The sequence below is a fragment of the Furipterus horrens genome, unplaced genomic scaffold (assembly GCF_987537825.1).
Source record: "Furipterus horrens unplaced genomic scaffold, mFurHor1.1.pri manual_scaffold_17, whole genome shotgun sequence".
Classification (NCBI taxonomy): domain Eukaryota; kingdom Metazoa; phylum Chordata; class Mammalia; order Chiroptera; family Furipteridae; genus Furipterus; species Furipterus horrens.
The window spans coordinates 105,330,199-105,474,377 of NW_028327187.1; the positions used below are offsets into that span (position 1 = coordinate 105,330,199).

At 40.8% G+C, this 144,179-nt stretch overlaps 3 protein-coding genes, 1 non-coding gene and 1 pseudogene across 6 annotated transcripts; 2 read left to right on the forward strand and 3 right to left on the reverse strand.

The window, feature by feature from the left end:
- Positions 1–11,373: 11,373 nt before the first annotated feature.
- On the reverse strand, positions 11,374–33,476 carry CUNHXorf58 (chromosome unknown CXorf58 homolog). Of its 2 annotated transcripts, XM_090264188.1 has the most exons (9): positions 30,618–30,667; positions 30,075–30,210; positions 28,607–28,706; positions 27,043–27,137; positions 26,506–26,617; positions 20,144–20,275; positions 15,270–15,499; positions 12,688–12,850; positions 11,374–11,954 (listed from the first exon to the last, which is right to left on the reverse strand). In XM_090264188.1, the coding sequence occupies exons 2-9, from the start codon at positions 30,188–30,190 to the stop codon at positions 11,778–11,780; spliced, it is 1,125 nt and encodes a 374-aa protein (XP_090120314.1). In that variant the 5' UTR covers positions 30,191–30,210; positions 30,618–30,667; the 3' UTR covers positions 11,374–11,777. The 2 variants fall into 2 exon arrangements, with proteins under 2 accessions (XP_090120314.1, XP_090120313.1); XM_090264187.1 differs by lacking the exons at positions 30,075–30,210; positions 30,618–30,667 and adding an exon at positions 33,054–33,476.
- An 11-nt stretch (positions 33,477–33,487) lies between these two features.
- Positions 33,488–89,915, forward strand: APOO (apolipoprotein O). 2 transcript variants are annotated; one of them, XM_090264190.1, is made up of 9 exons: positions 33,488–33,602; positions 57,614–57,721; positions 59,279–59,398; positions 61,661–61,715; positions 65,313–65,408; positions 69,404–69,495; positions 73,669–73,749; positions 85,779–85,844; positions 89,668–89,913. In XM_090264190.1, the coding sequence occupies exons 1-8, from the start codon at positions 33,594–33,596 to the stop codon at positions 85,812–85,814; spliced, it is 597 nt and encodes a 198-aa protein (XP_090120316.1). In that variant the 5' UTR covers positions 33,488–33,593; the 3' UTR covers positions 85,815–85,844; positions 89,668–89,913. The 2 variants fall into 2 exon arrangements, with proteins under 2 accessions (XP_090120316.1, XP_090120317.1); XM_090264191.1 differs by lacking the exon at positions 85,779–85,844 and having other exon boundaries at positions 89,668–89,915.
- Positions 49,629–50,080, reverse strand: LOC149991757 (large ribosomal subunit protein eL22 pseudogene; annotated as a pseudogene).
- Positions 70,477–70,615, forward strand: LOC149991758 (small Cajal body-specific RNA 3). The gene has a single exon (XR_016508815.1).
- Positions 89,916–129,532: 39,617 nt separating the features above from the next.
- Positions 129,533–132,419, reverse strand: SAT1 (spermidine/spermine N1-acetyltransferase 1). The gene is made up of 6 exons (XM_090265021.1): positions 132,161–132,419; positions 131,836–131,887; positions 131,658–131,741; positions 130,313–130,414; positions 130,178–130,218; positions 129,533–130,047 (listed from the first exon to the last, which is right to left on the reverse strand). Exons 1-6 carry the CDS (start codon positions 132,224–132,226, stop codon positions 129,877–129,879), a joined length of 516 nt encoding a protein of 171 aa, XP_090121147.1. The 5' UTR covers positions 132,227–132,419; the 3' UTR covers positions 129,533–129,876.
- Between the last annotated feature and the right edge of the window lie 11,760 nt (positions 132,420–144,179).

A 144,179-nucleotide genomic window follows, 5' to 3' on the forward strand; every position in this document is an offset into this window, starting at 1 on the left:
ACATCTGCATAGTAAAAACGCAAAGGGAAACACTTAAATGCCAAAAAAAAAGTTTTAATATGTTAATACATAGAGTAGTGGTGATAAAGTCAGTCAATTCCAAGGGTGGTGGTCAGGGTGCAGAAATCCACAAGAGCTAGAGATCATATTTACTCTGGAGGGAGCTGCTGATTCCTCATGGCCTAGAGCCAGGCTTTCATGAGCCATTGCTGTGGGGGAGGGCAGACGAAGCCTAGCACTCCAGGAGGGTGGAGACCCTTGCATTAAGGCAGGAGAGCCAAAGAGCGACAAAACAGCCTTAAGAAGTCCAGCTGGAAAAGTCCACCCTGCAGATGGTGCCAGGAGAAGTCAAGTCCATGGGAACAACCAGGCACAAGCAAGTTCACTGAACTGCACTTAACCATTAAGATGGCAAATTCATTTTATGTGTATTTTACCATAGTAAAAAATGGGGGGAAAGGAAAGAAGTACTGACACATGATACAACATGAACCTTGAAAACATTATGCTCAGTGAAAGAAGTCAGACACAAAATACCACATGCTGCATGACTCCGTTTATATGAAGTGCCCAGAACAGGCAAACCTACAGAGATATAAAATAGACTGATGGTTACCCAGAGGAGCAGTGGGCAGCGGCAGCTCGTCCTGGCCTTGCCCTTGATCCTGTCTCCAGGGGCCCTTCCTTTGCCTCACGATCCTAAGCTTTAATAAACTTAACTCTCCCTTTCACCTGCACTTGTGTCTTGAAATTTTGCCTGCACAAGTCAAGAACCCAGAGGTGGCCTGACCTGGAAATATCCTGCAAGGTGTCCAGTAATATTTTTGCATCTAAGATAACATACCTTTGCAATGTCAGAGTAATCTCCTTTTTTCAGACCCCTCAGGGAACACACACAGAAAGGCTGATCATAGCAGGTTGAGGAAGTTCCGCTATATTTCTAATTTGCTGAGAGTGTTTATTATGAATGGGTATTTAAGTTTTTTAAATGTTTTTCTGCATCAATTATATTATCATGTGATTATTCTACTTTAGCCTGTTGATATGACTGGTTACACTAATTGATTTTTGAATATTGAACCTTTACATCCTGGAATAAACCTGACTTGGTCATGGTATAAACTTCTTTTTATATATTGCTGAATTCCACTTGCTATTTTTTTTTTTTTGGATCATTTTGGTGTCTAAGTTCATTAGTGACATTGTTCTGTAGTTCTCTTCTTTTGTAGTGCTTTTGTCTGGTTTTGGTATTATATTGTCCTCAACATGAGTTGGAAAGTACTCCCTCCTATTCAGTTTTCTGGACTACTTTCCATAGAATTTTAAAGCTGGAAACACCCTGGAAATCACTAAGTACTGACCAGGAACTTGATTTGCCTTCAGAGACACCAGAGACGCCTCCCACCCCTTTTTTTCTCCAGGTAGCTAAATTCAATTGTACATTTCTATACCTTGGAGGATTAGCAAATAAATGAAATGATTTTTTTTGACATAGTGTAAAAAGATGATAGTATGTCCAGAAGGAGGTGAAAAATAATTTCCTAACAAAGTTCAAAGTTGCCCGCTTCATTGCATTATAAAACCAGGAAATAACAAATGAATTGAAATGTTGAGGAAAGAATAAACCAAAGCAGTAGAAAAGCTGGTGAATCTTGTGACTGGTTCTCCCTGGAAGTTGACTCGGAGGCAAAGGTTCCAGTGCAAGTAGTTAATTTAGAAAATACAAAAACTAACGAACACCTCAGTAGGAGAATGAGGACGTTACTGAGGAAGTAGGACAAGAAGGCAAGGCCGCCACTGGACCGCACCGAAGGTGTCAAGGCTTGGGAATATGGGCGGCTTCTCTATTGCATCTGTCCTAGCCTGGGAGGAGAATCGCATGTGATGCAGAGAGAGAAGTTTCCTCCCAGAGAAAGACGTGTATGATTTTGGAAGGGAAATATAAGTATCATGATTTAATTTATTCCAAGATTACTCAAACTATAGAAATATATTCCTGGGGGGGTGACACTGTAAAATTTTTGTCAAAAATAATATTCATTTGATGCTGTGCCTTCACAAATAATCTGTGAAGGCAAAAAGCAACTGGCAATGCATAGTCTTTGCATAGAGTATTTTGATTTACTTTAAATTAATGCAAACCTGGATATCATCATCTGGTCCTATTTTCTTTAGCATGTTAAAATAATCACATTAACTTATTTGTACTAAATGAGAAAGTACTCTGAATGAGAAAAAAAGTAATGGGTTGCATGCTAAGAATAACCTATGGATTAATATTTAAAGGTTCTCAAGAGATGATGTCATAACAAAGCTCCCTGGAACAGAGAGTATAATGATACTAGTCACAGATTTTTGGAAATGCTGATCCAACAACTTTTAACACTGGAGGTTTTTTATTTATAGAAACCTGTAATAATTATTGATCCCAAATAAGCTCAGGTTGTGTTTGATTCTTCCTTAATATTCTGTGACGGAATGGTATAATTTTTGGCATTTATTGTTTTAGTTTGGTTCATAACCATCATATCCTGATTATTTCACTTTTAGAAGTTCCTCATATCTCTGCAAATGTTGGAGAATATAATTTTCCAGGTTAATTTTAATGCCAAAGATTGCCATAATTTGCCAGTGAGAAATGAATATTCCATTTTTCAAAACTACAGAAGGAAATGACTTACTTTTGGAGAACTTACAAAATGACACACATGAATGTTTTAAACTTAATGTCATTTCTATGAATCATAGCTGAATATAATACTGTAAATATATAGAGTAGGGTTGAAAATTTTTGGTTTTGGGGTAGTCTTCATTCTCTCATATCTTCCTGGTCCACACACCTGAGCATTTCCCCTTACTTCCAAGCAAAGAAGTCACAGCAGAAGTGAAGTAAGTTCTTGTTACTGAAACTTCATTAATTTTATAAACATTATATATAACAGAGAAGGAAAACTCTGATTCCAAAAAACCTCCGCTGCCTTGCGGCATACCTCTTCAGGGGAAAGGCTAAGGGAGTAAACCCCGACAGAAAATCCGGAGCCGGAGTCCCTAAGGCGGTTTGACGTTGTAGTCAACACCGGCAACTCCTGCGGCGCACCTGAAGCCAAGCTGTATTGACTCCATCTTTCCCTTGGATCCTTCGGCTGCGAAGAGAGGAGGGGTCTGCTGCATGGGCAACAGCAGACCCTCCATATCACCCTGCCCAGGCTCTGTAGCTTCAGCTTCACTGGAGAGGACACTCCAGCGTCATCGCAAGATGTCGATTCAACACGGGAGGAGACAAATACCGTGTCACTCCCGAGTCGGACTGCACAGCCATTCTCGGAGGTGCAGATAGACTCTTAAGAAGCTACACCATCGTCTCTCGAGACAGACGGCTGCCGACGACGACGACGATATATAACAAAACATTCACTAGTACACTATGCGAATAAACCACAGAAGTATTTTAAATTAAAACCTCACTTTAAATAATTTAGCCTTGATCTTCCATTTTAAGCAAATCAACATGTCTTCAAGTTGCCAATATTATTCTAGTAATAATTAGCACTAGTTAGGGAGACTGTATTATCGGTTCGTCATAGGAAAAAGTTATAGAGAGCATTGAGCTATAGAATCTTATTATTCCGTGTCCTTTCTTAAAACTTAAGGTTCTGATTATTTATAAATATGTAATGAAATTTCCTCTTTTTCTTTTTAAAAATCCTTTATTGCTGAGTTCCTACCCAGTGTTTCTCTGAAATCTGCAATCATTGTCAGTAATCCTTTGTAAATGTACCATTATTAAAACCAGCCTTAAAAAAGAGACAGAGGTTTCTATACAAGTGGTTATGTAGTTAATAATTTCTTCAGGAAGGCATTCCTGTACTATGTCTATGTTATTATCAGGAGTCTCTTTGTCGGTTAATATATATTTCACATACAAGGCCTAACACTTTTGGAGATGCCTTCTGAACTGGTGACCAAGCTAATGCTATAGAGTGAACTATAAAAATCTGTCCCTCAGAAAGATTCTGTCAGCTGCCTGAAAAAATAAAAGTCCTTAAAAAATATTTTGTATTTTTATAGCATCCCATTCAGGCACGCAAGAAATGTTCAGTACATACTTGCTGAATTAGTGTTTTTGTTGTTGTCATTGTTGTTAAATAATAAAGATTGAGTCTCTAGATCCACCCACCAATTTACAGGAAATACAGCAGACAGAAGAACATGTTAAGCCACCCCAGAGGAATTCAGTCAGCAAAATCCATATCATGGGAGATGCCACAGATAAACAATCGAGTTTTGTCAGCAAATTGTAAAAGGAAAGAAAAGAGGCAGACAGGGAACCTACAGATTAGAAAGAGGTGAAAGCCATATAAAAATAATAGGTGAAATTAAACCAAAGTGTTTATGGATGCATGCTTAGGTTATGAAACTATAAAATGCTGAAGCGATGACCATAAAAGTAAGAAGTATGGTTACTCTTAGGGGAGGGGGAGCAGATGGAGAGCTTTTGGGGTGGTCAGCCATGGTTTTCTTTTCTGACAGGGATGGTAGTTACAAAGGCCTCTTGCCTTACAATAATACATGAGACAATATGTTTTATGAGGTTTTCTAGAACTGTGTCATACTTAACAATAAGAAGTTTAAGCAACAAAAAATACGTATATTTTCAAGCTATCACCATGACATCACAACAGACACAGCATCAAGATCAAAGATCACAGTAAAATGTAGTAAAATAATTAGGGAGTGGTGAGTTTTGAGTGAGTAACTGTGCTTTTAACATAATAGTCTACTTAACTGTAAGTTTATACAACTTGATTTTTTAAAGATTTTATTTATTTACTTTTAGAGAAGGGAAGGGAGGGAGAAAGAGGGAAAGAAACATCAGTCTGTGGTTCCCTCTTGCACGCCCCCAAGTGGGGACCTGGCCTGCAACCCAGGCATGTGCCCTGACTGGGAATCGAACCTGTGACCCTTTTGTTCACAAGCCAGTGGTCAATCCACTAAGTCACACCAGCCAGGGCTAATTTTCAATAATAGCTACATTTAACAACTAGCTCACAAAACTCCTAAAACTTTAACAACCAGCTTGAACGAGCTAAGGATCCTTGAGCTACTCCAGCACACTCCTACCTGCACCTCAACAATTCTGCTTTCTTGCATTAAAAAAAAGTTTAGGCCCTGGCTGCTGTGGCTCAGTGGATTGAGCATCGGCCTGCGAGCCAAGTGTCGCTGGTTCGATTCCCAGTCAGGGCACATGACTAGGTTGCATGTCGGGTCCCCAGTTGGGGGCGCGTGAGAGGCAACCACACAGTGATGTTTCTCTCCCTCTCTTTCTCCTTTCCCCTCTCTCTACAAACAAACAAACAAATAAATAATGAAATGTTTAAAAGCAGTTTGGTTTTTAAAATCAAATGCATACTTGCACAGTTTTAAAAGTCAAACAGTTCTACAATAATTGTTATAAAATCTACTAGACTCTGCTCCTCTTTCCCCCATGTTCTTATCTTTAGAGGTAACCATTTCAATTCTTTTAACTGATTCTGTCTTTACATGGCTATCTCCAAAGACACCAGTCCTACTGGATTAGGGCTTCACCCTACTCTAGGATGACCTCATTCTAACTGATTACATTTTCAACAACTCTATTTCCAAACAGAGCCCCATTCTGAGATACTGAGGGTTTAGGACTTCAAATGATGTTTTCTGGGGGAGAGAATGCAGCACAATTCAGCCCATAACAGTGGCGAAGGAATTCAGTGTTCTTATTGCTTCTTAAGCACTTTTTCAGCCAATTCTTACTCCTTTACCCCTTACTTCCAAAGGGAAGCAGGTTTGCTGTTGTCAATTCCTGAGTCTTCTGGAAGGCCCCACAGTGTAAACTGGTTGCTTCTTGGCTTACCTCAAGGCCAGTTTAAGATACAGTTTTCTCAGATCTGCTATGTCAGCTACCACTCATAAGTTTTCCAACTGACAAAATTTTGCTGCTGCTTTCTCTGGTCTCTACCATTGATAGCTGGCCGTAAAAAGTCTCTTTCCTATTTTTTTAGTAGCCTTTGAAGGGGAAGCATTTTTAGCCAGAAGTTCTTCCACATGTATCTTCATTGTGTCCTTCTCAACTGGTACCTTCTTAACTCTCTTGCATCTCAAACCACAACAAAACTATTAAGGGAAAGAATTCTTTAAATGCTGTCTGTGCGAATAGTGGAGGGATAGAGAGAGATGTGGTAGGGAGAGAGAATCAGATTTCACCGATTCAAAGCCCGTACTCTATAATCCCACTCTGCCTCTGGGAAGTGGGATAAACAAACATCAATATAGTAGTTGCCACTCAAAAAAGAGAATGGTGGGAAAGCAATCTGACAGTGCATATGAACAGCTCTAAACATAGTTAAAATCCCTGCTGCAGTGAAGTGGTCCCACTCTCAAGATTCTATCGTAAGGATGTAATTCAACAGGATGAAGTGACAGTGTAGACTTTCACTTATGAGAAGATGGTAGAGTAAATATTCTGAAAAGCCATCCCACTGCAAAAGCCACAGAAACCCTAGCTAAAATACAAAAAGAAGCCCCATCTTTTAAAAGGTACAGTTGAGCTTATAGGAAGGAAAATACTCAGGAATGAAAAATAAAGAGGAATGAATAGCATACAAACTAGCCTGATAAGTGACTGATAACCCTGAGCACATCCATCACTCCCAGAAACCTAAAATCTCAGGTTTTAATGACCTCATGTTTGTGGGAGACACGATCTTGGGCTCAAGGAAGGTAGGGAATTGGCACCCAGACCTCTGCACACAGCCAGACTCTCCAAGGACAGTGAGGTGAAACAAAATGGAGACAAAATGTGGGAGAGTCAATCTTCTTCACTATGACTGAACAGCACAAAATACAAAGAGAAAATTCTTAAAAGTTGACAGAGTGAAAAGAGAGATCAGCTAAAAGGAACAACTAGACTGGCAATCATAGTGGAACAATAATTTTAAAATGCTGAGAGAAAACCACTGTCAATGTAGAATTTGATATCTACTTAAATTATATACACTGTATTTAAAAATAAGGGTGAAATGAGGACATTTTCAGAAAACCCAAAACTGAAAGTTATCATCAAAGGATGCTCATTAAGGAGCTTCTAAGAGTATACATTAGGATAAAGAAAAAAAAAATGATCGCAGAAGGAAGCCTGAGATGTATAAGACAACAATAATGTCTAATTTGGAGGTTAAAAACAGATGGTGCTAAAATATTGGAAAACAGTACCTTTCAAGACAAAAGGAAATAAAGAAACAGAGAAAAGTATACAGGGAACCAATAATGAAGGGAAGGAACCTGGGATTCAGATCAACGATTTGGAAAAAAAGTAAGAATTAAACGTTTACCTGGAACAGAAAGAAGAAACAAGAATTGAAAAAAATGAAGAGACTTAGGAACTTCTGGGATAACTTTAAACATATCAACGTCTGAATCACAGGGTGCCAGAAAGAGAAGAGGAAGAGCAAGAAATTGAAAACTTATTTGAAACAATAATGAAGGAAAACTCCCCAGCTGAGTGAAGGAAATAGACATACAAGTCCAGGAAGCACAGAGAGTCCCAAACAAGTTGGACCCAAAGAGGACCACACCAAGACACATCATCATTAAATTGCCAAAGGTTCAAGATAAAGAGAGGATCTTAAAGGCAGCAAGAGAAAAGCAGAGTTACCTACAAAGGAGTTCCCATAGGACTGTCAGTTGATTTCTCAAAAGAAACCTTGCCGGCAATAAGGGGCTGGCAAGAAGTATTCAAAGTGATGAACAGCAAGGAACTACAATCAAGATTACTCTATCCAGCAAAGCTATCATTTGGAATGGAAGGGCAGATGAAGTGCTTCCTAGACAAAGTAAAGCTAAAGGAGTTCATTATCACCAAGCCATTATTATATGAAATGTTAAAGGGACCTATTTAAGAAAAAGAAGATCAAAACTATGAACATTAAAATAACAACAAACTCACAACTATCAACAACTGAATCTAAAAAATAAAAACAAAAACAAACTTTAAGCAAACAACCAGAACAGGAACAGAATCATAGGTACGGGGATCATTTGTAGGGTTATCAGCTGGGAGGGGGAAGGGGGAGCATGGGGGAAATGGTGCAGGAATCAAGAAGCATAATTGTTAGGAACAAAATAGACAGGGGGATGTTAAGAATAGTATAGGAAAGGGAGAAGCCAAGTAACTTACATACATCACCATGGACATGAACTAAGGGGGGACTGCTGGAGGGAGTGAGGGTACTGGGGGGAGGGGGGCAAAAGGGAAAACACTGGGACAACTGTAACAGCATAATCAATAAAATATACAGCAGTCCCTCTATATATTGCGGTTCACTTATCGCGGCCTCACTGTATTGCGGGATTTTAAAAAATATTATATCTTATTATTTATTGCAGAATTTTCGCTATATCGTGGGATTTTGTGGTACTGTATACGTATGTTGTTGAAGTTACATAGGTTTAAGAGTGTAGAATAAATGTAAGTTTCCTACTTCGCAGGGGTTCTAGAATGTAATACCTGCAATAAGTGAGGGAATACTGTACTTAAAAAATAGAGGGAAAAGTGCAGAATCAAAAGAACAATCTGAAAGATGACAGGAAATAGCAGGAGATACAGCACAAAATAAAATGCTAAAGATAATTCCATATATCAACGATTAAAATGATAATAAAGTATACATGATCTAAACTCACCAGTTATAACAAAGATATCCTCAAACTGGATCAAAACAATCCAGATATTTGCTGTATCCTAGAAAAAACCTAAAACACGAAGATATGGTGTTTCAGAATAATTGATGTTAGCTACTGTAATAAACATCTAAACTCGGGGGTTAACACAACAAAGTTTGCTTCTTGCGCACATAACAGTACCTCAGGTCAGGTCACTACTCTGGGTGTCAGTCTTTCAATCAGAGACATAGGAATCTAGGGTCCTTTAATCCGAGTCCTACCATTTTGGAGTTCCTTGCCTCCAGACATGTAAACAGGGGAGATAGCAATAGAAGATCACGCATGACACTTTTGCCAAGCCTAGAAGTGGCATATATCACTTCTGTCCATATTCCTCTGGTGGCTCCAACATAATTGTAAAAGGAGCTGGAAAATGCAGTCCTGTGTTCCCAGGAAGAGAAAATGGAATTAGTGAACACCCCGCCGGTCTCTGACACATAAAAAGGGAGAAAATAAGAGAAGATACAAAAGGACATGCCAGGCAGACGATAGCCAGAATTAATAGGACTAATGATAGTAACAACATAAAGATAACAGATCCAATTCACCAGGAAGAGATGTGCCTAATGATATCTTCAAATAACACACAGCAAAAATCGACAGAATTAGGAGAAACTGACAAACTCACCACCACAGTAGAATTTAATATATACCTTTCTCAGTCATTGGTGTCACACAGACCAAAAGTTAGTAGCATACAGAAAATATAAATAAGAAATTTAACAAGCTTGATCAAAAGGATGTGTATAGGGAGAAGTTTTCAATTAGTAGTAATTGTACCTGTATAAACCTCACTGGGCTGTGAGAATGCCACTGCATAGCGCTGAAAAAAGGGCATGTATCAAATCTTGTATCCGCTGACACAGAATGCACATTTTTCTTTCTCTGTACTGGATTCTTCTTTCTTTTCTTCCTTAAGAGTGCAAAACTCATTTATCCAAACTGAACATATACTTGCCTATAAAGCCAGTCTCAAAACATTTTCCAGAATCAGTATCATACAAATCATGTTCTGATTACAGTGCAATTAAGTTAAAAACAAATAACAGAAAGATAACCAAAAGAAAAGAAAAACTATGAAGATGTTTACTCTACTGTTAATTATTTACAATAGTGAAAAATGAGAATCACTGAAATATCCAATGATATGGGTATGGTTAAGTAAATTATGCATCATCAACCCAATGGGCTATCATGTGGCCATTAAAAATTGTTTTTTAAATGGACTATGTTTAATATACAATATTAAGTGGAAAATTTAAATCTACAGGGGTGGTATGCTCTGGTTTCTCTTCAGATCTTATAAATCTTTTCCCTTTTTAAATCTACAGGGGTGGGCAAAAGTAGGCTTACAGTTGTAATAGAGTAATTAATAACTAACAATATAAGAATAAACTGCTTCGTGTACTCACAACTGTAAGCCTACTTTGCCCACCGCTGTCCGTTATTTATGATTACAACCATGTGAAAATTTGTGCATATTTAGACAGATTAGAAAGATATAAGCAAATGAAAACATCTGTTATAGTGATGAGATTATGTGTAATTCTACTTTTAAAAGGATTTTCTATGATGTGGTTACATTGTTTAACATGAGTTTAAAAAACCAGTAGAAGACATAATGGCTGGAAACTGATGCTAATTATGTTTTTATATCAATTATCCCTTTCTTCTATAACCGAATTTTAGTTTGGTACATGGCTGCCCAAGACAAGAGTACATTTCCCAGCCTCCCTTGTAGCTAGGCATTATGATGGACAAAGTCATAGCTAATATGAGAAGTGGCAGCCCTCAAACAGACACTTTGTCTGTCCTCCTTTGTCAGTTTCCTTCATCTTACTACTGTAAATCTCCCTTAGCTTTGTTATTGCACATACTGTGGGTAGACTGAATCTGATATACATTTGATTGAAATAGGGACTGCTTCGTAATTGAACAAATGAGCATATATATGTATGACTCATGTGGTAAATACATTTTTTCCTATTCAACCACTGTCCAGTACAAGCTCTGAAAACAAGGGGATTATCCATCCCATTTTTGGAGATCAAATGAGGATATGTTAATATTGAAGAGTACATGTTTATGGTAAATATATTCTAGCAGGAATTATACACATTTACTACAATATTCTTTATGATTTAAGAGAGTGTTTTGGCAGGGAATGAGATCCATTTATAGGCTGCTTTGCCTGAGTTAAATCAGCAATCAACCTCTACATTTTAAATGTTAAGCAAAATGAAAAATTGTATTTTTTAAGTTCAATAAATAATGCACTTTGTTTAACTATCACAGCCTCTGGTAAGGTTTGATATAATCCAATAGCCTGAATCACAAAAATATCAATAATTTGTACTGTATCAGGAATGAGAATTTATCAATTCAAAAGGAAATTAATAAATATTACTCAAAACAGTCTTCATGCTTGGGAAATATCCAAAGTACCACATTAAAGCAGATGCAACATTCTGTCCCAAGAGCTTACACTGCTCAGTGATGATTAGGTATGCTATGTCACGCTGACTGTAGCAACAAATTCATTATTAATTTTATTATAATTGAGACTAGGTCAATCACAAATTGTTCTGTAAAAAAACAATATGCTTCTAAAAAAAAAAAAAAGACACAGCAGCCTGACTCCACAGCCGCCTTTTATTCTGCAAATCCTAATATTTATGCTAAGCATAGCCTGGCCTGATATTTTTTAAAATGAAGGAAAATCAAAATCTAGTGTAAATTCTAGGGATTAATTTACTCATCATTTCTCAGAAAAAAATTGTATCTGGTTAGTTCAAGGGCATCTCGTTGAAATGATTTATTCAGATTAAAATTCTGTCAGTAAAAAATATTTGTACCCATGGTAATACAAAAAGGGCTTAAAAATCTGTCATGCATTTGGTTAAGAGAGCATAGCGAGGCCTTGTTTATATTTCGCTTTTCTTTAGGACTCATATTCAATCATTTATAGACAGACAAGCAAATTATTTAAATAACTTGGTTTTCTGTTAATTAGCCGTGCATTAAAATGGTGGAAAACGATGAATATACAACTCTTGACACCAGGCAAATGGTCCCTTTTTGTTTTTTTCCAATTTGTCATCTGACTCGAGTTCCTTAATTTCCACAATGTCAAAAGATGATGATGAGGAGATAGTTGTCTCTTGTTGCTTTTTATCAGGTGTGTCTGCTTGAGGTTCCTAGGTAGAATTATAAACAAAAGTGGGAAGTGTTTTATATTTGGTTTTTGCTACTTTATATTTTTATATTTGACTTTTTTAGATATGTAGCCTCATCTAAAAAATTTGCAGCAAATTACGAAGTAATACATGACTATGTTCATTGTAAATATTCCTAGAATGTAGGAGTATACTGAGGCAGAATTTATAGTGTATAGACTTTAAGAAGTTCAGCTAGAAATGACTTCCACTTTGAGACAAGCACCAATAGAGATGTGCTGACTGATCAGTGTCAACATACAGAGGGCTCTTTTTTGTTTTTTTGCCAGCTCATGAAGAATTGATCAGGGTTAAGAATTTCAAGCCCTGGCTGGTGTGTCTCAGTGGATTGAGTGCGGGCCTGGGAACCGAAAGGTCGCCAGCTTGATTCCCAGTCAGGGCACATGCCTGGGTTGTGGGCCAGGTCCCTGGTTGGGGGGCATGTGAGAGGCAACTGATCAATGTATCTCTCATCCATGGATGTTTCTCTCCCTCTCTTTCTCCCTCCCCTCCCCTCTCTCTAAAATTAAATAAATAAAAGTCTTTAAAAAATATGTGTTACCAAGAGAAATGTAGCTTTATACTATCCTCCAAGGTATATAACAAAGGTTTTTCAGCTTTGAACTTGTAGATTAGAAAAATTCTACTTATGGAAGTAGAATGACTTGGTTTGCATATTGCCCAAAACAATGAATTCAGTACAAGTTAAACTTACAGTCTGCACAGAAGTGTTTGCTTCTTTTGCCGTCTCATAAGCTTTTTGCATTTTTTCAGCTTTCACTTGAGCTTGCTTGGATTGACGACCCAGATGTTTAACTTGACTTTGCTGTTGGTAGGGTCGATGGAAAGGCTGGCTACCTGAGAGAGATGAAGAGTACCTGGAAAAGATTGGCACAAAATACAATTTAAATGTACAGCAAGTTCCAAATTTTATTAAAGCATCCTCTAGCAAATATATCATAGACCTCAGTACTTGTAACAATGCTGCACATATACTTTTAGGCCGAAGGTATCATTTCTGTTTGAGTTACACAGCACAGTTCTTTATCTGCCGTGATGACACTGGGAATGATAATGATGAAAATTATGAAATGTGGTATCAATTTAAAATCAGTTTTCCTGGAAAATACCATGTAGTAGCCATCCGAATCTTTTTTTATTTTTATTTTTACCATAGACTAACACAAAAATGTATTAAATTTCATAATGGCTGAAAAAAAGCAAACTTTTTTAAAAAATCAGTGTCAGGCTCAGACATACTTGGTAGCATGTCCATAGTCCCCTTGGCCTTACCACCGCAGGGCACATACGCCCAACTTCCAACTGCTAGCATTGACCTCACTCAGCCTGATAACTTTCTTGTGAAAACAAAAACCCACATGCGGGGAAACTGCCCGAGACTTAATACCTTCTGGGCTAAGCAACCCTTCACCAACGACTAATGGGCGTTGGTGTATAGATATCCCAACTCCGGGATAACTGGAGTTGCGCGTTCTATACTGGTTCAGACATTCCCAGGAGAGATTAAGCTCTAGTAACTCACAGTGGTAACTGGCTCGCTAACACACAGTGTCGGCTGCCTGCCCTTTCCTGTTCCACTTCTCCACCCCCGTCTTAACAGTGGTTCCTGGGACCACCTCTCAAATAAGTTACTCATACTCAAATCCGTATCTCATGGTTTATTTGTGGAAGATCCCAAACTAAGACATTCAATGAAGCCTTTAAGAAAGTACTTTTCACTCTTCAATTGATTTAGAATTTGACTACTTATTTGGTTCTTTAAAGCGACTCATTCTTGAATAATCAGTAGCATGAGTCCAAACATCAACGAGTCTGGTGTTACATGTGTTGGCAGAGAAAATTCCATCATTTATTTGACCTTGGTGGTAATAGAGTTAAGTTCTATATTCAGGGCTTATCTGGATGAGCTAGTGAAAATCTATTTCATGAGAGACTGACTGCACCCTATACCAGGCCATCTGTCTGGCAAATGTATAGCCTTGATCATAAAAATAAGTGGGCTAAATTATGTTATTGAGTTAGCACCACTCATCTCTTCTCCTGGGGAAAAACAACAACCCCAAAACCCAGCATGTTTGTGTGACTATTGGTCACCAGTGTCTTCTTCAGGGACTAAAGGAGTGTTTTTCATTTCAAATACGACTGTGTGAAAATGGACTACCAATAGGTCCTCTTCAGTCTTATTCTCCCTTTTTCTCAAGAAGGAAAGCTTAATCTGTAAACAAGATGGGCTAGGTGAGACTTGGTAATGGAAAGAAAAAAGAAGTATAATTGGAGCAGTCATATTCTGTTCATGTTGCTTCAGATCATAATACAGTCTATTTTGCTACAACATGCATTTCTATAACATGAATTGGCTCACACACTACTGGTAAAGAAGGGAATAATGTCACTGTAATTTATATATAATTTATCCTCAGCATGGGGAGCCAGAATAGCAAGAGCAGAATTACAGCTTTCAGCAGAAAGGGAAAAAGTCCTTAGCTCTGTGCAGCATAGGCAATGGGAGCCCTTCTGGCTGTATTCATAAAAACAACAATTAGCATCTATACCTAGGGCTCTCTCCCCATAGAGGTGCCACCCCCCGCCACAATCCACCCTTACCGTCCTCCAACGTCCTCCCCAGCTTGGGTGGCTCTTGGTTTTTGGCAAGTCGAACTGACTCCACTTAAAGGACGACCACACCGGCCCAGGACTCCACTTCCATCTGCACTATCTTGGTGCCCACTACATGCTCTAATTAAAAGAGTTGCTAGCATTCCTACCCTACTGTACATTTTAAATATCTGCTGTGGTGGCCTCCAGCTATCCTGAACTGCCTGTCTGGTGATGGACGTTACCTCCCCAGGTACCAACTGTCCTTGGTGTTGGTGATCTGTTTACAAAGTTGTATAAGTTTTGAGCAATCTGCCCCAACCCTATTTTTCCCATATGCCCTATTTTCTTAAAGCCTCACCTGAGGACATGCACTTATTGATTTTAGAGAGGGGAAGGAAGGAGAACGAGAGGGAGAGAACATTAATGTAGTAGAGAAACATCGATCGGTTGCCTCTTGTACGCACCCTGACTGAGGACTAAACCCACAACCCAGGCATGTGTCCTGACTGGGAATTGAACCCGCTACCTTTCAGTTTGCAGAACGATGCCCAACCAACTAAGCCACACTGACCAGGGTCCCATATACCCTACTATTATCTTCTATGAGCTATTTGGCAGAATGTGAACATTTTTAGAAATGTCCCTAGTATTGTAAGACCAATGAGGGATCACTTTTACCTAACTTCAGAAACAATCCGTAGCTGGTCCTGACGCATCTCTTCTGTTTGTGGTCTCTGTAATAGATACTTCATTTCTTTCTGTAGACGTTCTAAGATTACTCCACATTCTATGTATTTAACTATGTCATACATTATCATTGTCCTGGGAATGTTTATGAGGGTTAATTTTCTCCAGCAGTTATTTCTTCCACCAAAAGATGCAGGGGTCTTATCCAGAAGACTAGAATACTACAGAGTGGGGCAAAAGGTTGACAGTTGTGAGTATGCAAAACACAGTTTATTCTTACATTATTATTATTTATTAATTATTGCATTATTTTCCACATGAACAACTGTAAACCTCCTTTTGCCCACCCTACATATGGAAAGAAAAAACAATTAAAAATGTTTGGTTGTGGGTGCTCTAGAATGTTTTTAGACACATTTCCCAAGGTTTCACTCAAATAGCACTCCTTGATCATCTCTCTGAATTTTATTGGCATCTCTCTTCTATGACTCTTATTACTGACTACCTGATGTTTTAGCTCTCTGTGTACATCTTAGCCCCTCTAATGAAAGGCAGAATCCTTGTCACTCAGTATCATGGATGCAGTACCACACTCACTAAATATTTCTTTAATGCATAAACATTTTAATGGCAAATATAACTCAGATAAATTAAACTGAAGATGAGCCTAAAAGCTGATAATAGCTATGAGACCTTCATTTCTGGTAGTGCTCCTTCATGACATGTGTGGGTTGCAATGACATTTGCATACACCTTTTTAGAAATAATGAGTTCACCTCTGGTGCTAAGTGGCAAATTTCATTATTTTCATCTGAAGTATTTATAGAAATCCCACTTTTCTTAATAAGAATTTTAAAATATAAAATTAGGAATTAAAAATGCAAATATGTCATCAATTCAACCTTGTAAATGTTCATTTCAGAGATAGGAATAGGGAAGGAGAGTCTATGATTCTAGGAAATGGAGTAACAGCTGGGCAGTCAGGGTATAACCCCCCCTCCATACACACACTCCCTCACACACACATCCAGGCAGTTCTCCCTTTGTATTCTTTAGGCATGCATGAATTTTAATTACCACCATTTAGTCAAATAAGCCCAGTCCTCCTACAATATGGTTCAAATTTCAGTTACCACAGTATAATTGAGTAATTGTATAAAGTACAAACTCTGCTGCTACCACTTTAATCCATAGATCACTACATAAATAACAGATGTGCATGGTGATTAGTGACAAATCAGGCCACTTCTTTCGAAGTGTGTCAACGATTTGTCACTGCATATCTGTTGAGTTCACAGAGACAGCAAATTATGTAGTTGTGCTGCCTCTTTGTCTCTCAGTGACAAAATAATAATAATAATCAAAAGAAGGAATAGTCAAAAAAGAAACAAAATGTAGTAATGCTGGAAGTAAAATTCAAATCGAATGTAAATGGAGTTTTAGAAGAAACAGGTGACTGTGGGGTGTTGACACTGCCATCATTCAAGAGGCTGCGGAGAGGCAGCTAGAGGAACTTGGTGAAGGTGAAGTTATCAACATAAGCGAGGAAAGGGACTGGAACAAAGAGGATTGAGCTGTCCCAGAGGAAGTGACACTGGCAAAAAAGATAATTCATAGTGAAGGAACTCTGAGATGCATCACAATGTTTAGAGTCCAAAGGATAAAATGTTGGCGGGTGATCCAGATTTAGAAAGAAGTATGACAATTTGCCAAGGTATAGAGAAGATGCTCATTCTGTATTGTAAGTTAGATAAGAACAAGAAGGGAAGCACTATGCAAATTACTCTAGATAAACTTTTTTAATAGTTTTATTGAGATTCACATCCCATACAATTCACCTATGTAGTGTCTAATCTTTAGTATGTTCACAGTTGATAAGTAAGTGTTTTACAAAGAAATAAAACACTTTACTTCCCATTGTTTTATAATATATTAAATAAATCTTTCATTTTAAAAATTTCCTATATATGTATAACAGACAGTAGGAGCATTTTAAATGTTTTGATGAGATTTTTTAAAGGCATGGAACAATCACAATTTTCCCCATTGAATGTAAAATTTGCTTCACATGGTTTCAGTTTGCATGGTACTTTTCATGGCCCTGTACTACTATGTAAAATGAGGACTGCCTGTATGTTTTATTTCCCGAGAGTGGAGTAGTAAACTGGGCAAAGATCGCAGAACTGTCAGACATCTGTTCTGCACTTATGAACTATATGACCTCGGGCAGGTTTTGAAAAAATCTCAATTTTTCCCATCTGTTAAAGGGTCACATAATTTATAAGCCTGGAGATTAAAGGAGATAATAATATGCCTATAAAGAGCTAAAAACTGCTATGTCCATAAAGGGCTCAATAAACATCAGCAATCATCATAACTCTCGCTACCAATATATCGATCTGGGGACTTTTTTCTATGGCACCAATCCTTGGCATAGTCATGGTCTGCAAGTATGAGAGCAATGTCCTTAGCAAAGATAGTTGGCACCCCCAAGCTCTACTTATTTCCTGGTCTGATGCCCTTAACCTAATCTTCTAGGTCAAGGTTTTAAAAGAAAGAAAACAGAATTGGGAGGCCCTAAGGCGCTGTATTAATTTCATGTTTCATATTGAAGCAACTGAGTGAACAGTTAAGGCCATATATTATTATGAGCTAGAACTTTGTTCTTCAGAATGTGTGAACTGGGGTAATAATAGTACCTACCCCTTAGGGTTGTTGTGAGACTAAAAGGAGTTGGTATTACAGTTATGTGCCACATAATGATGTTTTGGTCAACAACAGACCACCTATATGACAGTTGTCCCATAGATTATAATGGAGCCAAAATATTCCCATCACCTAATGTGCCATCGTAGCCATTATAATATCATAGCACAGTGCATTACTCATATGTTTGTGGTGATGCTGCTGCAAACAAACCTACCACACTGCCAGTTGTATAAAAGCACAGCACATACAATTATAGTAGCAAGCCATACCATCTAGGTTTGTGTTAAGGAGCCCTGTTGGACACCTTCCTTTAGTTTACCGACCTCTCACCAAGACCCATTGCTTTTTTAAAAAAGTTTTTACTTATTGATTTTTTTTTTTTTTTTTTTTTTAGAGAGAGAGAGAGAAGAAGGGGAAGGGGCAGGGGGAGAGGGAGGAAGATTTGTTATTCCACTTACTTATGCATTCACTGGTTGATTCTTGTATGTGCCCTGACTGGGAATTGAACACACAACCTTGGTGTAGCAGGACAATGCTCTAACCAACTGAGCTACCCAGCCAGGGCCAAGACAGACTGCTTTTATTTTCTAATTATCTCCTGCATCTCCAGCCTCACAGCCCTAAACCAAGATACCACCATCTCTCCTAAAATATTGCAGGGACCTCCAAAGTAGGAGAAAGCTGTCCCTGTCCTCTAATCCCTCCTCTATACTACAGCCACATGGATCTCCTCACTCATTAGATTCGATCACCTCATTTCCTGAAACACTGTACCAGCTTCTCGTTACCTTACTATGGTCGAAAGCCCTGCATGATTATCTTTTTCCAGCCTGCCAGCCTGCCTACACACCACACTCTGTGCCCTCTCTCCTCTAGTCCACAGACCTGCTTTCAGGCCCTGCCTCTCCTCCTGCCAGGGCCTTTGCCTTGGGTATGCCACCTGCTCATCCCCGGACAGAGGTTGTGGCACATTGTTGATTGCCTACCCATCAACCATTTCTCACTTCTCCGGAGGGCCCCAGCATATGGACCATGTGATCCAGTTCTGATCATTAGGACTTGAGGGGAAGTCTGTTGGGGTGTTCTGGGCAAGAGTTTTCTTCATGAGATAAAAAGACTCAAGGAGTCTCCTTCCTGCCTTTGAATGTAGTTGAGAATGTGATAGTCTTCTTGCTACCATGTGAAGGAAGCCAAGAGAACTGTAGAGAAGTTGACACAGGACCCTGATGTCCATGAGCAGCTTGCTGCATTAGCTCAGTCCAGGACCCTCCTATCCTGGGACTTGCTACATGGGACAATAAGTGTCCTTTGGTTAATCGTCTTATGGCTGAAAATATTCTGTCACTTGTAATAGAAAGCACCCAAACAATAACAGAATCCTTCATTACTAGGTCAAATCCCCGTGCACTCTCTTTGCACCATGTACTTATTTTTGATTTTTTTACTGAGATAAAATTTATATAATATAAAAGTTACCATTTTAACCATTTTTAAAGTGTACAATTCAGTGGTTTTTAGAAGTTCACATCACCTATCACCACTATCTGCTTTCAAAACATTTCCATCACACGGAAAAGAAACCCCGCATTCCTTAGCTATCACTCCCCAGACACAAAAAGCCACATATTATATGATTCCATTAGTATGAAATATCCAGAATAGGCAAATTCAGAGAGACAGAAAGCAGATTAGTGGTTGATAAGGGCTGTAGTGATGGAAGAACGAGGAGTGACTGCTTAATGGATGTGCGGTTTCCCTTTGGAATGACAAACAGGTTCTGAAACTAGATGGTGGTAATATTTGTACAACACTGTAAATGTACTTAATGCCACTGAATTTCACTTCAAATGTGTTTTTTTAGCCATGGCTGGGTAGCTTAGTTGGTTGGAGCATCGTCCTGATACGCCAAGGTTGTGTGTTTGATCCCTGGTCAGGGCTCATACAAGAATCAACCAATGAATGCATAAATAAGTGGAACAATAAATTGGTGTTTCTCTCAAAAAAAATCAATAAAGTAAAATTAAAAAAATAAAATGGTACATTTGATATTGTGTGTATTTTCTCACAATAAAAAATGTATGATTCTCGGAGAATAAGGTTAGAAGGCTTTTTGTTGTTGTTTGTACATTTTCAATATCCAAACCTAAATTCCTTACTTGCATGTAATCTTGCAGAGTGACAATGTCTATTTCATCAGTGATTTTGAAATTCTTGGAAAGGCATACATCTTCCATAATTTGTTCATGAAACTTCTTCCTCCCCATTATTTTACTAGCATCCATTGATGCCTATAAATAGAACAGAAAATAGACTTTTAAAATAGTAAAATAGCAATTATTAGCAGCACACACTTTACCTATTTTTCTGACAAATACATCAAATACTGTTCCTTTCTTCTAGCTGCTTGCTATTTAATAAATGAACTATATTTACAAAAATATTACAGAGATTTTAAAAACCACTTAAAATTTGTTTCCATAACCACATCTACAGTTTTAAAATGTAGCTAGAGGAGTAGCTGAGTCTATAATCTTCAGAGGACCAGTTTTTAAAAAAATATCTTTTTTAAAAAAGATGTTATTTATTTTTAGAGGGAGGGAGAAAGAGAGAGAGAAACATCGATGTGTGGTTGCCTCTCCCTTGCCCCCAACTGGGAACCCGGCCCGCAACCCAGGCATGTGCCCTGACCGGGAATTGAACCAGTGACCCTTGGTTCACAGACTGACATTCAATCCACTGAGCCACACCAGCGAGGACCAGAGGACCAGTTTTTTTGTTTTTTTTTTAAGATTTTATTTATTTATTTTTAGAGAGGGGGTGGGAGGGAGAAAGATAGGGAGAGAAAACATCGATGTGAGAGAGACATCAAGCAGTTGCCTCCTGCATGTCCCCATCTGGGACCTGGCCCACAACACAGGCATGTGTCCCAACCAGGAATCAAACCAGTGACCTTTTAGTTTGCAGGCCGGTGCTCAATCCACTGAGCCACATCAGCTGGGGCAGAGGACCAGTTTTTAAAAGATGTTCTTCACCCTTTAAAAAACGTTCCTTTCTCTTAAAACACAAAACAAACCTAGAATGCCATTCGTGGTGTCCATGTAGAGAAAACCTACCTGGTTATTGAATAGGTTAGCCTAGGATCTGCAATGAAAGGTGTTACTGGGCCAACTCTTTATGTGTTAGTTAATACATGGCCTCCAAGTGGAAACATGTATATGTCAGATTGCTCAGACTTCCCTCTCCTTCAGACTTCATTCTTAGTAGCCAAATATTGGCAGACAAAGGGTTTTTTTGCATTTGGTACTCAAGGAAAGCACCCAAAAGGGCAAAGATAGAAAAATCACAGAAGATACTGAGGCTCAAATCCCCTCTGGCCCTCTGTACCAAATCTTCCATGAACATCTCTCCTTGTGCTAACAGCTCTACATAGACTGTGAGTAGGGCTTTAAGTACTCCCTGCACTCCTTCCCAATCCCCGTAAGTATGTGCTGTGTCTCCCAACACGCGTTTGTATTACATATCTGTGCTTCTGGCCACAAAGGGTATGTTTATGTGAGGGGAAACTGGTGTAGCTGAAAATCCAATATCTTTTGATTCCAGGTCTCTCTTTTCCTTTGTATCTCCAAGTATGGGCACTCTGTGCTACACAATGCTGATATAAGGCCAGACAGGAATGATTCAGACAGGACTGGAACTCCGAATCTGTTCTGTTTACTTAACACACAGTACAACAGCAAATCTGTTGTATTTTCTATTCCAGTTCTCACTTTTGTTATCTACAATAGTCCTTCTCTATTTATTTTTTTAATTCCAAAGCTTAGGACACAGACATACATAAAAAATGAAAGAATATACAGGATGGGGTAAAAGTAGGTTTACAGTTGTGAGTATGCAAAACACAGTTTATTCTTGTATTCTTATTTATTAATTATTGTACGATTTTTCCGTACAGCTTTAAACTTACTTTTGCCCTGCCCTGTATTCAAATGGTTGTATGTAGTTTTATTCCTAATGTAATACATTAAAAAAACAGAAATTGTTTACTAAAAATATGATGGAACCTTTCTTTAGGCAGATTGTTTTGGTTTTCCATTTCATTACTTTCTTTGTACACTATGCATCTAACCGAAAGGCAGTATTGGCACGTATCTCCATTATGCTTTCTTGCAATTAATTGTCTGTGGGTTCTAATTAGCGATCCCCACAGGGACACTAAAGGTAAAAACAAATAGTTATACACAGAACAGGTCTGAAAAACCATTAAGTTTCTGTTTTGAGCATTTCTTTAGATATAATTATATTTTACTTTAGATCAAGGTACTTAAAAAACTATTTCTTGTTAGTTCCTCCATACTCTGCTCCACACAGCCACCACCAGCAATCACCCCAATCCCCAGTTTCTTTATTTGTACAGGGTGTCAGCTCTGTGAGGCCCATCCCAGTCTCTGAACCAAAAACCCCTATGCCTGGCAGCCCAGGGCAGGCTTGTTGCCCACTTGTGACAGGGGTTTGAAAAGTGTTTGCTCTCCAATGGCCAAGATGTGCTTTTTCATACATCTGCCATATGTGGCCACTCAGGAAAGTCCTGTTTGGTAAGGGATGGGAAAGAAGAATGCAGCCCCAAAAGAAAGGGACGGGCGAAAACTAGGCAAGGATTCCTGGATAGCAGCCAGTTGGACTAGGATTTGAGGCAGGTTCCATTCTTAGTGGGTGACTCAAAGTGTCGGAGGGGGCATCTCTAAATTTTACACCTCCCCTGATACTTGGCATCAATGTGGCCCAGAAGCCCCCATAGCCCTTGCTGGCCTAGATCCATACTTGGGCTTATCAGGTCACTCTAATATCTCAAGTCTCTTCCCTGCCTGGCTGGACGTTCTCAATGCCAAAGGTAGCAATAACTAGCATCTCTGCATGGGAACAGTTTATTGGTTTGAAACAGTTCAATTATATACAGGCTCAGAATGAATAAAACCTCCATAATTGTATCAGAATGTGCACAATACATAGAAAAGTGTTCAAATCTCAGTCCTGAGCCTGACAAGCCTCCCCAAGTTTCACCTTCTTCATAGGCAAAAGGGGAATAACATGTTATCAGGAGGCCATATAAGAGAACATATTTAGTGGGGTTCCTGGGGTTAAGAGCATGGGCTCTGGAGTCAGGCTCACTGAGTTTTGATGTCATTTCCTTCACTTCCTAGTTATGAGACCTTAGGTAAGTTACTTAGTCTCTTTAAAATGAAGATAATAACAGAATCTATACTCTAGAGTTTATGAAAAATAATAATGCACATAAAATGTTTAACATCACACTTGATAGTGTTCAATAAGGGAAGCTATTATTAATATTCATGTTTTCCTTTTTACATAAATACAAAATCCTCAAGAAGAACAGGATCTTCAATGTAAAATAATAGTCATTAAATGTTAATGTTTAAGAATTGTCAGTCACCCAGAGGTGCTCCAGGCCATGGTGGGGGGCACCTTTAGAACTGTGCTCATCCAATTATATTGTGCCTACAGTCACCTGGGCATCTTGTTTAATGGCAGATGCTGATTCAGTGGGTGTGGGGTGGGGCCCCAAGAGTCTGCATTTTTTAAGTATATTTTATTGATTATGTTGTTACAGTAGTCCCAATTTTTTTCCCTTTGCTCGCCTCCGCCCAGTAACCCCCTTCCCCCCAGCAATCCCACCCCCCTTAGTTCATGTCCATGGGTCGTGCATATAAGTTCTTTGGCTTCACCCTTTCCTATATTATTCTTTTTTTTAATTAATTAATTCAGAGTCTGCATTTTTAATAAGTTCCAGGGGGTGCCCATGTTGTGCGTCTGCAAGGCTTTAGAATATTCTAAATATAGTTGGTGGACTAACTACAATGATAATCCTCTGTAAGTAAGCCTTACTCTGAAAACAGATTATCGAAGTAGGTAACTGAAACAAGATCTCTTTTTTGTACACATGGCTATCCAATTGTTCCAGCACCATATGAACTGCCTTGGCACGTTTGATGAAAATCAATTGATCATCTTTCTGTAGGTCTATTTCTGAATTCTCTATTCTATTTCATTGATCTACTTGTCTAACTCTATTATCACTACACTTTGGGGATTACTGTGGCTTTTTCTGTCTTGAAATCAGGTAGTGTAAATTTTCTGACTTTGTTCTTCTTCTCCAAAGTTTGTTAGGCTATTCTGTATCCTTTCACTTGTTTTTGCCTTTTTGTGTGTGTGAATACATGAAAGGTGCCTTTGGAAAATGATAAGGAAATGAAACTAGAAATGGCAATAAAAACAAGAGAAAGGCTGAAATAACAAGAACAATCTGTGAAACACTCTCCTTCGTAAGTGAACTTAGATTAAACATCTGAACAGACTAAAATGGACTTATTTCTTCCATATTAAGAAATAAGTAAACTTAGGAAAGTTGGATCAGTTTGCTAAAGACACAATTTCTACATTCAAAGAGCAAATGAGCCCTGGCTGCTGTGGCTCAGTGGATTGAGCGTCAGCTTGCGAACTAAGTGTTGCTGGTTCAATTCCCAGTCAGGGCACACGCCTAGGTTGCACGTCAGGTCCCCAGTTGGGGGCGTGAGCGAGAGGCAACCACACAGTGATGTTTCTCTCCTCTCTTTCTCCTTTCCCCTCTCTCTAAAAATAAACAAACAACTTTTTTTTTTTTTTAAAGAGCAAAGGAGCTGAGGTAACTTATAGTGAGAAAAATTCCACTTCTATCAACCATTAATCCAAGGGTTAACAGAATCTGTTTTGAAGCTGAACTAAAGAGAAAAAGAAACCCCAAACTGTTTTCTCCAAATTGGGTAGTCCTAATCAATTAAAACCCTTGTAATGTTTAGTGAAAAACTCAAGCTGAATGGTATGATTGCATTTTAATAATAAAAACAAAAAATTAAAAAAATATATATTTGTGTGTGCTTTCATGGGAAAAAAATAAAGGATACATAGCAAACTATTAACAGTAATCACCCCAGGCGAGTGAAAATTGCAGCACAGAAAAGAAAGGCATGAAGGCATATTTTCCTTTTAAAATAATCTCTGTGCTATTTTCTTTTTTAAACAGTTACTTTGTAACTTAAATAAAAATTTAAGTTATTATACAGCATTTGTATGAGTTTTAATATTCACACAGTGCTTTCCAGTAACGGCGTCCAAGGTTCTCGTTTGCTCCAGCCTGGGGACAGTAGGGGCCTCCAGGAGCTGACCCAGGAGATTTTCAGTTCCTGGAAAGGCCCCATTATATAACCTCAGAAAAGCAGCAACTGATGATACTGTACAGGGCCAACTCTAAGCTTATTCTGTAGATAAATGTGGCATGAATGTAAAATAAACATCTACTTTTGCATTTGAAATCATCTTACACAAATGAACATATATTAATGTTCTGAAACAACATATTCCATATGAAAACACATAATCTGTTTGCTACATTTCTGAAACTGAGCTAAATTTTCTGACACTGCCTGAGAACAGAGAAAAGCAGTCTCTTTTCCTCTTCTAAGATTCTTCAGAGAATAAAAGCTACACATGCTGAATCTGATCAGACACTGCCAGGCTGTGTGGTCTTCTAGCCTCGATTCATGCCATTACTGATTATTTTAGATGGACAATACTTTTCATATAAAATACTTCCAGAAAGTTACAGGAAAATAACCTTTGGTTTATGGCTTATAAAAGGCTAAATATGAGAGTGCACACATTTTTTTTTTTTACTCAGTTATAGTCATATATAAGGGTCAAAGGAGTAAACCATGTGTCCTTGCTATTAAAAATGTGGTCCATGGACCAGCACCAGTGGCAGCACCTGGGAGCTAGTTAGACTCAGGCCCATCCCAGATCTACTGAATCCCAAACTGCATTTTAAGCAAGATCCTCAGGTGATTCCTATGCTGTAGACATAATTTTGCTGAATATTTATGTAACTTGAAAGTATAAGAACTCATATAAAAAAAGATAAATATTTTAGAAGTTTATTTCCAACAGTCCAGCATGACTTTTTCTAAATATGCTACCAGAACTGAAGAAACAATGATAAAGTGTCATTAGACAAAATTGCACCAAGTGTTCTGCATAATTTTAAAGCCGTGACTAATAGACCACATTAATCCATTACAGCGGTGGGCAAAAGAAGTTCTGCAGTTGTGAATACGCGAAACACAGAGCTTATTCTTGTGTTGTTATTTATTAATTATTGTACTGCTTATTATTATTCTTAACCTACTTTTGTCCACCGCTGTATTAACAAACCAAAATTTTAATACAAAGAATAGTGGTGGGTATTTTCTAGGGCCTTATATAAGTAATTATTTCAAATATTTGTTAACTAATAAACAGAGACACTTTGAAACACATGCGTAAAAGAATACTAACTGCCTGGTGGGATGTTTCATAGTGAAATAATTTAGTCTGTATACTTCAATGCAATTCAGATACTACATATCTATGTTATGATGTTAAGAACTATAAGAAGCTAAATTAACATAAAATGTACATTGTGAAACATCACCTTAGTTAACGGCTTTAACATATTTTTTCCACTGAAATACTTGCAACCATGGCCTCCGGTACGAAGAAAAACTTTAAACACAATAGAAGGCGGAAATGTTTCACCACTGAGTCTGAAAGAAAGAACAAAAATTTGTCATTTGGCATCAAGTTTGGGGCTCAGTTACTCCTCCCCCTTGTACTTGATATTTCACACAGTTTCTTGCATGAAGGGTAAAGGCTGTGCCAGGGCACAGAAAAAAAGACTGGTAATGAAGTGGATTACAGAAGGTGAAAGAGCCACACTTAAGTGTGTGCGCTCACAACTATTCTCATATGTGTGTCAGACTGGACATGTCATGGGAGACGAGAGCCACTCTCAAGGCAACTTTTGATCCAAAAGTCATGCCTCAGTTTCTTCACATAATAAATGTAAGTAAGGACCCATTTACTTTGTAATTATATACTGAGAAGTTAAAAGGACTTAAGAAAATAAACTTCTAAGATGTCTTCATATTAACTAAGTACTTCTTGAAATAAATCAGCATAGAAACATTACCTGAATCTGACTTTACACTTCATGCTAGGATCTTTAATCAGCTCGGCCTCTAAGGAGCTTGAATTCTTCAGTATTTCTTGTGTCCCACAATATTCCTGAAATAGATGATGGTGCTATAAATAGAAGGTGGTACCCTGATCAGATGCAATTTACTGAAAATAACAGAGGTGGCATGATAAAGTGAACAGTACACCAGACTTGAAGTTCTGAAGTCTTGGGTTCTAGTCTTGGCTTCTCCACTTATCATCTGTGTAGCCTTGAGTCAGTTACTTCACCCTTTTGGCCTCCAAATTTGGGTATGTGTTCCTCCTCGAGATCCCAGGCACCGTTCTTTCCCTATGACACACTTCTCCCAATGTATTGTAATTGATTATAAACTCCTTTGTATCTCTTACTAGGCTGTAAGCTTAATGAAGTTAGGAGCAGTGTACTCTTTAACCACTGTATTCCCAGCATCTAGTACAGTGCCTGGAACACAGCAGGTGCTTAACAAGTATTTAATATCGAATGAATCACTGTAAAATGAGGAAGATAATAGTACTGTTAGTAGCTTTTAAGCACCTTTTATATATCACATACTACAGTAGGGGCCTTATACACATAACCTCATCTAATCCTTACAATTCAGCAATATTAGTTGAATATTATCATTCCCATTTTACAAATGAGCAGGCTGAGGCTTGGGGAGTGTCTGTAACTTATCCGAAGGCATACAGGTAGTAAGTGGGGAAGCCATGATTCAAATGTTGATATGTTTGACTTTAAAGCCCCCCACTTTTACCCCCATATAACCCTGGCCACCATTTATGCCTATGACAATCACATAAAAATGTGTGCCAGAGGGCTTTTAAAATGACAAAGCATTATTAACGTAAGGTAGTAACTTGAAGCATTAGGATAACAGATAAAAAAAAGCATTAATTTCCTTCTCTCTGTTACTAAAAGATTCTGAAGTTATAACAAAACCAGTACTATGATACTCAAATACAAGTTCCGTATGTGAAGGCAATGGACAATGAACCTGCAATGTCACAAGTTCACCTGGGTGGGTTTTCTCTGAGGTATTCTGTTTTCACTGATATCAGAAATGGGTCTGTGGGTCAGATGGTGTAGAATTGTACACACTGCTCAGACTTTATGACTTTTTTCAGAGGGGCTGTAATTCCCTCAGTGTGACTATTACTAATTATAGACCACTGTAATCATGGGTGATTTTATTAGGAGAATATTTGGTATGCTATGAAGGAAGTCTTAATATTCTGCCGGAGTTGCCAGAGTTGTTTTTTTGAGGGTGCGGGGAGTGTGGAATGTGCATTTTTTACTCAAATAGGACCATATTACTCATACTGTTCTGCAGTTGCCTTTTTGACTAACACAATATCTTAGCAATCTTTCTACTGCAGATTCATATGCAAGGCTTCAAGGTTTGATGCTATGAAAGCACCAACACTTATTTAATCAGCATCACTTTGATGGACATTATATGGTTTACTTTCTTTGCTCTTACAAACAATACTGCGGCAAAATGAAATGTGTCAGAGAACACAAAAAGCAAAATACATACTGCTGCACAAATTGCGTGCTTTAGGAGCTGAAATATTATTCTGTTCAAATGAGATAGCCAAGCTCTTTGTATCGTTAGAGCTGCAATATCTTTCTGAGATCTGAGAAGGAAAAAAAAAGAGATTAAGATCTGTGAGGTCGTTTTCATTTTCCTAAAATCTTAGGAACCTCTGAATTTATGCTTCCTCCTCCTGCACCTCCCCCTCCCGCACCCTAAGACTGACGTAATGCAGAACATTTGGACGTGGCAATTGGAACTGGTCATTTTCAAACTCCAGTTAGAATGAGGATATGAAATACTTGAGAATATTTCCCTTGAGATTAAAAAACCATCCTGGCTAAAACTTTATCATTCATACACACACACACACACACACACACACACATATATATATATATATATAAATAAAATTTACAATATTTAAATATATATGTATATATTTACAATATATGTAAACATTGTAAATAATGTGAGGAGATACTTGTTTTCTAAAAACATCCATGATCTAAAATGATTCCACTGTAGTTCTTTTTGTTTTTTTTAATTTTTTAACAAGGTTACTGTATTTTTATTTTTATTTTATTTTATTAAATCTGTTTTTAGAGAGAGGAAAGGAGAAAGAGAGGGAGAGAAACATCACTGTGTGGTTGCTTCTCACGTGCCCCCAACTGGGGACCTGACATGCAACCTAGTCATGTGCCCTGACTGGGAATCGAACCAGCGACATTTGGTTCGCAGGCTGATGCTCAATCCACTGAGCCACAGCAGCGAGGGCTGTAGTTAGTTCTTAAAAACACTGTACAACTAGTTGAAATGCTAAGAAAATAGAATGTGGAATTGCCGAAGTTTACAGCAGGCTGAATTCTCTTGTAGGAGCGGATGACCATGCCCTAGAAAAGAAACGGCTTTCTGATATATGCTTGAATCAGGTTCATTCCCGTCACATCAGAGAATTATTGTGATCACATCCTAGAACTAATAGGTCACAGGGATCTCCCTCTCCCCAACCCCCCAACCCCATCATTACCCCTCACAGGACTACATGTGAGGAGAGGTATTCCTTTGTAACTTCACCATCACTGTTGGCTGGCAAAATGCAGACTATAAGGTGCAGAGCAGAAAAGGCCTTGGAGTATGGAAAAAAATCCTTTGAATCTGAGCTGATGCCATTTATTAGCTGTCTCCCCTTCTACAAACCACTTACCTTCTCCCAGTTGCTGCGTTCTCACGTATAAAATGTAATAAGACTGCTTCATAGAATTGTGTCGGGATCAAAGAGATGTGCATTAACACGCTTTGTAAATTATGCAATACTATAATTATAATAATTATTCAATTCAAAAGTAATTTTAAAACACACAAAAAACCTATAATTTACAAAACAAGAAGTGTTTGATGTTACCTGGTAAATACCGTATGTAATCTGTTCAGTTATGAAAATGATACAAGGTGAAAGATGGCTACTCACAGTGCTCCTTCCTTTGCCTTTTCAATATTTGGAAAAGTTACTTTGCGGCCTTTTACCAAGCTCGAATGAATTGATTTTTGAACACCAGTAACTGCTACCTTTGAGGAACGCTCCATTTTTCTTATAATGAAGTACTCTGAAAGTATATAAATTAAGCACTGGATGAGACTTGGGTCATCTGATTGTTGCACTAATTCCAGAACCCCTTAAAAAGGAAGGCATAGTGTATCTCTTAATATTGCTGCCTTGGTTGGTGAGGCTCAGTGGATTGAGTGCCGGCCTGTGAAACAAAAGGTCACCGGTTCGATTCCCAGTCAGGCCACATGCCTGGGCTTGGGCCAGGTCCCTGGTTGGGAGCATGTGAGAGGCAACTGATGGACATTTCTCTCACACATTGATGTTTTCCTCCCTCTCTTTCTCCCCCACTTCCCCTTTCTCTAAAAATAAATAATAAAATCTAAAAAAATAGTGCTTACAGTTTACAGTCTTTGTGTACTGAAAATATGGGGAATATGGGAAAGATAAGGGGATCTATCCAATCACCTTCTCACTGGTCTCTCTGTCTTCAGGCTCTTGGTCCTATTCGTTCTCCACACTGCAGCTGGAATTAACATTTTAGGTCAATAAACCAACCTTATCACTGCCCGATTTATAATCTTTCAGGGACACCTCATTTCCTCCTAGCTGAAGTCCAGACTCTTTGGAGTGCCATTCAAGGCTTTTTACAATCTATTTCCATTCTCTTTCAAATCTCAAGATACCAACTTTCATCAGCATTCCTTTCTACACTGAGTCGATGTTTTATAGTTCTGGGCTGCTGATCATGCCATATCCTCTAACTGGAATGACTTCCTTGCCACCAGCAAGCATCAATTCATCTTTGAAGACCCCAGCTAACTGATGCCTCTTCTCTTAAGCTTTCCACCTATTTTACAGAGCTGCTCACTCCTGTCTCCCAGGTCCCGTAATACTCTATGTTTCTCTTACGCATTACTTCTCATATTGCACCATCACTGGTTTTCTGGGCTGTCACTCCGACAAGCTCATTGAGGGCAGGAGGCATCTTGCTAACTACGGAATCCTCAATGCCTAGCAGAGTGGAGGATTTTTACATGCTTGTCTAAAAATTTTTCACTCAGTTTTGTCATGAAATAGCTATGAAACTGTGATCAAGCCCCTTAACCTCTCAGTAGCACAGTTCCCACCTTGGTAGAGTGAGAGGGTGTATGCTAAATGATCTGATTCCATATCTGATTTTCTGTCCCTTGATGTATTACTCTAATTTGGATGCAATTTCCAAATTCTTAGTCACTGTTAGTCTCTTCTAAACTAGGGGCTCTTTATCTCTTCTTTGGTGTCATGCACCCCCATGGATAGACTCCTTCTGGGAACTATGTTTTTAAAAATGCATATCATAGCCCTGGCCAGTGTGGCTCAGTTGGCTGGAGTGAGGCCCTGTAAACTGAAAGGTTGCAGGTTAGATTCCTGGTCAAGACACATGCCTTGTTGCTGGTTCCATCCCCAGTTGGCGTTCATACAATCGATGTTTCTCCCCCCCCCAGTCTCTTCCTCCCTTCTCCTCTGTCTAAAATCAATAAGCATGTCCTCGGGTGAGGATAAAAGAAAATAAAAATGCATAACATAAAATATACAGGATTACAAAAACTTCAATGACATTGAAGTCATTGTTGCAATGTTTTAAAAAACAAAATTATAGAAATATATGCCTCTTTATGCATTAAATAAAATGAGAGCTATAATCACTACTGCATTTGTGAAGTGGTAATGCATAGAAATGATATTTAAAGAAGTCTTCCATGAGTACAACATGATATGAAGATATCTGTGTTTCCTACCATGACGAAGTCACAGGTACTGCTGCTATTACTGTGGTTTGTTGCCTACACTATAACTGAAAGAAACGCTAAAGTTCAGTTAGAGGTTAGTAAAAATAAAGTTGCAATCTTTCCCCATCCAAGTTCACATACCCCCTGAAATTAAGAACTCCTGCCCTAATTTACTACTATACTGTGTATTTTTATGTACATATGACATTCATTCCTAATGCAGAGCCTTAAGATCTCAGTATTTCTCCTTAGGGATGTGGATGGGGGTGGCTTGTAATATACAATGCATCGAGAAGAAAAGCAGCCCTGAACATCCGGGAGCTGGCCTGGCACTCACAGCTGGGTTTTGGTATTACTTTGGCTTCCTAACACACCCAATCCAGAGCAAAGCCCCGCTTCCTTGAACTTGCCCCCAAATCACCCAACCAAGCCCAAATCCTATAATAAATCTTCCTAACAGCCTCTTACTGAGGTGCCTCACTGTTTCCCAAAGTGTGCATTTTCCTCTCAGCAATAAGAAAAGAAATAAACCCAAACTTGTTCAACTACAGTGGTGTTCCAAGTGGTCTTTGGCTGGTGGACACTACCATACAAACCTCCCAAGTCTTCTGGATGCCCGCCTGGATGGGTTTACACTTTCTACGGGGTTAGGACGTGAAATACAGAATGAAATATCAAACACATCTCCATTATAACACACTATAACAATTATTTAGGTGAGATCACAGGCTTTAAAGGCAGACCTAGGTTTAGATCCTGGCTGCCCACTTTCCTTCTATGTGGCTTTGTACACATTACCTCTCTGCCTCAGTTTCCTCAGATTGGGAATAATCATGTCCACTTATTTTGTTTATTGAAAAGATTAGATAAATGTGTAAGGAATTAGGGCACATAGTAAACACCACGTTAGAGCTTACTATTCCTGTTAGTAAGGTAATTATTGTCATTATTACTATTTCTACTACTATTAACGGACAAACATTTGATTCCTAGTGTGGGGCATAAACTTAAGTATATCGAAGAGAAAACAAAAGATCAGGGCCTTTGGAGACTAAAGGATGTAGAAAGTTACTTTAAACTTAAGACCTCCGGAACTTCAGACCACGGTAAAAAAAAAAAAATTACTGAAAACCTTTTGAGAAGTAAATCCAGGCCCAAAGTCGGCGACTTCCGGCTCCGAGGCTTTCCAAGGCGCCCAAGGTCCACCGGGCGCCCCCGCCCGGCGGCCGCGCGCGCGCGCACAAATTCCCAGCTCATGCCGCTGAGCGCCCAATCCGGGCGGCGAAAGCCGATTCCCAGGGCCGGGAGGCGTCCAGCAACTCCCTCCTCGCGCCCCCCTGTGCTGCCCAAGCTGAGCGGGCGCTTCTGGCCGCCTAGCAACCGTCGGCGCAGGGGCGGAGCCTCAGGGAGGCGGGGCTTGAGTTCGCTGGCCGCGCGAAGCACGACGCGCCGCAGCTTAGCGCGACGCACCGCAGCTTGGCAACGTCATTTCTAGTCCAAGTCTTCCGAACTAAGCTTTCGCGGGATCTACTTGGCGGTACCGCCTTCACCCGCACGGTGTTTCGCCTACCGTCAGAAGAATCAGGGCCCTATCCGGCCTCCGTAGCCACCTCTCTGTAGTGGGCGGGGCCTAGGCCGGGGTGACCCCGCCGGAGCCGCCGTTACCAGCGACATGTTCAAGGTGAGAGCGTGGGATCGGGTCACAACTGTCACCGCTCCCTTCCGTCCTCCCGGAGCTCTTCCCGCGCTCTCGTGGGCCTCTCTGGGGATCAGGCCCTGCTCACCCCGAGGGTTTTCCCGCCTCCGGGTCGGCTGCGTCCTGGTCCTGTGGTTCATTCACCTCTCCGCTTGGAGCCGGTGGCTGCCGGACGGAGGCGTGAGACTCCGGGGTGGGTGGGTGGGGCCATTTGGGTAGTACTCTTGTGAATAAAACTTTGAAAAATTACAGTATCCCCCCACAAAGTATCCACCCTCTGCCCGTTGGTGCCCTCTGGGCTTTGTGGGTAGGGTGAGGCCATCGCTGGGCACTGCGGGGTTCGGCTTTGGTTGCTTGGTAGGGTCAGGTTTCAGAACCTAGTGTGAATGGGGGAGGGCCACCCTCTTGAGAAGCTGCTGCAGGATGTGGAGGTTGCTGGCATAGGAGTGGCTGGGTTGAGTGAGGGGAGAGCTGGAGATTTGCTCCCCTCCTTAATGAACATTATTTAGTATGGACAAGTTGACCTCTTTCTTTACATTGTTTGGATTCATTTCCTTTGAAAGAAATCGAGTTGTGCAGTGAAGACTTTGTTCGAAAATCTGCATTTTAATGTGAAGTTATTCTACTACTTAAAAAAGTAAATGATAGTTTCTGTTATGAAAAACAAGGTACCAGAAACTAGTCTGTCTGCAAGAAGCATAACACCCATAAAATAATGCTAATGAAATTTCAAAACTACTGAAAAGCTTTATTGAGCCCGTGCAATGTACTTTGGGTGCATTAGCACAGGCTATAAAATCAGAACATAGATTACACTTGCCAATCCTGGCGTTGCCACTTCGTAGCTGTGTGACCTTGGGCAAGTCCCTTAACAACTTCTTTGTACCTGTTTTCCTATTGGTGAAATTGGGGGAGTAGTATCTACCTCGTAGGAGTGTTAAGGAATAAATAAGTTAGTCTGTGTGAAGCACTTGGAAGGGGCTCTGGCACATACAAGTACCATCTAAGCATTCACTTTTATTTTGTCTTCAGGCAGTTCACAGTTTAATCAGGATGACAGGTCCCATAAGCAACTTGCATTCACGTGATTAATTTGTGTTGAACACCCATTATGTGCTAGAAGCTTAGCTCAGTTTTAGGGTTGCAACGATAAGGGATATGGTGTGATCAGTTTACATGGCTATCAACAATGTCATCGTCGGCAGCCGTCCGTCTCGAGACGGCTTCTTAAGAGTATCTGCACCGCCGAGAATGGTTGTGCAGTCCGACTCGGGAGTGACACGGTATCTGTCTCCTCCCGTGTTGAATCGACATCTTGCGATGACGCTGGAGCTACAGAGCCTGGGCAGGGTGATATGGAGGGTCTGCTGTTGCCCATGCAGCAGACCCCCCCTCTCTTCACAGCTGAAGGGTCCAAGGGAAAGACGGAGTCAATACAGCTTGGCTTCAGGTGCGCCGCAGGAGTTGCCGGTGTTGACTACAACGTCAAACCGCCTTAGGGACTCCGGCTCCGGATTTTCTGTCGGGGTTTACTCCCTTAGCCTTTCCCCTGAAGAGGTATGCCGCAAGGCAGCGGAGGTTTTTTGGAGTCAGAGTTTTCCTTCTCTGATGTGCCCTGACTGGAAGATCGAACCAGCGACACTTAGCTCGCAGGCCGACGTTCAATCCACTGAGCCAAACCAGCCAGGGTAAATCAACAATGTAATGTGGTAATAAAAAGGAGAGCAGGATCTTCTCTGCCTAAGCAGGGGTTCTTGTCCTGAACACCACTGCCCCTCAAAAGTGTCTGGAATCCTAGGAGTCCCTGATTTCTGATGGAAAAAATATTTATTTTCACCAATCTCCAACTGAAATTTAGCAATTTCTTCAGTTATAAAGGTAGGTAACTGTCTCATTTATCTATTGTTGGAGAATAAACCACTGCAAGCCAGTGCCTTAAAACAATGATTTGTTATCATCATCGTAGGTTGGCTAGGCAGTTCCCTGGCATCCCCCAGCAGTCGAATTCAGCTGGTGGCTACACTACAAGGTGATCTTACTCCCATGTCTGGGGGATTGGTACCCCTCAATGTGCCTAAGTGGGGCTTCTTCATGTGGTTACTGGATTCCCAAAGAGCAAGTCCCAATGTGCAAACTTACGTGCTTGCATCATGTCTTCTGATGTCAAGACAAGTCCCCTGGCCATCTCCAGAATCAGTGTGGTGGGGGATTACATGGATGTGAGGAGGTGTGGTTCACTGGGGCCCATTAATTTAATAAGCGACTACAGCAACAAATCACAATTGTATTAGCAGTACCAGTCACCAGTAGAAGTCCCAAGAGCAGTGCAAGTCACAGACATTTTCACATCATACTACAGTTGCAGATGTCATTTGTGCTCATCACTACTTGGAAATTACAGTTGTTATGGGACTCACTGTTAGATCTTTTTATTTAATGAGCTAATAAAGAAGCACATACTACTGTATCACATTTTGGGTTTAAAAATACTTTTATAACTATTGCAATATAATTGGTATTTTATGCAATTAGAAGCATTACTTTGAGAAGGGGTCCCTAGGACTCGCCAGACTGAAAGAAGCCCCTGGCACAAAAAGGCAAGGAACCCCTGGGCACTTCAGGGGAGGCATCACCTTGGAGACACTTAAATTTAGTTTTGAAAGACACACAGGAGTTCCTGAGGTGGGCGAAGTGGGAAAGAGCACTGGCACTCCATTTGGGGAAGTGCCATCAATTCAGTTCTGCTGTGTCAAGGGAAAGATGAGTGAGCTAAAATGATTCAGACATGTAGTTGGAGTAGAAAAGATGCAAGAAGCCTCGGAGGACACCAGAATACAAGGAGCAGGCAGAGGAAGAAGGGAGGCCAGAGAGGTTCGAGAAGCAACTTTTGAGAAGTAGGAGAACAAAAGAGTGATGTTTCGAAAATTAAGGTAGGAAAGGTTCAAGCAGGATGGCTATGTTAGGATGCTTTCAGCTGGGAAAAACAATTGCTTAGATAGTAAGGAAAACTCTCACAAAGTCCAGAGGAAGGGCGGCCTCCTGTGGATCAACAAAGACATCGAAGGCTCTGTCTCTTCTTGGCTCCCCGGTGATTGCAAGATGACTGCCTGTAACACATGCTTTCCCATTCACTAGAGCAAGAGAGGACAAGATTGCCACGCTTGAATTACGCTCTTCAGTCTGATTGGGCCAGCTTAAGTGAGATGTCTGTCCCTGAGCCTTTAGCGATTGCTAGAGGAATGCCGTGCTCCCATTGGCCTAGGTACCGGATCACATCCAGATAGGGTCACTTAACCATAATCACATGGGTGGGAAATAAATTCCTGAACACAGTCGGGGAATGGAGGCTGGATGTACAACCAGCTGTGTCCATTACAGAAAGATGAGTTAGAAAAGTTTGGAGAAGTGTTCATTGATTTGGACGATTTGGAAAGCTGTCATGATACATGTAGGTTTACTAATGAAAGTGAAAGCTAGATTAATGTGGTTGGTGACTGAGAAGTGTAAATGTGCAGGACGGTTGATAAGCTTGACTGTCAGGGGAAGGAGAGAGAATATGCCACTAGAGGGGCATGTTGGGTCAAGATTCTAGAGTCGTTTTGTGATAATTGGAGTATTCAAGATTTGGCAGTGTTGATGGCCTAGGGAGGAGTGTGGGGAGTGGCTCAGTGGAGTGAGCACCGGCCTGCGAACCAAGGGTCACTGGTTCGATTCCCAGTCAGGGCACATGCCTGGTTTGCGGGCCAGATCTCCAGCTGGGGGCGTGTGAGAGGCAACCACATGTTGATGTTTCTCTCCCTCTCTTTCTCCCTCCCTTCTCCTCTCTCTAAAAATAAATGTCTTTTTTAAAAAGGAGGAGAGAGACTCCCTCCCTCCTGTGAGATGGAAGAAAGATGAGAGTGATTGTAGAAACTGCTTCTCATCGAGATAGTACAGCCCCCCTTTGAGTACTTGAGTTCTAAACATATTTTTATTTGTGTTGCACATTGATATACTGAAATATAATTCTTAAAATCTCCCCTTTTTGTTCTCCATTATGTTGCCATCAAATCAGTCTACTTGGTCTCTTTTTTTTTTTTACTTGGTCTCTTTTTGAAGTTGTGTGTGTAAGTGGGTGATGAGTTTTATTAAAGGATAACAAAGAGTTACTTTAAAAATATCTGTCATAAAATGGTGGTGTTAGGTCTAGTGGTTGAGAAACAGTGCTTCTCAAACTGTAATGCGCATGTGACTCTTCCTAAAATGCAGCTTCTGACTCAGTAGGTCTGAAGTGGGGCCTCGGTCTCCATTTTTAACAAGCTCCTGGGTGATATGGATGCTGCTGCTCCCCTATCGTACTTTTAATAGCAAGAACTGAGGCAAATTGACAGATGAATGGTTTCTTGTATTTTCAAGGGGAGTAATTTTATGAGTGTGGTGGAATTTGGAAGAGGCACTGACCACAGAACAGAAGAGGTAAGTGAGAGGCTTGAGGACTCTGCTGAGTGCCGATGGGACAGGTCTGTCATGATTGCAGCCCAGGAGTGGGGACAGAGCAAATAGTAGGGTTGATCTGGGTTTGTGAGACATCAGCTTGGATCAGCTAGGACTGGAGGGCAAAGAAGTTGATAGTTATAGGTGTTCGTGGAAAAAGGACAGTGTGTGTGACTACTTATGTGCATATACAATGAAAATATTTGTCCTTTACAAGATTACAAAGGGTCTTAATATCTGAGAGGGAGGGATAGTTATTTTTCACGAACCAGGGGTATGGAATTGGGGGGGGGATTGCTGGGGGAGGGAGATGCTGGGTGGAGGGGAGTAAAGGGGAGAAAATTGGAACTATTGTAACAATATAATCAATAAAATACATTTAAAAAAGAAAAGAAAATATTTGTACTGTTAACCATTGTTTTGATTTAGCTATTCATCTTCAGGTCAATAGGGGGCACTGGTGGATTAAAAACTACATTTGAAAGGCTGCCCAGTATTTGAATTTTATTTCAGGAAGCAGCTTTTCAGGCTGCTGCTTTAGGAAGCTTGGGTATTGAATATATACACCCAGTTCCCAGATTCACATGACAACATTTCATTTATTACACAAATGTTTACCATGGTCCAGCTATGGCCTGGATACTGTGCTGTACCCTGACGGGTGCAAATGAAAAGTCCCAGTTTTTACCGAGGAGAGAGTCCCCAAATTTGGCCGCACATCAGAATTAGTCAAGAGACAAATAGTTTCCAGGGTCCTGGTCACAAATCAGAATTAGTTTATAAGTGAGGTCCAGGAACCTCTAGTTTTGGGGGGAAAAAAAACCCAACAACCCAGGTGACAGAAACTTCCATTTCAGGAGCTCACAGTGCTGTTAGCACAAACATAAACAGCCCGTGTCAATGCAGTGGGGTCAGTGCTCTGATGTGTAAGTGTTGGGGAAATACAGAGCAGTGGGTCTCAACCTCGACTGGTGCCAGAACCAGCTAGGGGGCTTCTATAAGCCCCGATACGCAGACTGCACCCAGACCAATGTCATTGGAATCTCTAGGGTTGAGATCTAGGCATCTAGGTTTTAGAGCTTGCTGCCAACTTTGGGAGGCACTGGCTTAGAGGAATGAGCACCAGCAGAGGGCATCAGGAGACTTTGTGGAAGAGACTGTGCTTGTGCTGACCTTTGTAGCTGGACAGACAGGTTGAAGGGCCTTCCAGGTAGAACAGAAAAGTGCACACAAAGGCACAGAAGTGGGAATTCAGCACCATGTTAAGACTTTGGGCCTCACCTGTTACAAGATACTAAATTTCTCTGTAGTTGTGTTCTCATCTGTAAAGCATGAGGTTAGCACAATGTCAAATTGTAGTGTGGAGTAAATTAACTCAGACCTGAAGCTTAGGATGGTGCTTGGTACAAAGTAAGTCTCGATAAATGTGAGCTGTTACCAACATTTAGTTGGTCTCTTGTAGGAGACTGATAACAGTGCTGTTAGGGTAGTATACATTCTAGGGGATTTCTGAAAGTGTTCATTCAAAACTTGGTAGTTGACTGGATGTGGCAGAAGGAGAATTCAAGGATGCTGTTCGGGGTTTTGGCTTAGAAAATGCAGTGGCTTGTTAGAACCATTCATTGAAATGGGAAAGTGGAAGAAGGCTGAGTTTGGTTTGGGGGGAGATGGTAATTTGATTTTGAAGAGGTTGGCCTTGTTGAAATATCTGTGGACATTAAGAGGTGATAATCAGCCCTGGCTGGTGTGGGTCAGTGGATTGAGTGCCACCCTTGAACCAGAAAGTTGCCGGTTCAGTTCCCGGTCAGGGCACGTGCCTGGGTTGCGGGCCAGGTCCCTGGTTGGGGGTGTGTGAGAGGCAGCTGATCGATATGTCTCTCCCACATTGATGTTTCTCTCCCTGTCTTCCCCTCTCCCTTCCCCTCGCTCTAGGGATAAATAGATATAATTTTTTTTCTTTAAAGAAGAACTCTGCCAAGTAGACTGATCCTTTCTCACGTACGTACTTAAAAAAAAAAAAAGGTGATATTCAGTTGATATGGGACAGAAGGGTATGGAGTTTTCATGAGAGAGATGTGGGCTGTAGATGGGAGAATCCTCAGCTGCCTTGAGGGTGAGAAAGTAGCATAATGAAACCTAGTCTGCATCAGTTCCTTCCCTAAGGACAGAGATATGACCTGTACTCAGGGCTCTCTACTTAAGAGGAGCCTAAGATGACTGGGTCTTTTTGTCTGTAAGGCATTATTACTTCACATAGTCATTGTGGCTATTTGGTCATTTTTATTTATTGATTTGAGAGATAGGAAGGAAGGGAGGGAGAGGGTGGGAGAGGAAAACAACCTCGATTTGTTGTTCCACTTATTTATGTATTCATTGTTTGATTCTTGTATGTGCCCTGACTGGGGATGAAACCCTCAACCTTGGTACATCCAGATGATGCTCTAATCAACTGAGCTACTTGGCCAGGGCTGTTGGGTGTTAATGTAATGCCTTTATTGCCTATCTTATTTTCTGAAATTAATTTTTTTTAACCATGAATAATATGTTACTAGTACAAACTGGGAGGAGAATTACACTGTTAAATGGGCAAGTGAAATCATCTGTAAATTGGAAAAGAAATACTGTAACTGTATTTTACTTGCATATTATTTTAAATGCCACATTTTTAAAGATAATAAAGATTTTTCCCCCCTCACAATTTAAGCATCTCTGAGGGAATTCTTGAATAGCGAATACAGTTTTACTCACATAAATACATATTTGTGTACAGAATTAATTGGATATTTTTCCTGCTGGGTGGTAGATCACAAAGAAGAGAAAACTGCTTTGCACTGCTGGACGCAGTCAGAAAACACAGGCTTGGCTTCTAGATGTAGTGTTTCTGTGTCTGGCTCAGTGACCTTAATGAGGTTTCTTGCTCTCTTGGCGTCCCCTTATCAAGGCACTTGTGGGTTCAGTAATATGCTCCTCCACATCGCACAGGATATTTGGGAGGTTCAAATGAGCTGATGTATATGAAAAGCACAGTAAGCTACAAAGCACGATATGAACGTAAAGTGTTTTCAATTCCTTCTGCATCACATCTGCCCACTGAAGTAATCTAGGGTCTCAGGTTAGCACTGTGGACTTAGGACTGTGAAAAGTAGATTCGACTTGGATAAATTCACTTCTCATTTGGAATTGAATTCTGCTAAGGCCACTGTAACACTCTTCCATCCATTTCTAAAACGCAAATAGCCTCTCATTTGCAGCTAACACTGGGAGAGGAGAAGGAAGAAGTAGATGATTATACCTTAAAAGAATGGGGGGGGCAGATACAAAATAGGGAACAGCAGATAATGCACTAGACATTTTTGATAAATGTATATATTACCCTATGAGGCCTATGCATATTTGTAGACTTTTATGATATAAAGGTTTAATTTATAATCTGTATGTTTATGTGTTCCATGCCCATGGCCTTTCTAGACTAAACTGGAACTTCTTAGTGGCTAGGAAATGAATTTTGATATTTGTGTGTATGGTACATTTATAATTACTGTGAGTAATTAGATACATAAGAAATCTCTCAAAAAAGAAGTCTCTGTAGCAAACATACATATCTATTTCAAAAATTTGAGATTTGAGTTATTTATGTTATGACAGGAAGGCAGCAAAAGATTTTTTAAATGAAGGCATTAGAAGTTTTTGTATCAGTTGATTTTTCTGTAATAATGCTTAAGTGAAAGTTTAGAGTTAGTGCATACAACATGAAACTGTAGGTATTTTTAGAGAAGAAAATCTCTGCCTAAAGATATACATTTGAACTTAGAAGTTACGGGTTTTTTACTTTTGCTGAGTTTTTCTTTTCTTTTTTTTTGTTTAATCCTCATGTGAGGATATATTTATTGATTTGATTTTATTTTTTGCATTTATTTTATTTTGTTGTTCAATTACAGTCCTAATTTTTCTCCTGTTGCTCTCCCCTGCTCCACCTCCCCACCCCACCCCGCTCCCACAGTCACTCCGCACCCTGTTGTCCATGTCTGTGGGTCCTTTATACTAGTTCCTTGACTAGACCCTTCCCTTTCTTTCCCCTGTAATTCCCCTTCCCCCTCCCCTCTGGTCGCTGTCATTTTGTTCCTGATTTTCATGTCTTTGGTTCTATTTTGCTTGTTTTGTTCATTAAGTTCCATTTACAGGTAAGATCATGTGGTATTTGTCTTTTGCCAACCTGCTTTATTTCACTGAGCATAATACTCTTAAGTTCCATCCATGCTGTCGCAAAAAGTAGGAGTTCCTTCTTTCTTTCTGCTGCATAGTATTCCATTGTGTATTCCAATTTTTGATCCACTCCTTTACTGATGAGCACTTAGGCTGTTTCCATATTTAGAGAGAGAGGAAGGGGGAAAGAGATAGACGGAGAGACATTGATATGGGAGAGAAACAAACATTGATTGGTTGCCTCCTGCACATTCCCCGATCAGGGATCGGACCCTCAACCTAGGTATATGCCTTGACCAAGGATCAAACCCACAATCTTTTGGTTTTCAACCAAACTGAACCACCCTGCCAGGGTGCCGAGTTTCTCTTAATTTTCTCATGGCCTCATGCCAGTTTTATTATTGAACAGTGCCAGTTAACGTAGTGGGTTTTAAAACTGGTGTTCATTGTATACTAAAATTTGTAGAAGCAAGAGTTCAAAGCAAAGGCGGTAGAGTTTTCAATATGCTGAGAGCCTGTAACTTTGAATAGTAAGCTGTATCTTCTTGCTAACAGCATTATAAATAGTATAGTTGTATTTTGAATGGATTTTGTCCTTAAAGGCATTTTAAATACTGTCACCCTTTGTCTTCCTACTTCTTTCTGACTCTTTGAAGCAATGTTGTACTTTATTCAGAGTCCACAGCAGCTCCAATTAGTTGGGAGAGGATGAGGAGCCTTTTGTGGGAGCTAGAGATGGATTCACAAGTGCACGTTCATTGCTTTGGTTGTGGGGGTGGGGGGTACCCAGTAGTCTCTTTTTTCCGATAGGTCTACTTATTCCTTTGAATGGTCTTTTTAAATAGGATATATGAAAACAATAATGGTACATTTTTCTTTTCCCGCCATCCCACAAATGTCAGTCCTTTAGAAACAACAGCCTATTTTACTTTATGCTTATTGAAATGAATCTCCTCTCCCTTTAGAGGGGCTGATTCATGTGTCGCATTTTGACAGGGGTTAAACTGGTGACTTAGTAGCTAAGCACCAAGTGATAGGAGGACTTCAACAAGTTCACTAAATCCTCTGATGCTGGCTTACCTCACTCGGCTGATATCGACTCTGAGCCTGTTTATGAAGTCACATCATCTGGGAGCACTGTTAAAAGTTGTCGTATACAGTCCAGATACTGACTTCTCTTGTTTTTGTTCCTTATTTTCACAGAAAGTTTCATTATGAATCCAGATTATCATAGCCGAATTGAGCTTTGCACGTGATTTTTTTTGAAAAGAATTTAGCAGTTTTCTTTTCCTCAAAGATGATAAAGCCCGTGACTGAGATGAGGTGGAAGAGGACTTAGCGTTCTCTGTGCACACAGTGGTTGGTCTGTTAGGAAACGAAACCTGTTAGGAAACGTTCTCTGTGCACACAGTGATCTGTTAGGAAATGAAACCTAGATAGACTTTACTTTGACAGAATAGCTCTTCCTCTTAGAAAACGTAGATTTTTAAAAGTTGTTTGAAAATATAGAAGCATTGGAAAGGCAACTCTTGAAGTAAATGTTCCTCTGTGATTTTCTTCCTACCTGGGTTCCCTTAACTCAGAAAAGAATAAATGGATTTTGGGATGCCATTCCAAGAGAAAGAAAAAATTATATATATATATGTGTGTGTGTGTGTGTGTGTGTGTGTGTGTGTGTGTGTGTGTGTGTGTATGTTTTGGAGATCTAAGTAAGCAATGGTAAATTGCTGTCTGAATGAGGAAGTACAAAATACTTGAAACGTGGTAAATTACATGTCATTTGTGTTCCATGCCTGTGAAACCAGTACAGTCCAACCAGATGACTCAAAACCTGCCTGAAGAAACAATTATCTCACTCTTTGGCCCTGAGGTTTCCTTCCTGTTTATCAGACAAATTTATTATTTTTGTGTGAACTTAACAAAATCTGATAACTATTTTTAATGAGTAGGAAATGAAACAATTACAGCTAAAAACAGTGTGTGTGTCTTTTTGGTTTTTTGGTTTTTTTGCTTTGCTGACCTAATTTTGTGGTGAATTCTGCCTTCCAAAGATAAAATAGAAGTTGGTTTTCTGTAAGAAAAAGATAAACGTTAATCTTGAAAACAGCCTCATTCTTTTGTTTAGTCATCTGTGTATGTATGTATGTATTTATTGTTCTATTACATTTGTCCCGATGTTCCCCTGCATCACCCTCTGCTGGTCAGCTCTTTAGATCACAGTGTGTTTACAGTGGATGAGGAAGAACTAGGAAATATCAGTTATCCCAGTACAGAATTGAAAGTTTGTCATAGTTGAAAGACAGTTTTTCTTTTTGTTGGTTGAAGTCTGAAATCTTATAATATTGACTTTATAATCTCTTCACTATGAAACACATTTAAGGGATTGTGATTTGTATTGTTGAAGTATAAGTGCTCCCAAATGTATGCATTCAAATGAGTGTCTGTTAAAATAGTCGTTTTGAGAGGAAAGATTTAATTATTCAGTCAACATATTTCTTCCAAACGTACTGTCACTGATCAATATATTTATTCTAGAAGTATCATCAAAGATATCAGAGAATATCTTCTTTTGGAGTTATCTTCATACTTTGTGGTGAATTCTGTAGAAAATCCTCAGGAGTCGGCCATTTTTGTTTTTTTGCATATTACAACATAAATCAATATTCATTGTAAAAATGTCAGGAAATACAGATAATACTGGAGAATTCCACTATGTATAGATCACCACTATTAACATCTTGTCAGACTCGTTTCTGGGCACACATATATATCCTAAGTGTGACATTTAAAAAAAATTCACAAATCCCCCCCTTTGAAACAAATACCATATTCTAATCTACTTTCATCTTTATTTCAAATATATTGCGACTGATTTTCTTATAAGCTGAAATTTTGATCTGCAGGCATTTAGAAATGGAAGCCATATGATCATATATTAAAAGTAACTTTCTTTTACTAATTTGTTATATAACTAGCTGCAATAAATTCTGACTCATTATATGATTTATCAAGATTACTACTTTGAAGAAAATTACTTTTTTTTTTTTGAGGAGGTGTACTGTTTATTTTTCTTTCTGGCTGCATTGGTATTTTTTCTTTTTTACCATTTTAACTGTTCCTTTAGTTCCATATATTTTTCATTGTGCTAACAAATTACATAACATAAAATTTACCAGCTTAATAATTTTTAAATGTGCAGTTGCGTAGTGTTAACTATTTTTACATTGATGTGGAAAAGAGGTCCAGAACTTTTTCATCTTGCCAAGTTGAAATTCTATACCCACTGAAAAACTCCCATTTCTACCTTCCGCCAGCTCCTGGTAAACACCATTTACTTCCTGTTACCACGAATTTGACTACTTTTAAATACCTCATATAAATTAAATTATGCAGTATTTGTCTTTTGTGGCTTCTTCACTTGGCATAATGTCCTCAAGGCTCTAATATTCCATTGTATGTATATACCACATTTTCTTTACCTAGTCATCTTTCCATGGACACTTGGGTTGCTTCCACTTTTTGGCTATTGTAAATAATGTTCCTGTGAACATGGACGTGCAAATATATCCTTAAGACCCTGCTTTTAATTCTTTTGCATAAATACCCAGATGTGGAGTTGCTGGATCATATGGCAATTCTGTTTATAATTTTTTGAGGAACCACCATACTGTTTTCTTTAATGGCTGCACCATTTTACAGTCCCACCAACGGTACACAAGGATTCCAGTTTCTCTGTATCCTTGCCAACACTTGTTATTTCCTGTTTTCTTGATAGTGACCATCCTAAGGGGTGTGAGGTGAGAAAAGGCCTATTTAAAAATTGTATAAGTAACACTGAAATAACTTTTCCTTGAAAAGAGTCAGGACAGTACAGTTAAGGCAGTTATCTGGTTTCCATTGTCCACTTCCTGCTAACCCCCTTCTCAGAGAAAGCCTATGTTACCAGGTTGGTGTGTGGCCCCCCCCAGATTAGAAAGAGTTGTTGTATAAAATGTAGATACTGTACTGAATGCTCCTTTTGGGGCTGAGGGGAAATTCTTTTGGTGTATCAAGAGCATGGACTCATTTAGTTTCTCTTTATTTTTAATTCAGTCTACGACACATTACTAAGAACAGCAAATGTGGCCTGGTTTGGGCAAAATTGTTGATTGTTTTATTTTGTACTTTTTAATGTTTTATTTATTTATTACTTTTAGAGACAGGGGAAGGGAGGGACAAAGAAAAGGAGAGAAACATCGATCTGTTGCCTCTTGTATGTGCCTGACTAGGGACTAAACCCACAGCACAGGCATGTGCCCTGACTGGGGATTGAACCAGTGAGTCTTTGCTTTTGGGGATGATGCCCAACCACCTGAGCCACAGTAGTTAAGGCTTGATGTACAGGTTATATAACAGTTAAAGTGCTATAATTAAAGCATTTGATTTATTTATGCAACTTTTCTGAATCGGCAGGTTTTTTTTCCATTTTTAAATTGGACTGTATTTTTTCCATCACCATTTATCCCCTCATGCTCTCTGCCACCGCCACCTCCTCCCTCCCCACTGCAGTCACCACACTTTTGTCTGTGTCCTTGAGTTCATTTTTTTGATACCAAATTATTTTGAATGGATTATCATCAAGACCCTATCTGACCTTGATTATTAAAGGGGAACTTTTTGATTAAGAATGTTTTTGAGCCCTGGCCCATATGGCTCAGTTGACTGGAGCATTGTCTCATAAACTGAAAGGTCGCAGGTTCGACCCTCTGTTCAGGGCACATGCCTGGGTTGTGGTTGGTCCCTGGTTGGGGCATGCATGGGAGGCAAGGGAATGGATCAATGTTTCTCTCATCAGTGTTTCTCTGACACTAACTCTCTTCCCTCCCTCCATCCCTCCCTCTCTCTGAAAGCAATGAAAAAAAAAGGTCCTTGGGTGAGGATTAAAAAAAATTGATATTAAAGTAACAGCTATGGTTTATGGTTGCCTATATTTGCTCTGTCCAGCAATCGAATCGACTCATGGGTGTAGCTAAAAAGATTGTGGTGTGTCAGAAATCATGCTTGTGTTCCAAGCCTTCGTTTTCTTTTGTTATTGCTCTTTACAGTGCCTGTTCTTAGTGACACTGAGTCTCAAAATCAATCTGATGGGTGACTTTGCTAAAAACAAAGGAAGAGTGGAAGGCAGGGTGGCAAGCAGGCTGCATAACCTTTCTGATTGTTGGTTCTGCTTTCTCTTTGCAATTGTTTCCCAGAATTTCTAGTTGTGGTACATTATTCCTTTTTCTGTGTTACACCTGTTCCTTGTCTGTTAATGCACTTACCACAGCTGGTGTAGTTATTCGTTTATTCTCTTTATTGGATTGTGGAGGCAGAGACCACATCTTACTGTTTTTGAAGTCTGTTTTCACTGTTTCATTAAAGAGTTGCTTTGATGTTGTCCTTGGACTGTGTGGCTTGTAGGGCCATTAAATGAGGTAGAGAAACTCAAGAGAAAAACAGGTTTTGGAGAAAGAAAATTCATTATGAGGTAGTAATTGAAAAACCTGGTGAAGATGCCCATGGGGAGTTAGACGGACAAGCCTAAGGCTTAGGGAGAGGTCCCAGCTGGGAATACTGATTTGGGCATCAGTAGCAGAGGGTTGGATTTCAAGACTTACATTTAAGTGAAATTGCTCTGGACTGAGAAGAGGAGAGGGCTTAAGGTCTGGTTTAAGGACTCATCAACCTTGAAGAGATGGCAGAGGAAGAGAAGGCCCAAAATGAGAGTGAAAGGGTGCCCTACAAAGCTCATAGATTGGAGCTAGAGGAGAATCTTGAAACAAAGGAAGAGAGAGTTTGAAGATGGTGGAGTGTTACCAGTTTCAGGGTGCAACCAAGATGCCAGATGCCCATTGGAGTTTCATAACTGGGGCGCCTTGGGAAGAACAGTTTTAGGTACCTTGAGTAGTAATGGGACGGAGGAATAAAGTAGAGAAAGCAAACAGTCTGTCTTTCTAACTCGGTGTTGAAATGTAACATATATACAGTAGAGTGCACAGATCACAAGTGATTTTTTACAAACTGGCCATACTAGTGTATATAGCACTCAAGAAGCCCTTGTTAGTGTAAGAAATGTCCAAGCCTGTAGAGAATTTTTATGAGTTCATTTGAGTCAAACTGATGACAATTGCCTGGAAGCCAGATCTCAATGGACTGAGAAAATGCTCCAGAGATTGGTGGTTTTACCACTTACTTTATATATACCTCGGAATCGAAGGAGAAGATGTAAGGGGGCTACATGAAATCCATTGGTGGTAGATTAGGGAGGCAGGAGAAAGCAAAGTGGGAGAACCTCTGGGATTGGATAAAAAGTAAAAGCGGTAGGCACGTGCTTTTACATTGGTGGGTATCGGATAATCAGCAGTTAACACATACAGCACATACAGATGGTGTGGGCGAGAACAAGGTAACAGTGAAGAGTCCTGTGGAGTGATTGTTTCTGAGGGGCCTGAGAAAAGGAAATTACCCTGACATTTCCAAAGGTATGTTATTGAAGATGCAAAAGGACAATGGACAGGCTCAGGTAAGGTAAAGATTTGACCTTTGTTAAGGAAGATAACAGCCTAGGATGTGACTGCACACCACGAACTGCCTTAGTTAGGAAGTTTTAATCTCAGACCATCCTTTACGGTTACTTTAGGTCTGTTGAGTTTGTAAGGCCACCGTGCAGGCCTCTTGTGACCTTGTCAGGTTTAGCGTGTGGCCTCTTTTTTGCTGACATCCTCATGGCCCTTCTGGTCACTCCCTAGCTTGCTAAGGCTATCCACAATTCTGCCTTCTAGCCATAGTCTATTTTTTAAAATTGATTTGAGAGAGAGAGAGAGAGAGAGAGAGAGAGAGAGAGAGAGAGAGAGAGAGAGAGGGAATGGAAGGCAGACGAGAGAGAAAGAGTAAGAACAGTCATTTATGCATCCAATGGTTGCTTGTATATGTACCCAGACTGGCGATCGAACCCACAACCTTGGTATATCCAGATGATGCTCTAACCAACTGGATACCCATCCAGGGCCTAACCATAGTCTATTGTTTTGAATTTTATTTTATTTTTAAATATGTTTTATTGATTGTGGTGTTATAGTTGTCCCAATTCTTCCCCTTTGCCACCCTCCACTTGGTACCTCTATTCCCTCCAGAAGTCCGCCCCCTTATGTTATGTCCATGGGTCATGCATGTAAGTTCTTTGGTTACTCCATTTATTATACTGTTCTTAACATCCCCCTATTTTGTACCTACAAATCTGTACTCCTTTTTCTTTTTTTTTTTTGGTTCTTAGGTTTTATTCAAGAACTCATACAAAATGTGTTAGGTAAATGAGTTTTAATCTTCCTCTTCCTCCTCTTCTTCATCCTGGTTTATCTGGAAGTAACACAATTTGTAACTCTCTTTGCTGTTAGCAACTACATGCAATAGGCACGTAGATTCTTCTTCTTCAAAAATTTCTTGTTGAGGTATTTCAAATGCCTTTTGGAAAAAGGTACCTCAGAAGTTACAGTGATCTTACTTTTACTTCCTTCAATAGTTACAACTCCACCACCAAGGTTCCCAGCTTTTCTGTTCACTTTGATTTTCTCCTGAAGGAAATGCTCAAAATTGGCAGCATCCATGATTCTGTCTTCTACAGGGTGGGTGCAGTCAAAGGTAAACTTCAAAACCTGCTTTTTTTTTTTTTTGTCCCCTTTTGCTACAAGCTTTTTCACCAGAGGTAAGGCAGCTGTGGAGGCAGAAAGGGCCAATTTGTACTTCTTACTCCCTGTACCTTTACCCCCCATTTCTCCCCTTTCCCCCTCCCAAATGATAACACTCCAAATGGTCTCCAAATCTATGATTCTGTTCCTGTTCTGCTTGTTTGCTTGGTTTGTTATTTAGATCCAATTATTGATAGTTGTGACTTTATTGCCTTTTTAATGCTCATGGTTTTGATCTCCTTTTTCATAAATAAGTCCCTTTGACATTTCATATAATAATGGCTTGGTGATGATGAACTCCTTCAGCTTTACCTTGTCTGGGAAGCACTTTATCTGCCCTTCCATTCTAAATATAGCTTTGCTGGGTAGAGTAGTCTAGGTTGTAGGTCCTTGCTTTTCAAACTTTGAATACTTCTTGCCAGCCCCTTCTTGCCTGCAAAGTTTCTTTTGAGAAATCAGCTGACAGTCATATGGGAACTCTTTTGTAGGTAAATCTCTGCTTTTCTCTTGCTACTTTTAAGATTCCCTCTTTATCTTTAACCTGCAACATTTTAATTGTGGTATGTCTTGCTGTGGTCCTCTGTGTACAGTACATCTTGTTTGGGACTCTCTGTGCTTCCTGGACTTGTATGTCTGTTTCCTTCACTAGATTAGGGCCATTTTCTGTCATTATTTTTTCAAACAAGTTTTCAATTTCTTGCTCTTCCTCTTCTCCTTCTGGCACCCCTATGATTTGAATGTTGGTACATTTAAAGATGTCCCAAAGGTTCCGTAGCCTATCCTAATTTTTTTTATTTCTTTCTTCTTCCTGGTGTTCTTTCTGATTGAATGGTTTTTTCTTCCTTGTGTTCCAAATTGTTGATTTGAATCTCGGCTTCCTTCCCTTCACTGTTGGTTTCCTGTAGATTTTTCTTTATTTAACTTAATGCAACCTTCACTTCTGCCTGGGAATTTTTTATGCTGTTGAAATACCCAATGAGTTTCTGTAGCATCCTGATAACCAATGTTTTGAACTCTGCTTATGATAGGTTACTTATCTCCATTTCGCTTAGTTCTTTTTCTGGAGTTTTGTTCTCTTCTTCCATTTGGGCCATGTTTCTTTGTCTCTTCATTTTGGCAGCCTCCTTGTGTTTGTTCCTCTGTATTACGTAAAGCTGCTTTGACTCCCTGTCTTAGTAGCATGGCCTGTTGTAGAAAAGCACACCTATAAGTTGTATGGGGCAGAGCCTTACGTAATCACCAGGATGGGGCAACCCATATCACTGTTCTCTGGCTGTGTGTGGGGGGAGGGCTTGGAGAGGGGACAGTGCTGCTGCCTGGCTTCTGCAGTTTTGTCGGGGAGGAAGCTGTCCCTCAGCACTCGCCCTGTTGCCAGTCATTTCAGTTTCCCCCTGTATACCACTGGTGCCCTTCCAGCTGTTGCTCTGGTGCTGATTCCCAGAGCTGGTGGGTCTGCGTGAGTCCTAAGTGCATTGTGAGCCCTTTAAGAGGAGTTTCTTAACAATCCCGCAGTTTCTTCTGCTGCTCCAACCCCCACTGGTTTTTACAGCCAGAAGTTATGGAGACTTATCTCCCTGGTGCTGGAACCCTGGGCTGGGTGATGTGGTCTGGGGCTGAGATCCCTCGCTTTTGAGGTATCCCTCCTGATTTTTATCTACCACACGGGGATGTGGGACTGCGCATTTGGTGTCTCTGCGCCACTTGGCATCTCTATGTCTCTTCGCACTTTTCCACCTCCACGCCTCTCTCTACGTCTCTGCGTTTCCACCCCCTCCTACCCATCTGGATGATTGTGGCTTCTTTAAATCCTTGGTGGTCAGACTTATATACAACTCAATTTTTTGGCAATTCTGGGTGATATTTGTTTTGTAGTCTAGTTGTGATTTTTGCTATAGTTGTACAAGAAGGTGAGGCATGTTTATATACGCTTTCATCTTGACTAGAAGTCCAACCATAGTCTATTTTTATTTTTTAAAAGATTTTATTTATTTATTTTTTAGAGAGAGGGGAAGGGGGGAAGAAAGAGAGGGAGAGAAACACCAATGTGTGGTTGTCTCTCCCACACCCCCAACTGGAGACCTGGCCTACAACCCAGGCATGTGCCCCAACTGGGAATCAAACCGGTTACCCTTTGGTTCACAGACGGGCACTTGATCTACTGAGCCACACCAGCCAGGGCCATAGTCTATTTTTAAAATAAAATTGTCAGTGGAGGGAGATGGAAGGATAGGGTGGTAGTTAGGAATTAAGAGGGGAGGGTATTAGTTATGTTTTGTTTAAGATAGGTAAGATTTTCTTGAATGTTAAATAAATCCCCTAACTTCCTTAGCAGGTGTCCAGTCACTATTTCTTTTTACGTTTAGGACAGTTTTCATTTCATTCTTTCAGATGTTTTTAAAAGTAAGTATGTTTCAGTGTTTATACAAATTAAATTGAGTAACTGTTCCCCAAGCATCTGTTTGTGCAATAGTGTTTCCGTAAACCTGGCTGATCATGGGAATAGATTCTTGGACCCCTCTTAGGTTTACTGAATGAGATACTCTGGGAATCTTTGTTTCAAAAAAAACTCCCAGGTGATTCTGAACCCTCTTTATCAAAAAGGAAACTGGTATATATTTTAAATGGAAAGTCTAATAAGGTAATAGATCTGTAATTGTGGGAGAATGGTGATCACCCTTCTTAAAAATGGGAGAGACATGCCCTGGCTGGTGTGACTTGGTGGATTGAGCGCTGGCCTGGGAACCAGAGGGTTGCTGGCCTGATTCCTGGTCAGGGCACATGCCCGGGTTGCAGGCCGGGTCCCCAGTTGGGGGCATGCAAAGGCAACCAACCACACGTTGATGTTTCTCTCCTCTCTCTCTCTCTCCCCCCTCCTATCTCTCAAAATAAATAAATATCTTTTTTAAAATGGGAGAGACTATATACTGGATTCTCCATAAAGTTGAAAAAGCCAGTTGTCAGGGCTTTGAGACCCATGATTATTAAACATCCTGGAGGGTGCTTATTTAGCTTGAATTATTTAGCCTGAAGATTTTGTCTTTAAAGCAGTTTTCCTGGGACACAATCAGAAAGTGGTCCTGGAGCTAGAGTTCTGGGCCAGAATTCTGGGCAGTGTGCTTTATTGCAAAACAAGGACAGCTGTCAATCCTGGAGCTCAGTTTCCATTGACAATTAAACCCCACTGTGGACTATGTAAAACAAAAATTGAAAAAGAGAGAGAGAGAGAGAGAGAGATAGTTCAAAGGTCCTAGATGGAGAATATATCTTGATAGCGTGAGTATAAATAAGATACCTTACTAGGGAATAGAATCAGAAAGAAAGTTTGGTCATGTGAACCAGGGAACTTAGTGACACTCTCCATGAAGTCACCAACTCACCTTTGTTTTAGCCAGATTTTCGTTTTTGCTGTGACTATGGATTTCTTACACCTATATTCAAAACCAACTCCAAAACAAGCCAAAACATTGGGGTCCTTACTTTGTGACCCCCAACCAGCTGAATTCCGGGAGAAGCATGTAATAACTGAAGGGGACACTCCAGAGGACAGGCTAGATACAAAGCAGCACAGCCTCTGGGTCTCGTTTAGTCTGTTGCTGTTGCTTAGTACTCATTGAACACGCGTCTCTTAACATAGTGGGCTTGACTTTGATCTGGCAAGCCAAACTCATCTGATCCAAAGTCCAGCATGTCTAATGAGCCCTTAGAAGGTTCATATGTATCCACTGTCTGAGCCAAGCCATCTCCCCTCGGTAGGGAGTGAGCCTGGCACACATAGATTCTCAAGGACTGTCACTTGGGACGGTGAGTTCTCAGGCCATGGGTATGTACTTGTTAGAGGTTCCAGCCCTTCATCAAAAAAGGTCCAGGGGAGATCTTACTTCCCAAGAGGTATTTTCAATCTTTTGGTACCTTAATGTGTCTCATGGAGAGAGGACACCTTTTTGTTCGCGTTTCACACGGCAAGTCAACAGGAGTACCCACAGGAGAAAAGGTGATAAAGCCAGAGCTTTAGTGATTATAACCCTATGGAAGTTGGTTAAATCTTTCTTCAGAACATTTAACTTCCAGATTAGTGTTTTTTTACTTCCTTGGGGCAACAAATGATTGAAGAAAAGTGGTGCTTTTGCCCTCATACATACCTGGGGGTGATCTCTGCACATTTTAACAGCCTTTTTCCTTTTAAATTCTGATATTGAATGGGTTAGCCTGAATACTTGATATGAACTCTTAACAAGTTATGATAGCCACCTGGCTGGGGTCCAGCATCCACAGTTCCCATTTGTGATAACATCTGGTCTGGCCAATGCGGAATGGGAGAGTCTGTCACCAAGAAGGGCCCCTTTTGATATCAGAAAGGAAAGTGCACCAGCCAGGATGTTGGGCAGCTCATCAGCATCAGGTTTGTCTCCCTGTGGACCTTTTACCCAGGCTTCTCCTGTGGTTTTCCATTACACATTCAGTGCCACCTGTCCCTTACACTATCTGTAACCCAGACCCCAATCAAAATATAGATCATGTCTGAAACCCACACCCCAATCAAAATATAGATCATGCCTGTCACCCCGTTCTCAGTAAGTCTACCTGCCTTCCACACCTAACCCCCAAGCATTGACTGTTTTGATTTCTATTACTGTGTATTGTTTGAGGCTGTTGAGTTTAAAACACACAGTTTTCTCGAAGTCTGGATGGTGAGGGATGTCTGCAAATAATATTTATCCAAGTAAATCAGTGCTTCTCAATGGGGGTGGGGACTGCCCCCCAGGAGACTTTGGCAGTGTCTGGAGACATTTTTGACTCATGACTGGGAGGAGGTACTCCTCGCATCTAGTGGGTACAGGCCAAGGATGCTGCTAATCCTACAGTGCACAGGGCAGCCTCACAGCAAAGAATGACCTAGTGTCAAATGTCAACAGTGCTGAGATTGAGAAACCCTGAAGTAAATCATGTGCTCTTTGCCCTGGGGAGTGTTAATCTTTGGATCTCCCAAATCTCCTGGGATGACGTACGCTTTTCTCTTTGTTTTGTTTATTCATTGAGCACCTACAGGAAGCTGAAAGGGTGACTTCAGGAAGGGGCTTCGTTGGGTGCTACTGGCCTGTGGCCACATTTCTTGCTGTGGCATGGGACTGAGGGTAGGCTTGGGGGGTAGACTATCAGGAGAAGTAGAAGAAGAGGAAAACAACTTGGGCAACAAAGGGGCAGGCTTAGCATAATATTAAAACATGAAAAATGGAAAAGAGGAAAATAAAGTAGAAATGAATAATCAAGAATCCAATAAAATGTTAAATTTTAAAAGTCGACAATCTGAGATTGAAAATAAAAGATGAATAGGAGAATAATCATTAAGTACATAAAAAGCAGAAATCCAAATTAAAATGATAGAAGTCCATGAGATGAAAAATGACATATTTGGAAAGTAGATAAGATTAATGATTGAAAGCAGAGACTTAAGAAGTTGACATAAGGCCTAATAGCAAACAAGGATGAAGACAGGGGACAGACAACATGAACCTAAAATCCTTGGAGGCTCTGGTGCTGGATGTGGAATGAGAAAAGGGCCATGCACCAGCTATTGCCCAAGAGGAAGGGAACCAGGAACAAAGTCCAGGGTGGGGCCAGATGGCTCAGTGGAAAGTCCCCAGCTCAGGCAGTGTCATTAGTTGGTAGTGGGCAGACCCAGAGGGCAGAGAACATGAGTTCACATTTCCAGATACCAGTAGCCTAATAGGCCCTGTCCTGGGGTGCAGGGAGGGACCATACTGACTGTGTCAGCAGTAGCTGGCTAACCTTTGCCCTGGAAGCAAAAGAAATTTGTAGCAATATTTCTTTGAAGTTAAGACCTTTCAAGATGAACACTTAATACTTTCAGGTGTGTTAATTATTTTTTAACCCGTTAAAGTAATAACCACTTAAAAAAAATAACGTCTGGCTCTATTTGCTTCTGACACATGGGGGGTTACCTTTTTTGTGTATGATTCCAGGCATACATTTCAGCAGACACTTCTGCTATGTTTTATCTATGTTTTGTGAGTATTACAGAATAGCCCAGTCTTTCACATTAGAGGCACTGCAAGTCTCAGCAATATGATTTCTGTGATGCTAAATCATGCCTAAGTACTTAGAATAAGTCAACTATTTATTTTTCACCTATCTTTCGTCCATGTAGGCAGGCAATAAACAGTTACTGGGCATTTCTTGTGTTCTAGGCAGTCAGGGGCACTAGGAATACAAAGTAAGACATGGCCCTATCCTGAAAGGGCTTCTGATCTGATAGGGAGAACTTGATAGAATAAAGAAATGGACAAATAAGAAAAGCAAAACAGTGAATCTCTCTGCTCTTAGGCAGTCGTACAAAAAGACAAAGCAAGTATGAAACATTCTAGGCAGAGGGATCAGCATATGTGAACCCATGAAGCTGGGAAGCAGCATGGGAGATATATAGGGAGTTCAAGTTTTGTGAGAGAAGGCAGAATGACAGATGAGGTTAGAAAAGGTGGTGGGGTGAGACTTTAATGGGCCTTATTAGGCCCACATAAAAGTCCTGGGTAATGAGTTCCAAAGGATCTCAAGTAAGGCTAGAATATAATCAGGTTTGTAGTTTACAAAGATCATTCTTTCACAGTGTGGTGGTTCAAGTCATCAGAGGCCAGGTGAGAAATTAGAATGCTGCTAAAATAATCCAGGAAATAAATGAGGGCCCACGGGAAAACTGTGCAGGAGGGGATCTCAAGAGAGAGAGAATTGAGATGATTTAATAGGCAGAATTCAGAGGATTTAATGACCAATGGAATGGAGGCGGCAGTGAAGGATGACCTCAGAGTTTCTGATTAGGTTGTCTAGGTTAGGAGAGAAAGTAGAGGAGGAGGGGCAGGGCTGGCAAAAAGGTGCTAGATGGTCAAGTGCTGTGCAAATGTAGGGGATTGTTGAGAAAAAGCTCTCTGACTTGATTCCACAGCACACATCCACCCATCAGGCCTAGTGTGGACTTGAAGGCACAGACATGGTCCCGATGCCTTGGTTTTTGACATGCTTGATCTGGGGAGCTGGGTCCCGTCCCAGTGAAAATGTTCAGGAGTCATAGGGTGAGGGAGTTGGCAGTTCAAGGGGGAGCTCTGGGCCAGAGCTTTATATCTGAAAATCACTGGGCATGAGTGACCCCCAGGCAGGGAGAGCGAGGCACAGAAAAAGATCGAGGCTGGGAACTGAGATTGGGGTAGACCAGCTGTGAGTGGGAGTGGAAAGCTGGAGCTTCTGAAAGTGTGATGAGTAGAATTACAGAAATAGCCTGCACTCTGTTCAGTGAATTACTAAGTGGGATCATTGAAAACTTCCCTTGGTGGTGGTGTGTATATCTCTTATTTTCCCTAAAAGGCTAAGTAGAAAAACCTAGAAACAACTGTCTTTGGGAAATTAAGATAAAGGTGACCTGAAATTTTAAGTCCACAAGAGCATGTTTTTTAGATTCTGACTTCCATGAAACTTCAGGAATACACTTATTTCTCATAAAGCACAGCCAGCCTTTCGGGGCAGGATTGGCTGAGGTTATGAAGATGCTCATGTTGCATGCATTCATTTTGTAGCATTGAGAGAAGGCTTAAGACTGCTTTTGTGTTTCAGGTAATTCAGAGGTCCGTGGGGCCAGCCAGCCTGAGTCTGCTTACCTTCAAAGTCTATGCATCACAGAAAAAGGACGCACCTCAAAAAACTTCCATGAGGGTTAATGAGGTAACATGCTGTTCATGTTGTGAAATATTTTGAACATCTGATTTGCTTACTATAGGAAGGATACAAACTGTGTATCAGGAAGATCATGACATTTTAGAGGATATTTAATAGGAGGAAATATATTTCCTTATAGTTTTATTTTTCTTTGTGGGAAGCTACTAGACTGGCTTTTTAAACAGACACTTTAATTAATGGTACATAATATTTCTTAGGTTTTTAGTGGGAGATCTGCTATGTCCCACTAGATTGTAAGCACCATTTGCTTCTAAGTGATCTGCCTGATTCTAGACTGCTTAGCAAACCAAGAAAATTACGTTTTTCCTAAGAAATTAAAGACCTGGCCTCATTCTGCTTCTTGGCCAGATTAGAGGCTCATAAGTAGATGATTAATGAATACTAAAGAAATACAAAAATTCTCTCCATTGTTTACAGCCCTTTTGTCTATACTTGCTACTGATTACGTAAAGGTCTACCTTCAGTCCTGAGCAAGGTTACTTGAATAGTGTTTACATAAAACTAATTAGCTTATCTTTTGCCCTTTACTCTCTTCTCAGACCTTGGGATAGTGGCAATTTTGAGGGTGAAGAAGGCAGCCACTAGTGGCTGTGAAAAGTTTCTTCTCTGAATGCGGAACAAACCTGCTGTCCTGGTTTGATTAGCACCGGATTGATCATTTGAAATAATTAACATGCTCTTCAGTTACTCTCTAGCTTTTTAAACAATATTTTATTTATTTATTTTTTAGAGAGAGTGGAAGGGAGGGAGAAAGAGAGAAACATCAATGTGCGAGAGATATGTTGAATGGTTGCCTCTCACACGCCCCCACCTGGGGACCTGGCCCGCAACCCAGGCGTGTGCTCTGACTGGAAATCAAACTGGCAACCTTTCAGTTTGCAGGCTGGCGCTCAATCCACTGAGCCACACCAGCCAGGGCTCAAGCTTTTTTTAAAACCCCATCCAATCCACCCTTTAGAATAATATTATCCTTTTTTCCAAACTAAATCTAAGGTTAAAAACCAAATTTCAATATATAAAACAAATAGAGGGGAGCTGCTTTGTCTGCTACCAGTAGGGTGTCAGGGGGGTGGTAGAATACCTCATAGCCCTGCCCTCTTGGCCTTGGCCTGATTGATCAAGATAATAAGTAAGGTGCCCTGGCTGGTGTGGCTCAGTGGGTTGGGCATCATCCCACAAAGCAAAAGGTCACTGGTTCAATTCCTAGTCAGGACACATGTGGGGGTTTCGGGCTCCATCCCTGGTTGGGGGCGGATGAGATGGATATATCTCTCCCTCTCTTTCTTCTTCCCTTACCCTTCTCTCTGAAAATAAATAAATAAAATCTTTAAGAAAAGGAAGTTGGAAATCTTTTTTTTAAAGAAAAAAGTAGTAAGTAAGGCATAGAGATCCTCTGAAGCAAGATTTAGGATGTATGTAACCCTTAGAGTCCCTGTAAATCACGAATTATTAGAAATACGATGCTTACAGATTTGATAATTATGTTATCTCACTGTTGTATAGACATTATTTCTTTTTGTTTTCTTTGTTTAATGTATGCAGCTTTCACTCTACTCCGTTCCCGAGGGTCAGTCTAAATATGTGGAAGAGCCAAGGACTCAACTTGAAGAAAGCATCTCACATCTCCGACAGTATTGTGAGCCATATACAAGTTGGTGTCAGGTACAGCTCTTCTGAAAATGGAGTGAACGCATTCCTGTTTTAGTCAGTAGTGAAAAGTCTGTATCAGCTGCACGTTTTCAGAAAAAGGCATGATAAAGGGCTCCAGCTTAAGAGCGCCCAACTTACAAATGTTCATCAGTGCCATCTTGGGGGGGGGCAGGCGAGCAGAGAGCCCTAACTTCCTGGTGGTTCCTGTTGTCATAGCTGCACAGAGAATTTCCTTCCCACTAGGTAGGTCTAGCACCGTCACTAGGGAGTGGTGGGCTGGTAAGTATCTTGTTGGTCACAACTATGAAACACTTGTCCAAAGGAAGGAAAAGGATACAGTGTAACCATTTATGTCAAAATTGGGAAGTCTGCCCAGAGATTCTACAAATCAGTACCACTTTGAACTAATGGTTACAGAGTATTTTGAATGCTATAACAGGAGGGTAAATAACTAAAAAAGGGAGGAATTACATATTTGAGTACTGAACTCTTTGCCCCAATAATCTAAGAACGACTTATACAGATTGGCTTCTGTCACTGCTCAGGTTTTAGATCATGCATTTGTCATTGTGTTCATGAAGGCGTTTCTGTGATTTTTAACATCTAAAACCGAAGCTTATGATCTATAGAATGCTTTCATGGGGCTTGATACATATATTTGCTGTACTTGATCTTAATTTTGAAAATTAGTAAAAATCATGTAGATGTGTGGGAGTGTGTGTGACATGGTCTACAGTTACTTTGCTTGAGATTTACAAACTCAGTTTTCATCCAGAACTTAAAGTTTTTTGCTTTCCATTGTCTATGTCAATGCTGAACCAATTTAGAAAGAAAATAGTAAGCATAGGCTCTATCAACAATATAAATTAGGCCATTATACATAAATATTATAACCATATTATTGAGTTATGAAATACCTAAAGACTATAATGTGTTCTAAAACACTTAGACTTTATCCTCTTGTTCTAGAAGATTTTTAAATCATATGCTTAGTGGTTAAGATAAGGTCAGCAAAGATGTACAAATATTTTTGTATTATGTAGGCATGACTACTGTTATCTCTCTCTTTTTTTTTTTTTGGTTATGAAAGTACTTTGTCTCTTTAGGTTTCAACCTAAGTTTGCTTTTTATTTTTTACTTTCCCATCTGTGTATGATACTCAGTACAGCAAAATACCTCTCTAGATGATAGAATAGTTATCAACATGTTTATATGCCTTTCTTCTAAATAACATTTTTTTGTGATTATAATGGTTTTATTTTCCTATAGAATAAAGTCTTCATGAATAGAAATATTTTAAATTCTTGGTTCCTTTTTCAGACCAACAATTTCTGTCCCCCTTCTTCAAAAACTAATTTAACTTTTCTTCATAGTAAAGAGATTATGACAACAAAAAGAAGAGGGCAGTCATTCTAGACGTTGATCCATAGCTTTTCTGTTTTTTATGGACAACAAAAATCAATAATAAATTTTAATGACGTGATATTCAGTTATTTTATCTTTTTTTATGTCCTCCTCCAGATTTAGCATTTACTATTTAGGCCCATTTAACAGTATTAGGATAACTTGTTCTGACTTGAACTTTATATTAAAAAGTCCTTTTCCAAGTGGCAACTGGTTCTGATGCCTTCTGATGCCTGCACATCTCTTTTCCCATCTTCAGTGTAGACTTCTTGAAGGTGGGTGCCTTCTAGCTAGCTCCTTGTTTTCTTTATGATCATCTGATATTCATGTACAAAGTCTTTTTTTGTTGTTGTTAAGAGAATGTTAACACTTCGTTTGCTTTAGAACTAGGATAAGTGTCTTTCCAAACTTAGATATAGACTCCTTTGTCCCCTTAAAGCTAGTCATTCCTGCTTCAAATGGGCAGTTTTTTAGATATAGGCTCTAAAATCATGGCAAATCAGAAATTAGACTTAACATGAAAGACAGATTTAATCTCACAGGGACAGGATTGCTGCTTTAATTACGGAGGGGATTGATTTTTGTCCATTCTCTCCTGTGTTTTAACGGCAAATGAAAAGGCTGGGTTGTTGAAACCACTCTACTTGAAATCTTTGCTTCCTGTGGCAGTCATAAGCCATTCTGCTGAGCAATTTGTGGTGAAGAGGAAATTACAAAAGAAAATAAGGAACACAAAAAACCCAGATAGACAGTAAATCTTTGTTCAAAAAGTGTTGATAACATGATAATTTATTAAGTAAAGGCAAATATATTTATTGTTACTTTCTAATCAGCAAATCCTACTCATTCATTTTCTTTTCACCTTTTTAGGAAATGTATTCCCAAACGGAGCCCAAGATGCAAAGTTTGGTTAAGTGGGGGTTAGGTAAGTTGATTTTTAATGATGTATAATCAGTTTCTTCATTAACATTGGACTCTTTAACTGTGTTCCATAGATGGGTTCCAAGAAGATCTGTGAATTATTAAAATTGTATGCAGAATTTTAGAGCTATATAGATTTTTCTAGAAAGATGATCTATTGTTTTCATTAGACCTCAGAGGATTAGGGTCCCTAAACACTCAGGTAAGTTACTTCAAGATCATTATTATTGTTGGGCTAGCCAGTACTGATATACTGGGTTTTTTCCTTTAAGTCTATTCAGGTGCAATGTCCCGAATTCACACTAACCCACACTAACTCATCAATAGGTTTTCAGAATCAGGAGAGCTCTTCTGCACAGCTATTAATATATTTTATAGACATTCAACGGCAGGAAGGAACTCGATTGGTGTGCCTAGGAAATGCCTTATTGCCAATTAGTAGTGTTTTTATATTTTTCACTGGTTTTTATTTTTTATTTTTATATTTTCACATTATAAGAGGACGTTTATTTAGAAAGTCACAGGTGGCAAAGGTGAGCCAGCTGGGCTCTGTGGGCTCAGGAAATGAGTCACAGAGGCGAAAGAAGGGCCCTTGGAACTTAAGGGAAAAAAGGGCAGAGAGAACACCCTGGGGGAAGGAGAGGGATAAAGGTGTGTATGGAAAGAATGAGGGAGAGAGGGAGGGAGAGACAAACAAGAGAGAGAGACACATCATGAGACTGCCCCGGGGAAAGGAGCGGTTGGGGAAAGCTGCCTTCATTGGTGTTTTTGGTCATTGATCATTTTTCACAATCACTTAACACAGTGACTCATTCACAGTGTATGTCTTGACCAATCTCAGTCAGGAACTGGTAACATATTTCATTCCCCTTATTGGGCATCTTGACAAATAGAATTCTTATTTTTTACAAGTGTTTGCTTTCATGACGGAAGAAAATAAAATGAGTGTAGTTTACTTCTTTGCAAAGATCATCATAGAGTGTTGAAATGCTGATAGCCCTGAAACTACCAGATAAAGAAATTTTTCATTTGAAGACAGACATATTAATAGCCTACTGGTTCTTTAAATTATTCATGTGTGTTAATAAGTAATATCTTAATTTTATTAATCTTGTAAATACTTTATATAGTGCTTATTATATTTCTAGGAACTAGTCTGAGTACTTAAAGATATTAAGTTATGTATAATCCTCATAACAACCCTGACAGTTAGGTACTTTATCACCTGCATGTTTTACCTGAGGAAACTAAAGAACTCCTGATCTTTTATCTGTACATATGTGACTGAAGGAGGTCCCTTCACTGTCACCTGCTGTTTCCCATTGATTCATAGTAGTAGGCATGATTGCAACACGTCTTTTCTTCTCTTGGACTCATAAGAAGAAACACTGCATTCTGAGCCGTGTTGTTGTCTGCCAAGGCGATCAGTCCATTTCCCAGCTGGGCTTCGGCTTCGGCGTAGTCTTGCAGCATATCTTCTTTCCCATCTCTTGGTGATTTACCCCCAATGGCTCAGCTCACCAAGGCCATCTGGTTGTCCTTCTATCAGCTTCCCTGTGTCCATGCCTCGAATTGAAAACACCGTGCTGGTAGGTGAAAATAAAGGGAAGTAGAAAGTTGTCTCAGATGGCCCAGGCAAGAAGCTAGAAAATTAAGGTTAAAGGCAAAGTAAGTAAAAGGCCAGACAGGAGTGAGTACCACCAACCAGCACAAACCCTAGAGCAGTATTTAAAATGATCGCCACATTTCCCGAAGAACCCAGGAAAAGGAAAAGCGGCGTGTGTCAGGTATTATCTGTGGGAGAGAGTTACTGAGTATTCCAATTAGTCAGGTCCACGTAAGTCATCATAATGGCAAGCACTGAAGATCAAGGCTGGTTAAGACAGTGGTCCCAACCACTGCTGCATATAATAAATTCAATTTTAGTGCAAACACAGAGACGATCACAGACTACTCTTGAAGTTACAGAGGAAGGAGACTAGTTTAATAGAGATTGGGGAGATGGGAACAGTCAGGGAGGGACTTCTGAGATAAATCTTGAATAAACAAAGGTAGCCACACAGAGGGCACAGCACCACAATGCTTGGGTGTATGACTCAGTGTGGCATGTGCTGGGAACTGGAAGCAGATTGCTGGAGATGAGGTTGAGAAAGAGATGTGAGACTTTTTAAGTCATGACCTAGCTAAAGGCCATTTGTTAATCCATTAAGCCTTCATCAACTCCTAGCAGTATTTTTATTTTCTTGCCCTGACCAGGGAATCAAACTTGCAACTTTCCAGTTTGCAGGCCGGCACTCAATCCACTAAGCAACACCAGCCAGAGCAACCTAGCAGTATTTTAAATAACCCGTTGAATGAACATCCACTCGTACCACTGAGGAAAGTAACATAGAATTCTGAGCAATGAACCGTTAAGTAGTGTATGTTCTCCTTGTGGAGACATAAAATATATCCCTGACTAATTTAACACAAGGTGCTGTAGGAGTAGGTACCAAATTATGGTACAAAGAATAAATATGATGGGATTTTAGAGGAGGAAGCGAGGTGTGGGCTGATGAGCACAGGAGAAACTTTTCTGAGGAATTAGGACTTAAGCTGGCTCTTACTTGGTGGGATTGGCTCAGTGGAGAAGAGAAGAGAGGAGAGGAGAGGAGATGTGGGATCATGCGAATGAGGTATAAGGCATGTTCAATCATGGCAGAGAGGCTCACGTGCTGCTTTTATTTCTATTTATTTTATCGCTACCAACAGTGACTATTTTCCATGTATACTTGCACTACAAGTTTCCTTCATTACCCAAATTTATTCTGTTCTTGAGTTTGAATAATAAGTTCAGATGACAAAAGATAACTTTTTCCCTGAGTTTTATGTACTTGGTTCCTGAGTTTCAGAGAGCAGGCAGCAAAGCTTCAGAGAGTGATAGATTTATCCAAGTCTAAGGTACTTCATTTTATTGTGCTTTGCTTTATTGCTTTTTTTTTTTTACAAGTTGAAGGTTTGTGGCAACTCTGTATTGAGCAGATCTATCAGCACCATTTTCTCATTCTTCAGCGATAAAGTATGTTTTAATTAAGGTGTATACATTGTTCTTTTAGACATAATGCACACTTAATAGACTGCACTACAGTATAAACATAAATTTCATATGCACTGGGAAACCAAAAAATTCATGTAATTTACTTTATTGTGGTGGTCTGAAAGCGAACCTCAATATCTCAAAGGTATGCCCGTGTTCTGTGTTTCTGTGTTTGGATAACAGGAGTTTGGATAGCAAGGGATCCCTCTATTTGTATTTCTCCCTGTGCATAAATGGCTGATTCAGGTCTGTAGCCTTTAGGAATATGAAGATACTCTAACGTTACTGTACTGTCAATAGATTGTCAGATGAGAGGTGTTTGAAAATTGGATACTTGCTACGTGAACAGTAAATCATGTTCATCACATAAAAAGAATGTGTTGAAAAGAAGCATATTAGCTGAAAGTGAAGAATACATTATTTGAAAAGCATTTGATACTACATATACTAATTATATTTTGAGATTTGTTTTGTTTCTTTAATGAGCAATTTATGGAACTGTTTTCTTGTCTGATTCTATTGTAGACAGCTATGAATATCTCCAAAATGCACCTCCTGGATTTTTTCCAAGACTTGGTGTTATTGGGTTTGCTGGCGTTGTTGGACTCCTTTTGGCTAGAGGTAGGTACAGTTTTTTTAAAACAGTTCATAAGGGAGAGAGAACATAAATATTTGATTCTTTCTTTTCACTTACCAGTTTTTAGAACAATGAGTTGGATCCATTGATACGATTTTTTCCTCCAATATACTTGATTTTAAGTGTATGTGGAAATTGTTTAAAAAGTAAAATGAAAGAAATTGTATGTTCTTGGTTGAAAAAAGAAATGAGGTATCCTTTATATGCACACTTGGTCAAGTTACTGTTGCTCTTTGGTACAGAAAGAGTAAACTTGTTAACCAAAGTCTGTCATTCCTGAGACAGTGTTTTCAAATGTTTCACTGTTAAGATCAGGCTATTAATCACGGTAAGTAGAAGAATGATTTTATAAAGATTGTATTAATTTTTTGATGTGTCATAGCTTCAGTCATTGAGGATAGAAAAAAATTTTAACCAAATTAAAAGCTAACAAATGCCACCTTAAAAATATTACTACACTGCACTGCTGGATTATAAAACATTTATAGGAAACGAAGGATGATAAAGTCCTTCACTATGATGAAGTGAATTTGTTATGAACTACTTGAAGTTTCACTGATTATGAAATTCAGACTTCAGAAATTCCCAAAATAGAGAGTTTATGAACCATGTAATCAGACCCCCATAAAAGGTAACTGGAGACTAGTTTGGTACCCATTCTTCCAGTTTTAAAAACCTTTGCTATACGTGCCTTAACCGTTATGTTAGAATCTGCAGAAATGCTATGCTGGTGCCACTGCCCCAGCCTGTGGAATGAACTTTTGTTGGAGTTTCTGTACCCTCCTCCTGTCTATATAAGAATTAAATTTAGAATTTATTTTTACTAATCAACTTGCGAAATAGTTGAACCAACTCCCTTCTTTTCTGTAAAGCTGTCCAGAAAAGCATTCCTGTCTTATTTAGATACTGTTTGGAATTTATGAAGATCCCAAGGCTGGGATATTCAAATCTTGGCTACTAATTAACATATCTTCTCCCATAATTATGTGTGTGTGTGTGTGTGTGTGTGTGTGTGTAATGAGAGCACATGAAATCTCTTAGTAAATTTCCAGGATTCAATGTTATTAACTATAGGCACCCTGCTACACATTAGATCTCTTAGAGTTATTCATTCTCATAACATCTGCCCATTTTCCCACCTTTCCACCCCTGGTAACCACCCTAATACTCTTATGTATTTGATTTTCTATGTATTTGATTTTTAAAGATCCTACATATCAGTGAGATCATGCAGTTTTTCTTCTTTCTGTGTCTGGATTATCTCATTTAGCACAATGCCCTCCAGGTTCATCCATGTTGTTGCAAGTGGCAGGGTCTCCTTTTTAAAGGATAAATAACATTTGATTGTATATAGCATTTGATTGTATATAGATACCACAGTTTCTTTATCCATTCACCCATTGTCTGAGCCTAGGTTGGTAATATTTGTATTCTCTTCTGCAATCCCCATTCCGTCTTTGGGAATTTGTTTATAGTTAAAAACCAATAAATAGCACTTATACATTATTCTGTGTAAGTGTTAATAGTATACATTGCACTAGCATCTATATGCATCCCATGTATAAACCTGTGCCTCTCAGTGGAAACCATTTCTCGGGTCAAGACCATTTCAAGTGTGTTTTCCTGTTTCACCCTCTACTTGTTTTCATAACCTTATTCTCAGGTTTCTCCTGCTCAATTCCCCTTTTCCCAGGGCTGCACATCCTCTCACTGTCTGGACTGAGACAGCACAGCTGTCGTCTTGGGTCACAGCTCCGCACTTCCTTGTGTTTCACCCCCTTTTCCAGTTCCATGTCATCGTGTCATTGTTTGGCTCTGCCATGCTATTCAACTATATGCTTAAGTCACTTTCAAAAAAGCCTATGTTGGAGGTAAACTTTCCACGTCCTGGCAGGTCTGAAAATTCCTTTCTGTCCTCATACCACGTGATCGTTTGGTTGGGTATATAGTTTGTTCCATCAAAAGTTTGAAGGCCATATGTTTAGCAACCAGAGTTGCGGAAGTGAGAGGCAGCGTCCACTCTGGAAGCTTGTTCCTTTTGAAGTGATTCTTTTTTTTTTTTTTCCTGGACACTTTGAGGATCTTCTCTTAATCTCCAGTGCTCTGGATTTACATGGTGCTGTGATTACATATAGTTGTTTCATTCCTGGTTGGGCATTTCAGCCTTCAGCTGTAGGGAGATGTTTATCTTGTATTTCTTTGAAAATTTACTCTCATCTTTGTCTTTCCTGAATTTGTATTAGCGACCAAGCTGTTTAAACTTAACCTGTATGTCTCATATTGTCTTGATTATTTTTTAAAATTTTTTTACTTGGTCATTTCCAAGACCTCTTTCTTGTTCTGTCAATGTTCCTTTCTCTTAGAACCTTTTTCTTTTAATGTAGTAGCGTCTTTAATTTATTCAGTGATACTTAATTACAGGTTTAGTTTTGTTTTAAACTTCTGCTTCCTAGAGGGTCATTTTCTTCCTTCTTGCTTATCTCGATCTCTTATATTGCAGGCTTTCCTCAAATGACTCGTGATCCTTGATTGTCCATTATGTTTCAGAACAAAGTGATTGAAATGCGAATAAGGACTTGCTGTGCATGGATAGGGCTTGCTGGCAGGCAGGTTCTACCTCAGGGTGAGCTGGATGGCAACTGACTTTAATAGGGGTTGCCTACCCTCAGAGCCTGAGTGAGAAAGGCACACACACCAGTTCCCTTGGTTCTCAACAGAAAATCTGTGGCATTTCTCGAGAGATACCCCATCCACTTCGTACATTTTTGCCTGGAGAGGTGCCTGGCCATAGGCAGTTTTGCCCTGAGGTGATGTGAAGGAAGGAGAAGGGCAGCTGGTCCATGCATAGGACTTGCATTTATAGCCCTGTCTCGATCCCTGGTTGCCCTTTCCACCCTCCACACTACCTGCCATCTCTGGGCTGCTGGGGCATTCTGTTCCCTCCTCCGCTATACTCCCTCTGCAGGACTTCAAGGCTGTGTGTCCTCTTGCTTCTTCTGTCCAATCTCCATTTTCTGAAAATTGGTTGGTACTTCTTATCTGTCAGCGGCCCCTCTGCACACTTCTCTTTGTTGTAGGTTTATTTGTATTTCATTATTGTCCTATTAACTATCATGAAGTATTAGAAAGAAGAGAGGGATACTTGTGTTCATTATGTAAACAGGAAGCCAGTTTACTGTAAAAGGACATAAACCTTAGAAATCAAAATAATGTGGGGTTTTTCTTTGCATAAAAATCTTTTTTCTGTTTCCTTAGAAATGATGGTTCTCTTAAACGTTGTGCTGATGAAAGAAGCCAGTCACAAGGACCACATGTCATATAATTCTATTTATATGAAATGTCAAAGTGGGCAAATCCTTAGAGATAGAAAGTAGATAAGTTTCCTTAGGGCTGGGGAGAGTGGGGGAATCGGGGGTGACTGCTAATGGATTGGGGCTTCTTTTGGGGGTGATGCAAATATTTTAAAATTAATTGTGGTGACAGTTGCACACCTCTGTGAATACACTAAAAGCCATTGACTTGTACACTTTAAACAGGTGAGTTGCATGAATTGTATTGCACTGAAGCTATGAAAGTGTGGTAGTTCTTTTTGATATGTTAATTGGGCACATTCTCTGTCAATCTAGGACTGAAGAAGTCTTTTTTTTTTCCCAGAGAGAGAGAGAGAGAGAGAGAAGAAGGGAGAGAGAGAGAGAGAGAGAGAGAGAGAGAGAGAGAGAGAGAGAGAGAGAGAGAGAGAGAGAGAGAGAGAGAGAGAGAGATTTGCTGTTCCACTTATTTATGCATTCATTGGTTCCTTCTTGTATGTTCCCTGACCAGGGATCAAACCCACAACCTTAGTGTATGGAGACGATGCTCTGACCAACTGAGCTACCTGTCCAGGGACCCAAAGAAATCTTATTTAGCATTAGATGTACCAGCAAATTGAGATGGTTAAGATGGAATCATCTGACAGTGTTCACAACCTTTTATTTAATAGGGTCAAAAATAAAGAAGCTGGTGTATCCACCTGGTTTCATGGGATTAGCTGCCTCTCTTTATTATCCACAACAAGCCATCATATTTTTCCAGGTAAGTTAGACCCAGTAAGTTAAGATGCCTCTTATTCTTGCTTATGTATGTATGGGTTTATTGCTTTATTTTATTTTATAGCTTTTATAACACCAGACTAAAATTTGTTGGTGCATATAAATGAATATAGCAAATTTGACTTTTTCTCCACTGTGTACCTCAGTTCTGTCCCTCCTTCCAATCATGTCAGTAGTCAGAGAATGCACACTAATTTGAATATTAATAAAAGAAAACCTAAGAGACCTTTTTTTTTTTTTGCATGTTGACATGGAGTCTAGAGACTCAAATTGCAGAGTTGATAGTTACGGGTCATTCTCAGTTCAGGCGTATCCGGTCACAACCTGCCTTCCTTGGAGTTGCAGGCACGGGCCTGTGCCTGACCCTCCGTGCCTTGCCTCTGGTCCTAGAGCTGACCTCGCTGTCCTTGCTGGGCACTTCAGGGACTACAGTCTTCTCTGCTGAGAGCGCCCTGCTTCAGGCCTTAGCTTCATGGCATCCTAGCAAGTGGAACACAGTGGCCGGCAACGTGGCTAAAGCTGATTTCTTAGTCAGCTCGAGCTGCCGTAACAAAACACCACAGACTGTGGGGCTTAGATCACAAATTTATTTTCTCACAGTTCTGGAGGGTGGAAGTCCAAGATCACGGAGTCAGTAAGGCTGGTTTCTCTTGAGGCCTTTCTCCTTGGCTTGCAGGTGGCTGCCTTCTTGCTGTGTCTTCACGTGCCTTTTCATTGTGGGCACATGTCCCTGGTATCTCGTCCTCACTGTACAGTGACACCAGTCATACTGGTTTAGAGCCCCTCCCTTATAACCTCTTTTACTCGTAAAAGGCCTTATTTCTTAATAGAGTCACATTGTGGGTTAGGCATTTGGTGGGGGACATAATTCAGTCGGTAACAGCTGGACCAGGAGGTCTCAAAGTATGGTCCCTGCACCAGCAATATCAGAATCCCCTGGGAACTTGTGAGAAATGCAAATTCTCATGGAACCTGCAGGAATATCCATGTGGACAAATGAAAAATGTCTTTTGTCTACAAATTGCAGTGATCCCACATAAACATGGAGGTCTCTGTCTGGCTTATGACAGCTGACTAAGTCCGATCGTTCCCCTCCATACAGCCTTTAAAACCAGCACTCCAGGTACTGCTTTCCTTGACGCTTTGTTTAATATCTCTGCTGATTTAACTGTCCTGGGGTATGAAAAGGCAACCAAATGAGGTTACTTCTGCATCCATCTTAACTGGTTTCTGAGGTACCTTATGGTGTTTGAAAATAGGAATCCACTGTGCTAATTGCTGCGAACAGGTTATAGTTAAAGTACTAGAGTTGATGTGAAGGGTTTACTTACATTAAATTGTACGCGATCCTGCTGAAATACACCTGCCGCTGACAATGAAAGAAGAAAGAAACTGTCATGTCCTGTCTGTCCTGGAAGTCATCATGGGTTTTGGATTTGTTTTGAGTATTTTTTCTTTTACTCTTTTCCTCCTTTATGACGTCTGGGACATGGGAGTACCCAGTGAACACCACCTCCCATCAGTATAACTTCAGCTTTGCTACCGTTGGTGGTGGTGTTCTCAGATCTTTGTGATAGGGAAATACGTTCTTTTGGATAAAATAAATAACACATTTTTTTTTTTAAGTTAAAGACAGAAATGCAAATTCTCAGGCCCCAGCCCAGATCTGCTGACTCAGATACTGAGAGTTAAGCTTAGCCATCTGTTTCAGCAAGCCCTCCAGGGAATTTTAGTGCCTATGATGTTTGAGAACTTCTGATGTAGACTGGATTCCTTCAGGGCAGTGATGTCTGGACTTTGTGGGATGCTAGGTATAGAGTCCCTTTGAGAACTGGCAAGAGTGAAGTAGGCTGTAGGTTTTGAGTTCCTGGACAGCTTATGGAGGCAGGGACCAGTTGCCAGAACTGCCATATTGCAAGGAGACTTGGTCCTAGGAGGAGCAGCAGTGCTGTCACCAGAATTGGGCTCTGAGGACTAAGCCAGACTGACATGACACTGAGCTTCTTGGAGTCCTCTTGACAGGATTGAGTCTAGATTCCTAGATTGTACTCCAGCTGTGGGAAATTGATGGCTTTGGTGACAATTGCCAGTAAGATCTCTTTAGCATGGACTTGTCCTGGGAGCAGATACTTAATATTCCTCTGCCTGTTGCCACCCCAGCTCAGGAACAGTGGGTCCTTCTGTCTGCTCTAGGTCATAAAAAGAATCTAACATTATGTCAGTCTGTTATGGTTTCAATAGTAAATGGACAAGGTGGGCCTGGCTGCTAGCTGAGAGGCATAGGTGGCTGCCCCCCTGAGTAGAAGTCTTTTTTAAAAAAATATTTCACTTATTTTTAGAGAGAAGGGGAGAGAGGGAGAGAAACATCAATGTGTGGTTGCCTCTCATACACCCCCAACCGGGGACCTGGCCCACAACCCAGGCATGTGCCCCGACCAGGAATCGAACCGGCGACCCTTTGGTTTGCAGGCCAGCGCTCAATGCACTACTGCCAGGGCAGTAGAAGTTTTTTTAAGATCGTATATGCCATAGCATATGTTGAAAAAGATCTTTTGTGTTCACAACCAAGATAGTAGGATTCAAATCTGAGTTGTATTCTAAATTATTTTTTAAATCAGTGGGAAAGAGTTTTGTCTTTTATTTTACAGCTAAGGTAAGCCAGAACAAAATTATTAACTTTATTTTCACTGGGTATGAAACATTAGTGATCTGTTTGGGATGATGAAAAAGTTCCGGAAGTGGATAGTGGTGATGGTTGCATAACATTGTGAATGTACTTAATGCCACTGAATTGTACACCTAAAAATGGTTAAAATGGTACATTTTATGCTATTTGTATTTTGCCAAAGTAAAACAAAACAAACATCAGTGATTGAAAAAGATTTTCTGATATTGTTTTAGCATCATTTGGTTCCTATTTCACAATTTAAACTGTATGTGTGTTTTTTTTTAATGACTACTCTGACTTTGGACACGCCTCTTAATTGTATACAATCTGTTTTCTGTTCAGTAGTGTTTGGCTAAAAGTGCGGTAAGAAAGCCATTAAAATGATAGTTAATGTTATTTTCCTCTCAGAAATTGATAACACCGAAAACAGTACTATATATGTGGTAAATGCTTGAAATGTCTCCCAGTGGGTCCAAGAATCATATTTTACCATATTTGAAGAACAGTTGGAGCAGCTGGAAGACTATAACTTGTGACAAATGAGCACGTTACAATGACCTCTGGATTTACTAGCACCATGACCTTAGATGCATCACTTGGCCTCTACATATTTCCTTCTCTTTGCCTACTTACTGCACCGGGTTGTTACATAGAATAGAGATAATTCATGTGAATGTGCTTTGTAAACTAAAATGCAATATATGGATAAATTGTTATAAAAATTAGGAAGAGAATAATAACTTTTCAGAAATTTGAAGTACTGTCATGTGCAAGACGGAACATTCTTTCTTATGACTAGGACCAATGAATGCAAATTACTGGAAGCATTTTTTTTTTTTAAAGAAAGCTCAGTACTTGAAAAAAAAAGTTTCCAACCATTAAAGTTAGCTAGCCAAAGGTGGACAAAGTGCCTTTTAAAGTAGTGAACCCCTGACCCCAAAATACTCTCTGACTCAGGGACCTACCTCTCAGGAAATTGTAGAAAGGATTTTGGATTAGGAGGCAAAATCCCTGTAGAAACTCCAAGACATAGTTTTGGGGAACCTGGGAAAACTGAGAGCATCTTCATTGGGTTCACCAGTTCTTTACCTAAGCTTCTAAAATGAACAATTGATTTTCAGCTTGGCAAATGTGACTTCGTTGGGTGTTACGTGCTAGATGTGGTAGGTAGATTTTTAGGAGTATCCCTATCGGCAGTGATCTCCCTACATTTCATTCTTGAAATTGTGAAACTTTGGAATATATACCTGATTAATAGGAAATTATTTTAAATGATAACTATACACAACCAAACTATTTTTGTTCTTATTCTATCCTTTTTACTATTTTTTATTTGCTCACAATGCACAGTTTTAATGTATATGTCCCAAGGCTTCTGTAGTCATCATATGCTTAAATAGAGTTATATCGGAAACAGGAAAATGGAATATTCTCTTCCTTACCAGTCACGTATGGACTAGCAATGGATCTTTTATATTTTGTTTCAAGGTCAGTGGGGAGAAATTATATGACTGGGGTTTACGAGGATACATACTCGTAGAAGATTTGTGGAAGGAGAACTTTCAAAAGGTGAGAAAGATCTTTTTTATTATCTTCCTTTGGCTTTAAATATGTGGTTTCTCTAGGGTTTTGTAAAATTCGTGATAACCCTCTTGCTCAATCTTGCCTTTTCTATTTATTACACCTCTGGCTCAGATTCTGTGGTGACCCTTAGTGGAGGAGCAATAGGACTCCCATGCTTTTTGCTCATTATCAGCAGGGCTGAACACATAGTAAGCATAAAATGCATGCCACAGCAGTCTTAGGCAATAATTTCCACTGTATTGTATTTATAATTTTCTCAAAGTATAGCATGTTACGTGAAAATGTTATCAAAACTGGAGGCGAAGAGAACATAACTATGCTCCGAGGCAAAAGACAAAAACCAAGACTCCTCTCGCTGTTTGACTTATCATAAGCTCCTGGTCTTTCCTTTCGCAATACTGTATCTCAGCTACAGGCCAGATTCTCTGCGCTGACTAATGGACAAGAGACACAGGAGGAGGTTGTGTAACTGCAAGGGGGTGTCGTCTTTTAGCTCTTCTCACAGCCACATAGCTGATTAGATGTTGCTTATGTTTGCTGGAATTTTCTCTCTTTCCCTGCTAAGAAAGAATGAGCCCAGAACATGGCCTCATGTCTCTTCCAAGCACTCAGAGGCACCACTTGCTAAGGAAGAATTAGAATCCTTCTTATGTTAACCTAACCTTCTACATTGTAAACTTAGTGAAGTTGATTTTGACTCTTGTCAAGTCAAAATCCTCTTTTAAAAGTATAAATAACTCTTTCAAAATGAAAATAAAGAATTTGGACCTGGAATTTGGACGTAATGTTATAGAATAAATTATAAGCCCTCCTCATTGTATATATAAATAATCTTCCTTTGAAATCTGGACTAATTTTTGTACTGATGGTTTCTAAAGGCATTAGTCTGTTGAGCCTCTTTAAACTAGCTCTTGAGGAGGAAGTTGTGTATTAACATCAAGTGCCCTTTGGCAATCCCTTTTAAAGAATAAGCACTCATTTTTTTACTTTCATTTTTGATATTTTCTTTGGAAGCTTCCTTTCCTGTTTAAAAAATTCCTTAAAGTCCGCACTGAGTTTTATATGAGAAAGAAAACACTAGAATGTCAGGGAACCTATACACAGCTCTCGAAAGAAGTGTAGAAAGTGAAACTCAACCTCAGTTCTGAGTGTTCACCGTGTTGTCAGCCAGACACACGCACACCTGGAGCCTGTTACCTGGAAATAGTTTTCTCTGCTCGGATTCAGCCCAGTGCTCAAGCAATGGCACTGTGGTTGGACTGCCAGTTAAACAGCATTCTATGACCATTTGAAAATGTTAGATTTTACATGCTTTTTTTTTTTTTAGCATTTAAGTAAAACCTAGAAAGGCATGTACTGTTTTAAAAAGTCAAGTTGTTTTTGAAGCAGTTTTCTATATGTTTTCTATCTATATGTTTTGAAGTTAAGAGTTGTTACAACTTATGTTAAAATGTTACATGAATCAGAGTTGTAAATACAGCATCTTTTTGTCTTAAACATTGAATATACTAAAAACTGGTTTCTGGTAAATAGGAACAAATGAAAGTCATATACATCAATGAAAAACAAAGAAAAATGTTAGATTTTAAATCTACTCACATTTATATGCATGCGTTTGGGGAGAATAATAAAGATGTGTAATTAGCTCATGGCTGTTCTGCATTTCTTTCCTCTTCTAAGCCCTTATCCTCATCAGAGTCATGAAGTATTCTTTCATTTGTTTACTCTCAAAGCTTAATTTTCTTGGCTGTTCTCAATAGAACGTAATACAGTCAATGCCGACGACCTAAACAATTAGCACAAGTTTTAAATAAAAAACAGCGGAAGGCTCTTAATTCAAGATTTTGATATACTTAGAGTTCAGGAATTATTTGATAGTGAGATGCCATTATTTATTTTTTATTGGTCCCTCTGCACTCCTCTTGTTTGATTTAGTGAGATTCAGTGATTTTTTGTTTGTTTGTTTGTTTTCTTAATGAGAACAGAGATTTAAGCTACCCTGGAACAGTAATCTTTTAGAGCTTAGAAACTGTTTCTTTAAAGGAAATTGGGGGACACTTTATGAACGAGATTTTTGTTGGTTCCTTAGCTTGTCTGAAGATTGAGTTTCTAGTCATGCTTCAGTTACCAGTCTCTGTTAGATGCAACTTAATTCATAATTGTTTGTACCATAATGGTTTAACAGATGTACATGATTTTGGTTGTAAATAGCCAAAGAAATTTGTAGACACTCTCTTTAAAACAAGGCCCTGCAATTTTAAGTAGTGTGAATGATGGCTCAATTTTCAATTTTATTATTTCCCTTAGAGCTGTATTATTCTCAAAGACCCTAAATAAGTCTGGGGCATTTTTCTGCTCTGCCACATCCTTTTTCCCTTTTAGGAATTGTCAATATTTGCACTGAGTCCTGTACCAATAGTTTGGATGAGGTTGCCTTTCAATTCAGTCATTGTCGTTGGTCAGTTAAGAGGAATTTATGTGCTTCAGCTAAAGTGAACTCTTTGTCCAAAGTGTGAAGCAGTGATGGGTGTGTCCAGAAATATTGTCATCATAGTGTGGTCTAGGGTTTGTTTTTGTTTGAGATAAAAGAACATATATAGTTGACCCTTGAACAACACAGATTCGGGGTGCTGACCCTTCACATAGTCAAATCATGTATAACTTTTGACTTACCCAAAACTTAGTTGTCCTTTGTTATCTGTGGGAGATTGGTTCCAGGATCCCCCGAGCATACCAAAATCTGTGGATGTTCAAGTCCTGTATAGAAAATGGTGTAGATCAATGCATACAGCCAGCCCTCCACATCCATGGACCACCATCCTCAGATCCAGAGTAGTACAGGTAGTTATTGAAAAAAAAATCACATGTAAGTGGCTCAAACCTGTGCTGTTCAAGGATCAACATATATATACAGTTTAAAATCAAACAGTATAATGACCACACATATGCCAATCACCCATCTACCTTTAAAAATAGGAAATTGCCAATGCCTTTTAAGTTCTCCCTGGCCCTCTATCTCCCCAGATTTTTGTTTTTCATTCCCTTGTTTTTCTTTAAACTTTCCTTAGTTTAACCACATACATACGTATTCTAAATCACTGTAGTTGAGCTTGCCTGTTTTTGCTTTTATCATAAATATATAGTTTATCTAGAGGGAGTCTTACTATAGGTATTGTTTTATAACTTTTGTTCCCTTAACATTGTTTATTGCCTATGTATGGTTGTAGTTTATTCATTTTCACTGCTGTAGAATACTCATACATCTTTGTGGGAAAATGTCCATGTTGTTGGCTGGTTGGGTGGTTTTCATTATATTGTTGTTGCACACAGACCTGTTAGCATTTTTGTACATGTGTCATAGTTTATTAAAAGTTTTTCAGGGCTAGGATTCCGGACTCATAGGGTCTGCACATCAGTTTTACTAGATGGCGCCAAGTAGGCTTCCTCAGTGGTTGTTTCCATTTTTGCCAGTCTGCTGGCTTTAAAATTGTGTGTGTGTGTGTGTGTGTGTGTGTGTGTGTGTGTGTGTGTGTGTGGTTTTACTTTATTCCACAATTTTTATTTTGAAAAAACAATCTCAAAACTACAGAACAGTCGCCCCAAGAGTACAATGAATATACCGTCACTTAAATTTACCAATGAATACTTTGCTGCATTCGCTTTATTTTTTTGCACGTGTGGGTGCTCACATACACTTGTATTTTATTTTTCTGAACTATTTAAGAGTTAGTTGTAGACATCATTGCACTTTCAGCATGTATTTTTAAAGAACATGGACTTGTCTCATATAGTCACAGTATTATTACCATACTGAGGAATATTAACATTTCATTGTTTAAATGAACATTACCTAATATTCAGATTTCTCCAGTTGCCCCAAGAATGGACTTTCCTTCAACAACTTACTTTTTTTTTTATAGCTGAGGGAATTATTATAAGGCAAACACCCTTGTAACCATCATCTAGGGCAAAAACAAAAACAAAAAACAAAACTTTGCTAGCCACCCCAGAAGCCCCTGCATGTAACCCACCCCAATCAGTCTTCTTCATCCGTTCAAAAATACCTGCCATTCTGACTTTTATACTAATAACTCCCTTCTGTTTCTTTATGGCTTTTTAACTTAAGTATTTATCCCTGTCACTTTAGTCTTGCCTGTTATTATTTCTGACTTCATATGCCTTTAAAGTCTTTTTTTTGTTTGTTTGTTTGTTTTTGCCTTTTAAGTCACTTTTAATCTACAGGTTCCCCTTCTGTCCTTTTATTTTCCTTACAATGTCTCTATTAAAAAAGAACTTAGCATGTTGGACCCGCAACGTTTCCAACAGCTTGGGTTTTGCTAATTGCACACTTGTGGCGCAGTTGAATAGGTTCCGCTCTTCTCTGCATTTTCCGTAGATTGGTGGCTGGATCCAGAGGCTGCTTCATCAGGGTCATGTTTGATCCCGTTGGCAAGGCTGTAGGTCTATGTAGACACAAGTCTGGTTCTTACTTTGCTATTTCGGTGTTAGTGGCTGTTGACACTCAATGCCTAGGCCCATTGGTTCACTGGGCTTGGAAAGTAGTGTCTTTTCACTTCTGTCATTTCATTTTCACACATAGTAGCTGGAGTACTTGAATAAGGAAGCACGTTCCCCCATCTACAGTTACCCACTTATGGGAAAGGCAGGACCAATGCTTGATCTTTTAATATCTTATTTATATTGTTTTTTTTAATTAAATATTTTATTTATTTTTTTAGAGAGGGGATGGGAGAGAGAGAGGGAGAGAAACATGGATGTACAAGAGAAACATCCATTGGCTGCCTCTTGCACGACCCCAGCCGGGGACCTAACCTGCCACCCAGGCATGTGCCCTGACTGGGAATTGAACCGCCAACCCCTGGTTTGCGGGACAATGCCCAACCCACTGAGCCACACCAGCCAGGACTATTTATACAGTTTTCAAAAGAATAAATTGGTTTCTTCTCATTCTCAAAGCGTCACCAGTTTTTTTTTTTAATGTCATTATGATAAATGTTAATAGAAAAAATACAATAAAAATTTTTTAAAAATAATAGAATATCATTATGGATTTTTAGATTTTAACATATTTGGGTTTGAATGCTTTGTAATTCTTACCCTTATTAAAGTTTCAAATTGTCCTATTTTGACTAGTAGAAGTTAGCTGAGTCCTTTTGACATGACCCAAGTAGTCTGTGATAGTTTCCTCATTTTCTAGCATGTCAAAATGGTCCCAGAATTTCTCATTGTTTCAGTCCTCATCTGAGGATGTATTTCCTGATTTTTAGAGAGAGAGAGAGAAACATCAATGTGAGAAAGAAACATTGACCAGTTGCCTCCCATATGCACCCCAGCCAGGGATCAAACCTACAACCTATGTATGTACTCTGATCAGGAATCGAACCTGCAACCTTTTGGTGTACAAGATGATGGTCCAACCAACTGAGCCACCTGGCCATGGCTCATTGTTATTTTAATGTACCTTTCCTTGATTCCTAATGAGGGTGAGCATCTTTTCACATATTTATTGATTTCTTCTTCTTGAAGTGCCTGTTCATGTCTTTTGGCCTTTTTTTATATGGGTCATTTGTCCCTTTTTTAAAAAATTTGTTTGTTTATTTATTTTTAGAGAGAGGGGAAAGGAGAAAGAGAGGGAAAGAAACATCACTGTGTGGTTGCCTCTCACTCGCACCCCCAACTGGGGACCTGACGTACCACCTGGTTATGTGCCCCGACTGGGAATCGAACCACCAACACTTGGTTCGCAGGCCGACGCTCAATCCACTGAGCTACACCAGCCAGGGTTTGTCCCTTTCTTAATGATTTATAAAAGTTCTTTATTTTTTTCCTAGATACTAATATTTTTTTGGTCACATGTTTACATATGTATTCTCCCAATTTGAGGCTTGTCTTTTCAGTTCTGGTGTTTTTTGATCAGAAGTTCTTAATATAATTGATTTATTGATTTTTTTTCCATTATGGTTTTTACTTGTTGACTCGAGGAGCCGCTTAAAAGCTTGAGACTATTTATTGATTGTCCATTGCTAACTTTTTCAGAATAGTCTCAGTCTAAGTCTCAATCTAACTCCCACAACTGGCCTCCATCTCTGAGGAGGCTAGTTGTGGGTGTGAGGCCCCAGGGTCACAGATGGCTCTTTTGGAGTTGTCCTATAAATAGCCAAACACAGCAGTATGTCTCAGTAATGTCATGTTTGTTTTCACTAGGTTTTTAAACCATGTAACAAGTTAGCCCTGACTGGTGTAGCTCACTGGATTGAGTGCTGGCCTACAAACTGAAAAGGTTGCCAGTTCGATTCCCAGTCAGGGCACATGCCTGGGCTGGGGGCCAGGTCCCCAGTTAAGGGCATGCAAGAGGCAACCGATTGATGTATTACTCTCTCACATTAACGTTTCTCTTCCTCTCTTTTTCCATTCCTTCCCATCTCTCTAAAAAAAAAATCGTCGAGGTCACTAAAGACAATTCTTCTAGATTAATGGGAACTACAGACATGACAACTGATCCCCACCAGAAGAAATAACATGTAACAAGTTAACTATCAAAGAATTGTAGAATGACTATTGGAGTCCAACAATAACTAAAAATAAAAATCTAATTCTTCAAAGGGCAGGAAAATACATAAAGAAATATGTAAACCCATTACTAACATGAAAACTGAGCAGAACTTCTGAAGCTGAGCTTTTTAATAGTTGGCTCAGCAGGAATATGAAGGGGAAGCAGAAGCCACCACCCTGAGTAAATAGATCCTGCTTTCTCTTCCTCCATTTGAAGTTCCTTGACTTTCTAAGCACAATCCAGTTTAGCTGTAAGTTATGTGAATTAAATGATTTAAAATGATCATCTTTGAAATAAGCCAAGCACAGGAGAAATACTGCATAATTACACTTATATGAAGTATCTAAAATAGTCAAGCTCATAGAAGTAGAGCGTAGAGTGGTGGTGGGCAGGGACTGGAGCAGAGAGAAATGAGGAGTTGTTCAATGGGTGTAAAGTTTTCGTTATGCAAGAGTAACATGTTCCAGAGAGCTGCTGTACAGCATTGTGTCTGTAGTTAGCAATACTGTATTGCACACTTAAGATTTTGTCAGGAGGGAAGAGCTCATGTTAAGTGTTCTCACCACAATAAAATAAAAATAAGGACAATGTGGTGAGTTTTCTATAAAGCTAAATAAATTTGTCCTGAATTTGTGCCCTCTAGATTTTGCTGTTTACAATTCTAAGAAAAACCAGTACTAGACAATGAATTTTCTTTTTTCTTTTTTAAACACCATTACTTAGCAAAATAAAACGTTAGAAGTCCTGGGGAAAAAATCATCTTTTTCAAAAGGCATACACTTTCGATAGGAGAAAGGTAGACCTGGCAGGAGGCAACGCGGCCTGGAGGCCGAGAGAGTGGACTTCGCAGTGGGCACAGGAGGCTCCATCGCCACCCCACCTCTTTCAGGACCAGAAACCTTTTGGAAATTGCTCTGGAGCCCTGAGAAATGGCGGTAGTAGCTCACGGGGGCTGTTTTGAGGATTAAGTGAGCTTATCCATGTAAGAAACACATAGAATGGACAGACGCTAGCACACTGGCCAGGACAGATGTCATATGACACTGCACATTTTCGCTTCTGCCAGAGAAGAGAACATCTCCCATTGGAAGAGGCTTATCCCCCGTTAGTCAAGAGTCCTCCCTATCAGTATTTTAGTCTTTTATTATTTCTATAACAAATGATCACAAATTTACTGGCTGAAAGTAATACAAATTTATGTTAGACTCTGTAGATCAGAAGCCTGGTGCTAAATCAAGGTGTCAGCTGGACTACAGTCCTTTCTGGAGGCTCCAGGGGAGCATCTTGCTCATTCAGGTTTTTGACAGACTTCAGTTCTCTGCACTTAGAGGACCAAGGTCTGTTTTGCTGGCCATCAGCAGAGGGGCTATTCCAGCTTCTAGAGGCTGCAGCATTCCTGGGGTCATAGCCCTCCTTCTGCATCTTCAAAGCCAGCTGCTTCAGGTTGAGTTCCATTTTACTTCTCATTTCTCTGACCCTGTCTTCTGCCTCGTCTTAGCTGTAGGAATGCATGTGGTACCACTGCGCCCACCCAGGTAATCCAAGATAATCTTCCCCTTGTAAGATTAGCTGATTAGCAACCTCAATTCCGGTACCACTTTAGTTCTCTGCGGTGTGAAGTAACTAACAGTCACGGGTTCCAGGATTAGGATGCAGACATATTTGGGGGTGGGGAGCATTATTCTGTCTGCCACATTTAGTGAACTGGAATTTCACTGGGGTCTTTAACAGGTCATTTATCCTTGCCTTTTATTTCCTCATCCAAAAACCTAGGTGTTTATTGAGCACTTGCTGTGAACTTGGCCGGGGTCACTAAACTCTTTGCTCCCAGAAGAGTCTGTGAGGCAGGTTCTGTTATTATCCCTACTTTACAAACGAGGAAACGGCATTTTAGAGAAGTTAAGTAATAAATCAAAATGATTCAGCTGGTAAAGACTCGGACATTTCAGTGGACTGCTGTACCTCAAAGGTTGGGCTAGGAAGTCTTCTTTACATGGTAGTGCATACTAATTACAAATAAATGTTTTGATTAAAATAAATGTTTTAATTTTGCTAATAGAAATTATTGTTCATGTTTGTGGGGAAACAAATTTTTTGCCATGAATTTTCTACTATAGCCTAGCCAAGGTGACACCTGAAACTGACCGTCATAGTGTTGTTTAGCTTATTCCTCTAGCCCTGTGTAGTTCAATATGGCAGCCATTAGCTACTGAGTGCTTGAACTGTAGCTAGTCTGAATTGAGGTATGCTATAAGTATAAATTCATATCAAATTTAGGAGACATGGGCCCTGGCTGGTGTGGCTCAGTGGATTGAGCACCGGCCTGTGAACCAAGTGTCGCTGGTTCGATTCCCAGTCAGGGCACGTGTCTGGGTTGCACACCAGGTCCCCATTTGGGGCATGCGAGAGGCAACCACACATTGATGTTTCTCTCCCTCTCTTTCTCGCTCCCTTCCCCTCTCTCTAAAAATAAATAAATAAAATCTTTAAAAAAATTTAGGAGACATGGTAGAAATAAAAAGAATGTAAATTATCTCATTTTTCTGTTGATCATATGTTGAAATAATATTTTATTTATTTTTTAAAAGATTTCATTTAGAGAGAGGGGAAGGGAGGGAGAAAGAGAGGGAGAGAAACATAGATCTGCTGCCTCTCACACGCCCCCAACCAGGGACCTGGCCTGCAACCCAAGCATGTGCCCTGACTGGGAATCAAACCTGTGACCTTTCGTTTTGCTGGATGACACCCAACTCACTGAGCCACGCCAGTCAGGGCTGAAATAATATTTTAGATATATTGGGCTAAATAAATATATTGATTACTAAAAGAAATGAAACCAAATATATATAAGATTAGACTTTAAGGAGAATGATTGAGTTATAAAATATTTTAAATAAGTTTTTTAGTCTGAAAATGCAAAAAGTTAATTTTTGGCTTGTGTTAAATCACAGACTGTCTTTTGAAGTCAGAATGTTGTTTTCTTCTGAGGTCATGAAGGTTTCTGCCAAGAGAGATCTGATTTGTAATAGGGTGGATGGGCTCAATATTTCTTTAGTGAGATATTTGACTGTCTTGTTTTGTTATGCTATAAGTGATATGTAACCAAACAAGAAAATTTTCCTAGCAACACTGTTGTTTTCCTCAACCAAAAGAATGTTTTTATGTGCTAATTTTCCTAATGTCCAAAAGATTAAAAAAGCCTATGAATTTAGCAGCTTATATTTTTGAGATTGAGGTGCTGGCAAGTATAGATAGTAGATTGTATAAGAATATCACCAGAAGTACTTGACAAGCATTATGTTAAGGTAATATAGACCTAAAGTGTATTTAACTAGGTAGAGAACCTCATAGTTTGTTTTGTTTTTTTATCCTCTCCTGAGGATAGATTTTTAAATTGATTTTAGAGAGACAGGAAGGAGGAGAGAGAGAGGAATATCAGTGTAAGAAAGAAACATTGATCAGTTGCCTCCTATATACATGCTACTAGGGATCAAACCTGCAACCTAGCTTTATGCCCTGATTGGGAATCGAACTCATGACCTTTTAGTGCATGAAATGACGCTCCAACAAACCGAGCTATTCTAGCCAGAGCGAGAACCACATAGTGTTTATGACAGACCCAATTGTTGCACATCGTTATCTCACTTACCTCCATAAGCCTCTCCTTGTTCTTTATTAATTACATACCTAAACTTTAAGAAAAATTTATTGATTGATGTTAGAGAGAGAGACAGACATTGACTTGTTGTTCCACTCACCTATGCATTCATTGGTTGATTCCTGTGTATGCCCTGATTGGGGATTGAACCTGCAACCTTGGCATATCGGGATGATGCTCCAACCAACTGAGCTACCTGGCCAGAGCCTACCCAAACTTTTTTTTTTACACAAGTGTTTGAATACTATGTATTAGAAGCTCCTAGGGATAGTGTGCCCTCATGAAGCTTATATATTAGTGAAGGATTCAAACATGAGTGAAAGATGGACACAAATCAGGAAGCTCATGGATACTATGAATGTGAATAAAAGGTTCTTATCTAAATCAAAGGGCAGTGGACAGAGAAAAGCCTTGATCTAAAGGATGGATAGCATTTAGCCAGGCAAAAATTTGGGATTGATCATTCTAGGTCAAGGATACATTTTGCAAAGGTCTTCTCACAGGAAAGAGCTTGGCAAGTTGGAAGAGCAATTACAAGGTCCCTGAAAGTGTGCGTGCGTGCATGCATGCATGCGTGTGTGTGTGTGTGTGTGTGTGTGTGTGTGTGTGTGAAAGTGACTCTGAATGAATAGAATAAGACACAGGCAACGAGTCCTCTAGGACTCGGTTCATAGCAACAAGTAGACCTAAGTATTGTATGATGATCTATCAAGCAATACTTATGGCCTTGTTCCCCAGAACTTGATTGTCAAGTGGATTTGGTCTCTACATAGGGTGACCATATAATTTATCATCCAAACTTAGGATACTCTAGAGAGTGAAAGGGGGTACTGTTCATTATGCTGGGACAAATGGGTATAAACAGTATAACGTGGTCAAGCCAGGATGTGATCCTCATGCTTACAGACCAGTTCGCAAAGACTCCAGTAAGCCTGAAGTTGCCTGGAAACCATGCCCTGAAATTACAGGGTTAGTCACATGTTTCCGCTTTCTTACTCCCCACCCCCCTTCACCCATGGATAACTCTGAGAGAAGGCCACCAGGCAAACCTGCACCAAGTCTAGACCACAGAACCATTGCCCACTTCACTGCAGTCTAGTGTTTTTCAGGTTGCCATCTCATGAGAGCTCAGATCCTTGATGTACATCAGGTCTTACTAATGTGTTTTCAGAATTAAGGTCTTAAAAGCATATAGGAAAGAAAGTAAGGCCTTAAACACTTAGCACATAAATTTCTTCCACTAGAAACTTTGCTACATCACTTCTCATGGATGACATGACCTAATTATATGTTCCCAGATGGTGGCCAGGCAGAATGGGTGTGGTCCGATTATAACCTCTTTCAGAGTAAACATTTTGTGATTTGGCCCCTATAGTGGATGATGCACACAGCAGAGTACCCGTGGGATGCATCCCCATAGGTGTAAAACCTTCTTCAACAGTGGCCATGGCATGAAGTAGTAAAGAAATCTTTTCACTGTTGATTTGATTTTTTAAAATAGAATCAGCTGTTTGGCTGACTGTATAGTGAGAATTTATGGAGCTTCATTTCCTGCTGTCTTCTGTGCCTAAGTCACTCTCTGTAGCACAGCCCTCCAGGCGTCTTGGTATTGATAATTCCTTAAGTTGACTGAGAAATGGGTTACTTTGCATTATAATAATATTTAGTGTTTATATCAGCCAAATGCTGAAGACTAGCACTTTGAGATGTTCCGCGATTTCTTTAAAAGTTTTACTATTTCCTTTGAAACTGTACTAATTTTCTTACTTTTTGTTTTATAAGCCCGGAAATGTGAAGAATTCCCCCGGAAATAAGTAGAACGCTCCATTCTCTGCCCATTTTAATCAGGTAAAGAATAAAAAACTAGTTATTTTTATCATTGCTAGCAACAGCTAAAATGAGCTGTCTTTAATTAATTTAATTCTGTAAATTAATTATAACAGTTTCAACTTTATGTGGAAACAGGATCAGGATGATATTTCATTCCATCTTTAATTTATGGATTTAAGTGCCATGACTTACATAATTGTGTTTGTTCCTGAGACGTACCTGGGTTTTTCAGACAAGCTAGAACTTGACAGTTGTGATTTATAATTTCAAACAATTGAAAAATGTCATCATTTCTCAGGTTTCTTTTTTTCAAACGTCACTATAGTAAGTATACGTGTACTCATCTAATAGTCACTCATTAAACATTTGTTGAAGGTATGACTGTTGGAGAGAAGTTGAAGATTACATAGAGATATTATTATAATTGACTTAGGAAATTCATAGGTGTAATTATCCTTTCTTTAAAGATTGAGTAACCTGAGGCTGGAGAAATTTAGGATGATATGAGAGTAAGTCAGAAAATCAGTTTGATTTCTTCTGATCTTATATTCAATTCACCATTTATTTTCATTTGTTTAATATTTACTCATTGAGTGCTTGCTAAGTACAAAACACTAGTTATATTATTTTGTGTGCATATTAAACATTATAGAGTCGTCGTCGTCGGCAGCCGTCCGTCTCGAGAGACGATGGTGTAGCTTCTTAAGAGTCTATCTGCACCGCCGAAAATGGCTGTGCAGTCCGACTCGGGAGTGACACGGTATCTGTCTCCTCCCGTGTTGAATCGACATCTTGCAATGACGCTGGAGTGTCCTCTCCAGTGAAGCTGAAGCTACAGAGCCTGGGCAGGGTGATATGGAGGGTCTGCTGTTGCCCATGCAGCAGACCCCCCCTCTCTTCGCAGCTGAAGGGTCCAAGGGAAAGACGGAGTCAATACAGCTTGGCTTCAGGTGCGCCGCAGGAGTTGCCGGTGTTGACTACAACGTCAAACCGCCTTAGGGACTCCGGCTCCGGATTTTCTGTCGGGGTTTACTCCCTTAGCCTTTCCCCTGAAGAGGTATGCTGCAAGGCAGCGGAGGTTTGATTTCCTGATAATTAGATTATATTTGGAAACAATCTAGATATTCAGCTGCAAGAAAATGACTTATCATGGTCTATCCATAAGAGGAATGTTATTAATGTTTTAATAATATTTAATTGCATGGGAACATGTACACAATTACTGTTAAATGGAGGAAATAAAAGATAGTATGATACATTTTTAGAGAGGATAAAGACTAGGAAATACAACAAAATACTTAATTGGTTCCCTCTCATCCATAGCTTCAACTTTCGTGGTCAACTGTGGTCCAAAAATATTAAATGGAAAATTCCAGAAATAAACAATTTACGAACTTTAAATTACATGTTGTTCTGAGTAGCATGATGAAATTTTGCGCTGTCCCACTCTGTCCCATCCAGGACATGAATCATCCCTTTGTCCTGCATTTCACGTTGTGCCTATAGTATAATAAGATATTTTGGGAGACCACAGTCACATAACTTTTATTACAGTATATTGTTCTAATTGTTCTATTTTATTATTGTCATTAATCTCTTACTATACCTAATTTATAAGTTAAACTATCATAGATGTGCATGTCTAGGAAAAAAACATACTATATATAGGGTTTGGTACTTCACTTCTTCTCTTATACGTTTACTGTACTCAAGCATATCTGTCAAGCTTGTGAGCATCTTTATCACCATTGTTTTGAATTCTGCGTCTGTTAGGTTGTCTCATCTCCTCATCTGTTAGGTTGGCTATCTCCTTGTCGCTTAGTTCTCCCACTGGAACCTTGATCCGTTCCCCCTTTTGGGCCATACTTCTCTGTCTCCTCATTATGACAGGCTCCTGTGTTTGTTTGCCTCTGTGTCCCAGGTAGAGCTGTCACTCCTGTTACCTTGTAAGGGCCAGAGCCTTAGGAATTTGTCAGTACAGGGCGACCTGTTTCACCACGTTGTGGCACTGTATGTGGGGAAGGGGTCCGAGAGGGAACAATGCCGCCTGTCCAGCACTCGCCCCTTTTCCAGGCACCTCTCCACTTCCGCATCAGACTGGTGCCCCTCTAGCTGCTGCCCTGTCCCTCGTTCCCAGAGTGGGTGGGTCTGCGGACGTTCTAGGACCGTGGGGGCCCTTTAAACAAGTGGACTCTGCTAAGAGACTGGCAGTTTCTGCCTCCACCCCAACCCCCCCTGGTCTGCAGAGTCAGAAGCAATGAGGCTTGATTTTTTCCCTGGTGCTGGAACCATGGGCTGCGAGGTCTGGTGAGGAGCTGGGAACGCTCCCCAGGTGTCCCTCCTGACTTTTTAAAAGGCGTGACTGCGCTTTCTGCCAGCCTGCCGCTGCCACCGCTGCCGCTGCCACCACACCGCATCCTCTCTGCCCCGGCTCTGCCCCTCCTACCTGTCTGGATGAGTATTTCTTCTTTATATCTTTGTTTGCTGGACTTCCATGTGGTTTGATTTTCTGGAACTTCTGCTTGTTTCTAGTTCTGCAATAGTTGTATTCCTGCTTAGTTCTGGAGGGAGACGCAGCAAGTCTGTCTATGCCTCCACGTTGGCCGGAAGTCCAGGAAGCTATTTCTTATACAAAGCAAATATATATCTCCTCATAACTTATACACAATAGTCGTGATCCTGCATTAGGGGTCATAGAAAACAAATCCAGATCCTCTTTCACATCAAAGCTCTTCATATAGTAACCCGAAGTCAGGAGTTCTCAAATCTTGTTATACAAACAAATTACCTGAGGAACTGGTTAAGAGGCAGAGGCCTAGGCCCTACCCCAGAATCAGCATGTCCAGTGAGTGGGGCCAGATGTGCATCTGATGTGCTGTTAAACTGATGGATCTGAAGGCTTCATCAAATTTAGGTTCAATTTTTTGGTAAGAGTAATACATACACAGTGCTGTGTTTAACTGTATTGAATGAATGAACTTACCTTTTTTTCACTTAATATATTATGTACATCTTTCCCTATTGGTACTTATAAATCTACCTCATTCCTCTTCTAGCTGCATAATAATTTCCTAGTATGGACTACCATGATCTATTGAATCCTTATTAATGTAGGTTGTTTCTAGATTATAGTTTTTAGCAATGCAGTAAATCTATTGAATTCTTAGAGAAGTGCAAAACAGATTAATAAACTGAGATAGAAAAGGTAAGCTAGTGGTTTACATGTTTTAATTTAAGAATTTTTGGTTTTATCTTTAAAAAAATCAAATGAGTAGTCACTATTCTCTAAAATATTTGTAAACCTCTAATTGCTAAGTAGATTCTTTCCATATTAGGGAAAAGGAATATGGAGAAGAGCTGGTTTATCTTTGTTGTGTCTTTATATTGCTGTGTATCTCGTTCCAGAAAAGAATGACGGGGTGATATGAGGAAAGGAAGATGTCAGGCAGTGACATAATCATGTTCTTCTCCAGCAGACGGGCAGAAATATAATTGTTTAGTTTTCAGAAAGGGATAAATGTGGTGTTGCTGTGCCATTTAGGCATTTATTTTTTATTTATAAATCCATCCGTCTGTGCAATTATGCTCAGATACACAGCTAGTGGAGAATCTGAATGTAGTATTGATGAAACATAAAACCTTTCTGGTATTTAGTTACCTGTCTATAAAATGAGAATACTTACAGTTTTCTCTTGCTCCTTATGATCCTCATGGTCATATAATAGTAATATAAATATTTGTTATGATGTCTCTATGTAAACCTAAAGAATTTTCAAAATGTAAAATTTTAGAGTTCTTTTTATTTTTCTAGCAAAGTTTACTTATTTTTTCTCTCTTTTAGTTATAGGTAAACATTGGGAACTCCATACGATAAACCAGTATTTCTACAGAAAAGTGGAAGAGACGTCAGTATCGAATGTAGTAAACTGGCTTTCTTCTTGAGGAAAAATATACTAGGCCTCTTTGTTATCTTGGGTGATGCCATACTACAGAGGGACTAATCTGAAATCTTTTCACCTAGAGATAATGTACAAGCCTTAGAACTTCTTGTTCTCATGTTGCTATTTATGTACATAATTAAAATTCTAAGTTAAAAAATGTTGTCCTGCTTTTTTTCCCCCCAATAGTATGGAGTGACAGTTTGAGTGTATCTAGTGCCAGTGTGTATTGGGGGGAGAATGGTGTCTGTGAGTATGCATGTATGTGGAGGTACATGTGGTATGTATGGTATGTCTCTGTGTGTAGCATGTATTGTGTGTATCTCTGAGTATACGTGTGTTTGTGAAAACCGTTAACTCCTCTTAGAGTATCAGCTGGTAATCTGCAGTCTGTGCCCCACAAGAGAGGCGAGTTGACAAGAGTGGCCCTGGAGCTAAGGGACAATGCTTTATAGCTAGCACAAAGCACAAAACCTGTAAGTAATAGTCTACCTGACACTGGTTAGAAGACATACAGAAGGAAATAGTGACTGGGAATCCTTGTGTGTTGTTGCCTCCCAGCTCTTACAGCGCTTCCATTTCTTCAGTGCCAGTGAGAGATACATAATGAACTACAAGGAGGGGACCCAAAACAAACCGGAATTATCTTCTGGAGGGTGGGCCCCTTGTAATGCAGACTTCCCCCTCTAGCTGAGTGTTCTATAAAGCCACCTGTATCAGTGTACCAGCTGGCGTTGCTGTAAGAGGCTGCATTTGTCAGTGAATTTTTTTTGAAGACCATTTCAGCACATTTGCCCATTTCATGATGGGTGATTTGCAAGCACACCTGCCCACACCATGCTGAGTGCTCAGCTGTTTTTAACCAAAAACCGCATGACCCCCATACCCCACCCTCCCTATTCACCTGATCTCGCCCCAAGCGACTTTTGTTTCCGTCCCCAAAGGGACACGTTTTGCCTCTGTGGAAGAGGTGAAACAAAAAGCAGCAGAAGCACTAAAAGGCATCAAAATCAACAAGTTCAAAAACTGTTTTGAGCAGTGGAAAAAGATGTCTTGATAGGTGTATTACATCCAATGCTGAGTACTTTCAAGGTGACTGAAGTTTGAACATGTAAGAATATATACTTTGTTATAAATTCCAGGGTTTTTTGGGTCCCCCCCTTTTAGGCTCTGTCCTCTGCCACTGTAGGAATGCTAGGTGGTTTTGTGTGTTGATTCTCTGCATATAGGCCTTGTATTCACATTTGTGGACCCTGAATGCCCAGCTCATTGAACTTCGTATTCCCAGTGCTACTGGGAATAGCAGCAGCTTCTTTTGACATCAGCCAGCCAGGAAGGATGGTTAGCGAACAGTATGTGAAAGAGAATTGAGAATGTCCAAATTTCAATCAGATTTGGAAATTAAAAGTCATCTTTATATTCCTGTGGCATCAATTAAATTCCTAACTGTTGACCTTCCAGAATTGATTCCAGTTGGTAAGATAGCAATATGCAAATGGAACATGCACATATTAATATTAAATATACTTAATAGATTCAAGATGGCAGGAATGGTGCCAGCATTGTTACTGAATTAATGAGCTGAAGCACACTTGTCACTAGCATAATCCTGCCAGTGACCCAGAAGTCTTTTACTTCCGTTTATGCTAAAATACTTGTGTTATTATACTAATCATCTCACTATATTAAAACTGTGCCTAAATTATAATATCTCATTATTCCAGACCTTTCCCATTGACTCGGCTTCCGACATCCCCTTCTGAAAGTTAGAGAGTCCACAAGTTCCCTCGTTCTTGAGATTGATTGATCTAGAGAGGATGAAGAAATGGCCACATCACAGCATGTTCTGGGGATCATTAATCAAAAGGTATTTGAGTTCCTCCCAACTGTAAGATGTTCCCCTTTTAACCCTTTATTCAATATTGAAATATTGCCTTAAAACCTCTCAATTCCTCCAAGGGGAATGTAGGAGTCGGGGTCACCGGACTGGCTCCTAGTGGTACCTGGTCCCTATCTAGGACGGCAGGGGACTCACTTCCCGGCCAGTGTAACTCAGTTACCCTTTATATTGTACTGTGATCTTTCCCTTCTGTGGGCATCTAGTGCCGCTGCCTTTTTATATTAAACACTTTCTGCATGCCTTCCAATAATACCCAACTGTAGAGAATATAAAATTTGCATATCATACTGCGTTGCATTTCTCCAGCTCTATGTACTTTTCAGAGTGCTCTTTTGTACCTCTCCTTCCTCAGCTTATTTCTGATCTCGGTATGCTTGCACCGTCTTTCTCTGTCCCGAGGTAGTACTTTACCCTGCTTAACATTCGCACTGGTTCTTACGACCATTTCTCCTTCTAATACGACTATGAATCTCAATCCAGTTTCATCTGTAACTTAATCAACATAGCTCTATTTGAATAACTTGAGGGGGTTTGGAGGGAATGTTTTGTACCATACAGAGTGTTTTTCAGCTCATCTAAAGAGACAAATGTAGTGTAGTCTGTTCTATGATATGGTAGTTGGAGTCCTAAGAAAAATCACTTGGTCAGAAATCAAGATTTAAAAGCAGTTGCTTCAGTGGGGGAAAACAGGGAGTAGAAGCACTAAATAATATCTTCATCAATCTTATCACCTGTGTCACCTCTTGGGACAAAATCAAAACAGTAGTAGTACAATAGAAATGACCACCCACCCAGGCAGTGCAGTGACAGGTGCTTGCGCCACTGGGTCAGCAGTTTTTGTCCTAAGTGCATTGCTGGGTCCTAGCCCAGTAGTGGCCTGTGTAATGGATCAATGACATCATATCCAAGTGGCCTAAAGAAAGTTCAAAGTTGAGGCAAAATACTTGTGTTTGCAAATATAGGTGGAAAAATGTGGCTTGCTTGTGGTTAACTACCAAATCAGTGATGGTTAAAATAGGCCATGTAGTGAGTATTACTTATTTTTATTAGTTTAAAGGTAAAGTTCAGAATCCTTGAATTCAGCAGGAAAAGAGAGAGATCCTGTTCTCTTAATTGTCCTGTTTTTTTTTAAATTGATTTAGAGAGAGAGAAAGGGAATGGGTGAGAGAGAGGAGAGGGGAGAGAGAGGAGAGGGGAGAGAGGATAAAGAAAGAGAGAGAGGGAGAGTAAGAAACATCTGTTTGTTTATGCATTTACTGGATGCTTCTCATATGTGCCCTGAGTGGGGATCTCACCTGAAACTTTGGCACGGTGGGAATCGCGATGCTCTAACCAACTGAGCTGCTCAGCCAGGGCTTTCATTGTTCTGTTTTAATGAATATACTTTGCACTCATCTTTTGAGGAAGGCTTGATATTTAGAGAAACATTTTTCTTTCTGACTAGTAGTATTCGTGCTTCTTATGTAAGCTGAATGTTTTATCCTGAGTGGAAAAGTTTTTACTTTTTAATTCAATGTACCCACCCAGTCTAATTCAAAAACCACTGTCAGAGGAACCAGCAACATATTTGTGGGACTGAACTCTCACCCAAGGCTAAATTTTAATTAAGGTAAATATTTGAAATAATGGTTTCATTCACCACTGGTTGAAAGAAACTTGCTTGAGGTTTTGGTTTTCACCCCGTAGTACACCTCCTGTCTGATGTTTTGTTTTCATTCTTATAGGTTCAAATTTCAAGTCAGTAATTAGCCAGCACGTAGTTCTAAAGGTACAATTAGGTCAAACTCCAGACATGACCGAAGTTCAAGCTTATTTATGTTTATGAAACAGATAGCCAAGGAAATTTCTGGATAGAGAGAAAGCTTGTTTTCATAAGGCAAGCTTTTCACTCTTTCACATTTTGTTCACTTAGCAGTGCTGAATGAGCCACCTGTATTTCACATTTAAGGGCCGTTATCTTCTTACTCAACTCTAGAACTTTATTGTTGGATTTTAACTGTGGCTCTGGAAGGCAAAAGAATAGTGAAGGAAGTGGCGCTTCTCCCTGCCCATCCCCCGCCTGTGAGGAGTCTTCAGACATGGTGTTCACAGAGTCAGTCCCAGAATGCTTCTCTCTCCCTTCAGCGCTGGCCTGTCTTGGGAGTAGACAGGACAGATGGGCGAAAAGGGAAAAGGCCAAGATGGACAGAGATATAGGATTCAAAGACTACTGCCAACACTCGAAAGTAAAGGTGCAGTGAGTCCTAAGGGATGCAATACTGGGGTTTTGTTAGTAACCCCAAATTGGAGTGTGGTTGGAGGAATGATTTTAAATGTTTTGTTCACTACAGGGAAAGTATCAGCCACCTAATGTATCTTCCATTTCTCTTCTAAATCATGAGAAAATGGCCTTCAAGTAATGATAGTGCCAGAATACGTACACTATTTTCTCCTGAAACCCCAGGAAGACAAAAGGGAAGGGGATTTTGGAGGCGGCATTAGCGCACAAGGAAAGGATGGAGGGAGTCGGGCGATGGGACTCTTTTTTGCAACAGACTTAGTGATAACTGTTTGACTTTTGAAACCCTTTGCCCATATAACATAAAAACGAAAGTAACAAAAACATTTAAAAACAAATTCTAAGGAAAGCAAGGAAGTTAATATTAAAAATATCCTTTACTTTGTAAACTTTGGTTCCCTGTTGCCCATCAGGGGGCCCTTCCTGTAGTGAATGCAATATGATGCATTTGTTTTCATTAAAATAAGTTTTAGAAGGTTATGGTGCATCTTTGTATCTATGGTGTTTGGGGTCATATCTCTGATTCATTTTCTGAATCCTTCATCAGGAAGGCAACCCTCAATTACAGCATTGCTCAAGAGGGATGCTGTGATCCATCTGGGGGCATGTTGCCTGAGATTGAGAATGAAGTTGTTTCCGTGTAGAAAAGCAGAGACTGCTTAGTGTATCATTGACCCTGCAGAGGCCGTTCGAACCGGAAGTGGCCGTGGAGCACCCAGGGCCTTCCCTGCATCATGCAACCCACTTGCCATTGTTGGCAAGGGTGCAGAGGAAAATGTGTGTCCTTTCTGAACCTCCCATCTGTCCTATCAAGCAAACGTGGCACTGTTTTCCACTCCTCGCTTTGTGTTACTGGTTCTTAGTGGTCCCATTGACGTAAAGATGCTTGACTTATTACTAATAGATTTGTGTGATTGCTGTGTTCCGCTTGGGGCACCTTTGTTCTTGTTACTCATTTCAAGTAACAAGGTGTGAGATGTAGGGAAAGCTTGCACCCTTGTAAAACCTTTTTACCTTGTTTGGATTCCCATCGAGTTCACCATCACTCCTACATCTCCAAACAACTGAATCTCTAGACATGAAAACCTTTTCTCTCTGAACTCCTGGATCACTTTCTAGATTTGTTACGGCCTTGTACATGTTCTACCCTTGTTGGTTCACACTTCATTTCTAGTAGACTATAGTCTCCTGAGGCCAGGGTAACTTTCTTAGTGTACACACAGTATAGTAGAGTATGATATAGTATAATATAATATAATTATTGTTGTAATATACTTATTTATTCATTTGTAGATAGGATAAACTCCGACTCATTGAAATGGTGACAGATTTCAATGTTTCCTTAAGTAAACGTCAAATTAGAGCTTGAGTGGGTATCATGGCCTCTCTGTCCGGGTCACAGAGATTGTTGGTGCAAACGATGTGATTCACTTCAGATGCCTGATTTCCTCCTGGGATTCGGGAATCTGGGTAGCTGTTAGGCAGGGGCAGCTTATGTGGCCACCCCCCAATAAAAACCTTGGGTGCTGAGTCTCTAACGGGCTCCCCTAGACAGAAGCATTGCACACGTGTGTCTGCATTTTTCCCCTCGCTGGGAAAAGGAACATGCTCCTAGGCTGGAAGGGAGAGAGGCTGTGAAGCCCGTGTGTGGATTTCTTCAGACTGCACCTGTTTTTTGCCCTTGCTGGTCTTGTCATGTACCCTTTGCTGTAATAAACCTGAGCCATGAATACAACTATATGTTGAGTCCTGTGAGTCATTTTAGCCAATTACCTAATGTGTGGGTCATGTTGGGGACCCCCCCAAAACAGCATGTTGAAATAGAGTCTGTTTATGTTATGCCATCTTCCCCTCAGTTTTAGAGGGAAAACATAAATACAAGGACTATTATGCTTACATTAAATATTTTCAGGTCACAAGATATTAAAAAACAGTTTTTATTCATCTTCCTCAGCAAAGAGAAAGTAGTTTTTGAAGGCCACAGAAAACTCTAAGCTTCCTTGTTTAGACCAACTTAGTGATTGGATTTTTTTCTGATTCTCACAATAGAGTCTTTCTTCCTGCCCTCACGCTATGGAGGCAAGCTGTTTGGGCTGGTTCATAAGTAAATAGGTCATAAACTTTACTCCATTCAAAAGTGACGTACTTATGAAAGCATTTATTTGTCTTACAGAGAGCACTGCTTCATTTCAAATATTGTTCTCAGTCTAGAACAGAATGCTGAAGAGTACACATCACACATTTTGTTTTAAATACAATAGTCTGATTGTTTGTTTTTTTTGATGGTGCTGTAAATATTTCCCTAGGAAAACACTACCAAGTAGGTAAGACTTTTAGAAGACTGTGTGGGAACCGAGACCTAAGTATAAGAGCTAAAACTAGAACTCTCAAAAGACAGCCAAGGAGTAAATCTTGGTAAAGGAGTAAAATGTGACCTTGGGTTGGGCAACGGTCTCTTCAGTACAACACCGTACACACAAGCGATGAAGTAGACATTGGGCTACCTCAAAATTTAAAAATGTTTGTGCTATAAGCAATACTATCAGGAAAATTAAAAGACAACCCATTGAGTATGAGAAATATTTAAAAGTCATATCTGATAAGAGATTGTATCCATAAATATATATAAAGAAATTTTATAACTCAACAATAAAAAGACTAATAAGCCAATTAAAAGTGGGCAAAGGATTTGAACAGACTTTTTTCCAAAGAAGATATAGAAATGACCAATAAACACACAAAAGAGATGTTCAGCCCTGGCTGGTGTGGCTCAGTGGATTGAGCACCGGCCTGCAAACCAAAGGGGTGCCGGTTAGATTCCCAGTCAGGACACATGCCTGGGTTGTGAGCCACATCCCTGGTTGGAGCTGCATAAGAGGCAACCACACATGGATGTTTCTCTCCCTCTTTCTCCCTTCTTTCTATTCTCTCTAAAAATAAGCAAATAAAATGTTCAAAAAAAAAAGATGTTCAATGTTATTAGTCATTAGGGCAATGAAAATGAAAACCACACTGAGATACCACTTTGCTTCTACTAGGATGGCTGTAATGAAAAAGACAGACAATAACAAGTATTGATGTGGGAGTGGAGAAAACAGTCCAGCAGGTACTCCCATTATTTAATGGGTACAGTTCCCAATTTGCAAAATGAAAATGTCCTGGAGATTTGTTGCATAACAATTAAATATACAGGGTGGGACAAAGGTAGGTTCACAGTGGTTTGTATGGAAAATAATACAATAATTAATAAATACACTAATATAAGAATAAACTCTGTTTTGTGTACTTACAAGTGTAAACCTACCTTTGCCCCATCTTGTACTTAACATTACTGAAGTGTACACTCAGAAATGGTTCAGATGGTAAATTTTATGTTTCATATTTTCACTATTTTTAAAATGAAAAAAAAGAGACTGTCCTGCATTACCCAAACAGCACCTTGTTCTGAACTCTTCCATCACACCCTGGTCTGTCCCATACAGTGTTGTATATACTCTCTGAAATGAGGATGGGGGAATTTCTTAAAGTGTAATCGAAATATACTCAGGGAGTTCAAGTGATATTGGTTCAGTTGTTTCTTTTGGTGGCTTATTTAATTTCATTAACTTATTTCTTGGAAACCGATGATATTTAGGGATGGTGAATTTGCAGTATAAACATTTGAGGTATAGCTGTTCCCATTTACTTTTTCTAGTTAAGACAGCTGCTAAAAGCAATGAGAAATCTGATCTTGAATGATAGAAATGTGGCTGTCTGGCCCTTTTCGGAGTTTGGTGGACAGCAGGAGAGTCCCCTTCAGGGACGTAACGCAGAGCGCAGACTGGTGGTGCCTGCCTGACCACGGGGCCTGCTGTAGTCTGAAACTGGCCCCAGTTTCAGGATGCAAATGGGAAAGAACAGCAGCCCATGAGTGAAGCATTGAACCAGGAATTATTCCCACTTCCTGGTTTACCCCTTTCTTCCCTAAGATCTGTAGCTACTTGTCACAGTTGACAAAATTCACCCAGAAGGAGAGACAGCTGGGACTGATGAGGCCAAGCAGGCTGGGGGCCCTGTTTCTTCTGCCAGGAATGCTGTCGCCTGAGCCCAGTGGTTCTCAGTCTAGTGATTCTGCCCTCCAGGCGCACTTGACAACATCTGGAGACATTTTCGGTTGTCTCAACTTGGGAGGGTGGGTGCTACTGGCATCTTGTAGGCAGAGTTCCATTGATGCCGCTAAACTTTCTCCAATGCACAGGACAGCCAAACGCCAGTAGTGCTGGGGTGAGCAACCCTGCGCTGGACCTTTGCAGGGTTGGCTCCTTGCCATCCAGGCCTTAGTCTAAACCGGCCTTCAGTTGGGTGGGTTCTGATCCATCAGTGTAAAAGTAGTTTATTTTCCTTGTTGCACTATCACGATGTTATAGTTTGTCTATCTTTTTTAAATCCTCACCCGAGGACATTTTTTCATTGCTTTTAGAGAGGAAGGGAGAGAGAGAAACATCTATGTGAGAGGGAAGCATTGATTGGTTGCCTCCTGCATGCAACTGGACAGAGCATGAAACCTGCAACCCTTTGCCTATGGGACATCGCTCCAACCAACCGAGCCATACCAGCCAGGCCACATTTTGTTTATCTTTTACCTGTGTCGTCTTCCCCCCCAAATTTCCCCACATGTAATATAATAATGACTAATATAAATTTCAAAATCTGCAAAGCTTAGAGACCTTGTTCCTCCTCACTGCTATACCCTCAACTTGCATGGTCTCAATATTTTTTTTCATCAATGAATGAAAAGGACTTAAGATGCTCTAGTAACTCAGCCTCCAGCCCCCAGCTGTGAGAGTTTCAGCCCTGCCAATGAGGTCACCAGTCCAGATACCGCCAGAGCATGCCAGCTCTTCTTTCTTAGTCCTGAAAGCCCTGGCCCCTTCCTGCCTCCCCAGACCCCCTCCCAGGGTGGAAACAGGAGGAGTGAACTCCCAGAGGCATTCCCCTGGGGTAAGGAGACCTGCAGGGCTCAGGGGAAGTGTCTGGAGCATTCACCATCAGAGAAGGGAGAGAGAGAACAGACTCAAAGGAAATTTTAAAAAGTTAAATGGGAAAAGGTGGGGCGGGGATTCCAAGAGTGCCTGGCCATTCAGCATTTTCCAGGGGGAAAGAAAGAAACTTAACATTTAGTGAGTACCTTTTAGGTACAGGGCTAAATAATCTCATTTAATTCTTTTAATAATTCTGAGATGAGGACACTCAAGTCCAGCACAATCAAATAACATATCTAAGGCCACACAACTAGGAAGTGGTAGAGTTGAGATTTGAATCAAGGGTTGTGTGATTCCAAAGGCCAAGCTTGTGAAATCTTTTGGGGAGACTAGATGAGTTAAGGCCTCCAAGGAGCTTCTAATTGGGAAAGGGGCAGGGCAGGGTCAGGCATATGAAAGTTGTAGCAGGTATGACCTCTTCACCAGCTTGGAGGTACAAATGTCACTTCCCTGTAATCAAATTAATTATTCAAACACCCACATATACAAATTAGTAAGCAGTCCAGTATTTCTCTCCGTTCTGTCTCTCTCCGCCTCCGCCTCCCCCCGCCCCTCTCTGACACACACACACACACACACACACAGCCCTCCACCAAATTGTATTCAAGAACCCCAGGGATTTGTAAGGTCAGACTTGGTCAGTCCTAAATGAAGGACACACATGTGGTCATTACCCCCTCGTCACTACTGAAATTAGTCATTGTAAGAGCTGGAGTGGTGGCCCAAGGTTACCCCTCTTTATACTCATAATTGACTTAGAGTCATGGACTCAGCCATCATCCCAAGGTGGTGTCAGCCTCAGGAATGTACCACTAAACCTGTTATGATCATATATGGCCTCAACAATATTTCTGGTTCTAGACATTCCTGTGGAACCTGGTTATCCCTCCCACCAAAAGCTGTAGATTCATTCTCCTCCCACTGAACATGGGCTGACTTTAGTGACTTCCTCCTATCGAAATGGATGCAGCAGATGTGATGCTGCATGACTTCTGAGATTGGGTCATAAAAGGTGATATGACTTCTACCGGTTGCCTCACTGTGTCACCCACAGAACCCAGTCACCATGCTGTGAGGAAGCCCAGGTCACACGGAGAGGCCGTGTATGGGTGTTCCACTGACAATTCCAGCTAAGATCTGGGCAGACAGCCAGCATCAAGTGTTGAACATGTGGACTGAGCCAGCCTTCAAATCTTCCAGCTGAGACGTAGAGAGCAGTGACAACCTGTCTGTCCTGTGCCATAACTGACAACTGACAGAATCCATGAGCATAATGGTTGTTTTTATGCCTTCAAATTTTGGCATAATTTGTTTTGCAGCCATTGCAACTGGAACCGCCCCCCTCCCGTGAGAGTTTCAGCCCTGCCATTGAGGTCACCAGTCCAGATACCCTATCTTCATTGTTTTTAAAGGCCTAACCAAAGTTCAACCTTTGTGTAATCGTTCCATTGCCTCTTAAAGAGACGTCATCTGTTTTGCATGTTTTTTGAAAAACATTTTATTGTTTATGCTATTACAGTTGTCCAATTTTTCCCCCTTCACCCCCCTCCACCAAGCCCAGCCCCCCATTTCCATAGTCAGTCCCCACACCATTGCCCATGTCCATGGGTCCTTCATACATGTTCTTTGACTAATCCCTTCACCTTCTTTCAATAAGTCCCCCTCTCCCCCCTCCCCTCTTACAGCTGTCAGTCTGTTCTATGATTCTATCCCTCTGGTTCTGTTTTGCTCATTAGTTTATGTTGTTCATTAGATTCCTCTTATAAGTGAGATCATATGGTATTTGTCTTTCAGCGACTGGCTTATTTCACTTAGCATAATAGTCTCTATTTCCATCCATTCTGTCGTGAAAGGTAGGAGTTCCTTCTTTCTTTCTGCTGCATAGTATTCCATTGTGTAAATGTACCACAGTTTTTTGATCCACTCATCTACTGATGGGAACTTAGGCTGCTTCCAGCACTTGGCTATTGTAAATAGTGCTGCTATGAACATGGGGGTACATAAATTCTTTTGAATTGGTGTTTTGGGATTCTTAGGGTATATTCCCAACAGTGGAATCATTGGGTCAAAAGGCAGTTCCATTTTTAATTTTTTGAGGAAATTTCATACTGTTTTCCACAGTGGCTGCACCAGTTTGCATTCCTGTTTTGCCTCTTGTTTTGGCATAATGTTCATCATATTGTATTAAAGCTACCTGTGTCTGCTTCCCAGGTCAACTGTGAGCTGTTTTAGAGGAAGGGTCCACATTATATCCTCTCTCTTTGCTGGTGTCTGATATCTGGCAAGGGTACCAGCTCCTTATGTACTCACTGCAGGAACCATAAAGTCAACATTCAAACCCCTTGTACAGTGTCAGATAGCTTCAGTAGCTTTGTTTATGTATATATGTATATGGGTATGCATGTTTGTATTTTTTCCTTAAAACTATTCCTGCGTAGATCCACACATTATTCAGTCTTAAAAACAAATGATGTTCTGACACAGGCTACAACATGGATGAACCTTGAAGACACTATGCTAAGTGAAGGAAGTCAGACACAAAAGGACAAACACTGTATGATTTCACTTCTGTCAGGCACCTAGAGTAGTCAAGTTTATAGAGACAGAAAGTAAAAGGGTGGTTGCCGGGGGTGTAGGTAAGGGAATGAGGAGTTAGTGCTTAATGAGGTGAGACTTTCACGTTGGGAAGATGAAGATTTCTGTGGATGGATGGTAGCGATGGTTGCACAGCAGTGTGAATGTATTTAGTGCCACTGAATTGTATGCTTAAAAATTGATAAAACGGTGCCCTGGCTGGTGTGGCTCAGTGGATTGAGTGCTAGCCTGTGACTCCAAAGGTCACAGGTTCGATTCCCAATCAGGGCACATGCCTGGGTTGCAGGCCAGGTCCCCAGTTGGGGGCATGTGAGAGGCAACCAGTCAATGTCTCTCTCACACATTGATGTTTCTCTTTCTTTCTCCCCCCCTTCCCTTCTCTCTAAAAATAAATAAATAAATAAAAATATATTAAACAGTTGATAAAATGGTAAATTTTATGTTATGTAAATTTTATCACATTAAGTAATGGATTCTATACAACCTATAATTCCTGAGTATCATCAAGACACGGGACCCATACCAGAAACTCAGCCCTAGAAGAAGCTATAGAAATGTCTTCTAGACAGTTTCAGCTCTTCCTTGGAAGCCTTCCTGAAAGAGCCACATGAGAGAAGTCACATACACACAGTGCGAGCTGCTTCACTTTCTCATCGTGTGCCACTCAGCCCCTGACCCTCTCCACGTGCTTTCCACTCCTGTGGCTTCCTGTGGCTGAGGCTCTGCCAACAGATTGCAACTGGGCAGAGCTCAAACGGTGCACCTTTCGCCCTCTGTGTGCTCTTTGCGGTGACCTTGGACTTGATAACACTAACTATGAAGTGGAGTGCCAAGGTGCCTGACCCCTTGGCTTGAAGGAACGAACACTGAACCAGGAGCTAGAAGCCTGGATTTGTGTCCCAGGTGTGTGCCCCACTATCTGTGGGAACTGGATCCGTTGTTTCATAACCATGTTCCACTTACTGTCCCCTACCTGTCACAAGTGCATTCTGAATTATACACTCATACAGGTGTGCTCTCCCACCCTTCTCCCCAGATTAAGACGAAAGCAGTCCCCGCTAACCTATGGTCTCTCTTACTGTGGTTTTAGTTACATGCAGTTAACTATGGTCCAAGAATATTAAATAAAATTTCCAGAAATAAGCAATCCGTAAGTTTTAAACCGCACGCCATTGTGAAGAACACAATGGACTCTCATGCTATCTGTTCCGTCCCTCCCGGGATGTGAATCATCCCTTTGTCTAGCGTCTCCACACTGCGTACACTCCCCACCCATGAGCCTCTTAGTAGCCGTCTCGGTTAGCAGAGCGACTGTTGTAGTATCACAGTGCCTGTGTTCACGTCATCCTTATTTTACAAAAATTATGGAATACGATCCTCAGATGGAGCACAACACAGCATTAAGGTCACCTGTGTGATCACCAAAGGATCACAACCTCTGCAGCAACACTTCAATGAGTTCAAAAGAAAGAGACAGCAACTTCTGATTACAGTGTTCTTTCAGCAAAAAAACCCAAAAACCCTTCAACGTTCAAGGATCCCCATCCATTGACATCACCTTTTCCTGGCGTCTAACCATCGACACTGTCATGGCCCCATGAGCCAGTTACCTGAAGCAGATGGTCCTCCTGATGCATCATCGGAAGGTAATTAGTAGCCTAATGCTACTTGACAAGGCCTGTGTTGTGCACTCACTTCATCTTGTCACGTAGGCATTGTATCATGTCACAGTCACAGGAAGGAGGGTGATTACAGTACGAGTATTTTTTGAGAGAGCCCATTCACATAACTTTTATTACAGTACTGTATATTCTTAAAATTGTTCTGTTTCATTATGAGTTATTGTTGTTAATCTGTTACTGTGCGTAACTTAGAAGTTGAACTTTGTCATAGGTAAGCATGTAGAGGAAAAACCCTAGTTGAACAGGGTTCAGTACTATCCATGGTTTCTGGCATCAGCTGGCAGTCTTTGGAATATATTCCCCTCTGAGAAGGTGGGACTGCTGTATTCACCATTCACCCATTGTGAATCAGTTTAATCCGATTGCAAGGGGCTCTTGGACAGTTTTGCCATATGTTGAAGGCAGTCTTAGAAGAGGTTGGGAGTGAGGGAGGCCGACAGGCCGAGGGGAGACTTTGCTAAGCTCCATGGCTTCTAGGAGCAGGGAAAAGGAGTCAGGAGCTAGGGAACTACCAGTCGAGTTAAAGGACTTTGCTGTTGTACAGGAATGTATCATGAAAACAATCTAAGCTGGAATGCCTTTGTGAGGTAGAGGACGGGGACCCTTCCTAGACTGAGTTTGATGTCTTGAGGAGAGGAAGGGGAGAGCAGGTGGATGTAGCTTGTGAGACATCTTCCCTAGTTGTGTATTTTCTGAGATCACAGCTATATTAGTTAGGATTTGTTTTAACCATGACTTATAGACCCCAAAACTAGTGGCTAAAAAGACAAGTTTATTTCTCAAATAAAGGAAGTTTATTAGTAAGCAGCCCAGGGCTGGTGTGACAGCACCGTGGTCATAAGGGGCTGAGGCTCCCACCAGCTTTTCACTCTGCCATCCTTAGGATGTGGTCCTCATCCTTATCCAGCCATCACCTCATAGTTTCAAACAACAGAACAGAAGAGAGGAAGGAACGCACCTCCCTCCCAAGACTTCCCAGAACTTCCTCCCATTACTTCAGCTTACTGGTTAGCTGTAACATAACGGTGTCTGACAAATGCCGTGTTTTAGCCTGGAAGCAGTATGCTAACGGAAAAACTGGGATTCTTTTAAGTTGAGAGAATTGGAGAGGAGTTATTTGGTACGCAGCTACCACAGCAGCCTGAAAGACAATAGCTGGCAAGGTCACTAGGAAATCCACTTCATTCCACCACACGTTCACTTAGCATTTATTGAGCAGTCGTAATGCAACAACCACTTTTACTTTAAAACTTTTAACTCCCTTTGATGTGTTGTGTATAAAGATAGCCCATTTTGTTTGTCTTACTCATTCAGCAAGTGTTTACTGCATGCCGGTCAGTGGCAAGCGTAGCACTGGAGGTGAAGAGATGTACGACAGAGCTTTTGAGCCTTCCCTTACTTTATCACCTTTGCCCCGGGGCAGAGATTTGTGCTGCTTACCCCAGCTGTACACACTCATGCTCTCAAAACAGCTGTAACCCACGCAGAAGGGGAAATCTCAATCATATCTTGTGGGGGAAGAGAGGAGGTCATAGCATTTTAGGCAACACTGGGAACCCAGAAAATATGGAATGCAGTGTGAATATCTATTGTTTCAAACTGAAGAGAGCTGTTTCCCTGAAAGGGAAAAAGATTTAGTACTAAGAATAGAGCAGGAGAAACATCAGCCCCAGTGCCTTCAGCTGAGAAATGAATTTCATTAGAGTCACAGTTATTGTCTATTGTCCCCATTGGTGGTTCTGGTTGGGCTGAGATCTGATCCGCACGTCAGTTCTCACAGTTGGCATTATTACTTCCCTTTGTGTAACTTTTGGGAAAAAATCCACTATGAATCAGATTTTGTTTTTAGTTCCCACCAAAGAGAGACTTTTTTTTTTTTTTTTAATACAATGAGAACAGACTGAGACTTAGATCAAAATACTTAGGTCACAATGGAGTATCTTTCAGGAATACTGTCGAGTCCTCGGCCTTTCATTGTTTCTGAGTCTGTAATCGTGTGACTGTTCCTGTCCTGATTTAGAACAGAGTGCACCTGCTGCCTAAAGCCTTTGACTTCCTTTAACTCAGCCTTCTTTAGTTTTTTGTTTTTCTTATGAAATTTACAAACCTCAGATTTATTACTGGGTGCTTCCCAGTCAATGGAACACATAAAAGTGTCAAACTTCAAAGGAACACCCAATTTCCTAATTCCCAGTCTTGCTTGTTTTTACTGCCGAAGTTTGGATCTTCAGCATTTCCAGAGATTCCATGAGCAATCAGATAGTCTTCCAGAATTTTCTTCCTTTAAGTTACCCATAAAGAAACTAATATTTTAAAAATTGTGGTTAAAAAAGCACATAAAATTTACAATTTTAAGTGTATAGTTCAGTAATATTAAATATATTCACATTGATGTGGAAAAGCTCTCCAGATTATTTTTTATCTTGCAGAACTAAAACTATACCCATTACATGACAACACAACTCCATTTCCTCCCTCCCCCGGCCCCTGATAACCACCATTCTACTTCCTGTTTCTATGAATTTAACTACTTTACATACTTCATATAAATGAAATCATACAGTATTTGTCTTTTGTGACTGGCTTATTTCACTTAGCGTAATGTCCGCCATGTTCATCCAGTTGCAGCCTATGACAGGGTTTCCTTCCTTTTTAAGGCTGAATAACATTCCATTGTATGTATGTGCCACATTTTGTTTAGCCATTCATCTGTGATGGACACCTGAGTTGCTTTTACCTCTTGGCTACTGTGAATAACGCTGCTGAGGACACGGGAGTGCAGATATCTCTTTGAGACCCTGCTTTCAATTCTTTTGGATATATACCCAGAAGTGTGATGGCTAGATCATGTGGTGGCTCTATTTTTAACTTTTGGAGGGAGCTCCACATTCTTTTCCTCTTTCAGTTTTAATACAGAGACACGTAAATCTTGACCTCTGCCGATTCTGACGTGTACAGCAAGGAAACACTGATGTTTTTGGAAGACACTGAGAAAAAAAGGGTGGAGCAGAATTTATATCAAATCGAAACTAGCCAAATGAAGTTATAGCAAAGCCACAGCAGGGAGCCTTTCATTTTGCTATCAGACTCTTGAAAGTTTTCAATCTGATTGTCACTTCTCTATACTATTTTTGGCCTTCTCTCATTAAACCTCATTTTCCTGTATTGGAATGAGTTTTCAGATCAAGAAGAATTAGAGATCCTTTTTATTCTCTCCTAGCTCTTTAATTGTTAGGCAGGTGAAGGAAAACTAGACGGAAATCAGCCCCTGCCTGCGCACCATTATATACATATTTTTATGGTTACATGTGCTTTTGGACAGACAGTGCTGGCCAATTGATGTCAAGCACTGCTGTGCTACACCTTTACACCAGATGACCACACACACACACACACACACACACACACACTCTGCATCCCATCTCATAAACACTCTTAATTTTGAACATTTATTTTGTCCTAGGGTGACCCAGGCATCAGTACTTTTGTAAAGCACCTCAAGGCCGAGAACCATGGCGCCAAAGAGAAAAAGCAGATTGCTACTGCTTTCCCCCCAGCAGCACGATTTGTAAATTTACCAGTTTTCAGTGGAATGAATTGCGGTGTCATTTTGGTTAATAAACTTTTATCAGTTTCAGGTGTACAATTCTACAATACATTATCTGTATGTTGTATTGTGTGTTCACTACCCCAAGTCAAGTTTCCTTCCATCATATTTATTCCCCCTTTACCCTCTCCTACCTCCCCCACCCCGTTTCCCTCTGGTGACCACCACACTGTTGTCTGTGTCTGTGAGTTTGTTTTCTTTGTTCATTTTTGCTCTCTGCTTTATATCCCACATATCAGAGAAATCATGGTTCTTGTCCTTTTCCATCTGACTTATTTTGGTTACCATTTATATTAAAAAAAACAACACACTTCCATTTCAGAGTTAAAGTACCACGTAATCTGTATAATCTGTGACATTTACGGCCTGACAGATATAATAGGTATCCTTCAAGGACAAGAAAGAACAAATGCTCCGGTACATTTACAAAATAGAATACGACTCAGCCATAAAAAGGTAGAAATCTTAACCGTTTGTGACAGCTTGCCTGACCTGGAGAGCATCATAGTAAGTGAAATGTCAGTCAGAGAAAGACAAATACCATATGATTTTACTCATATGTGGAATCTAATGAACAAACTGAACTAACAATATAGAAACAGACTCATAGATAGCAGATGACAGCTGTCATAGGGGAGGGGTGTTGCGGGGCTGGGTGAAAAAAGATGAAGGGATTAAGCAAAAAAACAAAACAAAAAACCACACACATATAACTCATAGACACAGATAGCAGAATGGTGATCACCAGAGGGAAAGGGAGTGGGGGAGGTAGAAGAGAGTAAAGGGGGGATAAATGGTGATGGAAGGAGAGTTGACTTGGGGTGCTGAACACACAGTACAGCATACAGATGATGTGTGCAGAATTACACACCTGAAACCTGTGTGTTTTATTAACCAATGTCACCCCAATAAAGTCAATAAAAAGGAAAAATAGATTCTAAAAATACTCAGCTTCCTTAAAAAAAAAGAAAGAAAAAGAGAGAGAAAGGAAGAAAGAAAGAAACGAAAGAAAGAAAGGAAGAAAGAGAAAGAAAGAAAGGAAAGAAAAAAAGAAAGAAAGAAAGAAAGAAAGGAAGAAAGGAAAGAAAAAGAAAGAAAGAAAGGAAAGAAAGAAAGAAAGGAAGAAAGGAAAGAAAAAGAAAGAAAGAAAGAAAGAAAGAAAGAAAGAAAGAAAGAAAGAAAAAGAAAGAAAGAAAGAAAGAAAGAAAGAAAGAAAGAAAAAGAAAGGAAGGAAGGAAGGAAGGAAGGAAGAAAGGAAAGAAAGAAAGAAAGAAAGAAAAGAAAGAAAGAAAGAAAAAGAAAGAAAGAAAGAAAGAAAAAGGAAGGAAGGAAGGAAGGAAAGAAAGAAAGAAAAGAAAGAAAGAAATAAAGAAAGAAAGAAAGAAAGAAAGAAAGAAAGAAAGAAAGAAAGAAAAAAAACAAACGGATAAAATGTGTGTACTGTAAGTCGGTATGTCCACTGAGGGTTCCCACACGATCTGCTTCTAGTGAATGCTTGTGACTCACTGTCCCTGGAATGTTTCCCCTTATAATTCTTTTTCACAGTCAGCCTCCTGGTCTCCGTCCACCTTTGATGTTTAACTGCCTAACCTTGTGGTTCATTTCCTGTTATTTGCGACTTTGGATTTAAACACGCACGCAGATGAAGTCAAAGCAAATGAAAAGCTCAGGTCAGCTATCTTGTTAGGGGTCACAGCTGCGTTTCTGGAAGGGCCCAGGGTAACCACTGGCTTGTCCCCCCTCCCTCCTGAATAGAGGCCGCTCCTGTGGAGGCAGTCACCAAGGTTGGCCAAAGTCTCTCAGACAGTGCTATCTGCATGAGTGCTTTGTTTTTCTCTGCTGAATCACATATTTTGTTGCTTGGGAAATGTATTTGATGAAGCTCAAGTGGATAATTTATTCCAGTTTACTCAGCATGTTGGGCCTTGTCCTTGAACATCCTTTATCCCTCAGACACTGGGAATACTGATACGGTGCAAATTTCCTAAATTTGCTTGTTGGTTGGTGGGGCAGGGACGGTGGAATGAAGAGGAGGTATTACAGGCAGTTAGTTTTCTAATGCAGAATGTAGAGTAAGAGGTACTTGCCTTCACTGCGATTTATAACTCAGCTCAGAATTCCAAGGCCATAAACTTGAACATCCACCTCACAGATTGGTTGGGGAGATGAAAGAAGATAATGTAAGTTGTGCCCAGGAAATGTTTCTTAAGCAGCTACCTAGTGTGATCAGTTAGTATAAAAAAAACATTCTGCTTTTAGTTTACTTCCTGTCATTGGAAAAGAATTGAACAAGTGTTACCTGTGACCCTACTACATGCCAGGGTCGTGCTGTACATGATGGCAGGACATACATGGGGAGAATAGCTACCCTGGTGTGATAGATTCAGTGACAGGAGGCTGTCTGTAAGCAGAGGCTATGGTTTGAGTTTGAGCGGGGCCTGATCCCCATGGGCTGGGATAGAGCTTGAGCTGGGAGATCAAGGGTAGAAAAGGAGAAAGACAAATGCCATATGCTCTCACTCATCTGTGGAATCTAATGAACAAAATAGGACCAGAGGCGTGCATACATGGAACAGACTAACAGATATCAGGGGGCGGGGAGGGTGGACTGGAGATTAGCCCAAGAACATATATGCATATATGCATAGCTCCATGGCCCATGGACACAGACAGCAATGTGGTGAAGGTGGGTGGGGTGGGTGGAGGGGGACAAAGGGAGGGAAATGGAGGACATCTGTAGTAGTGTCAACAATAAGAAAAATGGGTGGAAAAAAAAAAAGAAAAATGCGTGGAGAATGAGTAGAAATGCCAGGAAGAAGAAACACCTCAAACCACTGTGCCATTCCCTCAGTGCTTGGCTCCGATTCCCACAGGCCTTGGCTGCACTTTGCAGCAGGTGCTCCCTCAAGGCACTGAAGATGGCAGCCAACAGCCCCGGGCTGCCGCCTTCAGCCAGTGCATGATCTGGAACCAGGAGCTGTGAACACACGGGTGCACCCAGCCCTGAGCCAACTCCTGGGGTTGCGGCAGTTTGGAGAGAGGCGGGGCATCATGACTAATAATCTTACCTGGACACCGGGACCACATAGGTAGAAGGGAAGTTCTGCAAATAAACAAAAGAAGAGAAATGGGGAGTGGGCTGAGCCAAAATTGTAGCTACTACAGGCCACGATATTTGCAATTCTAATTTTCTGCTTTCCAGACAGGAGACAAAGTCCAGACTATTCCACAAACAAACAAACAAACAGAAAGCAAACAACCCTCTATGTAGCCCTTCGGTACTGTACAGGATGGCTACATTACCGTCACTGTCACACAGAACCCTACACAGGACACTTAACAAACGTCCGGTATATTGCTTACCTGTGCGCCCTGCGGCTCAGTAGCCTTTCTGTCTGATTTCTCACAACCCCCGTATCCCCTTGCTCTTTTCCTCTTCCCTGCTTGCAAATCATGTGATTCTATTTTTAAATGTTTTCTCTTTCTCCTCATCTTCCTGATCCTTTAGGCTTCCCACCATATCCTCTTTTGAACTTTTTCTAAAACAAAACACTAAGAATGAAGAAATCTTCCCCAAAGTTGCTAGGATGTTGTAGGCAGCGTATAGAGGGAGAAGTGGGACTGTTACTCCTGGAGCCACCCCCAGACTTCACTCTAAGAGTCTAGGCGGGAGTGTGCAGATTGTGATGATGTTGTGATTCTGCTTTCAAAAAGAAAGAAGTTTGGCCCTGGCTGGTGTGGCTCAGTGGATTGAGCACCAGCCTGTGAACCAAAAGGTCACCGGTTCAATTCCCAGTCAGGGCACATACTGGGGTTGCAAGTTAGCTCCCCAGTTGAGGGTGTGCGAGATGCAACCAATCGATTTTTCTCTTACACATCGAGGTTTCTCTCCCTCTCTTTCTCCCTCCTTCCCCCCCTCTCTAAAAATAAGTAAGTAAAATCTAAAAAAAATTTTAAAAAGCCCTGTCTGATGTGCCTCAGTGGATTGAGCACCAGCCTGTGAACTGAAAGGGCACTGGTTCAAAAGCTCACTGGTTTGATTCTTGGTCAGGGCACATGCCTATGTTGTAGGGCATGCCCCCCGTTGGGGGCGTGTGAAAGACAACCAATGGATGTTTCTTTCCCTCTCTTTCTCCCTCTCCCTCACTTCTTATTTCTCTAAAAATAATCAAAATCTTTTAAAAAGTTAAAAACATAAAAAAAGAAAGAAGTTAGGTACGAATCTCCCCTGGCTGGTGTGGCTCATTTGGGATTTCCAGTCAGGGCACATACCCAGGTTACAGGTTTGATCCTCAGTAGGAGTGTGTATGAGAAGGCAACCAACTGATGTTTCTCTTTCACATCCCTGTTCTCATTCTCTCTCTTCCTTTCTCCCTCTCTTCCTTTGTCCCCTCCTCTCTAAAAGCAATGAAAAACTGTTCTTGGGTGAAGATAAAATAAATAAATAAATACAAACAAACTAAAAAAAAAAAGTTAATCACAAATCCAACAGCATCAGCCAGAATAGCTTCAAAATTTGATCTTCCATATAAACACTCATATTAAAAGATCATGTTTGTCAATCAGAAAAATATAATCTCTTCCTAAACTTCTAAAATACTCCGGAAGACATATTTGATACACTATTACTCAAATATGCATAAATACGTTTTACATTTTCTTTGTTTATTTTCAGTAGTCAAACAGCAAAGGCAACGGTTTGTCGAAGTTCTGAAGATACTGTTTCCGTAACAGGAAATGAAACTGCTGGTGTTCCACAGAGCAGACAAGTACTGAATTTCATGAAGAAATGACGCCGATTCACCACAAGAAAATGGTCTTAAGCATAATCAACTGAACATTTGTGTGTAAGTGTTTTTAAAATTGTTACCTTAAAGAAATCGGATTCCTTTATAGAAAGTCATGTAATGGTGTGATCCAGAAGTTCAAATATATTTTGTGAATTTCTGAGTTACATGCTGATTAGAAAACCCAAATGTCACGACCATTTAACATTTTGGGGCAGAACAGTTGGAGCTGGAAGTGGGAAGAGAAGTCATTGTAAAATTTTAAGAGCAAAGCAACATCTGGCCATATATGCAACTTACTGTTTTCTTGAGAGTCTGATTCTTTGGTGAACTGTTTATATGTTTGCTTTAACTCAATTAGGAAGTTGTGTAGTTTTACACAGCATCAAAGGTTTGTTTTGTTTTAAAAACTACTTTGTTGGCTGATTGCTTAGTTTACCTTACAAGCTTCCAAATTACTTCTAAAATTATAGTTTGTAATTCTTAAAAAAAAAAAAAAAACACAAACGCTTACCCAAGGATATGTTTATTAATTTTAGAGAGTGAGAGAGAAACATCAATCAGTTGCCTCCCATACATGCCCCAACTGGGGATCAAACCCACAACTTTTTGGTGCATGGGACAATGCTCCACGCAACTGAGCCACCCAGCCAGGGCTATAGCTTGTTGTTCTTGCAATGTATGCTTCATCACTTTGCTCACCTTACTCTGATGACTTATGAGAGTAACTGGGAAGTGGAATATGAGAATTCCCAGCCTCCCTTACCACTAACGAATGCCGTGGGACACATCCCGGCCAACGAAATGTAGGTGCAAGTGCTGGGAGATGGCTTTCTTCAGAACTAAAAAAAAGGCCAAGCTGTATGAGGACAGGCTGTGTATTTTACGCTGTGCCTTCCCCCTCTCCCTCTGTAAAAAAATGGACACCCTGCTTGGAGGTGCTGGAAGTGACACTTACGCTGATTTCTGAGGGAGAGTAGGTGTTAATGAGGCGAAGGGGAACAGGGGTCTTCAAGAAATTATTTGTAAGAAAGAATGATTGAAGGACTGGCTATCTGATATGTCTATCTTGGAATTGCCAAAGCCTGCTCAGTGAGTGAGGGGCCATTCTCGCCCCTGTGGCACAAGGAAGGAATTGGGTGACAACAAAGAGACAGCTTCTGACTGGAAGCTAGCTGAGCGTTATTGTAAGTGGAGCTTTCTAAAAATGATTTGAGCTACCGTGTAGGTAGTAATTTCCCCATTACCAAATGTGTTGAAGCAGATGCTGACTGACACCCACCCAGGAACCGTGGAAGCTCCCGAGTCCTGTATTAGTGGAGGGATTGCACTGTTTCAGTTTCATTCAAACATTTTTGCTTGAATATGCCCTAAAAGAATTTTGAACACTTGTGTAGCCCCTTACACATTTTATTTTGTCTTTCAAATGTTTTGATTTAAAATTTTCCCCTCAACTTCAAACTGATTTATCCATAAAATCATAAATTACACTGCTGCAAAGAATGTGATTTCTGGTGTACTGTACATTATGCACACACTTTAAATCTATTGTTATTGCTTCAAAATCTCGGCACAGCTCATTTAGCTCATTCAATTAATGGAAAATGCCTGCTCTATAACCTAACGAACGGCAGAGCCAGTCCCCACTGTCAAACCAATCAACCCAGTCAAACTAACCTTTAAAGAATTAGTCAAAATGTTAGCCCTCTCTCTGCTCACTAAACAATGGTGTACCTAAAACTGATATGATTCTTGCCCTTGTAGAGCTTGTGCTTTAACAGGAGAGACACGTGTTAACCAAAGTACTTCACAAATAAATATTATATCACACTGGGAAGAGTGCAGTGAAGGAGGTGTTAGTGGAATGTATAATAGGAGGTGGGTGTTCTGGGAGGGCTTCCTGGAGGAAGTGGCATTTAAGCCAAAAGCTGAAAGAAGGGAAATGGAAAAATTTAAAGAAAAATCTGACTTCATTTTTCAATTCAAATAAACATGAAATAGTATCTCACTTCTGTTTCTAATACTCAGATAAAGCAGTTTGTCACCTGGATAAAGTAAGTTGCCATTTTTGTCATTATCCCTTTTCTTTTTTTTTTTTTTTTTTTAACCAAAGATCTTTTTTTTTCAGATCTTGAGAGAGAAAATTATCCCAAATCTAATCTGGGATCGAACTGTTAGGTCTAATGTAATTTGCCATCCTCTTCTGAGTGATAATCAACAATCCTAATACAATATTGGAGCATTCTCTTTGTGGGAAGTTCTGGTTACTCCCAGATGACTGACTGCTAACATTCTTTAACCTTTATTGTACCACTTATATCTCTACTTAAAAGAGGATCTTTGAATTGCCTTTGCTCAGGAGCCTCTTTCTTTGTGGAGTTTGAAATAAAACCTTGGTTTGTGCTCCTAAGCAATCTGAGAAGCTGGTGAAGGGGAACAGAATATATCACCCCAAAATATGCTCTTTGACATCAGGATTATCCTGAGCTGGTTGTTTTTTAAGAACCAGCAGACAGAGGGGAATTTCTAAAAACTTGAGTACAGGTTATTACCCTTTTGTAAGAAATATGTGTCTCCCTCTCTGTCAGGGTGTCTTCTTCTCTGTACCAGGAAGAGGATGACTCTAAATCTCTAGAAGATCTTATCAGTGGAGAAGGCAAGGACTTGCAGATACATAACAACGTTACCCTTGTTTACTGTGTTTTTCCTGCTAAGCTTCCGTAACTGACTCTCCACCCCAACATCTTCTGTGTTTAGCTAGGGCTAGTATCAAAGGTGGAGGCCTGGATCATTTTGGGGAGTTATTCAGTTTTCCTGGGCCTCCCCCATGTATACAGGCAGTATATATGTTAATTTAACTTGTTCACTTTTCTCCTATTAATCTGTCTTTAATTATAGGGTGGTCTCAGCCAAGAACATAGAAGGGTAGAGAGAAAATTATTTTTTCCTCCATGACATTGAGTTAGCTCAGGGAACTATTCCTTCAGCAGCTATACATTCCTGAATTATTCTTTGGTTTGGTGCCCAGAAGTTTTTACACATTAAAGTAGCATGTTCTACTAAGATTCAGGGTGGATGAGCCATACACCTTTTTTTGTTTAGGCAAGTGGTAGAAGGGTAATTATGAAAGGGGAGATGGGCAGAGGGAACCGAATCTGACCCCTTCACCTCAAGAGCTTTGTCAGGCTGATTATTTCCAGAAAGAGCATGTATGGAATTTGAGGTTTGGAAACCAAGTTCCTAAAACTCAGTCCTCTGGAAAATTCTATATACATCAAGTGGCAAATGTTTCCCAGTTTGAAGGCCTTCAACTAGGTGATTCTTGTATGCTTGTGGCAGAGGCTTACATGAATGACCGTAGAGAGTGACTTATCAGAGATCATTTCAAGAGGCTATTCTAAGGACTCTTGGACAGAGGCCCCTGGGGCAGCATCCTACAACTTTTCGAGTTTCCTCAAAGACCATTCTTCTTAGTGGCTCTTTTGAGGACAGAGTGATTATTATTCAGGGGCTAGTGTTGCAGAAAGATCATGTGGTGCTTTAGTCTGAAATGCAGGCCTGGATGAAATAAACTAGAAAGAAACAGAAACTATTCTGAATGTGTCCCCTACGGGTCAGAGAGAGCATTTGATACCTAAGGGTTTGGTTTCAAAGCTAAGTCTCAAATAACAGTCATTTGAACTAAGAAATTGTGTATATTTCATTGGCAGAAAAACATGTTCTTTTTAAAAAAATACTTCTGGTTTTGTCTTATCATTCATAAATGTCAACTTCGAATTTTCACTTCCTTTCTTGATCCAAATCTCAGGAAGATATTCTTTCCTACAAGTCATTACCAGGAAATACCTAGGTTTTAAAATGTACACTTTGCTTTTTCCCACTGAGTTGTATTAAGAAAGAATAATAAACTTAATGAAATTCAAACCTAGGACAATATACCCGGAAAAATACTAACACAATAACCTGGGTTGCAAAACTTGTTTAGCAAGTTTCAGCTGGAGGTTAATTAAAACCTGCTGGGAAACCTCTTAAATCACAGACTGGAATGAAAACCACACACACCACCACCACCTAGATTATTCCCTCAGGAGTTTTCTCCTCACCACTCCCTTGGATTTTGGGGGAGCATTTCCCCAGAGTTCCACCTGGTCTCTCACCCAAGACCACAATGTCTGTGACCATGGGTGTCGGTGACCATGGCCCAACCCTTTCCCTCCTATGGGGGAGGAGAAAATGTCCCCTTTCTCTTCTTAGTGCTTCTGGCTGGTTGAGTAATTAAGATGACATGAGACAGATTAACAGGAGAAAATAACTGAATTAATTTTCTTGAGAACATGGGGCCTGAGTGTAACTGGGCAGCCTGGGGACTGGCTGCTTGCTGCCATGCACAAGCATGACACAGAAATAGGTGAGGAAGAGAAGAGGTTTTTATTAACAGGGTTCCCAATTAGGGGGACCTGAGGTCTCCCCTGATTCAAGCCATTCTCTTCCGCAAAACACAGAAATCCTCTTGTTCCCAGAAAGACTGAAATCCAAACCCATGCCCAGAAGTCCCCCATGATTCCTTATCTGTCCTTTTGGAGCCCCAGGTGGCTACATGAACGCGTGTCCATCTCTCCAGCTTTCAGGCTCGCTCTCCGGCGCGCACGTGCGGATTCCAGCGCCACCATCGCCTCGTGCGGTTTCCTCTCTCCCACCCCACACCTCCAGGGTCTGGGGTGAGCTGCCAGATCACTCCAGCCTGTCATGCAGGGGAAGCTCCCGAGAAACTTTCCCAGCCCCCGGTGTCCGTGCGCCGCTCTCAGCCGGGGAGAGAGGAAGCAGCCCAGGCCCCCTTACTGTATGGCGCAGGGCTGCAGCGCCCTGCTGGCTAGCCGCTGGCCGGCGGGGCGCATGTCCTGCATGCAGGCCTGCTCCAGACTGTGGGAGCAGGGCAAGGCGAGGGCCGTGAGCGGGGGGCCCAGAGCCTCACAGGGTCCCACAAACACCCTGCGCCGTACCCTGGCTGGGGGCAAGAGGCGAGGAAGAGAGAGTACTGCGTGTGTTGTTTTCAAGTCTCGACCCACAAACTCATGCACGAAGGACCGTCTGACTTTTCAGTCAACGTACCCTAACGCCTGCCATGTCTGTCAGACCCACACCCCCGCCCCAGGGAGCAGAAGTTTCCCAGCAGGGCACAGCGGCACAAGCGTCTTGGCCTGAGGCGGCATGTCCAGGCCCTCACAGCCCGCATAGGCTCTGTGTAAGCTCCCTCCAGCTGTGTCACGAGCCACCAGTTGTTTACCCTCCCCCGGGGTATAGGGTAAGGAAGCCTACTTTGAAGGCTGTGGCTTCAATCCACCGCCTCTGGGTTTCCTGCACCCGCCTCCGTCTGTGGGGGAGGTGCTGTCGCTGGCGCCACTGCTGGGGTCCCTTGCCTGCTCCCCAGCTATCTGGCCAGACCTACCCTGTTACATGAGGACCAATCAGGCAGTTGCTTATATGCCATCTTGAGCTAAGGAGATGGGATGGGGTGTGGTTTGGGACTTAAGAAGGGGGAAGTCAACTCACATGGAAGTGAAAAGCAAATGTTTGGTAAACAAATGTTTGCTGGGCCATCTTTAACAAGGGGACTTTGCTCAAAAGAGCCTTGCTAGGGTCCTCCCTGTCTTTTACACTAGTTGAAGTTAAACTATCTTTATCTATAATGATAGCTACCTTCCTGGAGCAGGTCCTCCATCTAAATTCTCTTAGGCAGTTGGGACTAAGGGAGAACGTTGAAGGTTCTTTTCATTCTTTGTTTCGTTTTTTTTTTTTTAAGATTTTATTTATTCATTTCCAGAGAGAGGGCAAGGGAGTGAGACGAGAAAAACATCGATGTCGGAAATAAACATCGACTGGTTGCCTCTCGCACACCCCCAACCAGGGACCTGGCCTGCAACCCAGGCATGTGCCCTGACCAGGAATGGAACCAGTGAACTTTCGGTTCACAGCTGGCACTCAACCCACTAAGCCACACTGGCCAGGGCTTCAGTCTTTGTTTCTTAAAAATAACCAGCTTGCCCTGACTGGTGTGGCTCAGTTGGATGGGCGTCATTCAGCAAAGTGAAAGGTGGCCGGTTCGATTCCTGGTCAGGGCATATGTGAGAGGCAACCGACCGATGTTTCTCCTTCACAGTGATGTTTCTCTCCCTCTCTTTCTCTTTCCTCCTCTCTCTAAAAATAAATAAATAAAATCTGTTTTTCAAAAAAGTAACCTGCTTAAAATAATCAACATCCCAAAGAGGCATATTTCGGTGTCAGAAACTCTGCTCCCCTTCACTCCCATTGCAGGGAAGGAGCAGTGGGACAGCGGGTAGGCGGCCCCTCCTTAGCAGGTGTGACACACTGCATGTGGACACTATTCCTTGAACATTCCAGCTCCTCTGGGGGTGGGGTGGTGTTGGGATCAGGGACTGAGGGGTTGTAAGAATTTTCTCCAGTGTTTCATGTTTTAAGGTGAGTTGGGTGACTATTGTGAGCAAGAGAGCAGAAAGAGGAGCCAAAGGCAGAATGGGAGAGGTAAGAAATGCTAGTTTGACGTTTTTAACTGGCCTATAAGAGACTGTTGAACTGGCCGAACATTCTGGAACATCAGCTGTCTATTCTTTCATAAGTTCCTCAGGGTTGCCGCTATTATTGATTTTGTCCAGGCTTGTTTAGAGTGATTGTCAGGTAACTCTGCTGGTGGATAAGTATCTGGAAGATGGGCTGGAAACAAGGCCGGGGTATAATTATAACATAATGTTTTAACAACATTGCACAAGACTGCCTCAGTACTATGTGCCAGAGTACACAGCGACCGTCTGGCTGACAGACATTTGGATGGTGATTAGTGTTGGATCATGTCCTGAAATCAGGCTTGAAGCCAAAAAACTGGAAAATGATTTTTGTTTTTCAACTCCTTGGAGGCCCATGTGGAAAATTTAGGAGAGCAAAATTTTGTTTCTAGTAACAGAACTCAATATAATATGAGGAAGAGAAAGGAAAGTGGGGTGGTTCTTGAACCTGAACCACTGGCCTTGCTTTGAAGCTGGTCTTCTGTGGAGAAGTTGAATTTTCTTGCAGAGCTGGCTGAGAAGTGAGGCAGGGAGCAGGTAATAGGAAGCCCACTTCTCCCCTGGTTCCTCCAAACGTAACCGAAGCACAGGCAAGGCCTTTTCCAGGTGACAAAGAAACAGTCAGCCCCGGAGCACTAGCAGTATTAACGACTGAAGGCCACTGTGTCTGGTTAAACTACACAGAGTTGCATTGTGGTTCATGATGAGTATGTGGAGTCCCACTGTCCAGTTCAAATCTCAACCCCATTACCTCTGGTTGTATAACATAGAATAAGTTACTTCACCCCCTATACCCTACCTTCTTCACACACAAAAGGATGCCTTTGTTTTAAGGATTAAATGACGTAAGCCATGTATAACTCATGAGGTGTACAAAGTGCTTTATAATTATTAGCTTTCTTTTTTTTTTTTTTTTACAATTAAATTGCAACTCAGAATGGGTACCTGTCACAAGTGAAGAATGACATTAGAGTTGATTCTGTCTCCCCCTAAAACTGGGGCTTGTTTATTCCATTTATTTAATGAACGTTTACTAAGTGCATGGAACAAGGCTCTGAGGCTATAAAGATTATGGGGCACAGGGTCACTGCCGCCATCATGTTGACAGCCAAGGAGGTAAACTTTGTTGTTCACACTGTTAGAGCAGAAGGATAACCCAATCAATCCGAGGGCGAATCGCGCGTGTAGAGCAGCTGCTTAGAGAAGGGCCAGGTGTCCGATAAGGAGTGCACATGCTCCCTGAGGCACACACCTGGTTGACAGCCCAGACCAGCAGCCCCTGCAGTGAATCCAAGTTGCTCAACCTCTCTAAACCTGCTCTCACTTTAAAATGGGCCTGAATCAGCGGTGTGCTGAAGCCAGCTCCTACTAGCTTGGGGAGCCTATTGTTAACCATTTGGGAATTTTGCAAGGCAGTTGTTAAAACCATTAGTAGTTTGAAATCAGCCTTGGTGGAAGTGTTTACACCATGTTAACCAGCACATTGTACAGATCAAGGCTCCCCCACCCCCACCTTCTGCTGGTTTAAGCACACCACTGGTATATGTGCAGAAGGCAAAACTTTACCTTTATTCTCTTGGGGTCTTTGGACCGGAGAATTTAATTTACCGAAAACACATTAACAGGAGTAAAACATACAACTTCATTCGATATAAGCTTTACATGACACGGGAGCCCTTATAAGGAAATGAAGACCCAAAGAAGTGGCAAAACCTGAATGTTATTAGACAAGGTGGAACAAAGGCAATTGTGTCACAGTACCTAAAATATATGGGGAGGCTAAAGAAAGGATTATTTTCACATTCTCTGTCCAGAATTCTCACAGCTTTGAGTGCCCTTCCAAGAATGTTTCTTTTCTACTGATGCAGGGAGGGCATCTTTTCACATGGGAATTTTATCTCCTGTTTTCAGAAAGAAAATGGGAGATTACAATGCCCTTTTTTTATCTGCTATTTTTCAAGTGCCTTTAGCTCAAAATAATCCTTATGATGCCAAAGCGGCATATTTTGGGGTGGCCTATTCTGTCACCCATCAAATACCCTCTACCACTGTTATGGAGATTAATGAACTAAAACCACCACAGCATCTGATACGCAGTAGATGCTCACAATAGGGTTACTGTAATTATATACAGTATGCATCACAGAGAATATATTAATAACGTACATCCTGCACATTCATATTCATAATTTCATTTAATCCTCATAGCAACTCTGAGGTACTTTAATTTTAATCCCATGAACGAAGTTTATTTTTATCCACATAAACGTAGAAGAGCTAGGTTGTCATTCAGTTTGCTTTGACTCCCAAGTGGAGTGTTCTTTTCTCCAGACCCAAACTGCCTCTGGGCCTTGTCTCTGTGCAAACAAGGATTATTGTTGTTTTGGGATTAGCTGTTTCAAAACCACTTTTGTTGTTGTTATTGATTCATTGGATGAAAGAAAGCAGGAAAAGCAACGGAGTGGAAGAAGTCAGCCCTCGCCCACACCTGGTGGAGCCTCCCTGAGCTAAGCGGGAAGGGAATGCCCTGCTCTCAGTCCCCACGTAAAAGGCTCTCCCTGCTGTGCCTGTGTCATTATCAAAACAGAGCACTGTGGCCCTGGGCCGTGCGGTTCAGTTGGTTGAAGCACCGTCCCTGTATGTACACCAAAAGGTTGGGGGCTTGATTTCCGGTCAGGGCACATGCCTAGGTTGTGGATTCATCCCCAGTTGGAGTGTGTATGGGATACAAGCAATCAACGTTTCTTTCTCACATCGACCTCTCTCTCTCCCCCTCTCTCCTTCCCCCCACACCCCTCACTTCCCCTCTCTTGAAATCAATAAGCATATATATTTTTAAAAAGCCCTGGCTGGTGTGGCTCAGTAGCTTGTAGTATCATCCCATAGCTGAAGTGTTTCAGGTTATATTCCCTGTTAGGGCACAACCCTAGGTTGCGGGTTCGATCCCCGGTCTGGGTGTGTACAATCCGCGGTTGGGGTACATATGGCAGGCAACCATTGATGTTTCTCTCTCACATCAATGTTTCTCTCTCTCCCTTCCTCTGTCTCTAAAAAGCAGTGAAAAAATATCCTTGGGTAAGGATAGAATGGAGTAGAATAGAATAGAATTTAAAAAAAAAAAACAGCTGTGTACACCGCTTTGCTCCCAATAAATGTTGCTTCCCTGAGAGCCTCTGAAGCTCAGAATTACCTAGACATTGATGCCAGGTCCTGGGTGAGAAACGTACCAAATGAACCTGGGACATCTTAAAAGCAAGGAAGTTAACAAAACATTCTGGGTTGTGTCCTAAGTCTTCTGAAGTCAATTTGAAGAAGCTCCCACTGAATAATATGGGCACCTGAGCTCCAATAAGAAATATAATGACAATGAATTGAGACACAGGAAAAGTTTAAAACCCATGAGTTAATAATCATGATACTTGGGGGAGGGGTGAGCTTAATTGGAAGATGCTGCAGAAGCCAATTCATTTCTTTTGAAATTTAGTAAATATAAGGGAAGAAGCAAGCATTTATCTTGCCTTTACAAGGTAAACTGTACTTTATGTTAATAAAATACAAGATGGGGGAAAATTCTCTTTCTAAAGTATTTTAGCTAATGAAGAGGGAATGACAGAAATATAATATGATCATTTTGGAACTCCTAATGAATCGGTGGATCTAGATAGTCAGTTGAATGGCAGCTAGCATCACAAAAAGAGAACCCAGACATAGGATGCCTCTTGATGGAAAAAAGTCATCTATGAAATATTCTTGCTGAAAAATCAAACCCAAATTTCATCAAGTTGGGACCCAATTGGTAAAGTCTTACCTCTGACACCTTTGTGTATGTGTGTGTGTTTTTAACCAAACAGAAGCAGGCCATCTTGCGTTATGGTCATGGCAATAATTTGAGTGACATAGACCCCTTTTAAAGGAAAAGAATTCTCACAGAGCCCCCAGTGGTGATTGAAATTATCCTTATTATATTGAGTACTACTTACTACAGACATACTAGATGTGAACATTTTATGTTCATAACTCCTTTGTAACTGTAAAACCAATATATATTTACACATCAAATACAAACAAAACTACCAAACTAATGAAATTCAAATGAACAACATTGATTTAATGTGACAGAGGATGTTTTGCTGAAATGAAGTTGCTTCTTGCAAAGGAGCATGGTACTGATAGCTGGGGTGGATGTTTTTGGTTTCAGAACTGTACACAGTTGGGATGACACAATTCCCCCACCATTTTCCCTAAAAACTCTCCAGAATTTTCTCCTTCATGCAATGTGATGTTGCTTCAGTTGGTCTTTGCTTGCTTGGCAAGAGCTCACTGTCAGCGACATGGTGCCAAGGTAAGCGGCATGGTGTCCTCATAATTGTGATCAGAGTTCGGTTACAAGGTGATTATCTATGTCAGTGGCTCTCACCCCTAGCCTCACTTTGTACTGCCCATTAAAATGTAATTAGGAGTCTCTAGAGTGGGGCATTAGTACTTCTTAAAAGCTTTCTTGGTGATTCTAATGTGCAATCATGTTAGAACTACTGATTTCTTTCTTTCTCTATTTCTTCCTTCCTTCCTTCCTTCCCTTCTCCCTCCCTCCCTCTTTTCCTTCCTTCCCTCCCTCCCTCCCTCCCTCTTTTCCTTCCTTCCCTCCCTCCCTCCCTCCCTTCCCTCCCTCCCTCCCTCCCTCCCTCCGTCCCCCTTCCTTCCTTCCTTCCTTCCTTCCTTCCTTCCTTCCTTCCTTCCTTCCTTCCTTCCTTCCTTCTTTCTTTCTTTTCTTTCTGAATTTTTATGGGCACTTTATTCAGATGCCAGTGATCAGAGAGGACAGTGGGTTACGTGCCCTCAAAAACCATAACATCTTATTTCAAGCCAAACTTTTTATAAGGAGGAGAAAGAGTAGGTAAGGGGTTTGGAAGAAAGGTTAATTGGGTAAGAGTTGCGGTCCAAGGTGACTTTCCTAGTACTTCTGTATCTGTTTTTATCTGTTGATCAACAATTCTTCACCTGCATCACACACATTCCCTTCCCGGAATGCAAAGGCTTACAGATCCCCCCATCCCCCCCCACCCCCCCACCCCCGGCACAGAGGCTGACTTGCTTTCGAACCTCCTGGAGTCATACATTCCAGTTCCCCAAGTAACAGCTTCCCACATGCGTTTATCACTTAAGGTTATCAACTCTTGCTAAAATCTTTAACTCTTGAGTTCCCCTGTCATTCCCCCACTGTTAGTTTTAATTATCTTATTCCAGTAAGATTACTTTCATATGGCAATAATCATTTTGCTGTTGAATAAACAGTCCTAGAAACCATCCTGCAGGCAACTTGAAGTGACTAAAGGTAAACGGTACATTAGTGATGTTGACAGAGGTTGCACACTCTCCAGCTGGTGCTGCATAGAGTTACCATAGGTCCCCAATTATATTAATAATTTCGGAGACTTTCCAGGGGAGGGCAAATGCCTATAAGACATGAGGTAAAAGTTTGTGCAACATAGGTTCTTCCTGCAAGACAAAAGCCAGAGATATTTAGAACATTTTAACTAAATATACTCAAATATTTTCATTTTCTTGGAAAAGAATCAGTTCTCCATAACACGGGAAATGAATATAAGTCATTGTTTCCAAAGGATGACTTCAAGTCTTCTCGTGGTTTGGAGGTCCCTAGTTCTTCCGCTGCTTTCTTTAGTCTGGTGTGATGAATCCAAGGTTTGAGTTCTGCCAACTTCACTGCGGTGGGGTGGTGAGGAGTATGTCCCAGGTTCCAGTCCACTTTTCTTCTAGTTGGCTTTCTGGAAATCCTGTCTTCCAGGTCTTGAGTAGCAGCTTTTCTCCAGGCTCAAAGAAATGTGGCAGACATGTGGGGGAGAGGTCTCTAATACAGCAAGGTCATTAGTCACAGCTAAGGTCTGACTGAGATGTTGTACATAGTTCTTTGCCTTCACTTCTTGATCTACATACATATCTCCCACCCCAGTCATAGCCTGAAATGGTCGCCCATACACAATTTCGTAAGGACTCAATTGAGTCCCACTCCGAGGAGCCAGCCTTATCCCGAGCAGGGCAATAGGTAAAGCTTGATCCCAATGGAGATGAGTTTCCTGTCACAGCTATATTTTCTTCAGGGTGTGATTCATCTTCTCTACCTTCCCAGAAGCCTGAGGTCTCCATGCCATGTGGAGTCTCCACCTGATTCCTAAAAATTTACTAACTTTCTGTGTGATTTCTGAAGCAAAAGAGGTCCAATATCGCTCTGGATGCTGCCAGGGAGGCCAAAGCAAGGGGTTATATCCTTCAGTAGGGCTTTCATTACCTCTGAAGATTTCTCAGTTCTAGTAAGATAGACTTTTACCCATCCTGAAAAGGTGTCAACGAAGACTTAATAAATATTTCCATCCTCGGACCCTTGGCATCTGGGTAAAAATATATTTGCCAGTCCTCGAACACACACTGCCCTTCGTATTGTTTCCCTTCTTCCTTCTGACGGGGATCTGTCTTAGGATTGTCCTGGCACACATGCCTCTAGAAATTCCAGGACCTGTGAGTCATGGTTTAATATAGGTGGTTTAAAACCCCAGCTCTTAGCTTTCTCTAAGTCTGCAGTCAAGTATTCAGCGTCTAATTGTAACAAGTCTAGAACAAGTACCAAAGGCATTATAAATGTTTCTTTAGTAGCTTCTTTCGCTGCTCAATCAGCCAGATTATTTTCTTTAGCCACTTCGGTGTCCTCTTTCAGATGCCAGGGGTAGTGCATGACTGCCACCTATAAGGGCCCCTGAACAGCCTCTAATAATTTAAAATTTCTGTTGTAGCCCTGGCTGGTGTAGCTCAGTGGATTGAGCACTGACCTGGGAACCGAAAGGTCACTGTTTCAATTCCCAGTCAGGGCACATGCGTGGGTTGTGGGCCAAGTCCCCCGCTGTGGGTGTGGGAGAGGCAACCACACATTGATGTTTCTCTCCCTCTCTTTCTCCTCCCTTCCCCTCTCTCTAAAAACAAATAAACAAAATCTGTTTTTAAAAAAGGAACCAGCTTAAATATGCCCAAAGAGGCATATTTCGGTGTCAGAAACTCTGCTCCCCTTCACTCCCATTGCAGGGAAGGAGCAGTGGGACAGCGGGTAGGCGGCCCCTCCTTAGCAGGTGTGACACAATGCATGTGGACACCACTCCTTGAACATTCCAGCTCCTCTGGGGGTGGGGTGGTGTTGGGATCAGGGACTGAGGGGTTGTAAGAATTTTCTCCAGTGTTCCATACTTTAAGGTGAGTTGGGTGACTATTGTGGGCAAGAGATCAGAAAGAGGAGCCAAAGAATGGGAGAGGGAGAAATGCTGGTTTGACTGTTTTGATTGGCCTATAAGAGACTGTTGAACTGGCCGAACATTCTGGAACATCAGCTATCTATCCTTTCATAGGTTCCTCAGGGTTAATACACTTCATCAGTTGCCTCAGCACAGCCGTGCATTAGCACAGCACAGCCGGGCTGTGGGAGAAGGGAGGCAGGATTTAACTTACAGTTTTCACTCTCCTGCTACCTGCCTGCTTTCCCAGCAGTGCGCCACACATTTCCCTTTCGCTCTAGCAGGCTCAGCACTTGGTGGGGTGCATAATGGTGATAGGCTGTCCCAGGGAAAACTTTTCAGCTTCCTGTAAGAGCTCGCAGGTGGCTGCCCCTGGACAGTGTGATCTAGTTTCTTTAACAAGCCCAGGCTCAAGCAGGAACCCAAGAAACCTTACTGCTTATTGGCAAACCTGGGCCTGAGAAATACAGATTTTGATGATCCAGAAAATGCTTATAACGACTATTCTCTAGAGTATCATCCAAAAGAACACCAGATTTACGCATTCTTATTGAGAATATGAGGTTTCATGAAAATATGGCAGTGGACATCCAGCGGTTTGAGAAACATGGCTTGGAGTTTGATTCCCAGGCCTAGTTGCATGACCTTGGACAACTTAACTCCTCTGAAGTTTGGTTTCTCATTATAAAAAGAAGCTAACAGTATCTACCTCATCGGGTGTTTATGTGTAAATTAGATGAGAAAATAATACATAGAAAGCACTGAACATAATGCCTGGTTCCTGGTGAGTACTTACTAAATATTAGCTCTTGTTTATTATCACCTATTATGTTGATAACAATCTGGAAGCTACTAAGACACTTTCTGGTCTAATGTGAGCCCCAAGAAATAAAGAGGTGATGGGGGAATAGGATGCTGGGAGAACATTGTGAAGAAGGGCATTTGGTGGCCTTTGCTAGGTGGGGCGACAAAAGCAGTGATGACAGGGGTGGGCTCAATACGGGTATAGGCCTGTCCGACTGAACTGTGGATAACTGACTGGCTTGAAGCCCAGATTTGCGGCACAAAGGGATGAGAATGAAGCATAAGTCACCCTGAGGTGACAGTCCACAGGAAGAGATGATGAAGCAAGAAAACAAAGATGAAGCCAGTCAAACAAATAGAATCCTAGTAGCAGACATGGTCCCCTGCAGACACGGAACAGGAGGCCAGGCCTGCCACAGTCAGGAGGATGGCAGATGGTTTCCTAGGGTATGGCCAGCTCTATCAGTTGCTACTGAGCAGCCCACTTGCTTCAAGGAGCAGTGATCATTGCCATCCCTCTAGGCCTTACTGGGTGTCACAGGTCAGGGTACAGTGGCTTTAAGGCATTCATAAATCATTAGGTTTCTTCTGAATTGCTGCTTTTGCATTTCTGTGAAAAAGACTCTACTTTCCGTGGAAAGGCTGTCCCGTGAAATATAAGCAGTTAAGGATCTTGGCCTATGACTGGGACAATGACAGACTATGGCTCTACTCTGGACCCTGTAATCAGATTTGTAGCAGGATGTCACAAGCCTCTTTGCAAACCCAGCTACTCCCCATTTTAACAGTACAGTAGTCCCCGTTAACCGCAGTTTTGCTTCCCACCATTTCAGTTACACATAGTCAACCATGGTCCAAAATATTAAGTGTACAGTTCCAGAAATATATATTCATAAATTTTATTATTTTATTTATTGATTTTAGAGAGAGAGATGAAATGGGGCAGAGAGAGAGGGGGAGAGAGAAAGAAATAAATCTGTTGTTTCCCTTACTTATGCATTTATTCATTGATTGATCCTTGTATGTGCCCTGACCAGGGATCGAACCCACAACCTTGGTGTATCGGGACAACACTCTAACCAACTGAGCTACCTGGTCAGTGCCCACAATTCATAAATTTTGAATTGCCCATGGTTTTGAGTAATGTGATGAAATATCGTGCAGTCCCACTCTGTCCTTCCCAGGACATGAATCATCCTTTTGTCCTGCATCTCCACACTATAGATGGTCCCCACCCTTCAGTCATTTAGTAGCCGTCAGGGTTACTGGAGTGTCCCAGTATTACAGTGCTTGTGTTCAAGTCACCCTTATTTTACTTAATAACGGCCCCAAAGTGTAAGAACAGTGATGCTGGCAATTCGGACATGTCTCAGAGAGGCTGTAAAGTGGCTCCTTTAAGTGAAAAGCTGAGTACATACAGAACAATAAGAAACTTTGAGAAAGAGCCCACATTTGCATAACTTTTATTATAGTATATTATTATAACTCTTCTATTTTATTATTAGTTATCGCTAATCTCTTACTGGGCCTGGTTTATGAGTTAAACTTTATCATAGGTATGTATGTATGTCAGAAAAAAACAGTGTATGTGGGGCCCAGTACTGTCCACAGTTTTAGGCATCCACTGGGGGTCTTACAAGTATCCTCCATGGATAAGGGAGGACCTATATCAAAATTTTGGATTTTCTAAGTTTTTAAGGGATAAACTTAGCATATAAATTATTAAAAAAGAGAGAGAAAATCCCCAAATATCCTTATGTAATAACTGACAAGTCTTTAGGCCTGAAATACTATTATTCCCAAGTGATTATGTCAGGGATAATATTTTAGTAAAATAGTAACTGTGAAGTTATCGTTACAGAGGTGTTGCTTACATGAATTTTTCTCCTTTTTTTCCAGGTTCGTCCTTGTTTATTTCCTTTCATATCATTTCCCCAGAACATGTTTTCTTACTTGCCTGGTGATTTCAAGCTTTATAGATTTGTTTTATAGTTCACTTTTTAAAGAGGTGTCTTTGTGATTGAGATGAATATTTAGTGAGCTGATGGTGTGATGTTTCAGCTTCTAATATTAAACTTAAGGGACTTCTTTAAAATGGACACAAAAACTTCCTAAAAGCTTTCATGGTGACAACACTGGGACTTGAGGGTTAAGCTCCAAGAAGAATGAGAAAACAGAGTTATTATTGTAAGTCGCTTGGTTAATCTAATTTATTCACATATTTAACCTCAGTCAGCATGTAATTGTTTTCCTCAAAGAGGTCCACTTTCCAAAACACAATTTTCAAGTTTTCTTTCTCCACAAGGCTCCTTGTGTTCAGTTTAACCTTTTTTATGTTAGTTAGCCAGCGTCCCTCTCCTAGTTACTTGCCGCCCAGCAGGAACCTGGTTGAGAACGGATGCTGTAAGCCTGTTTTGGGGGCACACTGTCTGAGCCACCGATACATCCCCAATCTCCCTGGTGTTAAATCCAATACAGGAGCACACTTGTTTATATGGCTGCCTTCTAATTTAGGAAGCCGTAATAGACACTGAAACAAAGGGATGCAGGGCAAATTCCCCTTTCCCCTGAGGAGCCCAGTATTTATTCCCTGGAGAACACAGAAAGAAGGGAGTTTTGTTTTTCAGGTATCTGTCAACTTCTTTATGAAAACATCAATGTTGGAAATCAGTACAATGGTTCTTATCGACTACCATTTTCCTTACTGTGGTAATTAGTGAGTTTAGGAATGTAGGTCAGTATAATGAGGATGCTAATTTCCCTTATTGGTACCTGTGTCCAACTCTAGCCTGTTTGCAAATGTCCTGTAAATATGTGGGATTTTTGTTCCTGCCCTATTAGCAAAGTGATCCAGTTTTCCAGTTGAATAGTATTTTATGAAGGATAAGATTCTTGTGGGTAAGATGTTTTTCCCCCCAATGTTTCAGAATCCCTCCCACCTCTGACTCCTTACTAGTGTAACAAATGGCCTTATTTATTATAGTGGGCATCAGTTTCTAAGTCTTGAAAATTCTGCAGGTGAAATGTACAGTGTCATCAATGTAGAGTTATCTTATAGGTGTTACGACATATAAAACCTTGGAATTCAACTGGCTTCTTTCCAGATTTGTTTAAGCAGTTACAAAGTTTTAGGTTATGTTTCCTGGTCATTTTTATTTTGCACTCAACAGTAAGAAAACTGTCTTAAGAAATAAAGGATTAGTAAAAATGCACACACCAAATAATGCAATCAAAGGGTAGTTTATTAAAAAAGAATCAAAACAGAAACTCTAAGTACCAGTGTGTACATTGTACACATTTAAATGACTCACAAGAATGAAGTTTTTTGCATATACATTAAGATTACACCACCCTGTTGTTTATTAAAAGATATTCAAGGATAAATCTGACTTCAAACTGCATTGCCATCTTAAACAGACCACATTTCAAACATGCAACAACGCCACTGGTAATAAAGCTTTGGAATGGGTGCTCATTCTATTATTTCACTACAAACATGATAGGAAGCAAGATAAGTTGAGAACTTTTTGTAAAATAGAATGGAAGGTGTAGTCTACACCAGTGCTCCTCACTCCTCTGCTGCCATTTTTAGCAAGGACTCTTTGCTGATCTTGAAGAGTCTCCATCCCTCCTCGCTGGACAGATCAGAAGCACCTCTTTTTTTGTAGAAATTGATAGATCGTTCATTCCATTCTGCTACCAGGAAGTGCATGCTGCTGCAGCGACATTTCATCGCAACCTGTTATACACAGGGGAGAATAAAACAGACTTGGTGACATTTCACCTGCTTTCCAGGACCCAGGTTTGATTCAGTCATTAAAATAATCCAGTAACCCTTACAAATTCAGAAATGAAAAACCAAGAGGTACCTGGCTTAAATTCTTCAGAATTTCTGATCCTATCCCAAAGCCTAAAAGAAAGAGAAGTAGCATTTTTAAAAAGTCACTTGAAGGACTACAAGCCCCGATTTCTCCTTAGAGGCACCCTCCTGAACTCAACCATACCTCTGTAATCACTCATTACGAAGAAGTCCTCGAGATACAAGAGTTTGCCAATCCATGGGTCATAGGTGAAATAGTACATGGCGAAACCAACAATGCTGTGTCCTGTAATCAAGAGTACCACATGAGCTATAGAGAAAATGGATTCATGAAAGTTGTAGCTGCAAATGCCAAAGCCTGTCACAGGTTTTAAAATATATACATTCATGTATTAGCGAGAATGCTTTCATTACTTGTCAGAGCCAAAATGCTATGGTCTTAAACTAAACCCACACATTATTCACATCCTATTGATATACTGGTATGCTGACTTGGGAATAAGTCAGTTCAGATTAGTAAATATTTGTGGTTCAGAAACTGCTTCCTTAAGGTCAGGACATTAGGCCAAAAGTATAATGTTTAATTTCAGAACTTGCCTTCCAGTTAAAATCTTTTCAATTTGCTCTCCCCAATTTTTAAGTCAGAAGAAGCAGAGGTATTGAGAAACAGGTATGAAACATCCACATTATCTCTAAAAATTCCATCCTTTATGTTTTCTTGGTTTCTGCTCATTTCTTCTAGCTTGGGGGACAGAGTTCAGGAAAAAAAAAAAAAACACTTAAGCACCCACTGAAACAACTTCCCCTTTTAGTTCTGTCTTCTGACCAGTTAATACAGACCAGCAAAAAAAAAAAAAAAAAAAAAAAAAAATTCAAACTCCCTTTTATTTCGTGTCTATAATTCCAAATGGAGGCAAAGGTTTCAAATTAAACTTTGTTGCCATTTTATAGTCCTTTGCAAACACAGGAAGTGAGCAGAACAGTTTCTGATCTACTGTGCTTTAAGTGTGTGATAATAGGGCCTTACCTCATTTTTATCATGATCATCTACTTTATTGTGTAAAGGATCTTTTAGTTACCTCCCCGCCCATCCATGTACACGGAAGGGCCATGTACATGGCGAAGCTAGAGACTGTAACCTGAAGATTGGGACAAATTAAAAAAAATTGATTTAAGAGAATAAAAAAGGTTACGATAGGGTCAAACAAGAACCATTTATGAAACTGAATCACGACAAATGACATACCTAAATCTTCGGGTCTCCACGGCACTCTGATACTTACCTTAAAACAGCTCAACTTTTTCTGGGTCTCTACGGCACTCTGATACTTACTCAATCAGCTCTTTTTACCCACCCTGATAAGTGCAGCACATCTATTTTATTTCCTCATTAGTCTGAACACCGGCTGGCTATTTCTGGCTAACTTCTCAGTAACTGAGGCGTGTGTCATAAGTGGTTCTATAGGGCATACACGACATGTACACAACACACTTGCTCTCTCTGGCATCTGGAAGGGGATGGGGGTTACCTTCCGGTGCGGTGTGTTCCTTGGACACTTCTGCTACCAGGCAGTGGTAGAAGGGGTGCTCTCCAAAACCATCTTCCAGCAGGTCTGCAAGAAAGGGCATCAGGGACAGACAGTGTTGGCCTCTGTGAAGGTGACAGGAACCCGAGGCTCCTCCCTCGCACCGCCACTGTTGCGTTACCTTTTTCAGTTAATATTACTTGTTCTTCCATGTATTCATATTTAGCCAGTTCCTGAGGCGATGCACATAGGACAAAAGGCAAGATACAGAAAACTAAGTGAGGTCCAGGCGCGGCCAGTCCGGAGGGATTGGGGGGGGCGCGGGGCGGGGTGCGTGGTGGTGATTCATTCCCGGAATCCCAGAGCGGCGGCGCAGCCGGGACTGGGGGAGGCGGGTGGAGAAAGGGGAACCTGACAGAGACTGGGACTCGGCCCGGACCCGAAAAGCAGCCGCGCCCCCCCTCACCCCGCGCCCCGCTCCGGGAAGAGCCAGCGCCTCCCGCTACCTTGATCAGCCGCAGGATGTCACTGCAGTCAGCAGCGGTGGCCGGGCGGATCACGAATTTAGCCATTTTCGTCTTTTGCTTTTCTTCCCTTTGCGGACCAGGCCCCTGTACTTGAACAACAGGAGAAAGTGGTTCTTCATTCGTTTCCTGGGCTCTTCCTCTTCTCAGTCAGGTTGGCACCATGACCCGGGAAGCCTCGGTACGCGACAGATGCACTTGATCAGACCAGGCTGGGAAATGCCTCTTTGTGCCCCTGCCTACCGGTTTTTTAGCTCCAGGAGCACCGCCCCTGGCTGTGAGGCGGTGGCAGGTCATCCAATGAGCCTGTGACTGCCCTCCCTCTTTCTGGCACCGCCTTCCCTTCGGGTACTCTTGTGAACCTTTCGGACCTGGGTGCGGGCGGTTCGCTAGCGGCGCCCTCTAGTGGCGTCTACGGGGCCTTCCGAGAAGGCCGACCTCGGAGTCTAAGCTTTCCCCCGTAACCCTTGCAAAAGCAGCAAGGGGGTTGCCCTTGGGGTCTAGTTTAGGAGACTTGACCTCGGACACTTGAGGGGATAAGAGCAGCGGTTCTAAAAATGTGGTCTGGGGAACTCTGGTTCCAGGATCGGTTCAGGGAGTCTGTGTCAAACTTAGTTTTGTAATAATAGTAAGACGTCATTTGCCTTTTTCAATCACGCTGGAATTTTCCAGAGGCAACCTCATGTGTGATTAAGTCATCACTCATATGACTAAAGAAATGGGTGTTTGTATATTCTTGTGTTTTTGAGAATTTCCTAAGTTAAGCTATTTGGATTTCTCAGTAATTTTTTTCTTCTACACGGTACTTGTAATTCTTAGTTAACAGAATGTTTTCTTTTATGTTTTTTTCCTTCTTAAATCTTTGTTTTTCCTTGTGGGAACACTCCTTCTGCCTCATATACACTCTTCATAATTTCCTTTAGGAAGTCTGATTTTGTAAAATTTTCTGTTTTGCTTGCCTAAATACGTCTTTAATTCATCTTAAAATTCTTGAAGGATTTATCTCACTGCTTATAGAATTTGAGGTTGGAGTTATTGACGACATCTGACTATCTCCTGAATTCCATTGCTGCTGAGAGCTGTAATCCCTGCTTGCTCCATCTTCTGTGCTTTTATTCCCTTTACTTTTTTTTTTTTTAAATTTTGAAATAATAGTAAATTTACAGGATGCCTGATGAAATTGTTGCTCTGGCGACTAAAGGGATGTGTGCTTGTGTATTCTTATGTTTTCTAAACTTTTGAAGATGAGCATTTTTGCATTCAGTAATTTTTAAATGTCCTGAGAGCAAAATGTTTGAGAACATTTGCATTAGAACATAGCTATTCCTGGGCTGTACGCACTGGAACAAGTATTCAAGCCTCTTTCAGATAGAATTTTTATTTTACAACCCGTCTTCCCAGACAGACCCTCCTGAGGGTCTTGCTTGGGATACCCTGTCAGGGTTTCTGGATGAGTCAAAGAGAAAGCATAAAAAGGGCCTGCAGTGTTTTCAGTGTGTGAAATGAGAGGTTGAACTGTCACCAAATCACCCACCCCCCCAATATTGAACAGGTGATTTTCTGCTTTTACTAGAATTATCCTGTATGTAGAAAAGAAACCAAAAGTAGTTTCTCTGTTGTAGTTCCCACCCTCTGAGGATGTCATGCATAGTGACTCATCATGGGAGTTTATGAAATGTCTTTCTCAATGGTCTTTAAAAATATCGTTGATTCCCTGCCCTTGCTGGGTAGCTTATTTGGTTAGAGCATTGTCCCAGTGTGCCAGGGTTATGGGTTCTACCCAGGTGAGGACACGTACAAGAAGCAACCACAGAGATTGCCCCCTGGAAACCAGATGTAGATTCTGAGTGATTTTCATTAAAAAAAAAAAAAAAGATTTTATTTGTTTATTTTTAGAGAGAGAGGGAAGGAGGGAGAAAGAGAAGGAGAGAGATATCTATGTGTGAGAGAAACATTGATCTAGTATGATCCAAACCCGGGGCCCGCAACCCAAGCATGTGCCCTGACTGGGAATGGAAGTGGGGACTTTTTGTTTTGCGGGACAATGCCTAACCAACTGAGCCATGCTGGTCAAGGCAAAGCTGAGTGATTTTTAGACAACGACATGGTCATATTCCAAGGCTATGAACGTTTATGACTTAAGATTGGTTTTGTTGACCCATGGGTCATTGGTCCCTACCATGAACACTTATTATTTCAAGGTTCCACAATAACAAGGCAGTTATTTGAAAGCAGGTGGTGTAACCGTGCAGAAACTTCATTTCCTTATATGACCTTTCTCCTTTCTTTCCTTTTGATTCAAACTGGCCTCATCCAGCCCCTGACTCACCCGCCTCGTGCTCCCCTTGCACATTCATTCCTGTAAGCATTAAGCCCGAAGGACAATGAAGTTCCAGGTGGCCTCAGATAATCTTAGGAACAAAGTCTCATGTCTGTTGACCACAGAGACAGAGATTTGGTCAAACTAGAGATAACATCTAGGTCTCAGTTGTGTTTCAGCTCCTGGTCCAGAAAAGTGGTGAAACCAAAAGAAGTGACCACCATGGCTGACATCAGGACCAGATTCAATGATCAACAACCGCCTGCCCTAGTGCTGACCAATCACTAGAGACCACGACCCTGACCCTAATTCCCTTCATCACCGTAATTAATGATTTTTCCCCTAGAAGCCATCTGGGAGCTCAGTCTTAGAGCAATAGCTCGCCTGTCATTCCAGGTTTGGTGCCATTTCCTTAACTAATAAACCCTTACTTTTTTTGCTGCAAACTCCTGTTTGTGTTTGATTGGGCTTTCGTGCGTGCAGGTGAACAAACCCCTTTAGTTCGGTAACAGTTGTCTTATAACATCTCTTTTGTATTAATTCTTTGTTGTCGCATAAATCAAAGCAAATCTAGCAGCTTAACTTACATGTTTATTATTGTGTGGTTTCTGTAGGTCAGGAGTCCAGGCATGGTTTAGCTGGGTCCTCTGCCCAAGGTGTCAGCCAGGCTCCGTTCTCATTTGAGAGTGTGACTAAGGAAGAACCCATTTACAAGCTCAACTTGTGTGCATTAGCAAAATTCATTTCCTTGACTGAGGGCGTTGGCTTCTTGCTGTCTGTCAGTTGAGGCTATTCCTTGTTTATATTTTAATTTTTTAAAGATTATATTTATTTATTTTTAGAGAGGGGAAGGGAGGGAGAAAGAGAGGGAGAGAAACATTGATCAGTTGTCTCTCACATGCCCCTAAATGTAGACCTGGCCCACAACCCAGGCATGTGGCCTGACTGGAAATCGAACCAGTGACCTTTCAGTTTGCAGGCCGGCACTCAATCCACTGAGCCATACCAGCCAGGGCTGTCCCTTGTTTTTAGAGGCTGACCTGCAATTCTTTGTCCCCTTGGCTTACGCAGTATGGCCATTTACTTCATGAAACCAGCAATGAAAGTCTTTAGAGCAGTCTGTTAGCAAGATACAATTTTTTTTTTGTGAAAAACCCCACATAACATAAAATTGACCATCTTAACCATTTATAAGTGTATAGTAGTGTTAAATAAATGCATGTTATTGTGTAACAGATCTCTAGTACTCGCAAAACTGGAACTATACATATATATATAACAACTCCCCATTTCCCTCTCCCTCAGGCCCTGGTAACCACCATTCCACTTTCTCTGTCTATGAGCTTGAGTATGTACTTTAGATATCTCATATAAGTAGACTCATACAGTGTCTTTCTATGAGTGGCTTATTTCACTTAACATAATGTCCTCAAGATTTATCCATGTTTTAGCCTATGACAGATTTTCTTTTTCAAGGCTCAGTATTATGCCATTGTATGTATGTACCACATTTCTTTATCCATTCATCCTTCGATAGACATTTGGGTTCCTTCCACCTTTTGGTTATTAGGAATAATTGTGTAATAAATATAAGGGTGCAGATATCACTTTAAGAGCTTGTTTTCACCCTGGCTGCTGTGGCTCAGTGGATTGAGCGCTGGCCTGCGAGCCAAGTGTCGCTGGTTCCATTCCCAGTCAGGGCACATGACTAGGTTGCACGTCAGGTCCCCAGTTGGGGACGCGAGTGAGAGGCAACCACACAGTGATGTTTCTCTCCTTCTCTTTTTCCTTTCCCCTCTCTCTAAAAATAAAATAAATAAATAAACAAACAAATAAATAAATAAATAAATTTTTTAAAAAAATCTTGTTTTCAATTCTTTTAGATATAAATCCAGAAGGGGGATTGCTGATCATATGGTAGTTCTATTTTTAGTTTTTTGAGGCACCTCTGTACTATTTTTTATAGAGGCTACACCATTCTACAGTCCCACCAACAGTGCACAAGGGTTCCGTTTTCTCCACATCTGCACCAGCACTTGTTATATTCTGTTGTTTTTTTTTTTAAAGTTTTTGGATAGTGGTTGTCCCAATAGGTGTGAGGTGATATCTTATTGATTTTGATTTGCATTTTTTTGATGATTAGTTATGTTGAGCATCTTTTTAAATTAGATTTATTGGGGTGACATTGGTTAATAAGAGTATATAGGACTCAAGTGTACATTTCTATGATGCGTGATCTTCATATTGCATTGCATGCCTGCCATCCAAGTCATATCATCTTTGGTCACCACATATTTAACTCCCTTTACCCTTTACTCCCTCCCCCACCCCACTTTGAACATCTTTTTTTTTAAAAATAATTTATTTATTTGTTGTTTTGTTTATTTATTTATTTTTTAGAGAGAGGGGAAAGGAGAAAGAGAGGGAGAGAAACATCACTGTGTAGTTGCCTCTCACTTGCTCCCCTAATTGGGGACCTGACGTGCAACTGAGTCATGTGCCCTGACTGAGAATCGAACCAGTGACACTTGGCTTGCAGGCCGACGCTCAATCCACTGAGCCACAGCAGCCAGGGCTCTGAACATCTTTTTATATGCTTGTTGGCCATTTGTATGTCTCCTTTGGAGAGCTGTCTATTCAAGTTCTTTGCCCATTTTTAAATCAGATTATTTTTTTGGTTGCTGCTGTTGAGCTATAGGAATTCTTTTAGTACTCTGGATATTGACTTCTTATCAGATATGTGATTTGCAAATATTTTCTCAAAATTCATCAGGTTGCCTTTTTACTCGGTTGTTTCCTTTGATGCATGAAAGTTTTAAGCTTTGATGTACTCTCATTCATCTATTTTTTTGCTTTTGTTACCTGGCAACAGAGAGTTTTACATAATGTAACACAATCATGGGAGTGACACCCTATCACCTTCAGTACAGTCTCTTGATTAAACGCAAGTCATAGGTCCTGCCCACACTCAAGCAGAGAGGGTCACACAGAGATGTAAATTCCAGGAGACAGGATCACAGAAGGGGGACACCTTGAAGTCTGTGTGCATTTGAAGGACAGTAAAAACCTGCTTCTTATTCAACAAATATTTATTAAGGTGTGTTTCCTGCCACGCGTTGTGCCTGGGGAATGCTGAAATAAGTATGGCATAGTTCCTGCCCTCCAGGGACTTATAGTTCAACACTACAGGCCCTTGCAGTTCTAGTTATGATTGGAAGGGAGTCAGACTGCCGGAGGAAAAGGACACAACAATCAGAGCTGAGGGGGAGGTACACAGTCAGTCACCCATTCAGTATAACCTACCTTCTCCCGGCAGCCCTCGCTTTCACCCCTTCTGAAATCATGTCCAAAGGGAACACTCATGGATCAAGGCTTAACTCCTCATGAATATGTAGGAGATCTGCAAAGTGCAGTCGGCTATTCTTAGTTCTCCTAAAACATCACCTCTATGAATCTGAGTCGTGGAGGTTACTCAATAAGATCATAGGAAATAATTGCCTATTAGTACACAAAGTAGAAGACACCCCTCTTTTCCCTGTGGCCCCTGGGCACACACAATATAGATTTTAAAGTTCAGAACCCAGCTTCCCATTCTTTGTACACTTCATAAACTGGCAATTAAATGTTAACAGCGAATCCAGGAAAATAGGGGATACTTCAAAGAAGAAAATGCAGGGAAGTGAACACATGAGCAGCCTCTGTCAACCTGACGAACAAGAAACAGACTCATGCGTTGGCCCTGGTATGAGCGGATGTTGGGCATATCCTGCTGGAGAAAACAGAGGGTATTACCTAAGAACTCATTCTGGAGGTGGAGAACATAGGGTGAGTCATTCCTTTAGAGGAGGGGCGAGATGATAGAAGTGGGAGAAGCGTGCAAGAAGATCAAAAAGGGAACTAAGACCGCAGGATAGAGAGAATTGTAGTACACTTTAAGGTCTCCTGAAAAGATTAATCATAGGACGGTGCTGCAAAAGAGAGGAAGCAAGATGTGTGACTAGCATTTCTTTCTTTCTTTTTTTAAAGATTTTATTTATTTATTTTTATAGAGAGGGGAAGGGAAGAAGAACAGGAGAGAAATATCAACGTGTGGTTGCCTCTTGTGCGCCCTCAACTGGGGACCTGGTCCGCAACACAGGCATGTGCCCTGACTGGGAATTGAACCAGTGACCCTTTGGTTCACAGGCTGGTGCTCAATCCACTGAGCAACAACAGCCAGGGCTGACTAGCATTTGTTAGTATCTACTATGAGTGGCGTGACTTGCTTGGCATTTTACAGCTATGATTTCATTTAGTCTTAACTGCCATGTATTATTTCTTTTTTTTTTTTTTTTTACAGATGTCCCACTGTGTCATCTAGATTCTATTAAATTGAAAAGATATTTGTTGTTATACTAAAAAACGGTTAACTATACAGTTCCATTCAGAGCTTTGGGGGAAAACTGGGAGAGAAGTCAGCCATTTAAATAAAGCTGGCCTGGATAAATATAAACTGGAAGAATAAGAATTTTTTTTTCCTTTGAAGCCCTCCAATCTGTATTGTTGAGATTTCTGTCATCATAGAAGCATGGAATGTTAGTGATTCTCTAGTCCAAACTTCTCATCTAAGAAAACTGAAGCCCAGCCCTGCCTGGTGTGGTTCAGTGGATTAAGTGCTGGCCTGTGAACAGAAGGGTCGCTAGTTCAATTCCCAGTCAGGGCACATGCCTAGGCTGGGTCCTTGGTTGGGGGTGTGAGAGAGGCAACTGATCGATGTATCTCTCGCACATCGATATTTCTCCCCCTCTCTTTCTCCCTTCCTTCACCTCTCTCTAAAAATGAAATAAAATCTAGAAAGAAAGAAAGAAAGAAAGAAAGAAAGAAAGGAAGGAAGAAAGGAAGGAAGGAAGGAAGAAAGGAAGAAAGGAAGAAAGGAAGAAAGGAAGAAAGAGGAAGAAAGAAAACTGAAGCCCAGAGAGGGTAAAGCACTTGCCCAGGGTCACAAAGTTAGAAAGTAGCAGAGTCAGGAATACAACTAAGGTCTCCTGAATCTTGGGCAAAAGATCGTTCGTTATAGCACTGTGTAATTATAGCCCTCAGATCTTCTGGCAAAAATGGAAAGTTTAAAAACAGATTTTATCACATACTATCCTAAGGCTGGCGCTTAGGCAAAAAACTGTAAATATTCAACACATTTGGTCCCCTTTTCACAAATTATGTTTCTCTCGCACACACCTTGTTTAATTACAACAAGAATGCTTGCTCTTGACAGTTCCAATCTCCCCAATATCTTCCTCTTCCTAAGTCTTCCTTCTCTGCCCTGCATCCCTGCACCACATATCAAGAACGGGACTGATAACTAGGACTCTGCACTATGGATCGGGAATGCCTACAGCCTGAGACAAGTAGACAATCAACTTACTAAGAGATCCCTGCTACCCTTAGAGGCTGCAGGAAGCTACCCCCATCCAGACTCCTTCATAGAAGGAGAATTCCAGAGGCCATAGGGCTTTCAGCTCATGAAGATTCCTCTCTGGACATCTAGCCAGTGAATTTGGGGCATCACAAGACCATCACTCTTTCTGAGATAAGTGCTCTCCCAGTACTTTGAAGATGGTCCACAGGTCTTAATTTATGTTCTTCCCTCATAGATTGTATACACATTCATCATCTGTCAGGAAGAATGGGTTTTCTTATCCAAGCGAGTGCCTTAGACAATGCCAACCTATTGGCATGGACCCTAGGGGTAGTTGACTTAGTAAGTACTTTTTAAAAAAAGATTTTATTTAGTTCTAGAGAGAGGGTAAGGGAGGGAGAAAGAGAGGGAGAGAAACATTGATGTGCGAGAGATACATTGATCGGTTGCCTATCGCGTGCCCCCAACTGGAGGCCTGGTCTGCAACCCAGGAATATGCCCTGACTGGGACTCAAACTGTGACCTTTCAGTTCATAGGGTGGCACTCAATCCACTGAGCCACACCAGCCAGGGCAGTAAGTATTTTTTGATTGTTGGAGTTGAGTCCACTTGTGTGGCAGAAAAACTAGGGATTTTTGAGGTCAGGCAGACCTAGATACAAATTCCAGCACAGCCAGTTATCAGCTGTGTGATTTGGGACAGGTTTTTTAATCTCAGAGTGCTTATCTGTAAAATGGAGTTAATAGTTCCCTCCTCCTAGGGTTGTGAATATTAAATGCTATTATAAAGTCCTTTGTGGAGTGCTTAGAATATAATAGGTACCCTCTGAATTTCATTCCTTTCTGTCTACCTGGTACTGCAAGGATTATAACAATTTTTGCAGTAGGAAGAGTCATTATGAATGGTTCAATAGGGAGAGAGAAGGATTTGTCCCTAAACCTATTTTTCTCCTGCCGTTACACAGGATCATTCTCTTATTCATTGAACTTTGTCATGAAACTTTGACTTACCTCATGAATAATAAGTGTGCAATGATTCTGTTAATGTTTTCCAACCAAGGAGGCCTGCCCAGGAGGTCATAGAAACAGGAATCATCACAGAGGCTGGGTACTCAGTATTGCAATGTCTGTTGCACTCCGCCCATAGTATTTTGTCTGCCTGGCTAGACAACAGGTGGACGAAGTCCAGTCCAGGACACATCACCTAGGATAAATTATTTGCAACCCTGACTCACTGTAGAAGTGGGCCTGATCTGTGACCTGATTAACATTCAGCTATAAACAACACCTGGAGTTTTTTTCTTTTAAGCAGGCTTAGTAAGTGTAGGAGAAAATGTTGAAGAGGCCATTGTGTAGAACATATTAATGCAGAACACAACTTTGTTCCTTCTTTCTTAAAATATATTTTATTGATTATGTTATGTTTCAGTTTTCCCCTTTTGACCCCCTCTGCCCAGCACCCCCCATTCCCTCCAGCTATCTCCATCTTAGTTCATGTACGTGGGTCATGAGTATAAGTTGTTCGGCTTCTCCATTTCCTATACTGTTCTTAACATCCCCCTGTCTATTCTGTACCTACTAATTTGTACTTCTTAACCCTTGCCTTTTCCCTTATTCTCCCTCTTGCTCCTCTCAACTGATAACCCTCCAAATGATCTCCACATCTATGATTCTGTTTCTGTTCTGCTTGTTTGCTTAGTTTGTTTTTTAGATTCCATTGTTGGTAGTTGTGAATTTACTGCCATTTTAATGTTCATAGTGTTGATTTTCTTTTTCTTAAATAAGTCCCTTTAACATTTCATACAATAATGGCTTGGTGATGATGTATTCCTTTAGTTTTACCTTGTCTGGGGAGTACTTTATCTGTCCTATTCTAAATGATAGCTGTGCTGCATACAGTAATATAGGTTGTAGTTCCTTGCTTTTCATCACTTTGAATAATTCTTGCCACTCCCTTCTAGCCTTCAGAGTTTCTTTTGAGAAATCAGCTGACAGTCTTATGGGAACGCCTTTGTAGGTAACTCTGCTCTTCTCTCGCTGCTTTTAAGATTATCTTTTTATCTTTAACCTTTAGCATTTTAATTATGATATGTGTTGGTGTGGTCCTCGTTGTGTCCATCTTGTTTGGGACTCTCTGTGCTTCCTGGACTTGTATGTCTATTTCCTTCACCAAATTTGGGAAGTTTTCTTTCATTATTTTTTTTCAAATAAGTTTTCAGTTTCTTGCTCTTTCTCTTCTCCTTCCATAATCCCTTTTTATAAAGTATATTTTATTCATCATATTGTTACAGTAGTCCCAATTTTTTCCCCTTTGCTCCCCTTCACCCAGTAACCCCCTTCCCTCCAGCAATCCCACCCTCCTTAGTTCATGTCCATGGGTTGTGTGTATAAGTTCTTTGGCTTCACCCTTTCCTATATTATTCTTAACGTCCCCCTGTCTATTTTGTACCAACTGATTATGCTTCATCCCGGCAGCATTTCCCCATTTCTCCCACTTCCCCCTCCCAGCTGATAACTCTCCAAACGATCCCCATACTTATGATTCTCTTCCTATTCTGGTTTGTTTAGTTGAATTTTGTTTTTATTTTTTAGATTCAGTTGTTGATAGTTCGGAGTTTGTTGTCATTTTAATGTTCATCATTTTGATCTTCTTTTTCTTAAGTAAGTCCCTTTGACATTTCATATAATAATGGCTTGGTGAAGATGAACTCCTTTAGCTTTATCTTGTCTGGGAAGCACGTCATCTGCCTTTCCATTCTAAATGACAGCTTTGCTGGATAGAGTAATCTTGGTGTGGGTCCTTGCTTTTCATCACATTGAATACTGCTTGCCAGTCCCTTCTTGCCTGCCAAGTTTCTTTTGAGAAATCAGCTAAGAGTCTTATAGGCACCCATTTGTAGGTAACCCTCTGCTTTTCTCTTGCTGCTTTTAAGATTCTCTTTTTATCTTTCAACTTTGGCGTTTTAATTATGATGTGTCTTGGTGTGGTCCTCTTTGGGTCTAGCTTCTTTGGGACTCTCTGTGCTTCCTGGACTTGTATGTCTATTTCCTTCACCATATATGGGGAGTTTTCCTTCATTATTTTCTCACATAAGTTTTCAATTTCTTGCTCTTCCTCTTCTCCTTCTGGCAACCCCTATGGTTTGGGTGTTGGCATGTTTAAAGTTGTCCCAGAGGTTCCTAAACCTCTCTTCATTTTTTTCAATTCTTGTTTCCTCATTCTGTACTGGTTGTCTGTTGTTTTCCTCTTTATGTTCCAAATCATTGATTTGAACTCCAGTTTCCTTCCCTTCACCATTGGTTTTGTGTGGATTTTCCTTTGTTTCACTTAGCATAGCCCTCACTTCTTCCCTTATGCATTTGCTGTACGTAAGCATGTCTGTCAAGCCCGTGAGCATCTTTATCACCAGTGTTTTGAACTCTGCATCTGTTAGGTTGGCTAAATCCTTGTTGCTTAGTTCTCCCACTGGAACCTTGATCTGTTCCTCCTTTTGGGCCATATTTACCTGTTTCCTCATCTTGACAGGCTCCTGTGTTTGTTTGCCTCTGTGTCTCAGGTACAGCTGTTGCTCTTGCTATGTTGTAAGGGGCGGGGCCTTAGATATGCATGAGTAGAAGGTGACCTGTTTCACCACATTGTGGCGCTTTATGTAGGGGAGAGGTCTCAGAGGGAGCAACGCCACTCGCTCAACACTTGCCCCTTTTCCAGGCACTTCTCCCACTTCCATATGGGACTGGCACATCTCTAGCTGTTGCCCTGGCCGTCATTTGCAGAGTGGGTGGGTCTGTGGATGTTCTAGGACCGTGGGGGCCCTTTAAGCAAGCGGACTCTTCTGAGACACTGGCAGTTTCTGCTTCTGCCCCAACCCCCACTGGTTTGCACAGTCAAAAGCAATGAGGCTTGATTTTCCCCAGTGCTGGGACCATGAGTTGTGTGGTCTGGTCTGGTGCTGGGAGTGCTCCCCAGGTGTCCCTCCCAACTTTTTAAAACATGTGACTGCACTTACTGCTGGCCCGCCGCCGCTGCCGCCGCCACCTCCACTGCCACCACACCGCGTCCTCTCTGCCCTGGTTCCACCCTTCCTACTTGTCTGGATGAGTATTTCTTCTTTATATCTTTGTTTTTTGGACTTACATGCAGCTCAGTTTCCTGGAACTTCTGGTTGTCTCTAGTTTCGAAGTAGTTGTATACCTTCTTAGTTGTGTAAGGAGACGCAGCGTGTCTGTCTAGGCCTCCATCTTGGCTGGAAGTCCCCATCATCCCTTTTTTATGCTGTCAAAGTACCC

Coding starts and splice junctions, on each gene's coding strand:
- APOO (XM_090264190.1), top strand. Junction 61,716..65,312: donor TTTGGTTAAGTGGGGGTTAG/GTAAGTTGATTT, acceptor ATTCTATTGTAG/ACAGCTATGAATATCTCCAA. Junction 73,750..85,778: donor GGAAGGAGAACTTTCAAAAG/GTGAGAAAGATC, acceptor TTGTTTTATAAG/CCCGGAAATGTGAAGAATTC.
- CUNHXorf58 (XM_090264187.1), bottom strand. CDS start 33,178: ATGAGCTGGGAATTTGTGCGCGCGCGCGCGGCCGCCGGGCGGGGGCGC. Junction 27,138..28,606: donor AGCACGCAATTTGTGCAGCA/GTATGTATTTTG, acceptor CATCTATTTCAG/GAATATTGTGGGACACAAGA. Junction 20,276..26,505: donor TGTTAAAGCCGTTAACTAAG/GTGATGTTTCAC, acceptor TTCTATTTATAG/GCATCAATGGATGCTAGTAA.
- SAT1 (XM_090265021.1), bottom strand. CDS start 132,226: ATGGCTAAATTCGTGATCCGCCCGGCCACCGCTGCTGACTGCAGTGAC. Junction 131,742..131,835: donor AGTAATATTAACTGAAAAAG/GTAACGCAACAG, acceptor CCTTTCTTGCAG/ACCTGCTGGAAGATGGTTTT. Junction 130,048..130,177: donor TTCTGAAGAATTTAAGCCAG/GTACCTCTTGGT, acceptor TGTGTATAACAG/GTTGCGATGAAATGTCGCTG.